Below are 144179 nucleotides of genomic sequence, written 5' to 3' on the forward strand. Positions count from 1 at the left end.
ACAGAATTTGAGCTTTCACAATAGATTTGTCAGCTGTATCCGGCACTCTGGGTTCAGGAATGCAAATACCTGGTTAGGGGAGTCAATATCTTGCTCCCATTGCTGTTCATACGAGTGCAGCAAAATTTCATGGCCATACATATTTAGTGGGCTATGTATATTTTCACCCTGTCTGTTCTCAAAACAGCAAGTTTTTATGTTATTGAGGGGTAAATACACTGAAAATTGTTGCTTTCCAGAAGAGCTGTCTGTAATTGGAGTGATTCATTTTATTACGAGCAGTAATAAAGGTTGCACTACTGTACTTGGTATATATATTGAATTTCTATGAGTAAAGTGTAGAATTACGTTAATAACTATGCACTGATGTTGCCTATGGTAAATAATTTGTGATTACAGGTGGCATCTTACTAAAAGCACTACTTTCTGATTTTGCAAAATTGTTGCTGCTTCATGTGTGTGACTATGGGTTATTTTTTTGTTTCATTTTGCATTCGCTACCCTGGGAAGCATTATGGAGAGGCGGCCAAGGCGCTTGTGGCGAAATTCTCCGTTTTGGCAGACGCTACTGGGAGAGGATATGTAAGCAACCATCGGTTGTTTATGTTGTGCTTTTACAAATAGGAACACAATCGATCTTGATTGGCACACTTATTTGTAAAGATAAGATGCATCCAACAAATGCCTACCACAGTTAGTGCACTCTGATGTGAATTGCTTTCTAAAATAAACAACAATCACAAGACTCTACGTCAAGCAAGCCGTGACATTTGGTGCAGGTGCTGGGTAACGCATCCCATGCAACGCACCCCGCCTCGCAATTCAAGCCCGGTACAAAGTCCTGGCCGTCGGGTTTTCCTGGAGCCGTCGGGAGAAACAGGGACTCGCACTATCTGATGTTAGCAAGGCCAAGCGCCGGAATTCCAACTCTTGCTCCAGAGATCGAGGACATTTAGGACCAACACCACCGTTCCGTCCCAGTTAAGACAAACCAACCCCGCGATTGCGCCGAGGATCGTCTACGTGCCTGTCACCCCAAGATCTGTCGCCCCGTTCCGTGGCAATGTACTTGATGATGTTGAAGACCGGGTCCAGCACTATGATCGGGTATTTCGACATGATGGGTGGACACCCGACCAATGTCTGCAGAAACTGTACTTATCCTTAGATGCCACAGCGAAATACTGGTTCGAGAACCACGAGGCTTGGCTAACATCATGGGAGGTGTGCAAGAGCGAACTGGTACGCACATTCGCAAACCAGCACCGGCGACAGCTTGCTGAAGACCTGCTCCAGGCTCGTATCCAGGCTCCCACCAAGAGCGTGAGAAGTTTCGTCGAAGACGCACTGCGTCTGAGTGGCCGCGCTGACCATCGGGCTACTGAAGAGAAGAAGGTGCGGGTCTTGATGAGGGGTGTCCGGAATGACACCTTTGGAGGCCTTATCCGCAATCCTCCTACCGCAGTGGCCGAATTCGTCGCTGAAGCTACCAACATCGAGCACGCATTGGCGACAAGAACCAGTCACTTTCAGCGACTGAGCGCCCTTCCTGTCGTCTCAAGTCTTACTTCGTCTGGCCTGAGTGGGGTTGGCCTCGCCGATGTTCGCGAAATTATCCGCGACATCGTCCGAGAGGAGCTGAAAAGGCTGTTCCCAGCTCCTGAACAGCCTGCATCTGTCTCCATCGCGGCTGCTGTTCGGGACGAACAGCCACACGCGCTGGCGTCCGAAGACGTACCGATTGTAGCTGCAGCCGACCAATCATCTCTGAGCTACGCCGCCGCCATCCGTCGTCCACCTCTCGTAGATCGCCAGTACCAGACCGCTGCCGATTCCTGCTCTCGACTCCACGAATTCGTGCCCCCGTCTGATGCACGCCTTGAACCGCTGGGCCGCAGGAAAATCGACATCTGGAGGATTTCAGACCGGAGGCCGCTGTGTTTCCACTGCGGTGAGCCTGACCACATGTACCGCTACTTTCAGTACCGCGAAGTCGGCCTTCGAGGTTTCAACCGGGCTGATCTACGCCCCCGCCACGGTGAACAGCCCCGCGAGATACAGGACTACCTTTGACGCTCTCCATCGCAGGTTTCAGCTCCATCTCGCACCTCCCGGTCGCCGCCCCCTCGCCGATCATCACCCCCTTCTCGCGAATCTCGCCGTGAGAGCCTTTCGCCACTTCGGGGAAACTAAGTACGGCGGCGCCTGGATTGGCGTTGCCGGGGTTGCACGCAGTAAAGAACCTCTGCCTATGTTGGAATGTCCCCGTTCGACTGATGGCTCCCTTGGAAGCGAAGACTCTTCGGTGGCCTCTAGCAATGTACACGTTTTAATCGACGGTCATGACGTAACTGCGCTTGTCGACACCGGTGCCGATTACTCAATCTTCAGCGGGAACTTCTCTCGGCGTCTTCGCAAGGTTACCATGCAGTGGGATGGCCCCAGTTGCACCACGGGAGGTCACCTCGTAAACTCTGTTGGCAAGTGCACTGCCCGCGTTGAGATTCAGTCACATTCGTGATCTTGGGGAATTGCTTCAAAGATGTAATTCTTGGCATGTACTTTCTCCGTGAGTATGGCGCTGTAATCGACGTAGGGAGGAACAAGTTGACCCTCCGCGCACATTGTTGTTCATCGCCAATACCTCTTCGGGCCCCTCGCCCTGCGATGAAAGTCGATGCCGACCATGTTCACTTGCCACCGTTGTCGATAGTTTTTCTTCCGGTCCAAGCCGATACAACCGCATGTGGAGAAGGCGTTCTCGAATGAAGTGTCCAAATGCTACTTACGCGGGGCATCGGTGTAGGGCGGAGGATCGCCAAAGTTCAAAGTGGGCGCGCCAACATTTTTGTGACCAACTTCAGGAACGAGCCGCAGGACCTGACGAAAGGGGTAGTTATAGCCCAACTGGATGAACTTAGCGACGTTCGCGAAGCTGTTGCGCTGCCTGAGGAGGAAGCCCCGCCCGGGTCATATGACCCTACAACGTTGCCCCTGGACATCGATCCCAAGCTTGAGCCTTCCCACACATGCGAACTGCTCTCTCTTTTGCATCAGTACCACAACTGTTTCGCGACGACATCCCGAGTTCGCCAGACACCCGTCGCCAAGCATACAATTATTGTCGATACCGTGACACCCCCGATTCTCCAACCGCCGTACAGCGTTTCCTTGAAGGAGAGGGAAACCATACAAGAGCAAGTGCTCGAAATGATTAACGACGACGTCATCCAGCCATCCAACACTCCATGGGCAGCCCCTGTAGTACTGGTCAAGAAAAAAAGACGGGACCCTTCGATTTTGCGGCTACTACTGGCGACTCAATAAGGTGACCAAGAAGGACGTGTATCCACTACCTCGCATCGACGACACTCTCGACCGTCTCCGCCATTCCCGCTATTTTTCGTCCATCGACTTGAAGAGTGGATACTGGCAGATTGAAGTGGATGAGCGCGACCGCGAGAAGATCGCATTTATAACACCCAATGGACTCTACGAGTTTAAGGTCATGCCGTTTCGCCTGTGTACAGTGCACGCGACATTTCACTGAGTCATGGATACTGTGCTCGCCGGACTGAAGTGGCAGACGTGTCTCGTGTATCTGGATGACGTTGTCATCTTCTCAAGCACTTTAGCTTACCATCTTGTGCGCCTTGAAGCGGTCCTTCACGCTTTTCTGACCGCCGGACTCACGCTCAAGGCTTCGAAGGGCCGCTTCGCATACAGTGAGTTGAAGTTTCTACGCCATGTCGTCAGCCAAATGGGTGTGAAGCCAGATCCAGAGAAAACGGCTGCCGTAGAGTCCTTCCCTTCACCATCCGACAAGAAGACAGTCCGCAGCTTTCTCGGCCTCTGCGCGTACTTCAGACGTTTCGTTCACAACTTCGCCTATATCGCAGCGCCACTTTATAGCCTGAAGAAGGATAGCGTCGCCTTTGAGTGGACCGAGGAGCAGCAATCAGCATTCCGCCAATTAAAGCACGCCTTTGCAGCGCTTACCGTACTAGGCCATTTCGATCAAGACGCCGACACTGAACTCCACACCGACGCCAGCAACCAAGGACTAGGAGCAGTGCTTGTGCAATTCCAGGACGGCGCCGAGCGTGTTATTGCCTAGGCCAGCCGAGCTTTTTCGAAGTCGGAGGGCTATTACTCGACAACTGAAAAAAGTGTCTCGCTGTCATCTGGGCGATCACCAAATTCCGGCCCTGTCTGTACGGTCGCCCTTTTGGCGTCGTTACTGACCACCAATTGCTGTGATGGCTCGCCAATCTCAAGGATCCTGCAGACCGCCTTGCTCGGTGGATCCTGCGGCTACAGGAGTACGACGTCATCATCTACAAATCAGGCCGCAAACATAATGATGGTTACTGTTTGTCTCTAGCCCCCGTGAATCCGGCGCCAGGGGGCGATAATGACGACGACGACGGCTTCATTGGGCGCACTGGGCATGGCCGATATCGCTACTCGGCAACGCAATGATCCTCAGATTCGTCAGCTGATGGCACACCTAGAAGGCCTCGAATACGTGGTGCCCCGCGTTTTCCTGCGTATTCTGCCGACGTTCCGGATTCTGCACGGCGTATTGTACAAGAAGAACATCGACAGCAGCCCGAAGTCATGGCTCCTTGTTGTGCCAGAAGACGCGCGCCGAGGTGGCCGAAGCTCTTCACGATGATCCTACAGCTGTTCACCTTGGCTACAGCCGAACACTTGCACGTACTCGAGAAAAGTATTATTGGCCGCAACTTCTTAAGTACGTCCGTTACTACGTAAAAACTTGTCGTTAGTGCCAAAGGCGGAAAAGACCTTCTACACGACCAGCTGGACTTCTCGAGCAGCTCGAGCCACCGCATGCTCCGTTCCACACAATCGGCATGGAATTTCTCGGCCCATTTCCAACGTCGAAGTCGGGTAACAGGTGCATTATCATAGCCACCGACTACCTAACCAGATACGCCGAGTCCCGAGCACTTCCGTCAGCGATGGCTGCTGAGGCAGCTCAGCTTTTTATTGGGTGTATTGTGCTTCGTCATGGTGCCTCTGCCGTTTTTATCATTGACCGGGGTGCCACGTTTCTGGCACAACTCACACAGGAGATCCTCCGTCTCAGCTGCACCAGCCACTGCCGAACTACGGCGTACCAGCCGCAAACCAATGGTCTGATGGAGAGGCTGAACAAGACGATGGCTAACATGATCGCCATGTATGTGGACGTCACCCATCGCAGTTGGGACGAGGTACTGCCCTACGTTACATTCGCGTATAATACCGCTGTCCAGGAGACGACAGGTACGTCCCCTTTCCAACTGGTGCATGGCAGACAGGTCACAACGATGCTTGATGCTATGTTTTCACACGAGCTGTCTGTAGACGTTGTCGCTGATGCCCGTCTAGTCTGCGAGCGCGTGGAGGAAGCTCGGCAACTCGCTCGACTCCGCCCTCAGCACCAACAGCATACAGACGCTCGTCGGTACAATTTGCGTCGACGTGACGTCCATTTTTACCCTGGGGAAAAGGTGAGAGTGTGGACGCCGGTACGCCGTGGAGGTGTCTCCGAAAAACTCACGAAGCGCTACTTATGCCCGTATACGGTTCTTCGCTGCATCTGTGACCTGAACTACGAGGTGCTGCCCGAAGGAATGCGACCGTCATCTCGTCACCTCCCCCCCGCCCTGAAATTGTGCACGTTGTCCGGCTAAAGGCGTATTACGCGCGATAATCGCCTGCATTTCCCACTGTCTTCTACATCGGCCAGCAAGATTTCTGGGCCCCTGTGTGGTTTTCCGCCGAGTGTTCTGTTACTCTCGGGTTCGCATCGGGACGATGCTTCCCTATAGGAGGAGGTAGTCTAGCGAAGAGAAAGTAGAAGCGCGATTGCCGCGTGCCGACGACGACGCTGCTGCTGCTGGCGGACCTGCCGGTTCCTGTGTTCTTGTGCTCATGCTATCACTACCTGTGCTGGCCGCCGGCCTCTACGTCAAGCAAGCCGTGACAATATGTACTTACACTTGTGCTAAAACTATACTGTTTGCCCACACATGCCTTCTTCTATTAAACCTAAGATATGATGCTTGGACAATATGAAAATGAGGCAATTTTCCGGACTCACGATGTGAAGGTCGTCGTTTCAAAGCGAAGTTTGAGAGGAGAAAACTCAGGCTGGCATCTGGAGAAAGTAATGCTCCAAAGAGGCGGAGAACGGTACCCGACACTCTTCCTACCTTTCACATAGCTTCACGGCCTTGTGCTGTATGTATTGGCAATTCAGTTTAAGTAATGGATGTGAATTTTACCTCTTGTGATGTATTTTAGGTCTTAATTTGTTTATATTTTTAACCTTGATGATGGCAAAGACGAAGATTTTATTTCCAGCCACATTGAGGCCATGATGAAAGAGCTCGCCAGTTCAAAGCCAGATTTTACTCTAATTTCCGACTGCATGGCGAGGACATTTCAAGACTGCCGAAAGCGAATTGCTAATAGCGATCCACCCATCATAGTGATAGTCGGTAGATACCCGGGCCTTGCCGTGAGCGAGATGGTAAATACTGATCAATTGCTATCATTTAGCACTTAAAGGCTTATTTGTTCCCCTGCCAACCTAGCATGTTGTCTCAAAGATACAGCTGAAAAGTTATGTTTACAAGTTACTTTGATAGAATTTCCCATAGATGATGCCCATGGGCTGCCAATTTTATTTCAGCAGTTACTGGTCGGCAGATGGTGCTTATGTGTCTTCGGTTCCTGTGACCAAAATGGCTAACCTGAACTATAGGCAGCAATAAAGGGTGCTGTCTTGCTAGGCATGTTGATTAAATATGAAAATGAACAAAGAGACAACATGCGGCTGTGAAAGGGAGCAGAACAATACAAAAAACTGGCGCATTTAATATGTAAAAAAAGGCAGTTAACAAATAAGCATGCAAGAAATATTTTCCTTCTGACACCGGCCTGAGCTAAAAACAGATTATAATAACGAGTAAATATCAATAACATCCACCCAAAAGGAGCCATATGGCTATAAACGAAAACTTTCTCAAGAACTTTGTTGTTGAAGAAAAATTCGTCCTGGTCCAAGGTTCAAGCCTCGGGGCACCACCTATCCTGCGCAGTTTCTGTAAAAACTGAGCAAACCACAGTGGCCCGCAGGTCAGATGGTAGTACGACAGCGTATTGATCAACCTCTCAAAGAAGGAGTGGAGTTGTTTATCAATCAGCCATCTCCCTGCCTGCTGATCTGCTGGCCGTCCTGGTTAGCTCAGTTGGTTGAGCGACTGCCCCTGATACGCAGTAGTCCTAGGTTCGAACCCCAGACCGGGACGAATTTTTCTTCAACTGCGAAGTGTCTGAGAAAGCTATATAGCTTTCCTTTGTAGCCATATGACTACATTTGGGTAGATGCTAATGAGTAATTGCTCCGTTATTACAAAGCTACTTGCCCCCTCCAAACATTTGAACAAAAGCTGAATGGAACAGGAGCATCCAGGCATGTTTAAAATAAAAAGACATAACATTGCTTACCATCAACATCTGTTCCTGGTTAAGGAATATTAGCATCCTCAAGTCAAGTGTGAAATGGCTGCGGTGCTCCAAATTTGAACATAGGTGATGAGATATGCCAGCTATGTGCTATTAGGGCCATATATAGCCGCAGGGTGCCTGAGATTGTTTTGTGGCTGATCCATTTAATAGTGAAAAGCTGCTTTGTGTCTTGCATTGCACATCTTGCTTTGATAGGTTTTTAAAGAGAATGTGATGAGACATGCTGAACTATTCTTTGTTCGCATTGCCATAATTCTTTAGAACAAGAAATAAAGATATGTATTTTGTTTCGTTTACTGCAATTCTTGTCTATTATACTTAGTGTGTCGCAGTTGCTGTCATAAGTCAATGATGTATTTTGCAGTATATGGAATGTAATGTGAAAATTATAGTAAACCAGGTGTATTAGCTGGGAATAACTTGGCTCTCCTATACAAAAAAATAATGGTGTTGCAGAACTGCATTGTGCATAAAGCATAGTGGCTGGCTAGTTGGTTCTGTACACTTGGGACTAGAACGCAGTTGTAGCATGGACGAGACGTGAAAAGGACGCAAACACAGGCGGTGAAGTGTTTACACCCTTTTCAAGTGAAAGCTTCTCTACGCTAGATAAAGCCGATTTCGCCATGTGGCTGCCGGTTAATCTTCTAGTGAGCCAGAGGGCAAGTGTGGCTATAGGCCTTACCATATGTGGTCCACCATGGTGTCGCACCACTTAAGTTTTCAATTGGCCAATAGAGGGCGGTAGAATAGGCCGCAGAATTCATTAGGTGACCAACCTTTCACGATCAACCACTAACATAACTGCCACCTGCCCAGCTGGCAGGGTGGGCATGCTGCCCATCCAGTGTGCGGAACGCACTCAGCGTTACAGACGCCAAGCCACATCTACTTGCTCGATACACCACAGCTTTCGCTCTATAACCAGGTTCAGCAATAGTTAAAACTCAGATAATTTTTCTCGTCTCTCCCATGTTGCTACTGCGCGGTAGTCCCAAGTAATGCGCAACATCAAAGCTTGCTATGGCACCTGAAGTTGCTTAGAGATCAAAGACAAAAGTTGACGCGATACTATTGAAACTAGGCTGCCTTCGTGAACGACATTTTCACGTATTTGTTAGGTAGTTTGATTACAAGCAGCCAAGCAAGAGGATATGTTATAGAGCAAGCACAACATCATCTTCCAATTTATCTCTGCACCACGTGGCAATGCTACGTGGTGTTATTCCCCCATCGAAAAATGAAAAGCATTGCTGTAATGCCAACGACTTCACAATCAAGTTAAGGGTCAAAGAGAAAGGAAAGAGAGGTAGAAAAAGGAGCAAAGAGTCACAACAGAAGTACATGACGACTCAACCACGTATAGTATGGCTTAATGTGTATAACATGCACAATATCAGAGCTAAACTCTCAGTGTCGGAGTTGCGCGACAGTCTCGAAAGATTCACAGTTAACATCCCTTACGCACCACTGTACTTTGTAAGCATCAAAGTAGTGGCAGGGCATCTTTTTTGGAAGGGGAATAGTGCCACCTAGCTGTCAAGTTAGCAGTATAATGACATGGTTTACGGCGAAAAGCAACGCTTTGTTGTATTGAAAGCGAAAGGCAATGATTTAATATAGTAAAGCCTGAGTACTATTATGAGGTTCATGCTAGTGCGCATGCTGCTTCATCTTAAAAAGGCCCGCAGCTGAACAAAAGAGCTCGCTACCTCCTCAGCGCTGCTTGCTTAGTGGGCGTTAAAGCTGCTTTGCATGTGTTTTTTAATTACTTGCGAATATGCTGACTTGTGGCATTAGCGTGGCATTTTGAACTAACCGCGAAGAGAACTCTTTTTGTGAAAGCATTAGTTTGCACCCTGAAGCTTCCTTTCAACTCTTATTAATGGCTAGCACGCTGAGGCTTGCCTTCAAACCTTGTTCATTTGCTTTGTGTGCTACATCAGCGTTCAAAAAAACAAAACATACACGCATGATGTTTCCCTCTGTTCGTTTTTTCAGGTTCACATGGAATTCTGTCTGATAACGAACATCTAACTAGGTGAGAAGCTTGAAAGCGAGTTCTCAAGCATTTCAGAAAAAAAAACGCTGGAAGTTGCTAGGAAAAAACGGCACCTTGAAGAAATGATTCGAACTGTTGAAGAGACACTCGGATCCTCTTCATAGCTTGAACAAAAAGGAAACAAAAATAAACTGAAAGGCCAAAGCACAGTGCATAGTGCCAAATAGTGCCAAAATGATGTATTTGCATTTATTAGCAACTTATTTGGCAACAGATCAAGGCAAGCTCTTCAAGCACTTTAGGACTTAGCTACATCCGTCTTAGTCAATTAACCCTTTTTGTGTTTGTTGCATAGCAATTTGAAATAAGTATAGAATTGAAGTTTTCAATATTATATTGTCATTGCTCATTATGGCACTGTTCTGAAAATGCAAGTCGGGGTTTTTCTCATTTCAGAAATCATGATCATGTCATCAGTGTTTTTCCTGCCCTGCCTTGTGAAGGAGATGGCGCAGTCATTTCTCTTCCTACTTGTGTCTGTCATTTATAACTGTTAAGTGACGAGCCATCATAGAGAGCTCTTGTATGCTTTCACAATACACATCGAGGACACAGGCAAGTACTTAGTGATTAGACAGGTGGTCAAATGCATGGTGGCAATGGGCCTTACAGCTGGTGCCAAACTGCTGCTGTTACATGTGCGAACCATTCTTCAGAGACGTACCAAATTGGTTCCTCCTGCCTGCTTTGCAGGTGAATCACAAAACTTGGATATCCTGCTTGTTTTTAGTTCTGATTTCATATAACTGAAACATATCTTGCTATGAAAGTATGCATATACAATTGCCCGCTGGTTCACTTTCGTAATGTGGTCATGGCAATGATGTGAATGCTGTCTACACTTCTCAATGGCAGGCAGACTATCACGGTTGTTTTGAAAGCAGTGTGGCGTGGGATAGCTTCAGTAGAACAGTTTTCTTTGTACATGATGCACAGAGTTATCAAAAAATGCTGCTTGATCATCTATTGATTGCCACCTCATATTTTTAGACTTAACAGATAGTTCTGCAAGAAACGTGATTCCATTTATGGTCACCTGGCATAACATGATCAGGTTGCATGGCATGCAGAAATTATTAGAAAAATAGGCAAAATGCAGCTGACTAAATTGAATTATCTGTGAGGTATTTTACCTGATATTAACCCCTTAAAGAGCTATGAACTCAACTGCATATGCCGCATCATAGAAGGTTTTCTGGGAATGCGCTATGCCTAGCAGTAATTCCTTTGTTTTTGTGAACTGGCCACTCTTCGTGTTGCAAATGCGATGCTTTCTTTTTACAACTAATGAACACAGTTTTAATAGCATTTCAAAACAGTGGGCTTGGCACCACGACCTCCAAGATTTTCATTCATTGCATTTTGCCACAAATATCTTTCTTCTTTTAGCATGTTGGTTTTCGAAACAAAAACTGATTCCACGATCCGTTGTGCAGTTATTTCGTAATCCAGGTAGTTGAATTTCCCCTTCCGGTGGTGATGAGAGGAAACTACTTGATGATGAAATCGGGGTTTCTTGATGACCCGGTGGTTCTACTCGCAAACATTCACATTACTCAAGGAAAGGAGAAGGTTAACTATTTATTTACAACATAGTCAAAAAAAACGAGAAGAAACAAAGCAAGGAGAAAACTATTTACATGACTAAATCGTGGATCAGACGAATTCAGCCCCCGGTCAACCCAGAGCGCTTGGTTTTAAACGCTCTGTCTCCGTCTTTAGCGGGGACAGCAACCAATAAGATAACAAACGACCCATCTCGCCAATCAGTGGTTAGGGAAAAAAAAATAAGGTCCGCCCACTGATCAGAGATTGGGGGAAAAGTTCTGATTAAGACATTTGGGAAGGAGGTTTCAAATAACAACACAAACAACACAAATGCGACTTCCGTTCCCCACGCCACCCACGGCACCACAGATGCTAGAAACATGTGCCGACGAGGCGATGACTCAGGTTGTTGACAGCAACAAAGAGAACACAGTCGTTAAGGGAATAATCCGTTTCCTGGTCACCCAACACTCGGTCCCCTCCCAGCTGTATCTCTCCCGCATCGCCGAAGTCTCGTCACCCCTTGACGATGCACACATGTCGACAGCTGTATCTGGTTAGGCTTTTTTTCCGGCGGGTCATCCCCGTGACGGCGCGGCGTAAACGAGGACGTCCGCCGCACGAAGGGGAGGCAGGAACGGGACGGGCGACTTTGTTGGGGACTTCCGACCCCACTGGAGCGGCCTTCCCTGCGGACACAATATCAACGAGTTCGCGGAAAGGTCAGCGAACTCCACACCTCCCAACCAAGAATGTCACGCGGTCACTTGCTGTCAGTGTGACATAAAAGTCCAGCCAGTTTCCCGGAACAAAATTACACACACGCGCGCACATGTATGCTCAGCTGTTCAATCAGACCACAAACACGCGCACACGCGCACACATTGCGGTTAATTCAATCCGCACACACAAGGTTAGGACACCAATCTGCACATTCCAGTATCCACCATGTCAGATCGGTGCGCCAAATTGGCAGAATGATTTCTAGCCACCTACATCTCGAAAAAGATGTTTCCTTTTAGCTTTGTCCGCAAGATTGGACCAAAATTCCAATTTATCCGGCACGGCGCCGGTTGTGAAGGCTACCGCCGCTATCGGGTGTGCATCGTCGTTTTCATCAAAAGCAACAAAGCTCACCAGCTCGCTGCATTCTACCAAGATTGCTGCTGCCATCGTGTCTGCGTTCTCTGCCTCTTTGAATTTCACAGTTGGGATAGGCCTGTCACCGGCTACTTCACATGCAGTTTTACATCGCTCTTCAGGTAGCGCTTGCTCCCTGTACGGCTGGCAGCCGGCATCCTCTTCAAAGAAAACCATGCCCTTAAGCCTTGTTTTCTCCCAATTACCTTGACCAGCTTGCTCTCGCTCTTCTGGTAATGAGGTCTTATGCTGCATGTTTAGGCTTACGGGGATGGGTGCAGTATCCGAATCCCCCAGTTCCCTATCTGCTGCGAAACTCGCAGCTGTGCCTGTTAACTCCCAATCTGCTGCAGGAACATTTGCAGCTTTCGGATCTGCCTGAAGCTCTACTAAAGCCCCGGGTTTGTCGCGAACCGAATCGTGGGGACTTTCGAAATGCTCTTCGAAATCTGAACTCTGATTTTCTTCTTCTAGCTGCTCCCTTTCAGAATGCTCTGTTAGTGCGTGTATTTCCGGTGTTACCAGCTGCCCTACACCTCTAGCTAGATCTGCTGTCACTGTGAGTGCGCACAGTGTCAGCACCGGCTGGTAAGACAACTCCTCTTTGGCAGCTAGATTGCCATCGACTGCAAAGCACGTTCTCGCACTCAGATCCGCCTTCTCGTCCTCGACCCTTACTGCTGCGTCAGAGTTAGCGCACATAGACTGGGTCACGATGCAGAACCCTTGATCGCGAGCAACACAATCAAGTGCCTCCTGGGTTTCCTCTATATTCGGTTGCTCTGACAGCAAATGCTTCACAGGTGTGACGAACGCCCCTATGCCTGCAGTACTCTCTTTTGGCTTAGCACACAACGTTATATCACCGTCCTGCTTTGTTAATTCGGCCCCTGAATCCACACAGGCTTCAGAACTCTGATCGTCGGTGTGCAAGTCGCCGTATGCCTGCGCCAGTATCTGTACCTGAGCTACTAGCTCGCACACACCTCCCCTCACCGCGGGAACATCTTGTTCTTGCTCTTTTGGACACTCAATCATCGAATGCTCAAATTTCATACAGACAAAACATTGAACTGATGCGAATAAGACCTCGCTATCGACTTTCGCCCCCTGTCTTAATTTTAACTGCATCTGTGCAAGTTTTCTCTTTTCCAGTTCAATTTGCAGTTTCAAATTTTCAATCTCACTTAGCTGTTCAGCCTCCTCCTGCTCAATGCATCGCATCCTGCCCTCCTGATCATACCGTACGGCAGCCATTTCCGTTTTCCGCGCTATCGTTTCTAGCACATAAACACTACACCGACATGGTGAATTCGGAGAAAGCAGAAAGGTCTTCTACCTTACTGGTTGCTCTCTGCCCCGGTGATCTCGTCGTCCTCAGTGATGACGACAGGCTCCTCGATGCGGACGACTTGAGCTTTGGATCTCTCAGCAGCTCGCTGACTTCTGCCTCGTTTGACTGGCTTGACTTGGTCGCCTGGTTACTTTTCAGCAGCTCGCTGACTCGAACCCGTTCGATGTGGACGCCTGGTTCTTTTCAGCAGCTCGCTGACTCGAACCCTCGATGGCTTGTTGTTGCCCGGCTCTTTCAGCTCCTAGCTGACTTGAGCCTCCGACGTCCTCTCGAACTCGACCCGTGATCCTGAAGCTTTCGACGTCAGTCTTGCGACGCAGCTTCACGTTTTCTCCTTTCGGGCAAAAAGCTTGTGCACCGACTTGTTCTTCTCACCTTCCGTCCAATGCCTCGAGTAGAAAGAAGTTGCGATCCTGTGTCGACTGCGCCAGTTGAGTTTCCTCTTCCGGTGGCGATGAGAAGAAACTACTTGATGATGAAATCGGGGTTTCTTGGTGGCCCGGTGGTTCTACTCGCAAACATTCACATTACTCAAGGAAAGGAGAAGGTTAACTATTTATTTACAACATTGGTAAAAAAAACGAGAAGAAACAAAGCAAGGAGAAAACTATTTACATGACTAAATCGTGGATCAGACGAATTCAGCCCCCGCTCAACCCAGAGCGCTTGGTTTTAAACCCTCTGTCTCCGCCATTAGCGGGGACAGCAACCAATATGATAACAAACGACCCATCTCGCCAATCAGTGGTTAGGGAAAGGAAAATAAGGTCCGCCCACTGATCAGAGATTGGGGAAAATGTTCTGATTAAGACATTTGGGAAGGAGGTTTCAAATAACCACACAAACAACACAAATGCGACTTCCGTTCCCACGCCACCCACAGCACCACAGATGCTAGAAACATGTGCCGGCGAGGCGATGACTCAGGTGGTTGACAGCAACAAAGAGAACACAGTCGTTAACGGAATAATCCGTTTCCTGGTCACCCAGCACTCTGTCCCCACCCAGCTGTATCTCTCCCGCATCGCCGAAGTCTCGTCACCCCTTGACGACGCACACATGTCGACAGCTGTATCTGGTTAGGCTTTTTTTCCGGCGGGTCATCCCCGTGACGGCGCGGCGTAAACGAGGACGTCCGCCTCACGAAGGGGAGGCAGGAACGGGACGGGCCCCCTTGGTGCGGGCTTCCGACCACACTGGAGCGGCCTTCCCTGAGGACAGAATATCAACGAGTTCGCGGAAAGGTCAGCGAACTCCACACAGGTACTTTTATGCTACAATTTACAACGGTAAAGAAATTTTGTGGGAATTTTGTGCGTGCATTCAAACAGTTAAGCGTTGATGTTTTATATTTGATAATTGCTTTCTTGAAGCTAGGATACGTTATTTAAGTGCATAAATATTTTTTTTAAATTAAAATAATGAGCAGCGTCTTGAAGGGAGTAATCTGCACCCAGCGAATTGCTTTCTGCAATCGGCAAACACCTCTGTTTATTAAAAAAATGGTCCGACAAATTGTCACAGGTTGTGAAGTGACTAAGACCGCATGTCTTCTTCTTGCTTATTATTCATGAAAGTGCACGCAGACTTGTCCAATGGTTGCTAACACAGAAGCACTGCAGCTATTCATGACACAAGACTTTTGTGTGCCGGTCGTGCGGCCATCCCCGAGAATGTACGAGCTATAGCTCTTACATTCTCAGGGATGGGCCCACGACCGCCCTCATAAAAAAGGAGTAACAAGGCTAATGTCACAGTAGCAAGATGCTGCAGAGTGGTTTTCTTTGCACATGAGGGGCCAAGCTAGACTTTGCTTTGCTGAGGTGATCTATTAGCAGCAGATCTATTAGCAACTCTCAGATTACGGGACTCCAAGATATTTTATGTGTTGGCAAGGATTCAGTGGTATCATGTCGGCCAATATGTGCCGACATGATACCAGAACCTCTCTTTTTTTCTGAAATACACAAGATTTGTTCGAAAATTGTTGATTGGCAGAATTTGTGTCCCAGCTTTGGAATTATTTCTGCGGACCAATAAAACAGACAAGTTGATGGAGTAGCTGCACTGGCTGGATCTGTGTATTTGAATATTGAGTGTTCTTTTTGAATAGCTAGGTCCCAAAGAAATTTCTATGAAGTGAAAAACTTTTAGGGATCCTGTGTGGTTCTTACATGGATAATTTTTTTCAGTTACCTGATCAGCATCATCTCAGCGTTTTTCAGTTAAGGGCTGCACTGCCTGAGACAGGCTTGGCAAAAACAATTTTGCTCATTGAGCCATAGTGATAACTAGTGGCAAACCTAACAGCGCTTTTGCTGACCTACCATCATAAGTCTAGCATGCTGTCTTTCTGGAGCCAAAGCTGCATATCTCTCCTCTCGATGGTACTGTGCCATCTGCATGGCGTTCAGAAAATAAATGCAGCTGGTGCAGTCGTGCCTCTTGATACGGACACTTTTGTCCCCAAGCAGAACTTTTCATAAGGCGACTGGTCCGTAATAATGAATCGTAAGATAAATATTCAGAAAAAAAAACGTGATTTGTGCACAGTGGTGGCTAGTGAAGCTCAAATTAGAGAGAATTACTACAGGACGGCTCAAAGTCAGAAGTTGTATTTTGCTGTGCAACTTCATTTGTGCTTTCTTACATCGTTTCATTGATCAAGAAAAATTTATGCAGTAATAGTCAAGCCTTTATTGCGCCTATTGTCTGACAGGGGTGTGCGCTAGGATGAGGCTGTTGAAACTCCACTGCGCCCTTTTCTCAAGCAAATCCTGTTTGAATTGACCCTGAGAAATCGAAACTTGAATCAAAACCTGTGTCGACACAAACACTTCTTGCACTCGGAGTCAAATTCCACCATATGCAGTGACATACCCGGTGTCCCTGCTAACTTGAGCCAAGCGTTAAAAAAATTACTAGAGACAGGCGAGTAAAACCAGTTGATTATTAGTGAAAGACATCTTGTGCACCACAGGCAGTTTTTTCGCAATTGATTATTTGTTTAATTATCTAAATTAATAAACATTCATTGTAGACAACAAATTGCATATGAAGAATGGACGAGCGCCTTTAAAAACCCCTATTCCATCATTTACTATAAATTAACCCTCACTTGCATCTTTTTTTCCCGGCTCCAAAGAAAGCCCGCCAAATACAAAAATTAACCGCGTCACTAGCGCATTCGCGCGCCACGATCGTGCTGCTCTCAAGCGTGGTTTGAACAAACGAATCACCTGCAGCCTTGACTCGACGGCCCGGCCCCAGCGGCAGGCAGATATGTTGGCGGGGCCAACTCGCACAGTAATGTGTGCAAATTGGCTGACGCAGACGAGAAACTACCGCCAACATCGGCCTGCCGCTGATGCGCGGCCGTAGAGTCAAGACTGCAGGTGATTTTGTTTGTTCAAACCATGCTTGAGAGCAGCACGATCGTGTTGTGCGAATGCGCTAGTCACGTGGTTTATTTTTGTATTTCGCAGGCTTTCTATGGAGCTGGGAAAAAAGACACCCGTGAGGGTTTCCTTATCGTAAATAATTGAATGGGGGTTTCTGAAAGTGCTCGAGAACTCTTCAAATGCAATTTGTTGTCTAAAGTCAATATTTATTAATTTATATATTTAAACTGATAATGAATTGCAGAACAATAAATTGCCTGTGGCGAGCAAGATGGCTGTCACCAATATGCAACTGGTTTCACTCGCCTGTCTCAAATAATTTATTTTTTAACCCTTGGCTCAAGTTAGCTGGGACACGTGATGTACCACAATAACTTGATTCAAAGAATTCGGCTTTAGTCAGATACAACTAAAAAATGCAGCGGTAAATCCCCTCAAAGGAAGTTCCAAAGACGTCAGCCGATTGTTATGATGTTGTGGTTAATTCCGTTTCACAGATGCACCTGCCATTTACCTGCGATTTAGCACTAGGGGATTAACACTGATGTAATGAGAGCCAGTCAAAGCCATTGCTGGGGGGCCTTTTCTGAGGGGCAGTCACTGCCGCATTCTTAGTTGTATCAAACTATAGTTTCAACATCATAAGAACTAAAAGAGCACAGGCAGGCAGAAACAACACAAAACAGATGTGTTCTGTCTCATACATACAGGTCCAAGCGGCTAAGCTGCAGAAATAGTTTTGGGGCTACAAATTTAAGACCAAGGCACAGCGGCCACATTTTAGTCGGGTATGATATGCAACAGTGCGCATGAAACAGCTCTATGCGTTTGAAGTTAGGCAAGCTCTCCAAGAATGCACAGATTCAGTGCATTAGTGTTGCGTGACATGTTTTGTCAAAGTGAAATGCAGAATCTGCATTCGCCTGCAGAAAGGCGAGCAAAACACTTGGCATAAACTAGCATCAGTGCATAATGTTTTAACATGGCTTTAATAGCAGGCTGCAAAGTATTCTTTTTTTTTTGATGAAATGATTGTTTTAAAGGTGTACCAACTAATGGGAAAAATTTTTCTACAGCAGGACACGGCTGCCACAGCTTCCTACCCGGCAGTAATGTATGAGGGAGAACACGTCCTGGAAGCTACGAAATTCTTTGTATGCTTAGAAGAAGTAAGCATTACTGAAAACACTCTCGCAGATGCCCTCAGCGCTCTGCTGTGCCTTTACTGGGCTTTCGATATAATGTTCGCGCCAAAAGTCCAGCAAACATTCAATGTTTCGTCGTCACTTCTTGGTGTGGCCAGTGGTGTTAAGCCAACACCACTGGTAACCGCCGCCAAGACATTCTTGAAATGAATGTTTTTTACACGCACAGTTCCAAATACCGTCTCTACTAAATCGCACTGAAAAACTACTTGATTTCAGAAAACTTATTCCCAAAAAGCTCCTTAAGAACGTAATATTGCGAGAAATCATTGAATTCCTTTCATTTATTTTTCTTGTTTTTTGCTAGCATTTACGACCTTTCAGTGTTGTTTGTTTTATACTTTTTGCCTCCTAAAGTGGGAATTGTTCGCAATTGTTGTTCTATATGTAGCTCTTGTTCTGATTGTAGCGCACGCCGCAGTTTGGGCCTCTTCGGTTGCCGCGGTACAGGCGCATGCGCACAACTTTCCTCTTCCATATACCGCGAAATGCTGGACTGGTAGCTTAATGTAGCTCTCGCTACAAAAGAATAATAGAAAAGAAAGGAAAAGATTTTTGCTAGCCCCAGCATCTGTAACCAACACTGAAGCACCTGAGCTGGGGCAGCGGAAATAAAGGATAGCAGGCAGAATGGAGAAATGAAATGAAAGAGGTGAGGGGACAGGAGGAGAGGATAGGGGGAGATACGCGCCCGTAAATAGTAATAGTAAGTGGTTTTATTAAACTAATACGAAGGAAGGAAAATATTTTAGCTAACCCCGGCATCTTCCATCGATACCGAAGCACCTGAGCTGGGGCATCGGAAATAAAGGATAGCAGACGGAAAGGCGAAATGATATGAAAGATATGAGGGGACAGGAAGAGAGAATAGGGGAAAGTAATAATAATAAAATTCGTTTTTGGGAAAAGGAAACGGCGTAGTATCTCTCTAACATATCGGCGGACACAAAAATCGCGCCGTAAGGGAAGGGATGAAGGAGAAATTAAGAGAAGAAAGGAAGAAACAGGTGCCGTAGTGGAGGGCTCCGTAATAAAAGAAAAACGTTTTTTGGGAAAGGAAATTGCGCAGTATCTGTCGCACGTATCCGCGGGCGCGTGAGCCGCGCCGTAAGAGAAGGAATAAAGGAGGGATTAAGAGAAGAAAGGAATAAAGAGGTGGCATAGTGGAGGGCTCCGGAATAATTTTCACCACTTGGGGATCTTTAACGTGTACTGACACAGGAAAGCACACGGGCGCCTTAGTGTTTCGCCTTCATCAAAACGCGGCGGCAGCGGCCGGGTTCTAACTGGAGTACTCCGGATCACTACCCGAGAGCCCTAAACACTGAGCGACCGCGGAGGGCGTGAAGGAATATGAAATGAAAATTGGTTTGAAAGAAAAGATATTACGCCTGTCTCACATATATCGGTGGACACCCGAATCGTGCCCTAAGGGAAGGAAAATGAGAGTTTGTTTTAAGAAAAGCAAATCAGGCCTGTGTCACATTGCGCCATTTCCTTTCCCCAGAAAACAAATTTCTTTTTCAATTTTGGTTTCTGAAATTACCTGCAGGGTTTGTTCGTCGCTTGAAGCCGGAATCGGTTCTATATCTCCGCATGCAACGAGTAATAATACAGTTGTAAATATCACCGAAGCTATATTAAATATGTGCTCTCTTGTGCGAGCGCCTTTAAAGGGACACAGAGGAGAACTCTATCAATTTTTTTTGTTAGCAAAACCTGATAGTTCGGCATTTCATTACTTTGCTGCCGCTTGTCCGGGCGCGAAAGATGCCTTTATTTCAAAGAAATTTGGATTCGAAGTTGAAAAAGTTTTTCCCGCCGCGCTGATTCAAACTCAGGGAACTCTTCAGACGTCACGGCAACTCTTATGACGTCACAGAACTGAGTGACGTGAAACGTGACGTAAACGCAGACGCCGTGATATCTGACGGCTAGCGGTGCGGTGCGCAACCTTCCTTTGCCAGCCTCAGAGATTCGTGAGCACATGTAGGAAGGAAAATTCCTCCAAGGTGGCGCCTCTTGTCCTAGGAAGACATCACGCTTGTACTTGCGAGATTGGTCTGTTGCGGCGATACCTGTATTTTGGTTCTAGCTATTTTCTACCTTACGAGAGCTTTGTTTTCGATAAGAGCGGCGTTATTGTGATCAGGAGCTGGTATTCTAACGATACAAGCCAACTTCAATTTCTCCTCAGTGTCCCTTTAACGTCGCTTCCAAGAAAGTAAGATGTATAACAAATAAAAAAATGCCTACTACTCTGTGCGTGTCAGTATGGCTATCTATGGAAGCCGCCAGACACTCCACCACAAGCGTAGAGAGGGAAATGCAGCTTTTTGGTTTCAACCAGGGTTAACCAGAGGTAAACTACCAGCAATTTTTTTAACTCTCAATCGCTCCTCTATCACTTCCCTTGCGGCGCGGTGCAACTGTCCGCCGGTGAGGCAGATACTGCGCGATTTACAATTCTTAAAAAAAAACGTTCTTTTTAAATACTGCTAATACAAAAAGTGCCTCGTCCGTCGACTTCGCAAAAACCAAGGTACCCGATCTTTCGTTTTGGCACGAGCACCGCGTGTGGTTTTTCTTTTTCTTCTTTTCCATGGTAAAGCGTTGAAACGAAAGAGTCGAGGAATGAAAAGCTCAAACCCGTTGCTTCTGATAACTTCATCTGAAAAAATAAAGACACGAAAAGCGTGGTGTGGCTTGGCGGTGTCAGCTGCGGCTAGCATGGTCACTTCCCAATATTCTAGTTCGATTTTACTAAACTTGCCTCTGCCTAGAGAGATGAAAAACGTTACGTTATGCCTGGATGTATGAGTACCCGTACCATAGAGAAAGAAAATCTATTCTCTATGCCCGTACGTTGAGAAAGTTAAGTAGCTTCAAAGTGGTAAAGGGGTCCAGCGCCAGTAGTATTACAAGAAAAGTTGAAAACATTAAGCGCAACTTTAAACAAACAAATGTGTTAGCCAATTTTGTCTGACATGAGCGCCGAGTAAAGTTCCAATTTCGACTGTTGTCATAATTGTCACACAGCTAGCGCCGTTGCACAAGTCCCTGCAGAAGGAATTTTGGTGCGTTGTGCAGAGCCCACTGTTCGGTGTGTCCACTGAATGCGTTAGTGGGATTTATTCTCAACATCTTGTGTTGAGCTCGGCTTTCTGACGTTCGTTTGTTTTCGAGCATATCAAGGTAAGTGCTTCTTTATTGTCGTGCTTTTTCACGCGAGCATTAGATGAGAGCCCGTTCTACTGAATAGTACTTTCCGCGGCGTAGGTAGCCTCGGAACTGTTTGTGAAGTGGCCTGTGAAACGGTGATGCTTCGAGGAACTAGTTCATGTGCTTGTTTCCGAAGTGGTTTTGCCACTCAGCGATTCTCTTGTACCCGTTTACGAACCGTGTCCTAAGCGGGTGAAGAAACCCGTGTGGTCGGAATCCAGAGCCCTTCACTTCGGCGTTCCTCATACTCCAAAATTTGCAGCTTTGGGTAGTTAAACCCAACGTAGCATTCCGTAGCAGTTTCGAACGCGAGTTTTTGTGACACAGTTAACCCAAGCAAAGTGAGGTGAACTGAGGGACGAGTTGATAAGGTTTTTTTGCAATATCAGTGCAATATCGTGCATATCAGTGCGCCCAGGGCCGGAAGTACTACGGCAGGGCCTCACTCTTGGAGGGGCGGTTTGGAGGGGTATACTCTCACTTGAAAAGTGTATTTCTTGGACTTTTCGTCCAGTAAATGGGGTTAAACATCGTGTTCCTATGTCAGATTCCTCGCTTAGAAATACGGAAAGCGGGGTGCCCGCCCTGCCCGTGAAAAGTAGCCAAAGACAAAGAAAATGCAGTCAGTCGTTTACTTTCTTTTTTTTTCACTTCCTCCTTTATCCCTTCCTTACGGCGCAGTTCGGGTGTCCACTGAGAAATGTGAGAGAGTTACTGTGCAATTTCCATTCCTCAAAACAATTTTTCAGGTTCCAATTTTTCGTTTTGTTCCATTTCTCTCTGCAGTGTCGCTTTAGTAGCTTCGAGCTTTCCTTATAGGGCTTCATTTACGCTGCCCTTCCAGTGGCCGCGGTATTTTCGTCGCAACTAGGGTTTTAAGCACCGGTTTGGAGTGTAGCGTATAAGTATGGAAGCTTGTTGCGTGAAGCAAAGGTGTCGAGGGTGGTAATGATTAAGAAAGAATGTGGCCCACAACTCTAAGAATGAATTTCAAATGTCCTAACTGACTTGTGCTTCGAAATTGCACTGCACTGAGCCTATTTTGTTCCTACAATGTAAATAATCTTAGTCGCAAGTATTTTTGGCGCACCCACTGCTTACTGTGATTCGCTGTCACCCTTTCAACTGGTGGTTGTGGCTTATTTTAGCTAGTTCTAGCTTTATTCTCTAAAAATGGAAGCAACGCATTTAAATGATGTATACCTTCTCAAGCACTGGGAGTCATGCTAGTGTCCTGACCAGATGGAAGAGTTACCGTCGCTTAATTACTTCTGTCTAAGGCTACTCTCAATAAAAGCGGACGTTTCAAAAAGCTAGGAAAGTTATTTGTGCCCTGAGGCCTCTGGCTGGGCTGCACAGCCATTCTGTTCCTAATGGTGATCGCCATGTTCTTTTTGGTCTTGATGTTCGGAGTTTGAATCAAGTGGCAAGAAAAGATGGACTGGTTTCGATCCAATTTCCTTTGTACGAAATGCGACTTTACTGCCGGACAAAGTCACTATCCTCAATGAAATGTGGTTTTACCGCTTCAGACAAAATCAGGTAAAAACTAAACTGTTCAGCAAGAAATTATGATACACTTCTTGGAGGTATTTACTCAAGGAGCTATGATATTGTTTCGAGTTGAACACTACGCACTCAAAAAAAAATTATCTATTATTAAAGTTATGTCCAGTTCTAAGAGGAACTGGCACTTTTCGGTACCAGTGAACGTGACCCATCGGTTCGTAATGTAATGACAATGAAAACAAAATTGTGCAGCAACAAACCTTTGTGCACTTTGTAACGGTATATACAGTCGTATATAATACGAGAATGAATCTGTAAAGGTCTCTTAAAGGAAGACTTCCAGCCCACGACATGGAACTATTGTCACAACATTGTGATCAGTTGCCTTGCACCTGCCATGGTAACTACCAGTTATAAGTAAGCAGGAGAGAGGCAGTTGGTCACGATGGTGTGACAACAGGTCCATGCCGTCAGATGGAGTTACTTTTGAGGTGTCCATACTGCTTCAGTTTTGAGTTGTATCTAACTATAGAGCTTGTCTGGCCCGGAACTCGGCGGCATGCCCAGAGCAGCGCTAGAAAATTTTGTGTTTAGATTCATTTCCATGCACTATATTGATTCTACCCCTCCCTCGGCATTACTAGTGCCTGATTAAGGAGACATATGCATTTATTTTTTGCCGTTTTTTAACACATGCGCATATTTCTTTTTGTAGTTTGGTGCTGAACAGATCTGGCAATTATCTCGGAGAGGTACATAAGTGGCTGACTGGCTGTGGGCTTAGTTTGGCCCTTAACTGAAGTCCATCGTGCCCTCAAAAGTGTTTGTGTCCTTAAAATTTTCTTCGTTTCCCGTCAAAACAGTTTCTTTGACTGATTGAGCATTTTTTCCAAACGTTCAAATGTAATGGCTCCTGCTGGTTTGAAGTTTGAAGTTTATTTTCATTTCAAAAAGAAATGAGGGACCAGAGGCAAAAAGGGAAGGTGAATTCACTTGACGGCGCTCAGGCCCCACTACATGGCAAAACAGCAAGATGGAAGTAACATTTGGTGCACTTACAATTTAGGCAGTACATCCCAGTACATTTGCCGACATTTTAGCTCTTACTACGCATAGTTTAGTCTTTTTGTTGTTAAAGATAAAGGCACAATATGAATGACAAACATAATCAGCGAATAATAGCAATTATACATAGCAACAAACCCGCAAAAATTCCAAAAGACACAGGAGAAACACACCTCATGAAAAGCAGAAAAAATTACATTTGCGAGAGAAAGAATGAATGTATTCTTTCCTTATTTACATTTTCAATATTAACTTTATTTTCGCGAAAATAGTTTAACAGAGTGGGAAGAGTACATGCAAGCATTTGCTGGCCAAACGTCGTTCTTGTGAAGCGTACCGCCCAGTTATGAACAGAACGCGAAGGATATGTTCGTGTAAGTGTTGTTAGATTGGCGATCGAAAGCATTGTACTCTCAGAGGTAGTTATGTGCTGTTTGTAGCGAACTGCTAAGTGATGTGAGTAGAGATAGTGCACTGACATTACTTAAAATTCTGAAAAAGCGTCGCAGTATGGGTGTAGTAGTTTTTTCCAGCTATATGGCGTATAGCCTTTTTTATAGTGCATATATTTGATTTATTATTTGTTTGTGTAGTTTGTAGTTGTACCCCATACAAGGAAACAATAGTTTAGTTGAGACAAGAATAATGCATTATATATATGTAGCTTAATTTTCGGCGGTAGGAAAAAATGGAGTTTTGCTAAAATACCTACTGTTTTTGACAGGCATGAAATTATTTCATTTATGTGACTATCCCAGGACATATTTTTGTTGAAATAAAACCAAGTGTTTTCATTTCATCAACAACTTCAATAGGAGCATGGTCAAAAATTAGATTAATATTTGAGGGCATGATAGGCATCGGAGACTGCCTTGTGGAAAAAAGCACGGCTTTTGTTTTGGTTATATTTATCTACAGTGAATTAAGTTTGCTCCAAGCGCTTAAATTTTCCAATGAGTGATTAATGTTATATACAAGTTGGCTGTGACCATTGTTTCGAAATAAAGGTTTTGTGTCATCAGCGTATATTATATATTCTGGCTTTGTACTAATGTTTACAATGTCACTGACATAGGTAGATAGATAGATAGATAGATAGATAGATAGATAGATAGATAGATAGATAGATAGATAGATAGATAGATAGATAGATAGATAGATAGATAGATAGGTAGATAGATAGATAGATAGATAGATAGATAGATAGATAGATAGATAAAGAGGAGGAGGGAAAGACAGGGATGTAAAAGTTAAAAAATAGGGGTCCTAGGATGTTTCCTTGAGGCACGCCTGTATTAACACGCTTAGAAGGAAGATTTTCGCTTATTACAACTTTTTGTGTGCGATGCTCCAGGTACGAACGTATTAAGTCCAGGGGTATACCTAGAATTCCATACTGTGACATTCCTTGTGTGCTACGAGGTACATTCCTTGTGTGTGCTACGAGGTACATTCCTTGTGTGTGCTACGAGGTACATTCTTTGTGTGTGCTACGAGGATCCACGTTCGACGGCGCGGCGTAGACGGAGACCCAGATGACAGGCATCATCAATTACCCAGCCATGCTCGTTGAGAGTGACAACCAGAACGAAGTGGTTTAAGCCCAACCGGACCCAACCGGACCCGCCGCCGCCGCCGCGGGGAAACAGGCTTTATCCTCCCCAATTGGCGTGGCGGTTTCAGGGGCGGCCCTCCCGGGCACATTCCAGGACAAGGGAACTGTCAGCGATCCAGAGCGCGCCGTACCACAGCCGACGCTATGCGCTACCGCGAAGACAACATTCTTTCCCTCGGACTCAACACGTGAAGGGGGCGAGACAATAAGCGCGGTGGTATGTTTGTGCGCCCAAGTGAAAGCCCTAGCCCCCCCTCCTTCCCCTCTGGCGTGGGCGTCCTCACCCTAGGGAGTATGGAGAAGAGGATATAAAAATCGAGAAGCAGTACGGAAGACGCTCGCTCAGGACGACATCGTTCGCCAAGAGGGCCTTCAGCGCCGAAGCCCGACGGCGTGCAGCTTCTGCCAGCAACCGCTCGAGCCCAACTCCGGAGCCACTCCATCGCCCCCATGAAGTCGTCGGCACGTAAGCTCGGACGCCCCAGCCTCTGAATCTTAATCATGTATGATTATTGAATATATCTGTTTGTTTAAACTGAGCCATACGGTGTATCTTTGCCTCTCCGTCCCGTGTGGACCTGCGCATTATGGGGGTCATCACACTGATGTCAGAAGTGGGGTCTCAAAAGCAAATGTCCTCTGAATGCTGCGACATTCATGACTTCAAAATTGTAATCAAAAGGGAATCACGGGACTGATTGTGGGACTTTTACCCCCATTTGAGAGGCTTGAGGCACCGGAGGGCTTGAAAAAAAAAATGTCTTTATCTGAGGGAGCTCCCACTCCACAGCCGTCGCTCGGAGCAAGCATGCTGGCATTAGGAAGCGTCATTCCGACGTTTACAGGAGATAAGACAGGGGTTCCAATCTGCGATTTCTTTTCCATGCTAGAAGAGATTGAGAAAATGGGGGGATGGTCCGATGCTCAAATGCTGGGAATGGCGAGGTGTAAGATGGCAGGAGCTGCTCATGATTTTGCATGGCGAGACGAAAAAGTAAAATCCACAAAATCATTTGCGGAATTTAAGAAGCTCGCGTTTGAGCATTTCGACACTGAACCACGTCACGTGCGGGTACAGAGGTTCCGTGACGCCGGACAGATGGTAGGGGAGGACGTGCGAACATTTGCGTCGCGGCTTCAGCGCCTAGCACGCGATACGTTAAGCAGGGAGGAGGAAGGAGACCAGCTAAGGAAGAAATACGCGGAGGATCTACTTAAAGAGGAAATGACCGCTTTGTTCGTGGCTGGTCTGCAAGACCCCGTGCGCCGGTTCGTGCTCTCGCGCAAGCCGAGCAATTTCGACCAAGCCGTGGAGGCCGCATTGGATGAGGAACGAAATGAGGCGTTAACGACAGCCGCAGCGAGAGTACGCGTCATAGAGAGAGCGGTGCTCAACCCTGAGGTTGCTCTCTTGACAGAGCGGTTAGATCGCTTGGAACAGCTGCTATCTCAGCAGGTAGAACGCCAGGTTGAAGCGCGCACTCAACAGCGCCCATTCGCTGGAAACCGGAGACCGCCACAAAGCTACAGGCGCGGTATGCGAGATTTTGAAGAAATCGTATGCTTCGCTTGCCAGGGTCGCGGACACATCGCCAGGTTCTGCCAAAACGTGCGCCGTGGGGAGCCACAAAGAGAAGCAGGCGAGACACGCCCTAAGCAAGCCTACAGCGGGGCTCCAGATACCGAGACAAAAAACTAGTTAGTCCTCCCCAGCCTGAGGAGCGTGGGGAGGGAGCAGTGGATGATGAGGTGGTGGTAGTTTGTGTGGCCGACGAGGCATGCCCTGTTGTGCGTTGCAAGTTAAATGGTTGTTGCATGGAATTGTTGATAGATACGGGGTCAAAGGTGACATTGCTTAAGGAGAGCAGTTTTAACACGCTTCGAAGGAAAGGGGACCGCGAGGTGTTGGAAGCGTCTGGTGGTATGGCAACCAAATTTGTAGGCATAACGGGGGATCCTCTTGGCATAAGTGGACTCTACCGGTTACACTTCTCTCTCGGCGGAATTGCATTGGAGCACCCCTGCTACGTATGCCCGGACACGGTGTCTCTGCCAAACGAAGTGTCAGGTATATTAGGGCAGGATTTTTTGAGAAAAGGGAAGGTAGTAGTCTCATTCTCTGAGGAAGAGGTTAATGCGGGCGGCTCAAAAGTTCCGTTTTTGAACAGGAGAGGGGCTGAGATTCGCATTACCGATATTGACACCCGTCAAACAGTGGGATCATTGGAGAAGGTATATTCGCGGGTTGCCGTCCGGCTGGTCGAGGAGGCGGTCGTCCTTCCTTGGTCGGAGCACATTTTGTACGCGTTTGTGCCTTCTGATGTAGAGAGCGGCGCCGTGGGAGTGCTTGAGCCGGTCGACTCTCTCAGCAATGGCCTGAAGGCAGCCGCGTGCCTCGTGACAGTTAATGACGCCCACAGAGTGCCCCTACGGGTGGTTAACTGTAGCCAGCAGCCACTGAGCCTTCCCAAGAACAAAACATTGGCTTTCTTCACCTCTGCGATAGAGCAACGTGAGCCCACCGATACGGTACTCGCAACTGTAGAGCATGCTAGTCCTTCGGCTGCTCCAAAGGTGTCGTTCGATCTTTCTCACGTAAAATCCAGGGAAAGGGAGGCTCTGGCTGGTTTGCTGAACGACTACTCGGAGGTATTCGCCGCGTCCAACCTGGATTTGGGCTGCTGTGGCGTTATAAAGCACAGGATAGAAACCGGCACTTCATCGCCCGTTTACCAGCGTGCGTACAGGATTCCTTACTCCCAACGTGAGGAGATGGAGCGGCAGGTGCAGGACCTGATTGATCGCGGCATTGTCGAACACTCAAAGTCACCCTGGGGAGCACCAGCACTATTGGTGGAAAAGCCAGATGGCTCGTATCGATTGGTAGTGGACTACCGCAAACTAAATGCCGTAACTCGCATCGATCCATACCCCATCCCCAATATACAGGAGACGCTTTCTCAGCTGGGCTCTGCCAGGTACTTCACGGTAGTGGACATGGCGGCGGGATTCTGGCAGATAGCAATGGATCCGGCAGATGCCGAGAAAACGGCATTCAACACGCCCTCAGGGCACTATGAATGGAAAAGAATGCCGATGGGTCTGGCCAACAGCCCTGCTGTCTGGCAGAGAACCGCTGATGTTATCCTGGCAGGTCTTCTGGGGAGGCTGTGCTTCGTGTATATGGATGACATTATCATATACAGTGACAGTTTTGATAACCATTTGCGCGATATTGAGCAGGTTTTGGTGCGACTAAGAGCAGCGGGTCTCAAGCTGAAGCCCTCTAAGTGCCAATTCCTCAAAAATGAGGTGAAATACCTCGGGCACGTTGTTTCAGCTGACGGCGTGCGACCGGACCCTGAGAAACTAAGGTGTGTCTCGGATTTTCCATCCCCGACTAGCGTCCGCCAGGTCCGGCAGTTTCTTGGCCTGATCGGTTACTACCGAAGGCACATAGAGGAGTTAGCCATGCTCGCTAAGCCGCTCACCACCTTAACAGCCAAAAATGTCGCCTTTCGCTGGGACGAAAACGCGGAGAATGCTTTTGGGGCCCTGAAAAGGAAGCTAATGAGTGCACCGCTGTTGCGCCACCCGGATTTTAGTTTGCCCTTCGTTATGGCCACAGATGCGTCAAAGTTCGCAGTTGGTGCCGTGCTATCTCAGGTTATCGAGGGCAAAGAACATCCCGTTGCTTTTGCTAGCCGACAGCTGAGCCCCACAGAGCAAAAGTACGGAGCTACGGAAAGGGAGTGCCTCGCCGTTGTCTGGGCAGTAAAGCACTTCAGATGCTACCTTTACGGCCGCAAATTCAATCTAGTCACAGACTGCCATCCTCTGAAATGGGTGATGAGTGTCAGGGACCCTAGCTCGCGACTCGCTAGATGGAATCTACACCTGCAGGAATACTGCTTTGAAGTTGAGCACAAGTCAGGAAAGACACATCTGAATGCTGATGCACTCAGCCGCACAGCTGCCGTGGCAGCTATAGATGAGTTTGTCCCCGTAGTCGACCCCGCCGAATTACGCACAGAGCAGTGCAAAGATCCTGCCCTGAAGCGAATAATCGAAAGCTTAGAGGGCGCACCGTCTCACCCTGAACAGCTAGGTTATTTCATTGGCAAAGACGGCACCCTGTGTCGGCGCACGAGGCCAACCAGGAAAGGGAGACCAGAGAAAACCGCTTGGGAGAGAGTCGTCATACCTCGGTCGTGGACAGAAAGGGTTCTTCGCGCGTTTCACGATGCGCCATGCGCCGGTCATTTTGGCGTAGCGAAGACACGCAGGCGTGTGGAGCGTTTGTACTTTTGGAGTGGCATGCGACAGGATGTTAGAGACTACTGTGCGAAGTGTCATTCCTGTCTCGAAAGAAAAACACGCAAGGGACGAAGACCAGCTCCAATTCAGCCGTTCCCTGAGGTTTCGGCTCCCTTCGAGCGGACAGGTATGGACATAATGGGCCCCTTGCCCACGACCACTTCCGGAAACAAGTACATTTTAGTATTTGTCAATCACCTTTCAAAATACGCGGAAGCGGTAGCACTCCCAGATCAGAAGGCAGACACGGTTGCAAGAGCATTTGTCGAACAGATCGTGCTCCGACATGGACCCCCGAGGCAACTCTTGACAGATCGAGGAACGAACTTCGTGTCGCAGCTAATGAGGAGAGTTTGCGAGCTGCTTAAGATCGCTAAGAAGCAGACAACACCGTACCATCCGGCTTGCAACGGCGCGGTGGAGCGACTGAACCAAACCGTGGCCGGGTTCCTGTCGCATTTTGTTTCGCGCGACCAGCGGGACTGGGACTTGTGGCTCCCGTATGCAATGTTTGCCTACAATTTCGCAGCACACGAGAGCACGGGCGAATCGCCATTCTTTCTTCTCTACGGCCGAGACCCGGACCAGCCTAGTGAAGTGCCAGAGGGCCCCCGTCGTGTCCCATACGCTTCACTGGACGACTATAAGGTTGAGCTAGAATCGCGCTTGCAAGTGGCGAGGGACATCGCAAAGGAGTCCTTAAAGAAAGCGGCGAAGCGCAGGAAGGAGGTGCACGATCGCAGTGCTAGAGACGCGCCGTTTGATGTGGGGGACAGCGTGTACATTGAAAACTGCCAAAGGCAGATTGGGCTAGCTCGTAAGTTCCAGACGAAGTGGAGAGGACCGTGCGAGGTTGTCGAGAAGCTTTCTCCGGTAAACTTCAGAGTCCGAAACGTGAACCGGCGTTTGATAAGGATACACGCAAATCGCCTCAAGTCGGCACCGGTTCAGTATTCACGAAATGAGGAAAGGGAAAGCGCGGATTTTGATGGGGACAGAAGTGAAGCGGAGCGCGCAGATAGTTCGCAAGAAACGCCCTCTCCTGCATTTGTTCGGCAGGCGCCCGAGGTGACGGCCGGAATGCCACCGGATTTACTTCATGCATTGCTAGAAGAAGAAGCGCGCGAGGTTGCCGCGCAGATAACGCCAGGAGAGGCTCCTGCCACGAGCCCTCGCGAGTCCCAAAGCAGACAAAGGGGCACAGACTTACTTAGTATGACTCATGAAGGCCGATATCCGCTGCGAAATCGGAAAGCTAAGTCGGACTAATGGCGTAAACAGAGCGGAGTTGTGAACTGGTTAGAATTGTGTAATGCCGCAGCTCATAACATTGCTATGTGCTTATGTGTTAAGTTATCGGAGTTGGTAGTTAAACCTTTCTGTCATTAAGTAACACCTTCACAGGAGAGCATGCGGAGCGCATGCAGAACCTGCCCTACTTCCTTTCGTTATCTATATTTTTGTCTGTGCCGTGATCGTGCTAGAAGTGGGAGCTCCTTTGTTACTGTGGTAAATTTATTTCGTCCAGTTTGGACTAGAAAGGAGAGGCTTGGGTGCTGAGTTTCATGTTTATCTGTAAAAGAAGATCAGTGCTGCCCCTGGAGACGCCAGTTATGACAGCGGAGGCATATGGTGTTGTGCAGTGGTGTTGAGTGCAGCGAAAAGTGTTTTGTCGGACGCACTGTGCGAGGCGATTCAGAAAGACAAGGGGAGCTGCGTGGACTCAAATGTTCGGAGAACATTCTTCTGGAGGGTGAGCGAGTGTGACATTCCTTGTGTGCTACGAGGTACATTCCTTGTGCGTGCTACGAGGTACATTCCTTGTGTGTGCTACGAGGTACATTCTTTGTGTGTGCTACGAGGGTCCACGTTCGACGGCGCGGCGTAGACGGAGACCAAGATGACAGGCATCATCAATTACCCAGCCATGCTCGTTGAGAGTGACAACCAGAACGAAGTGGTTTAAGCCCAACCGGACCCAACCGGACCCGCCGCCGCCGCCGCGGGGAAACAGGCTTTATCCTCCCCAATTGGCGTGGCGGTTTTAGGGGCGGCCCTCCCGGGCACATTCCAGGACAAGGGAACTGTCAGCGATCCAGAGCGCGCCGTACCACAGCCGACGCTATGCGCTACCGCGAAGACAACATTCTTTCCCTCGGACTCAACACGTGAAGGGGGCGAGACAATAAGTGCGGTGGTATGTTTGTGCGCCCAAGTGAAAGCCCTAGCCCCCCCTCCTTCCCCTCCGGCGTGGGCGTCCTCACCCTAGGGAGTGTGGAGAAGAGGATATAAAAATCGAGAAGCAGTACGGAAGACTCTCGCTCAGGACGACATCGTTCGCCAAGAGGGCCTTCAGCGCCGAAGCCCGACGGCGTGCAGCTTCTGCCAGCAACCGCTCGAGCCCAACTCCGGAGCCACTCCATCGCCCCCATGAAGTCGTCGGCACGTAAGCTCGGACGCCCCAGCCTCTGAATCTTAATCATGTATGATTATTGAATATATCTGTTTGTTTAAACTGAGCCATACGGTGTCTCTTTGCCTCTCCGTCCCGTGTGGACCTGCGCATTATGGGGGTCATCACAATACGTTTCTAACTTTTTTAGTAAAGCCTGATGATTTAAGCGGTCGAACGCTTTGAAGTAGTCAATGTGTACACCAGCAACCATCTTTTGTTTTCAAATCCTTTCAGAATAAACTCTTTCTCTGCCTGGAGGGCAGTTCAGAGGATAGGCCTCTACGAAAGCCATATTGTGCGGAACTAAATGTTTCGAAGTAAAGATCTAGTGTGATGTCTTTTCAAAGTAAAAAATGAACTAGAAGTACCAAAAGGGTCTATGGTTAGGGAAGTTTATAATACTTTTATGCATATGTTCAGATCTTGGTTCGTTCAGAATATATTTCCTCAAGACCAACAGTAACAATGCACACAATTGCAGGTAACCATCTGTGAGCAGTATTTAAACGTTAACAGAACAAGGAGGTCAGCACACAAATGCGCTATTGTTACCAAGAAGCAAGTTTCATTGACACTATAGACACAGCCTCCTGAGAGGGCCTATTGAATTCAGATGTAGGTTCATAACACAAATGAAACTTAAAGAGATCAGTCTCAAGTTGATTTCGTCTACCTGATGTGACTGTCTCTTTTCGCTGATTGATTATAGGGCCTGAACGAGTATTGGTCATGGTCAACGGCAGTTTTCATTGAAAAATGTTGTGAAAGAATTTAAACTTCTACCTACTTGAAATGGCATGTTCTGGTTATTTCGTACCTAATTACTCTGGTTATTTTGGAGGCTATCGTGACATGGCGACACTACGATTTTAAACTGCATTGTAGCATTTACCCGAGAAATTTTGTTCGCCTCTGTAATTTGCACATTGGTATTTTGTGTTGAAGAGCACATATTCCTCTTTCTCGAGGCCTGGGTCTACATTTTAGGGAAGGAAATGTTTGTATCAAAATAAAATAATGGGCAGCGCCTTTGATGGGCGCGGCGGATGTGAGCAAAGCCTGACGACTGCACAGTGCGCTACAAACGGCAACTTTTGTATTTTTCTCAGCATAAAAAAATTAAACACTGGTTTTTGAGGAAAGGAAAATGAAGCAGTAATTGCCTCTCATCTCGTTGCACACCCGAACACCTTAGGAGAAGGGAGGAAGGTGGGAGTGAAAGAACAAGGAGAGGAAGTGGTGGCATAGTGGAGGACTGTGGAAAAATTTCGATCACCTGGGGATCGTTAACATGAACCGACATGGTATAGGACACGGGTGCCTTCGCCTTTCGCCCCAATGGAAGCACGCCATCGCCATTTTGGTCGAAACTGTTCTGGAGCCCTCCACTGCGGCACCTCTTCCTTTCTTCTCAACTGACTCTTCTTTCCTCCCTTCCCATCCCCATTCACTTCTGTGTCACTGTTTTCAGATGTTTCTTCGTCTGATTCCTGCTTTTTACAGCTGTAACACATCCAGTGGTCGATTTGGCGAAGTGCCATGTTTTTGAAGGCCTTTTTAGTCATTCCTGCACATTTATCTGTGTGGTATACTTTCTTACGTTTAGCACATTTTATAGTCTCTTGACCTTTCTCAAGCAACATTGAACATTTCGTGCAATCTCGCGATGGCATGGTTCGATACATGAATGCAGTCCAGTGGAGCCAAGAAAAACGTCCGATCCCAGCCGACAGACCTCTCACCTAGAAGTAAGCAGCAAGGTCAGCACGTTTCTCGGTGCCCCACCGCACTGCACGCCAGCATCGTTTGGTTCCTCGTTTTGTAGGCTCTGGCTCCTTCCTGGCTCCTGACGTCATCGCTGCCGTTGGACATCAAGCAACGATGTTATCGCTGTTATCGCTGATCTGACATACATGATCGTGTTGAAACGAGCGCATGAAAGGCGCGGCCGCACGTGAGAAACAGGTTTCCTCCATATGCACAGTAGTGCAGACGCATATACAATCTTCAGAGGAGCTGTCAGCCTTCCACCTGCCTGACCAATTGGTGTCTTTAGCGCCGCTGTGCGACCGCGTTGTCCAATTACTCAGGAGAAGGTTGGGTTCTTGTGGATCCGCTAAGACTTATTGAGAGAATCGTCGCTATCGGCCGGCTTAGGTGTGTCACATTCTGTCAAGGGTGTAGGACCTCAACTTCCACTCTTGCTGCTCAACTTGCCTGATAATCTGTCGTAGCATTTTAAATAGAGTTTTTGGCTCAAACGCTTATCAAAATCTAGCCTAAATGTAACGCACTCAGAAGAGAAGTTTTGATGCGTTGCTAATCCCGGATGTAATCACAAAAAGATGGCAGAAGTAATTCTCGGCAAGGGGATTCAAACAGCTATGCCAGGCAATCAAATGCGCAGTGCTAGTATTCAATTGCACGGCAGAACCGATGAGAATGGAAATATTTTACTAAGGTCTTATCGATTCTCATAAAACGTTTCATATTTGCCTCTAAATGGCATCCCCCCAGACATATCTACTACATGAAAATTTTGGCGAGTTACGACACCACCGGTTCCTGAGCATCCGCAGGGACATCCCCGCAAGGGGATGATGGTGAGCAGTGCGTCACCACGGAACCGAGCACCCGCGCTTAGCCTTGAGCTTAGCCGCGCCTTTTACAATCCTCCCAATTATCTCACTTTCCAATTCCTTTCACAGAACTCTCCTGTGTCCTATTGATTTCTAGGTTCCTCGTTTTTTTCTCTGGCTGTACCGCAGTGGTTTGAGCTTCCGCCTCACATGCGGGAGGTATGGGGTCCGATCCCAAGTGTCGCCGGGCACCCACTGGCGATACAATTAGTACAAGCTTTCTCCTGCCTGGTGCTCGGCTTCTTTCAGATGAAGTGCTTGCTTGGGAAATAGGTGATTGACCCCTATCATGCACGAAATTAAAAAAACAATTACGAAAAAATGATTTTATTGAGTTTTATAATAAACACATTCCTTTATACCCAACGTTACTCTTGGGAGAAAAAGCAATGGTGGACATATCCTGTGTGTTTAGGTTTTTAAGATAAACAGGTTTCCTCAACAAACTAAATTTTTACTCAGTGCTTCACTTCATTTTTTGATACTTCGGCCACCTTATCAATCTTGGGAAGAAGGCTGAGGTTCTGTTGACTTGTTGGGAGGCTCAGCATCCTCGCCCAGCCAAGGATGCCTGCTGAGGTTACTCGACCTTCTTTAAACCTTTTAATATTAGCCATTCATATAGTTCCCTTCTTTCTTCACCACTAGGTAATACAAAATAATGTTTTAGGCCCTCTACACTACCGATAATTCGTATTTCTAAAAATCTGCAGAAAACAATTTTCCTATACCTTGGGTTTGGCGCATGATTGCCTGAGTTGCTTATGTTCCATAAAACCCAACACAACAACCGTAGGTGTCACCTCTTAACCGCACGATACACGTTAAGGAATCTCAGGTGGTCGAAATTTCCGAAGCCCTTCACTACGGCGTCTCTCATAGCCTGAGTCGCTTTGGGACGTTAAACTCCCATAAACTAGAGAACAAAAACTGCTTAACATTAGTTGATGTAGGCACAGTCACTCTCAATGAGGCCCTAGGGTTTAGTGATAATGAAGGCAATGCAAATGAACCTGCTGCAGACGTTGGTAGAAAAAAACAGTTATGCCGTTACATCACTCCTCGCCTTTAAGATACGAATCTTTCAAGGTCAGTATCTCAAAATTAGGACAGTGCAAAAGTCGATAGAATTTGCTTGGAATTTCTGAATATATTTTTATATTTGAGACCTCTTAAAAAAATGTAAAGAAAATTCAGGGTGGTTGGGGGTACCTTCCATCATCCTATTTCAAAGAGGTCCTACCGTGTGTCCATCTTTATATAATTGGGCACTGTGAAAGAAAGGAGTCGTACTTGTCCGCTGTGGAGCGAAGGACTTCACCAGTGCCCTCCATGTGTTGGTCTCGTTTTCTCAGCTATTACCACCTTGTCCCAGCAAACCTCCATATCTCTGCCTGTCTTTCTACTGGCTGTGGCCACGTTTTGCTTTCCCTGCAATCCCCTTGATTTACCAAACAGGCCATTGGTGATCTGCATCGCATGCTTGCCCAAATCATTTCTTCCACCGAAATTCTCCTAGGATGTCACTTCCTTGAATTTATTCTCTACTTGACATTTCTTTCGGTCTCTCAGGGATATCCCTGCCATTTTTCTTTCCTTAGGGCACTGGGCTGTCTTCTGTTTATTTTCAAACTTTTTCTTAAGCCTGCAAGTTCCCACGTCATAGGTCAATTTAATTAGGTGAAGGACATTTGAAGCCCCGCACATTGCTGCTCATGACACTTGTCATAAAGCTGTGGTAGAGCTTCATGTGCCACATGAACCACGTTGTTTAGAGTGCACAGCTTTCGATCCGTGTAGAGTTCAGGGCTATCAGGCTGATACTTTACCACGTGGCCTAGGCATAGCTCAGTGACCTGAGCAATAGTTTACTGCTTTGCTTCTTTACTTATTTGTGCACCCTCAGGCTCATGAACATGAGAGACGGGAACGGGTACAGGCGTACAAAGAAGAACAACAGGAAAAAAAAAAGAACGGAGCTGGTGTTAACAAACGGTTACAGAAGCGCCTGCTTATACAGTCCTAGCTATGGCGTTCTTGAAAAGCTGGTAATCTTTGTTGCTGTCGTTGCGGGAAGGTGATTCGACTCTTCTGCTGTGCGAGGTAAAAACAACTGAACGAAAGCCTTAGTTCCGCAAAAAGGGACATCGACTTTGAAGGGATTATCTAATCGCGATGATAAATTTTGTGGAGGAGATATAAATTCACCGCGCAAGTATGGATGATGAAAAAGTTTTTGGAAAAGACAGATACAAAACATTTTCTGACGTGAGGCTAAGGATAGTAGATTAAGGCATGATATCATTGAATATATGCTGTTGGTCCTGTTATAGTTAGAAAAAATAAAGCAGGCGCAAATATTTTGAGCCATTTTTAATGAATATATTAGGTTTTCTTGTTGGGGGTCCCAGATAGGTGCAGCGTATTATAGTTTCCGACGTATTAGCGTTTTGTACTATAGCAGTTTTAGGGATGAAGGCGCTTTAGAGAAATTACGACGGATGTAACCCAGCATGCCATTAGCATTATTAGTTATGTATGTAATATGTAGAGACCAAGTAATGTGTACACCAAGGTACTTGTACGAAAGCACCGACTTTAAGATGACATTATTTAAGGAGTAAGCAAAGGCATTATTGCAAGTTCTAGACACGCGAAGGGATATACCTTTTTTGATGTTTAGATCCATTAGCCATGTTGGACACCACGAAGAGATGCAGCATTCAGATCAGTTTGGAGGACAGCCACTTCATCGCTGCTTGTAATTTACCAGAAAACAACACAATCATCGGCAAATAAATGCATATGAAAGCAAACAGAAGAAGGCAAATCGTAAATATAAGTTTGAAAAAAAAAGAGGACGAAGGACTGTGCCTTCTGGAACGCCGGAATAAATAGGGCTTGAATGAGAGCCTAGATTACTAGTTGACACGTATTGTGAACCGTCACTCAGAAAGCATTCAATCCAACTTAGAAGTTTGGGGTCCATGTTCATGAGACGTAGTTAATAAATTAACAATTTATGACGCATTTTATCGAAAGCTTTGGAATAGTCAAGAAAAAACAATCTGCCGTTGAGCGGCTAAAAAATGATGTTTAGCTTATGGGTGACCAAAGCAAGTTGAGTCTCGCAAGAATACGTGTTCAGAAAACCATGCTGCGAGCTTGTGAAAGAAAAAAAATTTGACTCGAGGAAGTCAGCGAGACACGAGTGAAGGATATGTTCTAGTATTTTGCACGGGACGTTGGTTACTGAAATAGGTCGGTAATTAAAGGGAGAATGCTTGTTGTCAGATTTAAAGAGTGGAATCACTATTCCGACTTTCCAGTGAATATACAAGGGTACCTCGCAAAAACTTCACCGTAATTTGGTCACAATCATGAGCTGAGATGAGTCGGAGTAATTTGATTAGAGCTTCGGCACCACTGGGCTCAATTCTAAGGGGGAATATTTCATTGTAGTCGTAACAGGGTGCCGTGGGGAGCGAAACATTGAAGCTACTGAAAAGTTTCGGGTAAACACTTCGTTAACAACGGACGCGATCTGATCGCACGGCATATGATTTCCTGAGTTGTTCACAGGGGCTATGGTAGCATCATCTTTTTGGATAATCGCGCGCCAGAATTTCTTTGTGTCATTTGTTAACATTGATGGAAGCGTATGGCGTAAAATTTCTCCCTCACGTTCTTTAGCTCCGACACATGCTCGCTGTGCACCGATTTTTAAGCGTCCCAACGGGCCTCATTTGAAAACATCTTGGCTGGGTTGTAGAAACGCCTCTTTTTGTTTAATAGGCGCCTTAAGGGAGCATTATACCAAGGATCGTGTGGTTTGTTTGGTACAGAGCGAATAGAAAGGTACTTGTTAGTTGGGCAAGAACTTTTTCTATTAACATTGCGCAATTCGTTTCAACTCTACGTGTACGGGCGTCGAAGTCCTAAAAAAAGTTGAGGAAGGAACATAATTCGTTGTTAATTGCGTCAAAGTGTGCGTAACTGTAATCACGGATAGTGACTGGATAGCATGATACCGCTTTTTGCCGCTGCATTCTTCCTATGAGGGCTCGGATAATAAAAGTTGGCATCCATATTTGTTGCACTATCGTCCGGTTTCATTGTCAGTATCAGTGGACGCCCGTGAGCGCCATGAAGTGTAACTTGTTGAGAAATTCAAATGTGTGTGTTAGCCATCTTTGCCACTCCACGTGGAATGCCCTTTTCTTGAAAGCTTCCCATATTCGACCTTGTGTCTCCAGTTTCGCTTTCATTTTTGCGCGTGACATGCGTGACCAAATTTACGTAACTATTTGTTTTCCATTCACACTATAATTGAGAGTACAGTGCTTGTCCTTCACTTGGTGCTGTGTGCCCTCATTGTTCATGCGCTGTTTATCAGGATGAGTTATCCGGCTCAGCTGGCATGCGCTTCACCGTTTGACCCTCTTGATGTGCTCTGCAGGAAATGAGCCAGCATGGCTCAATGGCAGGAGGCGAGAATAAGCGGGCCTCGGAGAAGGCGGCTGTAACCGTGGCCAGCACGGTTAAAGCCGTGGCCAGCCGTGGCAAGGCTGTAGCCTTGGCAGGCCGCAATGACAAGCTTGCCCGTGTGCCGAAGACCGCAATCAGGTGAGTATAATGCTCTGCTTATTTTGCCAAAACTAAGCTGTCACTTCCCTTTTTCCTCTCCCTGAACGCAGGATTAAGATGCCTGGAGACGGAACTCAAAAGTCAGCCGTGTACTGTGCGATGTCGGTGCACATTACCCCTTTCAGGCATGATTTTTGTTTTCCGTCAAAATCAAATATTTTGCCATCTAAAAGTTATATTCAGGACTCAAGAAAGGTAGTTTTGTAAGCTTTCTAGTGCAAAATACGTGCGGGTAATTTTATGCAGGAATGTGCAAATTTTCCTACAATGTGCCATAATTAATAGTAACACAGAAATTTCAGCACATGTCAGGTATACAGCTAAAGGATTATACAATCATTTACTGTTCCAAAGATTCACATTATGCGTGAAATTGGGGGAGGGGAATGGTGTTATTACGGGCGGCAAAATCTGTCGGCGTGAAAATGATGGATAATGTGCTTCCCCACTTCGGGACCGCAGTGGTGGCCGAGTGGTTGAGCATCCGCCTTGCATGCGGGAGGTGTGGGGTTCGATCCCCAGTGCCGCGGTACGCCAACCGGTGATACATACAGTACAAGCTCTACCTTGGCCTTGTGCTCGGCTTATCTGGGGTCAAATGCTTGGAAAATGGGTCTTTAATTCCACCTTGAATAGTCGAAATCACCTTGTGCCATGGCGCTCTTTGGCCACAGATGCCCTTTGGCCTTAAAGGCCTGTATTCATTCTCATCAGCTTCCCCACTTCACCATTTTGTGAAATATTAAGGCGAAAGCCTTTATAGGCTCATCACTTGCCAGTAGAGGTGTTCGCAGAAGGGTGTCACACTATAGCTGTCAATCAAAAGCGGTTTTGGTGTTCACTGAGATATGTGGTACAGGCATCATTTCCTCTTCTTAAAACCAATTTTCATTTCATGTTCCTTCCCGTACGGCGCGGTTCGGGTGTACACCGACATATGTGAGACAGGCGTCATTTTATTTTCTTAAATTGTCGAAAGGGCAAGACATCGCGCCGAACGGGCAATCGCGTTCTGTGGACTCGTCGGCAACGCTGCAACGCGCTGTCGCTTCCCAATCTTAAAGACGAACTTAAGCGTCCTCCAATATGGAAGCAATTGCGCGCAGTCGCGATCAATCGAGATAAGTCTGGTGGCATCGCAAGGGAAATGATAAAGCCGTGTGGCTTATGAGCGTGTGACGTCACTGAGTGGCGCCACTATCGTTTGAGAGGAGCGCTCCCAGGAAATCTTGCCAGACGCGTCCTGAACGCTGATATGGAAGGATGCCGCCTAAACACTCTTTGCAATCTTTAATCAACATCTTCACAGATTAGCGACACAAGCAGCAACGCCGCGCTAAAGGCTTTCGCCTCACCGCCCTTTAGGTCAACAAAGTTTGGTTTGGTTTATTGTTTATGGGGGTTCAACATCCCAAAGCGACTCAGGTTATGAAGGACGCCGTAGAGAAGGGCTCCGGAAAGTCGCGATCAATCGAGATAAGTCTGGTGGCATCGCAAGAGAAATGATAAAGCCGTGTGGCTTATGAGCGTGTGACGTCACTGAGTGGCGCCACTATCGTTTGAGAGGAGCGCTCCCAGGAAATCTTGCCAGACGCCTCCTGAACGCTGATATAGAAGGATGCCGCATAAACACTCTTTGCAATCTTTAATCAACATCTTCACAGATTAGCAACACAAGCAGCAACGCCGCGCTAAAGGCTTTCGCCTCACCGCCCTTTAGATCAACAAAGTTTGGTTTGGTTTATGGTTTATGGGGGTTTAACGTCCCAAAGCGACTCAGGTTATGAAGGACGCCGTAGAGAAGGGCTCCGGAAATTTCGACCTCCTGGGGATCTTTAACGTGCACTGACATCGCACATGTACACGGGCCTCTAGAGTTCTGCCTCTACCGAAATTCGAGCGGCACGGCTGGGATGGAACCCCCGTCTTTCGGGTCAGCAGCCGAGCACCATAACCACTGAGCCACCGCGGCGGGCTAGGTCAACAAAATGTCCCCATGAATTTTTATTTATTCAGTTCGCTAGACAGCATAAAATGTAGTCTTATTTGCGACATAAAGGATGCAAAAGTCGGTGCAAACCGTGAGCTCGCTGCTAGGTGTAGTACACTCCCAAAAGAACAAGCTGAGAGTTCATTTTGTGCACAATATTGTACAAAGCGCCTAAATGAATTAGTTTCTAGGAGGTTCGAAGCTGATCCGGAGCCCTCTATGACCACACCTCTTCCTCTCTCCTGTCTTTCTCTCTTCTTTCTTTCACTCCCTCCTCCATCCTTTCCGACTCGGTTGAAGTGTACACCGAGAAGTGACAGTTACTGCACCTTTCATTCCCTCAAAACAAATTTACCTTGAGTGAATTAGTGCTCCATTTCTTGTGGTCATAAGCCTTTTCTGATTTGGTTTTCTTCTTCAGTCATTCTTACTTGCTAAGTCATTATTAGGACGATGGCCGTGTAGGCTGCATTAAAAAAAAAGCAAGCACCCTCCTGCCAGTTCATTATTAGCTTGCTAGTAGGCTACTGGTTATTGCACAAACCCCATTGAAGTACAAAAAGTTCGGTAGGCCAAAAAGTTGGAAGACAAGAGGACTTTCGTTTATCAGATTTTGGCCATTTACACCCTCCCTTTATGAATTCTTGTATTGCTGCGTAATGCAGGCAAGGTAGTTGCTTTGTCAAGAAAAAAACTAGTAACTGTATTGTGGGCACTGCAACTATCGCCATACTTTTTTGCTGCCGGGAAGGCTCAAAGCCTCTGAATGCTTTGGGACAACACGATGCCAGACTTAATGAGGGATTTAAACGCTACTAGTACAAATCATTTGAACAGATCAAAATAACTATTGTTTGCTTTGGAGGAATACTCTAAGCCAGAAGCACCTTGGCAATCCCTGCTGTCAGTGTTTCCCAAGCGGGCGGTCGCATTTGTCTGCGCTTGTTTCAGAAATATCGCGCGGGATATATAAGGGAATGTGGAGCTGGTATAAATGCAAAGACATTGCTTAACTTAAGTAGAGTGTCGGTTGTATTTTCTCCCAAGGAAATGTGGTGTGGCTCCCTGCACACTGTTGCAGCCATTGTCATCTATGCACTGCGGGGGGAATTGCATGCTTTGCCCTGAAGAATTTACTTTTATGCGTCCATGGACAATTAATGAGCTGTTGACATTGATGTAGGACGACAAAGATAACTGTATTTGCAGGTACCCTGCCGGCTGAAATTGTCATAGTTTGACCGCCCCTATTTTCGGTCGGTGATATTAGATATGGCAGATCCTAAGGTCTTGCTATGGAGTGAGTGAACGAGAGGAGATCCGCATCCAGTCAAGCACTTTGAAAATGGTCTGTCCAGGCTACCGCAGCCAAATTTTCTTGGGACATTTAGATGTTTACCAGGATTCGTTTTTTTTTTTTACAGCATAGCTGGATTTCAAAATTGGTTGCTTGATGGGCAAGCAATGTCTACAAACTGGGCTTAGCCACTCGAAAGTGCTCCAAGTGCGTTTTTGGATGCTTCGAAATTGGCTCAAAATCATGGTTTTGTAATAGCACCACTGCGTTCAGAAATTGTTTACTGCAGTGTTGATTTAAAAATGCAACATCTTGTGCGATATGGTACAGTCCAAAACATTTTTTCCCACTTTGTTTGTGACTGGGGCCGTTTTCTCTTTGCACGAGTCCAGGATGAAACGGCAAGCCGTACGTAATGCACGGCCGGGCGAAACTCTTGTTTCGCTGGCTGGCAGCCCTGTGAAAAGCCAGCCAGTGGAAACTCCCGTCCACGTGCACATCGACAATGCAGAGGTGGGTAGCTGTTGCGTTAGGCTGTTGCTCAAGCATGGAAGGCTGTGTGTGGATGTACGCTTCATTCTACATATGTATATAGGTAAAAAATTGGGAGGATGTACGCATCCTTCTACATATGTATATATGTATATAGGTAACAGATTGGTTAATGTGGCATTCAAAGTATTGTACTGATTCTGCTGCCACCTGAAAGCAGCCTGCATTGTTCATTAAAGTACAGAGGGACCCTAGAAAACAGTCAGTCTTTCAGAAGGTCTGCTGCGAATCATCGCGGCGACCTGCGGACCTTGTAAATAATTATCTTTAGATGATTGCTGCTGTGCTTACTTGGAATGACAAGAGGCTCAGGGAAGACAAAAATAAAAGAAAGCAACTGGCTCTAGGCCACTGGGCCGCAAATTGGCTTCTTTTGTCAGTGTATTAAAAATTTTTTTTTGCTGCAGGTTTTTGAGGCGAGATGTCTTTAACGGCAAAGTCGATCTTAAAAGAGTGATGTGAAAATATCAAATAGCCCAAGACATCATCCATCTCATTTAGCATAAGCAACAAGAGAGCGGAAGACACAGGAGAACAGAACGGTGCTTTGTGTTCGTCTTCTTTCTCTGTTGCCTTGTCATTTGTACTAAATAAGATGAATGTGATGTCACTCTTCAAGTAAGCAGCAGGCAAACAACGCCTCGCAACATGCACTATACACTTCATTTTGCCCCTTTGTCTTTCAAATTTTGAACCTGGTAGACTGCCACGTATATGCTGATGTTTACATGCACTCAATGATGCTTCTACGCGTGTTAAAGTCATTACCATGGTTCTGACGTTGTAAAAAGAGCATCGACAACTTGACACACATTGAACACTACTGCATGTAGATATTCTTCCAAGTGCTTGCAGATTTCATAGTTTGCTTGTGCTTAGTTATTTCTGTAAAGACCTCAATACCCACGAATTAAACATTCATTTGGTGCTTGTGTTTTCTTTTTTGCTTTTTTTTTTCACTGTTGAAGGACTGTTGAAGGAAGGAGGAATGAATAGAGTGCGTGTCGTGCCTCGCACTGCTGTTTAAGGTGCTCTGCTTTTGCATAGCTTCGCGGCCCCAAACATAGAGGCTGACGACCTAAACTGCATTTGGTTCTTAAAGGAGAAACAAGCATAGCCGTTCATTTTGCAGTGAGAGCTGCCAGTGTCTCTATTACACGAGATCGTGGCGTCGCCCGTGAAGGAATACGATTTAGACAATGCAGAGGAGGGGAAGAAAGTGGGAAGGACTGAAAAGATTATGATGGGTGGCGAGAGGAGCATGCAGATGAGGTGCATGCCAAGTTGCGTCATGAGCTGAACCATTTTAGCAGTAACACCCTTCAGTGCAGCTGCTACGATTTCATGAAGATACTTGGCCCTTTAGACAGTTTTCTGCGGCGGGAACGGAGTTGTCACCGGAAGCGCAAGACCACCAACGTTAGCAGTGTGTGCATTGGCAACAGAGATGAAAGGTTGCGAGCACAAAGACCCAGATGCATTACACCAGTCTTCTCTGTCCGTAGCATTCATGCAACACTCATAGCTCTTGGCGTTACGAGTAGTAAATGTCCCTTGAAAGTTTGTCCACCCATGGTTTTATCTCCTTGTTAATGTGATGTTACTCAGCTTTTTCATTGTTGTCTTTCTGGTTGTTTTGGAAAATTGTTATCGTTTGGATTGCCAGTCTACTCGTAACGTACTGCACCCGTGTCTGTTCAGGTGGTGACGCTGGCCTGTGATGCAAGCAGCAGGGAATCAGTGAAAAACGTGTGCAAGGCTATCCAGGAGATGTGTGAGAAATAAATCAGCAATGGTTGAAGAGCTTTTCTTGTCAGTGACCTTCTCTTTATTGATACTAAGAAAGGGACTCATGCCTATTTTAATATGTGCATGCATCTTACCTGACTCTGCGTAGGGCTCGAATTGCAGTTGTTTTAGAACCAGTGTTTTTAATTTCTTTTTGCTTTTGGACAGTGCCTTGATGCCGCAGTAAAGCCTGCAGAAGCCCATGCTCTGGCCCACACTGAAAGTATTTTATCAGATGGTGATCTAGCGGTCACGAGATAGTCTTGAATCATTTTTCGGAAGAAGGATAATCATGAAAGAAAAAAATTTATACCAGTACCTGTGATGGAAGCACTCCTGGGTTAACGGTTTTGCAATGTACAAAATTGGGAATAGTTCTTTGGTAGTACTTGCAGTTGAATTCGATTCGCGCCACTCTTTCACTATTTGAAACTTTGCAATGTCTGGAAATTGCAAAAGGTCTTGTTCATCTGAAGTCGCGGCCAGACACTGCGGAGTTAGCAGGCAGCGCTCACTAGTTGCAGCACCGCGCATGAGACACATCAACTTATTTTTCTGTCCTTCTTCTGTCCTACAATATCGACTGTCAGCACGTGGCAAAAACGTATGCTTGGTAATGCTACACACCTTGTACGAAGCCTTGGTGCGAGATATCTTTCGCTGAGAGGCAGCGCTGCGCGATGGTGGGTCAGAAAACGACGTGGTGCAACACCCGGCGCGTCACTAAGTCGTGCCACGATGCACACGGCTGGCTAAGAATACGCCGGCAAAGAATGCGAACGGACGCCATTGTTCTTGTCATTTTCGATAGCTATGCGAACTTGTGGCCCGCGTGCGTTGTTTGACAGCGGCCGTTTTCATTCTGCTAGAAAGTTCACGAAATGAAACCCACAAACTGCAAATTTTGTAAGGGCGTGCGAACATTACAAATTTCTAAACAGCGAATCGAATATGCTGATGCTCAGTGTCTGCTAGTACGCAGCGCTGCGCATAAGGGTGTCACTAGGCGATGGCGACGACCTCGTGGATGTCGCAAAAATGGGCGCAAATTTAAAAATTAGACACATCACTCATCTGTCCTCTCCACTTCGGTCGCTCGCGTGCGGTGGCGGATCGGACAGAAGTGTCTCGAGCTTTCTGGAAACTTGTCTCCTCGCCTGACCAATGGCGCTGCGTGGCCGTTGGGATGGCTAGCGTCGTTTGTACGGTTAAAGCCGGGTGTATATGCGCGCTGGCCTTGGCGCGAAGTGGCATATGAGATACAGCCTCCGACCGAAAATTCGGCGCTTGATTTTTTGGATATGCTTGATTTTTCGGACATGCTTGATATTTTGTTTTCGAAATTCCAGGCTATTTCGCATGGCCTCATGACGTAACACACCCCGGCGAGAAATGAGCAATCGGCCGTGTAACCAACTGCCACCCGCTGGTGTATCTCCCAACTCGGACATGTGAAGGCGAGCAGTGCTTGGCCATGTCACCTAGTATCGTAATCTAGTAATTTAACCCCGGTCAGCCACAGCGTTTAATGCCAGGATGCATGAAGCGATTTTACGGCGTGAGGCCGGCAATTTTCGCCCGACGGTGAGCGCCGCGACCAATATAGACCTACCAGATATTTGACGCACGGCGTCGTCCGACGACGGATGAGGCGGCGGCTGACGCGAGCCAATAGGTGCGCGGAAAGCCCGATATTTTCCGATTTGAGTGCTTGCGCACGCAGCCGTTGACGAGGCCGCGATGGCCGACGAGCACGGGGTGACTTGGGGGGCGGGCATCGAAACGTGACTGTCTTGAAGATGCACGACTCATCAAGCATAGCATGTCTTTTTTTTTATGGGGAAATGAACTATTGTCGGATAAAAATAGGCGCGCGCGTTTCCTCAAGGCCGGCGAAAGAAAACCACGCGCGCATCAAAGTTTTAGTCCTGTGTTGTCTCGAGCTTGCGATTCTGGATATCTGGGCATGTTCATGTGGAGTAATGTGATGTAAAAAAAATATCCGGGGGATCTGTTTGCATGTTACATTCTCGAATTCTCCCCCCCCCCCTACACGCACACACACCCACGCGCTGAAAAAGCAGTTAACTGGAGCGACGGAAAGTTACATGAATGCAGGTACAATTCCTATACAAGCGCATCCCGAATATGGACACACGTTTCAATGGTATTATTCAATAATTTATACGCTGAGCAAGCTATCACCATAATTCTGTATAAGTGCAGGGAACACATGCTGTGTGCAAGCAGTCTGGGTAACAGGATCAACGTTAAAGCGCCGCTCGTTAAGTAGAAGGCGGCATATTTTCTTTTAATGTGAAAAGATAACAGCTCAGAAGGCGGAAAATTAGGCGTTGTTGTCCACCCCCAGAGGTTTGGAAAAACCACGTGACCTAATCAGAAAAAAGAATTAACTCCTAAATAAAACTCCCGAAGTGGGTTCTGAACCCAGGCAGGGAACACGCCACGTTGGCTCAGTGGTTAGGGCGCGATGTCAGTGTACGTTAAAGATCCCCAGTTGGTGGTAATTATTCCAAGCCCTCTACTACTGCACCTCTTACTTCCTTTCTTTCACTCCCTACTTTATCCCTTCGCTTACAGCGTGGTTAAGGGCGCCACGAAAGAACAGCACACGACAGAACAGCATGCGACAAAACAGCGCACAAAAAACAGCGCAGCGACAAATAGCGCAGGGAAAAAAGAGCGCAGGGAAAAACAGCACACGCAAAACGGAACGCCGGGCAAAACGGCACAGCGACAGAACACCACAGCGACAAAACAGCACGACGACAGAAGAGCGCAGGGAAAAAACAGCACGACGACAGAACAGCGCAGCGGCGTACGGTGCAGAGCTGCGGCTGAACTATCATAGCCATACCCGCAAACGGCAAATCACAACACATACGGCAATGACCTTTCGAGTTATTCATTGCTCGTATGACAGACTCAACTAGGAACAGGGTAGGGTAATACCTGCGATATGAAATATTTGGTGGGTGACAACGCTGAAGAAGTTGTGCTGGAAGCATCCATTCTGCGGGTTCACCATCATGGCGCTGAATTCTGGCGAATACAGCTGACGTAGGGCTCTGGGTGTACAACGAGTTCTTGTTCTTTAAAACTCTCGCTGTCGGCAATTGAATCGTCAGCAAATTTGTTTGGAGCAAGGTGCAGGGTCTTCATGCACTGAAAATATGCAGTATTCGATGCTTGTAATGGTTGCAGGATTGCCCGAGCCGACATTTTCAGGCGGCTGGGTGTTTACCAGGACGCTGCACAATGGTTATCTATGGCTGGCCGGTGGCTTCTTTACTTTGCGAAATGGGCTACCCCACTTACCTGCGTTTGTTGTGTGTAATGTTACACTGAAGTTATTTTTTCACTTCGAAGCGAATTATCTGGAAACGTCAATTTAGCAGCAATTCAACAAAGCTACTTTTTTGTCGCTGGGAAGCCGATGCTATTACGACGTCCATTTGAGGAAATTTGACCATTTTGCTTAGAAACCACAAGAAACGTTTACCTAACAAACACACATCTGATCTAACATGCACTAGCGGGAGTCTACTGCAATGGAGTTGCATACAGAAATGAGTGTAGGGATTTCGTTGCACAGGCTTGCCCATTCGAGCCTAAAGACTGGGAAGATCCAGTAAAAAAAAATAACACAAATAACGAATTGATGATATACTATGTTTTGCTTTGGCAGAGACAGCAAAAAAAGCTGGACAAAATTATGCCGGTGGGATGGCTCTAGACTTGGTAGTTGTACTAGGCCGTGCATATTCTTCTTAGGTAGTCGTAAAATTGGCCGCGAACAGCAGCGCTTCCGTTTCTGTTCAAGGTGTTTGAAAACTGCCAATAAAAAAAGAGGCGCCAGAACTAAAACACTGACCTGAGGCGTTACGGACATCAGCGTATACACAACTTAGAAACGCAACGATCGACGCGCACCGTCGCGGTGGCTCAGTGGTTATGGCGCTCGGCAGCTGACCCGGAAGACACGGGTTCGATCCCGGCTGTGGCGGTCGAATTTTGATAGTGGCGAAATTCTAGCGGCCCGTGTACTGGTTTGGTTTAGGCTTGGTTTGTGGGGTGTAACGTCCCAAAGCTACTAAGGCTATGAGGGACGCTGTAGTGAAGGTCTCCGGAAATCTCGACCGCCTGCGGTTATTTAACGTGCACTGACATCGCACAATACACGGGCGTCTAGAATTTCGCCTCCATCGCATTTCGACCTCCGCGGCCGGGTGAGGCCCGCGTGCTGTGCGATGTCAATGCACGTTAAGAACCCCAGGTGGTCGAAATTTTTAGAGCCCTTCGTTACTGCGTCCGTCATAGCTCTAATCGCTCTGGGACGTTAAACCCCCATGAACCATAAACGATCGACGCCTTGCTGCAATGCTGTTGTGTGTTTAAATGACAGCTACGACGTTGAATGTTCTTTCACCGAATGTGTGCGAACTTCTTTAAGCACATTGTCAGCATTTTTGCTCACAGCGCAACAAGAACGGGACACGAGACGATAGAATAGCACAAACAAGAACCATTTGCTGAACATTGGCAGCAAGTGATGCGATAAATGAAAAAAAAATTCAAAAGAAAGCAAGAAGGAAAAACCAGCACATCACCGCATACCATTTCGTTTTCCTTAAGCTCATTTGTTTTCTTTATGTGCTTCTTTGAACTTCTTAATATCTGAAGATGATAAATATAAATAATATACCCTACTTTTGTTTGCCGCCACTGTTAAGCTGCGCGAAAAGTTAGATATCTTAGTTTAAGCATAAGTACGGCATGCACATAAGGTAAAAAAAAATTAACCGCCCAGTCGAAAGTAGCCATCGACAAACACAAACATATTTTTTTCCTGTTTGTTCTCCAATTTACAGTTAGCATCAAATTTACATTTCCCGCAGCATGCGCTTTTTCATGGTACTAATTGTCCACGCGCGGCCCTCACGCACTTTGTTTTTCCTGATAACCGTATTATTTGTTTTAATTTATGCAAGTGCCGCGGGATTGTGGGCATGGGACCATATCTAGGCTTCAGCTGAAGCGTCCAAAACACGTTTACTTGAAAGCTGGCCCTCGTGTAGGGTGGTTGCTCGCTTTTTGTCGTATGTGTTCGGTCTGAGCACTTTTCATGATGCATGCCAAAGCACTTACAGGTATATGAAAATCGTTTTGTGCCTGTCAGGTACTGGCTTTTTTTCAAACGCATTTTTATGGACATTTTTTCTAACCTTCAAATATGACAAGAAACGATATGAAAGTGACGAACGCCAGACATCAAATGCGATTTCCCAACTCGAAAACAGGGTGTACACAGCAACATTCGTGCACGAGCGCAATGGCAAGAGCAGTTGCCGTTGCCCCTCCGAAGATTCCAGGAATGCTACTAAAGAGTCACACATGGCTCGGAAGCGAACGTCGTAGGCTGTGCACAGCTTAAATCTGGAGAGCCACTTTCGTGCGAGGTAACACTGCAGGTAAATAGACGGAATTGCTGGCTATTCCTTATAGAAGAGGAGATTTTTGGAAGTATCTTGAATAATGAACATCTGTTTTTTTTTTTGTAAACTCACCTCTAGCACGCAAAAGGAGTGAGTAGGCATAAGCCATAAGGCAATCGCCATTTTGTTTTCTGTGGGGCATTGCGAAACGCCACTGGCATGTCTAAAGGTATCACGCAGTTTTAGAAAATGGTCGGCGCGTATATAGGAACCCTTACACCCCCCCCCCCCCCCAAAATTCATTTTTTCGCACTGATGAAACTACAGTACTGCACTGTTGGAGCTACGCTTTGGACCAGCAAATAGCGCATTCCCTTCTAGAAGTGTTCCTATCCACGTGGGAGAAGTCAGTCGTACTTCCGTTTTCTATAGTTGTAAATTAAAAACTGCGTGCTGATTTTTTTACATTTTTTTCTAAATTAGTACTAGTACACTGTTCAATACGTCCTTTAGGCTGACCCCGTAACTGCTATTAGCGCAAAAAAAAATATGTCGGTGAGGAGCTCTCGACGACGACAGCGACGAGCTCTCGCTGTTTTCCTAATGTATACGGCACGCTTTCAGCGACATCGAAACCAGCTTGCTGTTGCTTAGTTTTCTGTGTGGAATTAGTGGACGGATCGTTCAAAAGCTGCTGAGAATAGCCTCGCGCTTTCTGAAATTGAAAAACTACGCAATGACGATCATTAAAAACGCGTTTTCAACAGTTCGCACATATTTTGCTACAATAATTTTACGCTTAAATCAGACTTGTGGCGGCGCCTATCGGTCAGTCTACTTGTAGCAGGGACGGAAAGTGTCCGTTCTACGAAGGCGACGCCAATATTTTTATATTACTGACGCTATTGTTGTTGTTGTCCTCAAGAGGATAGTGCTGCTCGAACGTCCTCGTCCAGATGACCCTGTAAACATAAAAAAGAAAACGAAAGACTGTAAACACAAAATTAATATGCGCGAAAGGTGATAACGCAACGGAAAAACGCATGCGTGCCATTAAGCTGTCTGCCGTACGTGGTACTCGGCGGCGGCTAAAAACATAAATACAGCAGCGAGCTTTAATCCTGCACAGACTAAAATCAATTCGCAACATGCCGGTGTGTTTGTTTTCAGACTATAGAGGTAACAAAGAATGCGCACGAAAGAGTTGATGCAGCTAATATAGCAACAGAAATACATATTTGTAAACCATTACGTCAGCCGTCTTAACGCCGACGAAGAACCCAACGACAGCGACGAGTTTTTATTCATAAAATGAAGCGCTAAGAGCCGGCATCGTCAAATTATAAACAGACCATGTAAACAGACCTACAGCGTCCGCTCCTGTAGCAAATCTCTCAACCGCACGATACTCTCCTGCGTGAATCACTGCTAGGAATCGCAGATCCACGAAGACTGCTTAATTAGCCACTAGTTTGCGTGCCAATTAACTTAAAGGAATGATCCACACTTGAAGGACGGTGCCTATCCATACCCGGCTACAGTACGACGCCCGCAAAGAGTACGACTCGCTCCGTGTACGTCAGCTCCGTCAGCTTTAGACAGGAAGTTAGCCTGCATCAATGTTGACTTCGGCGGAGCAATCATCTTGGACTGCTTCGTGAGAAACGGAACGCGTCCAAAGATGGCGACTGTCCGGTTAGACGTCGAAGTAGCCGTCTACGTAGAGGTATTGGAACGCGCCCGCAGAAGCGACAATTGAACTCCACTTCTTGGAAGATCAACACTTCCGAGATCGTCCTCTGTCATCCGCAGGTAGCGTGGGAAAACATGGCTTGCCTCGTCCGCCGTCGGCGTTCTCCGTCAAGGAAATTAGTAGCGGTGGTTTATTTAAAATAAAACGGAACGAAAAGAACGTTGCCCGCCGCGGCAATTGCTACCTAAAAATTAAGCGCCCGAGCGGCAGCCGGCGGATGTGAAAGGGAAAGGGAGAGGATAGCGAGGAGAAGTATAGAGGGGAGCGATAGGAAGAAAGGATAGGGGAGGTCGTTTGTTCTCTAAGGCGCCGTCCGCTTCTAAGCCATTCGCTGAAATTCGCCTGCCGAGGCGTGGAGCCGGTCCTCTTTTCTTCCCGCAGACAAGGGAAAGGATGCCGTCGGATGTCGCCGTCGCCAGCGCGTCAATGCCCGTAGTTGACCCCGCGTCGGCGCCTTTACTGACTCATCGGCTGTCTGCTGCAGTCGTGCCAGATTTCCCACACGACGAAGGCGAAACATAAGAGGCGAAGGTAGCCAGAACGCGTGATTTTTATTTCTGATCTTCAAACTTTGTTTGCATCTTGCCTTGGTCTCGCATCTCGCATCTTGCATCTCGCCTTGCATCTCGCCTCGCGTCGGTCGACCCCCAATTTTGGAAAGCGTGATAGTGAAAGAAAAAAAAAGCTCCTACCTATATGCGAGCATATCAGTAACGTCCACACGCGCCACGCCTTCATCTACAAAGAAAAATAATGTATTTATTTTCATGCCCGTACTATCTTGTTCAAGTACAGTTTCTTCCTTCCAACATTAGTGTTTATGTTTGCAATGCCTTAGAAGTAGATGTTATTTCCTCCCGCTAGAAAAATTATTGCAACCCTATACCTGGATGTTTTTGCATGTTAATTATTGCACGTCACCATACTCCTGCCAGAGAGTCATTAACGCTCAATAAAAAATATGCATAGTTAAATTAGCAATGTTATCATTTTTTAAAAACATTTGCGCGACATTTTTTTGTCCGCCCGATTCGGAAAAAACGTAAAAATTTGGCCCTTCACAGCACTTTTACAAGGAATAGTGTTGCACCAAAAACCACAGATGCGTCCCCCTTCCTCAATAATAGACACAGAATAACACACTTTCCTGAACTTCAATATGTACTTTTATATTTATTTACTTTTTGTTTATTTCATTTCAGTGTTAATTTAATTCATACCATGAATGATCAAGAGATAAGTGAAAAACAAACTAATTAAAAATATCAAGCAAAAAGCTGATCGCGTGTTGACAACGTGAGCTGAAAATCGCATGCCGTAAAGCCAGTGCGCGCGTGTTTGGGCATGCAGTACGCATAAAACGGTGTTACATACAATCCTCATGAGATTGCGAATTCTGCTCTTTCGTAACGCTCGCATATCCCTCGCATGCCCATTATATTATATAGTGTGGACGCGTTGGAAAAATGCATCACCTCTTCTCTCATTGCGGCTCCTGTATACCTCTCCTGAAAAAACTGTCTGCATGCGCTTTGCTCTGTGAAAGTGGTTGCTTGCAAGCTGGCTAACACGCCGGCAATTTGATTCATCGTATTGAAATGTACGCGCTACTAGGGATACAAAACACAAATGAACAGATTACCCATCCCGGAAATCTAGCGTCGCATTGTAACCGCTGCAAAGGAAGATGTGAACCGCTGTTTGAAAGAGCAGAGGTAGTAGGTCATGAAAGAGAATTCGAAGAAAAATTGTTTACGCATTTTTGATTGCAACTGCCGATGAAAGAACGTGGATTGGGTATCCGTCAATCGCACTCAGTAAAAGCGATACTGAAACGGTCACACTAAAGCCGCGAAGAAATAGGCAAGGTGAAACTGCTGGATTGCATGGATAACGTTGCTTGTGGTCATGACATCCGGCCATCTGTATAAAAATGTGTCATCAAAGAGTAATAAACTTTTGCAAATTTGCACTTACAATGTGAGCCCTGTTCCTTTGTGCTTTGTATCCTTAGTAGCGCCTCCATTTCAATCGGTTTGCTAGCTTTCTTGAAAGGTGGGAGTCCCGAGTCCCATATTAAACTTCAAGGCGACTGGCGCGCTACTATAATGGAAAGCAACTAGCAGCAACTGCTGCTTACGCCTAAATATAATGCCGCATGGATAAGGTTTAAGGTTTATGAGGGTTTAACGTCCCAAAGCGACTCAGGCTATGAGAGACGCCGTAGTGAAGGGCTCCGGAAATTTCGGCCACCTGGGGTTCTTTAACGTGCACTGACATCACACAGTGCATGGGCCTCTAGAATTTCGCCTCCATCGAAATTCGACCACCACGGCCGGGATCGAACCCGCGTCTTTCTGGCCGGTAGCCGAGCGCCGTAACCGTTTAGCCACCGAGGCGGCCGCCGCATGGATAAAAAAATCTCAAAATGTCATCACATTAAATCGAAGGTGGAGTTATGAGACAGCTAGGCTACGAAAACGGTTCACTTCAATCCCTTTTATTAAAGAACGGATTATGTTAGCCTTCATTTTTGTTTCATTAAAAATTCACATCTATAATAGAAATTTCACGGCTAGCACAAACACGTGTGCATCGCTTATAGTAGCCTACTTAGTCAATATACGATCAGCGTCTTGAAACCCCACCGCAACAGCAGCTGCACCCCATACGTCGATTGAAATAGATACTCCATTCATCAGTGCAATTTAACTGCACTGCTATAGGGTTCCGCGCTTCTAAAGCAAATAAAGGAACACTCATATGCACTAATAACGTGGGCGAATGAAACAGTGCGCAAGCTAGCTAGATTCTAAAGCCATTCTATCTAGCTCGAGTCGAACTTGTTAGTTTTTCTGTGTTCTCTTTATTCCGCCTGTTAGACTGCCGTAAGCATCAATAATCAAACATAACTTAGGCTATGTGCAACCATTATTTTTTCCTGACCAAAATAGGGAAGAGATTTATTTGGTGCAGTGGCGGCGATTTAAACAAAAGGAAATTCGGTTCAATATCCTAATTCTATGCCTTGCACGCCATTTGATGAAATAAAGCCCAAGGTTACCGAAATTTACTGACAGCTTTTATCGGAAATGGTTTTTAATGTTCCACTACGGCAAAGATAATCAGCGCTATTAGCAGCTTCAGCGTTACACTATTAACATACGACGTTCACAGAGTGCTCTTATCAATAGAGATTGCTGTGTAAGAGAGATGACGTAAATGTTGCCTTTTTCGGAAAATAATTTATTTTGTAGCGGTGAAATAAAAATAGGTGTATAAATAATCATAATTTTACGTACACTGATACGTGCGATTTACAATGATCATCATCAGCCTGACTGCGCCCACTGCAGGATAAAGGCCTATTCCAAGTCTCTCCAATTAAACCTGTCCTGTACCAGCTGTGGCCACCGTATCCCTGCAAACTTCATATACCTGTGCTACACGGGCACGTTCGAATGACATCTGAGTCGGATGGCATTCGAGACTTGGAATGACACTCGGGCAACTCGGACTCCCGCGTTGCTACACGACACTTTCCGAACGCATTAGAAATTTGCGCAGCTCGTTTTCAGTGGACAACGGCGATGACGATGGCGGTGGCCACTGCGGTCACACTGGTGCGACAACGAAACTGTGAGAGTCAGCAGAAGCATATGATTGTAGTGGGACAAGTTTTATACGCCAACGGTCAGCCTTCATGTCCTCGGCAGGCCGGCAGCTGAGCGAAAACACGCTAATGAGCACACGGTGTGAGTATATTCGCGCTTCTACCTTATCCGTATTGAAAATAAGCGAAACGAGTGGGTATATTTCACATGTGCACACTTGAACACGCACCAGCGATAAGCGCTTGCCAAATTAACTTTAATCGACGACGACTCCCTTCCCTTCCGCGACGACTAGGCCTAGCGAGTCCGCAGGGTTCGTCTGTGAATTCGGCGGTTGTGAATCGCGAATTCACAAGTTTAAGCGAATGCAAATGATCAACGAGTGTAGTTTTGACAACAGTGACCTGAAATCAACTATTGCTCACATCGCAGGGCGCGCATACGATGAACGGGAAGCGCCGGTGTTACCCAGACCGCCGACCACTGCTTTACGGCCAGCAGCTCTCGTCGCCGTTGCTATTTTGTGGATAACAATTTATGCCTTTCAAATAGCACGAATGGTCCCCAATAATACTTCTGGATAAAGTAGGTTAAAATAAAGTACTGGTCACGCCGGAAGAAGTCGGGACAATTAGCGACAAGCGTCGGTTGTACGCGATGTCAGCAGCCCGGATGTCAGCAGCACGGGCACAACAAATTAAAAGAGATTATTTAATAGAACTAAAGCGCAGAATGCGTTTTATGTCATGCAAACGAGCGCTAGCTGTTCGTAGGCAGCGATGCAAACAGCAGTATGAGTGCAACCAACTGCCCTCGTCGGCGCACTCTTGGGGAAGTTTCATGCTCACGCGGTAAATGTTCATTGGTGTACTATTATCTGCAAGCACTTACTTAGACAGAAAAGGGGCAATTTGTTAAACAAACAGCAAGAAAAAGCGAGCGTCGGGTATCGAGATGAGCAGCCACAGAGCCTAAAGCAGTCGCGCGGCTGTGGGCGGGGCGAAGCGATGATGGCGGCGACGCCTATTGGTCGGCTCGGGCTGTGTTCGCGTATCGAACGCATTCCAAATTCTGGAATGTCTCCGCGGAGCTCCGTCGACTCGAATGTCATCTGAACCGAATACCGTTGAAAAACTTTGTGTAGCAGCGGAAGTTTGGCAGTCGAGCCGAATGACATTCGGTTCGAAGGCATTTGAAACGCCCGTGTAGCAGGGGCATAAATCTCATCCGCCCACCTAAAACTTTCTGCCGTCTCCTGCTGCGCTTGCTTTCTCTTGGAATCCACTCCGTTACCCTTAAGGACTATCGGTTCATAATGATACTACGATATGGCGCATCTTCGCTCTAAAAGGTTTCCGATTTCTTTTTAATATCCAACTTTTTATCGCCCAGCATATTAAAGGTGGATCTTGGTAGCTGGATACGTCTGCCGAAGCTCAGAGAGATACTTTTGCATTAAAATGCCGCCCCGGTGGCTCAGTGATTTGGCACTCGGCTGCTGACCCGAAAGACGCGGGTTCGATCCCGACCGCGGCGGTCGAATTTCAGTGGAGGCGAAATTCTAGAGGCTTGTGTACTGTGCGATGTCAGTGCACGTTAATGACCCCCAGGTATCTAAATTTCCGGAGGCCTTCACTACGGCGTCTCTCATAGCCTGAGTCTCTTTGGGAAGTTAAACTAATGTAAACTAAACTTTTTGCTTTTAAACTGGTGCCATCAAATTTGATGACTTCTTTGGAAGTACTTTGGAAGTACTATTTGATGACTTCTGCCTCAGCTGGAAGAATGCATGTGAGGGTTCCCAACCTAGAGTTTAAAGAAATGTATAAAATACAAACGCAACGGCCTGAAATTCTGCGCAGTTACAAAAGTACTCGCGGGCCTGCATGTGCGTTTTGTGCGACAACTTGATGACATGTCTGCCCTTTACTATCATTGGAAACCGTCACAACGTGTTTAACCATGGTATAATGGGACCTATTGATCTCGTTTGAATGTCGGTGGTATTACTTCAGAAGAGTGCACCGACATTACACGGGACGAGCCACAAGGAATTCTCCGGGGGAAGGTCTGATGCAGCTGTACTAAGAAGCAAAAATATGAATGGCTGCTTCAGCTAGCGGTATGCCATAGTACAGAACCTGAAAGTATTCATGAAGTATGCTGTACCTCTCGCCGAGGTGTCGAGATGTCTGCGTAAATCAAAGTACTCAAATGCGCATATTTGCTTTCCACAATTTCATTTGAAGCCTTTTCGTTAAAGTCCAAGTTTATAGTCGATGTGTGCCAAGGTATAGCTTTTTTATTGCATATTTCACTCAGGAATATCGTTAAGATGCTGGTCATAACCTTAGAGTGCTTATAAAATGCACTTTAGCTCCCACATTCGCATTCTCCGATTTCACTCCTGTTGTCCGCATGCCTGCTGTCATGTTTTTCCTTATAATTTCTAGCACCTTGTTACCGATCGCAAACTGTTGTACCCTTCCCAGGCAGTTGGAAATTAGCTTTCTTCTCAATAAATTTTACTCCCAACCTTCCATTTTGAGTGTTTATAGACATGCCCCCTGAAAATCAGAGGTTACTCAAGCACTGACGATTGAACATTATCCCCTGCTCTCATCCCAATCTAACCATACTTACGCATCTCGAAAACACGATGAACAGCAACCAAAAATTAGTGTCGCGTCACTCTACATTTAATATTCGTATTCACCACTTTTATAAGGATAAAGCGACTTCTGCGTCCCGATAGCACATAAAAGCAGAGGGCCACCACTGTTTAACTACGTCTGAAAGTTTTTTATACGCTTGAGCAGCGTCTCAATATGTTAGTGATGTTTTCGTGATTCAGTTTCCTGTAAAGTGGTCTTTCTGACGACAGCTGGGGCGAGATAATGAGAGGCAAGAAAATATGGTTCAATAGGGGAATAAATAATCATTGCAAGAATGCAGGTGTTAAGGAAACGGAATGCAGTTAATTACATGGGCGCAAAGACCGTCACTTAGTTTTCTTTTTTTCTATAAAGACATGGCGCCACGGGCGCCATGTTCAGTCGCACAGGCTAGCTTCCGCACTGTACGCGGCCCTCGCCCTTTCCCTTTCACCCCTTCCGGCTGAAGCTGGGGTGCTTCAGGTATTCGATAGGAATTGCCGCGGCCACACAACATTCTTATTCTTTAATTTTTTTCTTTTTAAATAAGCCACCACCACTACTACTACTACTATGCGTAGGCTTTCACCGCCTTTTCTTCAGCCAAAGATGGCGGCCGCTACGATGTCAGTGAGTGGCAGGAGGACTGCAAATTCTTTGTGAAAGCAGGTGGAAGATGCGAGACACGGGAAAAAGTCACTGTGTGCGCACCAACTTGTTGGCCACCCCTGCAGAGGGGAGTGCACGTCCTCGTATACAGGGACCCCGTAATATTTTTGAGAGTGGTGCGGGAGGGCAAGTATTGTTGTCTTTGTACGCTGTTTATTATTTATTTTTTAATATTTGTCCATTCTTGTTTATCTACGTTACTATTTGTTATTGCAATTAGTGTCATAGGAATGAAAGAAATTGTAATGTTTTAACTCATTTTAGACGTATTAATTCTTGCTGATTTGCAAAATCACTTATTCTGCACTGGTGCACACTTTAAAAATGGTTGAAAATTTTAGAACTACTCAGAACCTGCGCAGACCGCGCAAATAACAAAACGGGTTCGAAAGCTGTTAAAAATCATTTTTAATATTTCTGAATTCACTTCCGCAGTGGAGCAAATTCTGCACGGCGTATTGTACAAGCAGAACATCGACAGCAGCCCGAAGTCATGGCTCCTTGTTGTGCCAGAAGACTTGCGCGCCGAGGTGGCCGAAGCTCTTCACGATGATCGTACAGCTGTTTACCTTGGCTACAGCCTAACACTTGCACATACTCGATAAAAGTATTATTGGCCGCAACTTCCTAAGTACGTCCGTTACAACGTAAAAACTTGTCATGAGTGCCAAAGGCGGAAAAGACCTTCTACACGACCAGCTGGACTTCTCCAGCAGCTCGATCCACCGCATGCTCCGTTCCACACAATCGGCATGGAATTTCTCGGTCCATTTCCAACGTAGAAGTCGGGTAATAGGTACATTATCATAGCCACCGACTACCTAACCAGATACGCCGAGTCCCGAACACTTCCTTCAGCGACGGCTGCTGAGGCAGCTCAGCTTTTTATTGAGTGTATTGTGCTTCGTCACGGTGCCTCTGCCGTTTTGATCATTGACCGGGGTGCCACGTTTCTGGCACAACTCACACAGGAGATCCTCCGTCTCAGCTGCACCAGCCACTGCCGAACTACGGCGTACCAGCCGCAAACCAATGGTCTGATGGAGAGGCTGAACAAGACGATGGCTGACATGATCGCCATGTATGTGGACGTCGCCCATCGCAGTTGGGACGAGGTACTGCCCTACGTTACATTCGCGCATAATACCGCTGTCCAGGAGACGACAGGTACGTCCCCTTTCCAAGCATGGCAGACAGGTCACCACGATGCTTGATGCTATGTTGTCACACGAGCTGTCTGTAGACGTAGTCGCTGATGCCCGTCTAATCTGCGAGCGCGTGGAGGAAGCTCGGCAACTCGTTCGACTCCGCCTTCAGCACCAACAGCATACATACGCTCGTCGGTACAATTTGCGTCGACGTGACGTTCATTTTTACCCTGGGGACAAGGTGTGAGTGTGGACGCTGGTACGCCGTGGAGGTGTCTCCGAAAAACTCATGAAGCGCTACTTATGCCCGTATACGGTTCTTCGCTGCATCGGTGACCTGAACTACGAGGTGCTGCCCGAAGGAATGCGACCGTCATCTCGTCCCCCCCCCCCTCCCCCCGCCCTGAAATTGTGCACGTTGTCCGGCTTAAGCCGTATTACCCGCGATAATCGCCTGCATTTCCCACTGCCTTCTACATCGGCCAGCAAGATTTCTGCGCCCCTGTGTGGTTTTCCGCCGAGTGTTCTTTTGCTTTCGGGTTAGCATCGGGACGATGCTTCCCTATAGGAGGAGGTAGTCTAGCGAAGAGAAAGTAGAAGCGCGATTGCCGCGTGCCGACGACGACGCTGCTGCTGCTGCTGGCGGACCTGCCGGTTCCTCTGTTCTTGTGCTCATGCTATCACTACCTGTGCTGGCCGCCGGCCTCTACGTCAAGCAAGCCGTGACAATATGTACTTACACTTGTGCTAAAACTATACTGTTTGCCCACACATGCCTTCTCCTATAAAACCTAAGATATGATGCTTGGACAATATGAAAATGAGGCAATTTTCCGGACTCACGATGTGAAGGTCGTCGTTTCAAAGCGAAGTTTGAGAGGAGAAAACTCAGGCTGGCATCTGGAGAAAGTAATGCTCCAAAGAGGCGGAGAACGGCACCCGACACTCTTCCTACCTTTCACATAGCTTCACGGCCTTATGCTGTATGTATTGGCAACTCAGTTTAAGTAATGGATGTGAATTTTACCTCTTGTGATGTATTTTAGGTCTTAATTTGTTTATATTTTTAATCTTGATGATGGCAAAGACGAAGATTTTATTTCCAGCCACATTGAGGCCATGATGAAAGAGCTCGCCAGATCAAAGCCAGATTTTACTCTAATTTCCGACTGCATGGCGAGGACATTTCAAGACGACCGAAAGCGAATTGCTAATAGCGATCCACCCATCATAGCGATAGTCGGTAAATACCCGGGCCTTGCCGTGAGCGAGATGGTAAATACTGATCAGTTGCTATTATTTGGCACTTAAAGGCTTATTTGTTCCCCTGCCAACCTAGCATGTTGTCTCAAAGATACAGCAGAAAAGTTAAATTTACAAGTTACTTTGATAGCATTTCCCATAGATGATGCCCATGGGCTGCCAATTTTATTTCAGCAGTTACTGGTCGGCAGATGGTGCTTATGTGTCTTGGGTTCCTGTGAACAAAATGGCTAACCTGAACTATAGGCAGGAATAAAGGGTGCTGTCTTGCTAGGCATTTTGATTAAATATGAAAATGGACAAAGAGACAACATGCGGCTGTGAAAGGGAGCAGAACAATGCAAAAAACTGGCGCATTTAATATGTAAAAAAAGGCAGTTAACAAATAAGCGTGCAAGAAATATTTTCTTTCTGACACCGGCCAGAGCTAAAAACAGACTGTAATAACGAGTAATTATCAATAACATCCACCCAAAAGCAGCCATATGGCTACAAAGGAAAACTTTCTCAGGAACTTTGTTGTGGAAGAAAAATTCGTCTTGGTCCAAGGTTCAAGCCTCGGGGCACCACCTATCCTGCGCAGTTTCTGTAAAAACTGAGCTAACCACAGTGGCCCGCAGGTCAGATGGTAGTACGACAGCGAATTGATGAACAGCTCAAAGAAGGAGTGGAGTTGTTGATCAATCAGCCATCTCCCTGCCTGCTGATCTGCTGGCCGTCCTGGTTAGCTCAGTTGGTAGAGCGACTGCCCCTGATACGGAGTAGTCCTAGGTTCGAACCCCAGACCGGGACGAATTTTTCTTCAACTGCGAAGTGTCTTAGAAAGCTATATAGCTTTCCTTTGTAGCCATATGACTACATTTGGGTAGATGGATGCTAATGAGTAATAATTGATCCCTTATTACAAAGCTACTTGCCCCCCCCCCCAAACATTTGAATAAAAGCTGAATGGAACAGGAGCATCGAGGGATGTTTCAAATAAAGACATAACATTGCTTACCATCAACATCTGTTCCTGGTTAAGGAATATTGGCATCCTCAAGTCAAGTGTGAAATGGCTGCTGTGCTCCAAATTTGAACATAGGTGATGAGATATGTAAGCTATGCGCTATTAGGGCCATATATAGCCACTGGGTGCCTGAGATTGTTTTGTGGCTGATCCATTTAATAGTGAAAAGCTGGTTTGTGTCTTGCATTGCACATCTTGCTTTTGATAGGTTTTTAAAGAGAATGTGATGAGACTTGCTGAACTATTCTTTGTTCGCATTGCCATAATTCTTTAAAACAAGAAATAAAGATATGTATTTTGTTTCATTTACTGTAATTCTTGTGTATTATGCTTGGTGTGTCGCAGTTGCTGTCATAAGTCAATGATGCATTTTGCAGTATATGGAATGTAATGTGAAAATTATAATAAACCAGGTGGATTAGCTGGAAATAACTTGGCTCTCCTATACAAAAAAATAATGGTGTTGCAGAACTGCATTGTGCATAAAGCATAGTGGCTGGCTAGTTGGTTCTGTACACTTGGGACTAGAACGCAGTAGTAGCATGGACGAGACGTGAAAAGGACGCAAACACAGGCGGTGAAGTGTTTACACCCTTTTGAAGTGAAAGCTTCTCTACGCTAGATAAAGCCGGTTTCGCCATGTGGCTGCCGGTTAATCTTCTAGTGAGCCAGAGGGCAAATGTGGCTATAGGCCTTACCATATGTGGTCCACCATGGTGTCGCACCACTTAAGTTTTCAATTGGCCAATAGAGGGCGGTAGAATAGGCCGCAGAATTCATTAGGTGACCAACTTTTCACGATCAACCACTAACTTAACTGCCACCTGCCCAGCTGGCAGGGTGGGCGTGCTGTCCATCCAGTGTGCGGAACGCACTCAGCGTTACAGACGCCAAGCCACATCTACTTGCTCGATACACCACAGCTTTCGCTCTATAACCAGGTTCAGCAATAGTTAAAACTCAGCTAATTTTTCTCGTCTCTCCCATGTTGCTACTGCGCGGTAGTCCCAAGTAATGCGCAACATCAAAGCTTGCTATGGCACCTGAAGGTGCTTAGAGATCAAAGACAAAAGTTGACGCGATACTATTGAAACTAGGCTGCCTTCGTGAACGACATTTTCACGTATTTGTTAGGTAGTTTGATTGCAAGCTGCCAAGCAAGAGGATACGTTATAGAGCAAGCACAACATCATCTTCCAATTTACCTATGCACCACGTGGCAATGCTAGGTGGGGTTATTCCCTGTTACGTCTCGCCTACAACGCGCGGTATAGCCGGCGCGGATGCAACGGACGCCGCGGCTTCGTTCATCGCGGCCGCAACGCCTCCCGCCAAGCGCGTCCAGGCAGGTTTCAGTGCCACGTGTCGTCGTGCGTGCGTGTGTGTGTGTGTGCATGTTTTGCCCACGCTTGTCAAAGCGCGGCAGCCGGGGAGAGGAGCTCCCCAACTGGGAGGCGAGGAGGTCTGACCGGCGCCGGCCTGGCGGACGCGCCCGTCACGTCTGGACATGTCGAAGCGACGCCGTATCGGATGACTCTTCCCAAGCCGTTCCCTCTTGCCCTCGACTCCGATGGTATAAAACGCCGCTGCCCCGGACGCCGAGGGGGACTTCGATTTCTTCCTTCGAGAAACGTGGTCGCCCTGACCGGCTGCTCTTTTGCGATGCCAGAATAAACAAGTTGTTCTGTTGCCAGTCGACTCTTCCTTTGCCGGGACCTTCGGATGTTTCCAGCTTTGCCCCAGGCCGCCAGGCCAACGCTACCCTTGGGGCTTGCAACCCAAATGCAACAACTGGTTGCCAGCGGTGGGATCCCGACAACGGAGGCCAGCAGCGAAGATATGCGTTCAACTGTATGCTGAGCAGCACAACGACCATCCGGGAGCAGTGCAACGAGCCCTGTGTGATGACTGGTTGCCTGCAGCGGAACGACTGCGCTGAATTCTTGGCTGCGAGGTTTGGTGAGTGCGGGACTTTCTTCTTCTGAGTTTTGCCAGGCTTTTGTTAGTGTCAGAAACAGAGCTGGTAATTGTGTTGTCGTTGCTGCCGGGTTAGTTTGCGGCAAGACAATAGTAGGCAGTAGAGAAAGCAGCATTCGGAGCAGCCATGGATTTGAAGTCGTTGCGCAAACCGAAATTGCTGGAGCTTGCAAGAGAGTTGGGTCTGGATGTCTCAGACAAACTCAGAAAACCAGAACTGCTAAGGGCTATTCTTGAGTTGGAGGCTGAGGATGACGAGCTGTCGGAATGCCTTGAGACGATTGAGGAGAGGGAACAAAAAGAAAAAGAGAAAAACGAGCGCGAACGTAAAGAACAAAAAGAGAAAGAGGAGCGCGAACGTAAAGAGCAAAAAGATAAAGAGAAAGAAGAGCGCGACCGTCAACACGCTTTGGAAATGAAGCGTCTCGAGGTAGAGATGGAACGCGCTCGTAATGGAAGTCAGGCACACGGTGCAGGAGAACGGGTATCGTTCAAAATGACTGACCTGATGCGGCCGTTTAAGCTTGGAGAGGACATTGGTTTGTTCCTGGTTAACTTTGAGCGAACGTGCGAGAAGCAGGGGTTCTCTCGGGAAACGTGGCCACAGCGCTTGCTCACTTTGTTACCCGGCGAGGCGGCCGACGTAGTCGCTCGCTTGAAGAGAGAGGAGGCAGAGGATTTCGACCAAGTGAAATCGAGTCTGCTAAAAAAGTACAGGCTGTCAGCGGAGGCGTTCCGTCGGAAGTTTCGGGAAAATGAGAAAGGCAGAAATGAGTCATATACAGAGTTTGCCTACAGGCTTATGTCAAACATGCAGGAGTGGCTCAAAGAAGAGAAAGCGTTTGGTGACCACGAGAAAATTCTGCAGTGTTTCGGGCTGGAACAGTTTTACAGTCGGTTACCTGAGAACGTGCGGTACTGGGTCTTGGATAGGCCAGACGTTAGTACAGTGGCTAAAGCCGCCGAGCTAGCCGAGGAGTTTGTGACGCGTCGGGCTCGCGGAGCTAAGGACGGTCAAAAGGGTGAATTTGGCTCCAAGTCTGAGAGGCCGAAGTTCACACCCATGAGAGCAAGGGGGGACACGCGTAGTGCGGATGCGAGTGAAAGCAGTCCGACCGAACGTAAGGAGACGGCGGCAGCCGAAGCCGAACGCAGAAAGCGGTTCGAGGCGAGGCAAGCGCGCGTGTGTTATACGTGCCAGAAGCCGGGTCACTTTTCGGCGCAGTGTCCAGAAACAAAAAGAGAAGTCGTGTGTTTGTCATTATGTAGCACTGACGAGAACATGAAGCTTCTCGAGCCTTACATGCGAGACTTCCTCGTGAACGGGAAAAAGTGCCGAGTGCTTCGTGATTCCGCAGCTACAATGGATGTAGTTCACCCCTCTTACGTAGAACCCGATATGTTCACGGGCGAGTGCGCATGGATCAAGCAAGCCGTGGAAGCTCATAGCGTGTGTCTGCCCGTAGCAAAAGTGCTTATTGAAGGACCTTTCAGAGCACTTGAGACGGAGGCCGTAGTGTCATCTAGGCTGCCCCCCCAGTACCCGTACCTATTTTCGAACAGGTCCGATCACCTCCTGCGCGAGAAGGGGCTTTTGTTTGGTGAGGCTAGCGTTCAGGCCTTAACCAGATCGAGAGTTCGGGAGCTCGCTGCAAAGGCGGTAGTTGCGGGGCCGACGTTGTCGAACAATGAGAAAGGGTCGGAGGCGCAGCAAGCTGATATTCAGAGCACGTCCGAACTGAATAAAATTGAGCCTGTAGCGTTGAAGGCACCAGGTACTGGAGAGGAAATGCCCGACACGGGAAAGTTAGAAGAGCTTCCGGTCGAGCTTCCGGGAATAGGCTCAGTGACGAACAGGGAAGACACTGATCAGGTCATTAGTGACTTAATCATTAAAGCACCGCTGTCGGCTGAGCAGAAAACCGAACTACACCAACTCTTACAAGAGTTTCAAGGTCAGTTCTCTGAGAGGCCTGGTAGGACTTCTGTCCTTACTCATGATATAGAACTTACCTCCCCAGAGCCAGTACGATCCAAGGCGTACCGGGTGTCACCCCGCCAGCGCGATATTATGGAGGCTGAGGTAAAGAAAATGCTACAGCTCGGTGTTATTGAGGCGGGTGAGAGTGATTATACCTCCCCTTTGATTTTAGTTGAGGTACCGGGCAAGGAACCTCGTCCTTGCGTCGACTACCGCAGGCTTAATTCCATTACTAAGGATCAAATTTATCCGATCCCTAACATCGAGGAGCGCCTTGAGAAAGTTAGTAGCGCTCAGTTTATTTCCACCCTAGATCTTGTCAGGGGTTATTGGCAGGTTCCACTTACAGAAGAGGCTAGTAGGTATGCGGCGTTCATTTCACCAATGGGAACATTCCGTCCTAAAGTTTTGAGTTTTGGTTTGAAGAACGCGCCATACTGCTTTTCAAGCCTCATGGACAAAGTGTTGCGGGGACAGGAAGAATTTGCTTTACCGTATTTAGACGACGTAGCGATATTCTCCGCATCCTGGTCTGAGCATATGGCACACTTGCGGGCAGTGCTAACCCGCCTGCGCGAAGCGGGCTTGACAGTCAAGGCTCCCAAGTGCCAATTAGCACAGGCCGAGGTTGTCTACCTCGGTCACGTGATTGGACAGGGTCGTCGCCGCCCCTCTGAAATAAAGGTGGCCGCTGTGCGAGACTGCCCGCAACCGCGCACGAAGACCGATATTCGGTCGTTCTTAGGTGTCGCCGGCTACTATCAGAGGTACATCCCCAGGTACTCCGATATCGCGGCTCCCCTGACGGATGCTCTAAGAAAAACAGAGCCCCAAACAGTCGTCTGGAGCGAGACAAAGGAAAGAGCTTTTAGCGCCCTAAAGAGCGCCCTAACAAGCCAGCCTGTGCTACGATCGCCAGACTACACAAAAGGGTTCGTTGTTCAGTGCGATGCTAGTGAGCGAGGCATGGGCGTTGTACTGTGCCAAAGGGACAATGGAGAAGTGGAACACCCCGTCCTGTATGCTAGTCGTAAGCTGACCTGTCGTGAGCAGGCGTACAGCGCCACCGAGAAAGAGTGTGCGTGTCTCGTGTGGGCCGTTCAGAAATTGTCATGCTACCTAGCCGGCTCGAGGTTTATCATTGAGACGGATCACTGCCCTCTCCAATGGCTGCAGACCATCTCTCCCAAAAATGGCCGCCTCCTGCGCTGGAGCCTCGCTTTGCAACAATATTCCTTTGAGGTGCGTTACAAAAAGGGGAGTCTCAACGGTAACGCCGATGGCTTAAGTCGAAGCCCCTAACGTAGGAATCCGCCTCAAAGTTGTTTGTTAGTGATGTTTTCTTCCTGAGGCAGGATTTTTAACATATTGCTTTTGTTTAGTGTTTCAAAGTGATTATGTGCTTTCTAGTGCAATTTTCCAATTTGTGGACGCGTTCTGAGTGCTGCTTGACTACTGTAAGGAACTAGGCAGTAGTATAAAAGGGGAAAGAGCCTGGCAGAGCTTAGTGAGGGTTGTCTCGTGCTTGCTGACTGAGCGGTTGCGTTTCGGCGTAGTTCTAACGCTTGCTGGGAACGAGCACAAAAATGGCAACTCTCCCGAAGTGACTTTGCAGTGTCCTATGTGATCCTGAACCCGAGAACGAGGCCTTCTCTGTGCGCTGCGCTCAAGCAACGTCGAGGGACGATCGGTTTCGATTACGAGCATCATCGAGCGACATCCCTCTGGACAGCGGATGCAGTCCCCTGACCATCGGAATCTCCTTCTCCCGGCGGGGCGGTCTGTTACGTCTCGCCTACAACGCGCGGTATAGCCGGCGCGGATGCAACGGACGCCGCGGCTTCGTTCATCGCGGCCGCAACGCCTCCCGCCAAGCGCGTCCAGGCAGGTTTCAGTGCCACGTGTCGTCGTGCGTGCGTGTGTGTGTGTGTGCATGTTTTGCCCACGCTTGTCAAAGCGCGGCAGCCGGGGAGAGGAGCTCCCCAACTGGGAGGCGAGGAGGTCTGACCGGCGCCGGCCTGGCGGACGCGCCCGTCACGTCTGGACATGTCGAAGCGACGCCGTATCGGATGACTCTTCCCAAGCCGTTCCCTCTTGCCCTCGACTCCGATGGTATAAAACGCCGCTGCCCCGGACGCCGAGGGGGACTTCGATTTCTTCCTTCGAGAAACGTGGTCGCCCTGACCGGCTGCTCTTTTGCGATGCCAGAATAAACAAGTTGTTCTGTTGCCAGTCGACTCTTCCTTTGCCGGGACCTTCGGATGTTTCCAGCTTTGCCCCAGGCCGCCAGGCCAACGCTACCCTTGGGGCTTGCAACCCAAATGCAACATCCCCCATCGAAAAATGAAAAGCATTGCTGTAATGCCAACGACTTCACAATCAAGTTAAGGGTCAAAGAGAAAGGAAAGAGAGGTAGAAAAAGGAGCAAAGAGTCACAACTGAAGTACATGACGACTCAACCACGTATAGTATGGCTTAATGTGTATATCATGCACAATATCAGAGCTAAATTCTCAGTGTCGGAGTTGCGCGAGTCTCGAAAGATTCACAGCTAACATCCCTTACGCACCACTGTACTTTGTAAGCATCAAAGTAGTGGCAGAGCATCTTTTTGGGAAGGGGAATAGTGCCACCTAGCTGTCAAGTTAGCAATATAATGACGTGGTTTACGGTCAAAAGCAACGCTTTGTTGTATTGAAAGCGAAACGCAATGATTTAATAGAGTAAAGCCTGAGTACTATTATGGGGTTCATGCTAATGCGCATGCTGCTTCATCTTAAAAAGGCCCGCAGCTGAACAAAAGAGCTCGCTACCTCCTCAGCACTGCCTGCTTAGTGGGCGTTCAAGCTGCTTTGCATGTGTTTTTTAATTACTTGCGAATATGCTGACTTGTGGCATTAGCGTGGCATTTTGAACTAACTGCGAAGAGAAGTCTTTTTGTGAAAGCATTAGTTTGCACCCTGGAGCTTCCTTTCAACTCTTATTAATGGCTAGCACGCTGAGGCTTGCCTTCAAATCTTGTTCATTTGCTTTGTGTGCTACATCAGCGTTAAAAAAAAACATACACGCGTGATGTTTCCCTCGGTTCCGTTTTTTCATGTTCACATGGAATTCTGTCTGATAACGAACATCTAACTAGGTGAGAAGCTTGAAAGCGAGCTCTCAAGCATTTCAGAAAAAAAAAAAACGCTGGAAGTTGCTAGGAAAAAACGGCACCTTGAAGAAATGATTCGAACTGTTGAAGAGACACTCGGATCCTCTTCATAGCTTGAACAAAAAGGTAACAAAAATAAACTGAAAGACCAAAGCACAGTACATAGTGCCAGATAGGGCCAAAATGATGTATTTGCATTTATTAGCAACTTATTTGGTAACAGATCAAGGCAAGCTCTTCAAGCACTTTAGGACTTAGTCAATTAACCATTTTTGTGTTTGTTGCATCGCAATTTGAAATAAATATAGAATTGAAGTTTTCAATATTATATTGTCATTGCTCATTATGGCACTGTTCTGAAAATGCAAGTCGGGGTTTTTCTCATTTCAGAAATCATGATCATGTCATCAGTGTTTTTCCTGCCCAGCCTTGTGAAGGAGAGGGCGCAGTCATTTCTCTTCCTACTTGTGTCTGTCATTTATAACTGTTAAGTGATGAGCCAGCATAGAGAGCTCTTGTATGCTTTCACAATACACATCGAGGACACAGGCAAGTACTTAGTGATTAGACAGGTGGTCAAATGCATGGTGGCAATGGGCCTTACAGCTGGTGCCAAACTGCTGCTGTTACATGTGCGCACCATTCTTCAGAGACGTACCAAATTGTTTCCTCCTGCCTGCTTTGCAGGTGAATCACAAAACTTGGATATCCTGCTTGTTTTTAGTTCTGATTTCACATAACTGAAACATATCTTGCTATGAAAGTATGTATATACAATTTCCCTCTGGTTCACTTTCGTAATGTGGTCTTAGCAATGATGTGAATGCTGTCTACACTTCTCAATGGCAGGCAGCCTATCACGGTTGTTTTGAAAGCAGTGTGTTGTGGGATAGCTTCAGGAACAGTTTTCTTTGTACATGATGCACAGAGTTATCAAAAAATGCTGCTTGATCATCTATTGATTGCCACTTCGTATTTTTAGACTTAACAGATAGTTCTGCAAGAAACGTGATTCTATTCATGGTCACCTGGCATAACATGATCAGGCTGCATGGCATGCAGAAATTATTAGAAAAATAGGCAAAAAGCAGCTGACTAAAATTAATTATCTGTGAGGTATTTTACCTGATATTAACCCCTTAAAGAGCTATGAACTCAACTGCATATGCAGCATCATAGAAGGTTTTCTGAGAATGCGCTATGCCTTGCAGTAATTCCTTTGTTTTTGTGAATTGGCCACTCTTCGTGTTGCAAATGCGATGCTTTCTTTTTACGACTAATGAACACAGTTTTAATAGCATTTCAAAACAGTGGGCTTGGCACCACGACCTCCAAGATTTTCATTCATTGCATTTTGCCACAAATATCTTTCTTCTGTTAGCATGTTGGTTTTCGAAACAAAAACTGATTCCACGATCCGTTGTGCAGTTATTTCGTAATCCAGGTACTTTTATGTTACAATTTACAACGGTAAAGAAATTTTGTGGGAATTTTGTGCGTGCATTCAAACAGTTAAGCGTTGATGTTTTATATTTGATAATTGCTTTCTTGAAGTTAGGATACGTTACTTAGGTGCATAAATATTTTTTTAAAATTTAAATAATGAGCAGCGTCTTGAAGGGAGTAATCTGCACCCAGCGAATTGCTTTCTGCAATCGGCAATTACCTCTGTTTATTGAAAAAATGGTCCGACAAATTGTCACAGGTTGTGAAGTGACTAAGACCGCATGTCTTTTTCTTGCTTATTATTCATGAAAGTGCACGCAGACTTGTTCAATGGTTGCTAACACAGAAGCACTGCAGCTATTCATGACACAATACTTTTGTGTGCCGGTCGTGCGGCCATCCCCGAGAATGTAAGAGCTATAGCTCTTACATTCTCGGGGATGGCCCCACGACCGCCCTCATAAAAAAGGAGTAACAAGGCTAATGTCACCGTAGCAAGATGCTGCAGAGTGGTTTTCTTTGCACATGAGGGGCCAAGCTAGCCTTTGCTTTGCTGAGGTGATCTATTAGCAGAAGGTGCACTACTGCAGTAAATTGGAGCATATTTTGCTGCAATAGTCCAGCAAGCTGGGCTAAGGCTAGTGCGGACGCATTGTCGAAAAACTATTCCGCAGTTCTGAGACAACTCTCAGATTACGGGACTCCAAGATATTTTATGTGTTGGCAAGGATTCAGTGGTATCATGTCGGCCAATAGGTGCCGACATGATACCAGAACCTCTCTTTTTTTCTGAAATGCGCAAGATTTGTTCGAAAATTGTTGATTGGCAGAATTTGTGTCCCACTTTGGGGTTATTTCTGCGGACCAATAAAACAGTAAAGTTGAGGGAGTAGCTGCACTGGCTGGATATGTGTATTTGAATATTGAGTGTTCTTTTTGAATAGATAGGTCCCAAAGAAATTTCTATGAAGTGAAAAACTTTTAGGGATCCTGTGTGGTGCTTACATGGATAATATTTTTCAGTTACCTGATCAGCATCACCTCAGCGTTTTTCAATTAAGGGCTGCACTGCCTCAGACAGGCTTGGCAAAAACAATTTGGCTCATTGAGCCATAGTGATAACCAGTGGCAGACCAAACAGCGCTTTTGCTGACCTACCATCAAAAGTCTAGCATGCTGTCTTTCTGGAGCCAAAGCTGGATATCTCTCCTCTCGATGGTACTGTGCCATCTGCATGGCGTTCAGAAAATAAATGCAGCTGGTGCAGTCGTGCCTCTTGATACGGACACTTTTGTCCCCAAGCAGAACTTTTCATAAAGCGACTGGTCCGTAATAATGAATCGTAAGATAAATATTCAGAAAAAAAAAACGTGATTTGTGCACAGTGGTGGCTAGTGAAGCTCAAATTAGAGAGAATTACTACAGGACGGCTCAAAGTCAGAAGTTGTATTTTGCTGTGCAACTTCATTTGTGCTTTCTTACATCGTTTCATTGATCAAGAAAAATTTATGCAGTAATAGTCAAGCCTTTATTGCGCCTATTGTCTGACAGGGGTGTGCGCTAGGATGAGGCTGTTGAAACTCCACTGCGCCCTTTTCTCAAGCAAATCCTGTTTAATTGACCCTGAGAAATCGAAACTTGAATCAAAACCTGTGTCGACACAAACACTTCTTGCACTCGGAGTCAAATTCCACCATATGCAGTGACATACCCGGTGTCCCTGCTAACTTGAGCCAAGCGTTAAAAAAATTACTAGAGACAGGAGAGTAAAACCAGTTGATTATTAGTGACAGACATCTTGTGCACCACAGGCAGTTTTTTCGCAATTGATTATTTGTTTAATTATCTAAATTAATAAATATTATTTGTAGACAACAAATTGCATATGAAGAGTGGACGAGCGCCTTTAAAAACCCCTATTCCATCATTTACTATAAAGAAACCCTCACTTGCATCTTTTTTTCCTGGCTCCAAAGAAGGCCCGCGAAATACAAAAATAAACCGCGTCACTAGCGCATTCGCGCGCCACGATCGTGCTGCTCTCAAGCGTGGTTTGAACAAACGAATCACCTGCAGCCTTGACTCGACGGCCCGGCCCCAGCGGCAGGCAGATATGTTGGCGGGGCCAACTCGCACAGTAATGTGTGCAAATTGGCTGACGCAGACGAGAAACTACCGCCAACATCGGCCTGCCGCTGATGCGCGGCCGTAGAGTCAAGACTGCAGGTGATTTTGTTTGTTCAAACCATGCTTGAGGGCAGCACGATCGTGTTGTGCGAATGCGCTAGTCACGTGGTTTATTTTTTTATTTCGCAGGCTTTCTTTGGAGCTGGGAAAAAAAGACACCCGTGAGGGTTTCCTTATCGTAAATGATTGAATGGGGGTTTCTGAAAGTGCTCGAGAACTCTTCAAATGCAATTTGTTGTCTAAAGTCAATATTTATTAATTTATATATTTAAAATAATAATGAAATGCAGTACAATAAATTGCCTGTGGCGTGCAAGATGGCTGTCACCAATATGCAACTGGTTTCACTCGCCTGTCTCAAATAATTATTTTTTTAACCCTTGGCTCAAGTTAGCTGGGACACGTGATGTACCACAATAACTTGATTCAAAGAATTCGGCTTTAGTCAGATACAACTAAAAAATGCAGCGGTAAATCCCCTCAAAGGAAGTTCCAAAGACGTCAGCCGATTGTTATGATGTTGTGGTTAATTCCGTTTCACAGATGCACCTGCCATTTACCTGCGATTTAGCACTAGGGGATTAACACTGATGTAATGAGAGCCAGTCAAAGCCATTGCTGGGGGGCCTTTTCTGAGGGGCTGTCACTGCCGCATTCTTAGTTGTATCAAACTATAGTTTCAACATCATAAGAACTAAAAGAGCACAGGCAGGCAGAAACAACACAAAACAGATGTGTTCTGTCTCATACATACAGGTCTAAGCGGCTAAGCTGCAGAAATAGTTTTGGGGCTACAAATTTAAGACCAAGGCACAGCGGCCACATTTTAGTCAGGTATGATATGCAACAGTGCGCATGAAACAGCTCTATGCGTTTGAAGTTAGGCAAGCTCTCCAAGAATGCACAGATTCAGTGCAATAGTGTTGCGTGACATGTTTTGTCAAAGTGAAATGCAGAATCTGCATTCGCCTGCAGAAAGGCTAGCAAAACACTTGGCATAAACTAGCATCAGTGCATAATGTTTTAACATGGCTTTAATAACAGGCTGCAAAGTATTCTTTTTTTTGATGAAATGATTGTTTTAAAGGTGTACCAACTAATGGGAAAAATTTTTCTACAGCAGGACACGGCTGCCACAGCTTCCTACCCGGCAGTAATGTATGAGGGAGAACACGTCCTGGAAGCTACGAAATTCTTTGTATGCTTAGAAGAAGTAAGCATTACTGAAAACACTCTCGCAGATGCCCTCAGCGCTCTGCTGTGCCTTTACTGGGCTTTCGATATAATGTTCGCGCCAAAAGTCCAGCAAACATTCAATGTTTCGTCGTCACTTCTTGGTGTGGCCAGTGGTGTTAAGCCAACACCACTGGTAACCGCGGCCAAGACATTCTTGAAATGAATGTTTTTTACACGCACAGTTCCAAATACCGTCTCTACTAAATCGCACTGAAAAACTACTTGATTTCAGAAAACTTATTCCCAAAAAGCTCCTTAAGAACGTAATATTGCGAGAAATCATTGAATTCCTTTCATTTATTTTTCTTGTTTTTTGCTAGCATTTACGACCTTTCAGTGTTGTTTGTTTTATACTTTTTGCCTCCTAAAGTGGGAATTGTTCGCAATTGTTGTTCTATATGTAGCTCTTGTTCTGATTGTAGCGCACGCCGCAGTTTGGGCCTCTTCGGTTGCCGCGGTACAGGCGCATGCGCACAACTTTCCTCTTCCATATACCGCGAAATGCTGGACTGGTAGCTTAATGTAGCTCTCGCTACAAAAGAATAATAGAAAAGAAAGGAAAAGATTTTTGCTAGCCCCAGCATCTGTAACCAACACTGAAGCACCTGAGCTGGGGCAGCGGAAATAAAGGATAGCAGGCAGAATGGAGAAATGAAATGAAAGAGGTGAGGGGACAGGAGGAGAGGATAGGGGGAGATACGCGCCCGTAAATAGTAATAGTAAGCGGTTTTATTAAACTAATACGAAGGAAGGAAAATATTTTAGCTAACCCCGGCATCTGCCATCGATACCGAAGCACCTGAGCTGGGGCATCGGAAATAAAGGATAGCAGCCGGAAAGGCGAAATGATATTGCCACCTAGTGTTGCCAGTTCAGTTCAGTTCAGTTCAGTTCAGTTTATTTCCTTAAAGACCCCAATTCAGGGGTATTACATAAGGGGTGGGGCTACGGATATAACATGAGGTTCTAGTCTAACATCATCTGCGTTATCTGCTGGTGGAATCTTGATGGACAGGTAATGGCGGCGACTTGGTGGGGAAGGCCGTTCCAGTCAGATGCTGCTCGGGCAAAAAACGAGGCCGAGAATGTAGTAGTACGGGAGCGTGGACGGACAACTTGGAGCGGATGACCAGTGCGCTGAGATATGTGCATGCGGCGTACGATGTAGGGTGCTTCGTGCAATGAACCGTTGAAGAATTTGTGAAAAAGGCAGAGGCTAGCAATGCGCCGGCGATGGGAAAGAAGCGACAAGTTAATTTCAGCTTTCAAAGACGATACACTGATGTCGTATGAGTATGCGGAATGAATGAATCTAACAGCGCGATTTTGAACTCTTTCGAGGTTAGCCTTCAGATAGTTTTGATGGGGATCCCAGATGGCTGATGCATATTCAAGTTTAGGCCTTATCAGTGACGTATATGCTAGTGATTTCAAATCTTTTGGTGCATCACGGATGTGGCGTTTGAGGAAACCTAGTTTTTTGTTGGCCGATGAAATGATGTTGACAATGTGCGCATTCCAGGATAGGTTAGTTGATAGTGTGATGCCTAGGTACTTAAATGTTAGCACAGATTCTATTGGTAGGTTGTCTATTGTGTAAGTAGAACGAAAAGGTCTAGGACTTCGGGTGAATGACATGAGCTTGCATTTGTTAGGGTTAAGAGTCATTAACCACTGATCGCACCATTCTTGTACACTGTTAAGGTCAGTCTGAAGAGCATGTTGGTCTGGGATGTTAGTTACTGTACGATAAATGACACAGTCGTCAGCAAACAAGCGGATTGAGGAAGATACATGCAAGGGTAAATCGTTAATGTATATTAAGAAAAGAAGGGGACCCAGGACGGATCCTTGTGGAACGCCTGAGGTTACGGGTAGGGGGCTAGACGACTGGCTGTTTATGAGCACAGATTGAGTACGATTAGTAAGAAACTGTTCTAACCATCTTAAGACATGAGGGTGTAAATTTAGGAGGGAAAGTTTTAGCAGCAAGAGTCGGTGGGATACTTTATCGAATGCTTTAGCATAATCTAAAAATACAGCGTCAGTCTGGATGTTACAGTCAAGGTTTGCATGCAGGTCATGTAGAAAAAGTGCCAACTGTGTTTCACATGAAAATCCTTTCCTAAATCCATGTTGTGAATGATGAAAGAAGTTGCTAGTATCTAAGAAGTTCATGATTTGTGAGTATATGACATGTTCCATGATCTTGCACGGCACGCTGGTTAGCGAGATGGGACGATAATTCAAAGGGGAATTTTTATTACCTGATTTGTAGACGGGAACGACCTTTCCCACCTTCCAGTCGTGAGGCAAAATACCTGTAGACAATGACTGTCCGCGAAGACGTTGCGATCGTGCTATCGCGGATCGGCCGCCATTACCGTCTCCTCTTGCCGACTCCAGCTGTTGAAGCGTCTCTCCGTGAGAACTCCGTGACAATTTGGTGGAGGTGCTGGGTACGAGTATCCCATGCAAGAAACCCCTCCAGGGAGCCGTGCCGCCAGCCCTGCGCCGATTGACACCCCGGTACACCGCTTCAGCCGGAGGCTGCAGGGACTTTCACCGGAGCTTGGACCACTCGCGACAGTCATGATGCCAGCCACCGGTATTCTCACGCAAGCTGCCGGTGCTACACCTGCCCACTATACCTTGCAGACCCCGCGGGTTCCCAAGGCCTTCCACGGGGACCTTTTCGAAGACGTGGAGGACTGGTTCCTTCACTTCGAGCGTGTGGCTGCTTATAACCAGTGGGACGACGCCGCGAAACTAAGAAACGTCTACTTTAGCCTAGAGGATGGCGCCCGCACGTGGTTTGAGAACCGTGAGGAAGTTCTAACTTCCTGGCGAGAGTTTCGCCGTCGCCTGCTGGAGGCCTACACCAGCGCGGATCGCCGCGAAAGAGCGGAGCGGGCAATCCAGTCCCGCGTCCAGCTACCGAACGAAAGCGTACAAATGTACGTCGAGGACATGACGCGGCTCTTCAGGAGAGCTGATCCTGCCATGCCTGAAGAGAAGAAACTTCGGCACTTAATGAGAGGCGTCAAAGAGCAGCTGTTCGCAGGCCTCGTGCGCAGCCCACCATCTACAGTTGCTGCATTTCTTTCGGAAGCCACAACGATGGAGAAGGTCCTGCAACAGCGTTGCGCCAGTTACGACCGGCCCGTGCATGCTGCTGCAGTCACATCATCGTTTGCCACCATCGGACAGCATCCTGATGATTTGCGGGAACTTATTCGCACAATCGTGCTTGAGGAGCTTCACAAATTTTGTAGCCCGTCGCAGCCTGCGCTCGGTTCCATCTCCGCTCTTGTACGAGAGGAGGTGCAACAGGCGTTCCGGGGCCCTGTTCCTGTGGTCGACGTACCACCTCTGCCTGGGGACTACCACCGTCCGACGTACGCCGAAGTTGCAAGGCGTCCGGCTCCCGCTTCGCCGCCACCAATTCACGCCACGCCTCAAGCCCCGCGGCCCTCTGTGCAACCGGTGCAGTACTTCGAGGATCGTCGAGCACCCCTCCGAAAGGCCGACGGTTGGCGTACACCTAACCGACGACCGCTCTGTTTTCACTGCGGAGAGCCAGGTCATCTTTATCGAAATTGTTATTACCGACGCATCGGCATCCAAGGCTTCCGCACCGACTCACCGAGACCCCGTCAAGGTGAACGACCCCCTGAAATTGAAGAATTCCTTGCGGACCAGCGCAATCCATCCCGAGCGCAGCGGCAGTCGCGCTCACCCTCACCGAGGCGCTCTTCCCCGACACCTCCCGGCTTCTCGCGAGCGGCACCGGGCCGATCGCCAAGTCCTCGTCGGGAAAACTGAAACCCGCGACCTTCGGGGGCGAGGTCGCTGGGGGGCGCTGTGCTGAAGACCTCCCGTCGTCGCCGCTACAATCCGACAAAAACCCGCCGACGCCATCACCAGAGTTAAAAAACCGCGTTTCTTTAGAAATACCCGTTCTTATCGATGGTCGCAGAGTAAGCGCATTAGTTGATACCGGGGCCGATTATTCGATCTTAAGTGGACAACTGGCGACCATTCTGAAAAAAGTGATTACCCCTTGGCCTGGCGCGCACCTTCGAACTGCCGGCGGTCATCTGGTTACGCCCAAGGGTATGTGCACTGCTCGCGTTCAGATCAGCAAGTCCACGTTCGTCGTCAGCTGCATCGTCCTGGGCGAGTGTTCTCGGGACCTAATCCTCGGCATCGACTTTCTGCGGGAGTATGGAGCAATTATCGATCTGCGCAACCGAATCGTCATGTTTTCCACAGAGCAAGCCGCCGAACTCGACAACTCCTGCCAACGCAGTGCCGCACTTCGCGTTTTCGCCGACAGCGTCACATTTCCGCCCCGTAGCAGTGTTTTGATTGAAGTCGCCTGTGCTGAGTTGCACGACGCTGAAGCAGTCGCCGAGGCTAATCATTCGCTCCTCCTGACTCAAGGCATCTGCGCCGCTCGAAGCTTACTAACAATTCGCGCTGGCCGGTCTGCGATCCTTGTTACAAATTTTTCTCCAGAGCACCGGCACCTTTTCTCTGGAACTGCGATCGCTACCGCTGAAGCGGTTGTGGATGTTCCGGTCTGCTTTGCGTTCGCGGCAGCGGCCCCTGACGACCAATCATCGCGCGCCACTGACGACCAATCTGTTCCGAATGTCGACATCAACTGCAACCTCCCCGAAGGAAAGCGCCTGGCCTTAGAGCACTTGCTATTGGAGTATAAACAGTGTTTCGCTTCTTCGTCGAAAGTTCGTCAAACGCCCCTAACGCAACACCGGATCATTACGTATGACGACGCTCGCCCTATCCGCCAGCAGCCTTATCGTGTTTCCGCCAAAGAACGGGAAGTAATCCAAAAGCAAGTTCAGGAGATGATTGACGACGGTGTAGTTCAACCTTCCCAAAGCCCGTGGTCTTCGCCTGTTGTCCTTGTTAAAAAGAAGGATGGAACACTTCGATTCTGCGTGGACTACCGTAAATTAAACAATGTGACTAAAAAGGACGTCTACCCGTTGCCCCGCATTGATGACTCCCTGGACAGATTACGGCGTGCTAAGTACTTTTCATCCATTGACCTGAAGAGCGGTTATTGGCAAATTGAAGTGGACGAACGGGACCGCGAAAAAACTGCCTTCGTTACACCAGATGGCCTCTATGAATTCAAAGTGCTGCCTTTTGGCTTTGCTCTGCGCCAGCGACGTTTCAACGGATGATGGACACTGTCCTCACCGGCCTCAAGTGGCAAAGTTGTCTTGTATACCTGGACGACGTTGTCGTTTTTTTAGAAACTTTTGAACAGCATCTCGTGCGCCTGCGAACTGTCCTCAGAGCCCTCCATTCCGCTGACCTTACGCTGAAGCCCCAGAAGTGCCACTTCGGTTACACAGAGCTCAGGTTCCTTGGTCACGTTGTGAGCGCCGACGGAGTTCGACCCGACCCCGACAAGACAGCCGCCGTCGCCAATTTTCCTACTCCGACTGACAAGAAAGCTGTCCAGCGTTTTCTGGGTCTCTGTGCATATTACCGACGGTTTATTGCGGACTTCGCAAAGATTGCAGAGCCGTTGACGCGCCTCACCAGGAGCAACACCTCCTTCGTTTGGACAATAGACCAAGAGACGGCTTTCTCTTCGCTCCGCCAACGCCTTCAGACATCTCCCGTTCTTGCACACTTCGACGAAGAGGCCGACACCGAGATCCACACCGACGCCAGCAATATCGGTCTTGGAGCTGTCCTTGTCCAACACCAAGAGGGCATTGAGAGAGTTATAGCCTATGCTAGCCGTACTCTCTCCCGCGCCGAACGCAATTACTCTACGTCAGAGAAGGAATGCCTTGCTGTCGTATGGGCCACCATGAAATTTCGCCCTTACCTTTACGGCCGCGCATTCAAAGTCGTAACCGACCACCACTGCCTATGCTGGCTGGCTAATTTGCTAGACCCGTCTGGACGATTGGCCCGCTGGAGTTTACGGCTCCAAGAATTCGACATTACCATCGTATATAAGTCGGGCCGTAAACACGAAGACGCCGACACGCTGTCGCGTGCACCACTCGACTCTTCCGGTCCCGAAATCGACGACGACAGCGGTTTCCTCGGTATACTTAATGCATCGGACATAATAGCCCGGCAGCGGGCTGACACGGACCTCCGACCGCTGATTGACAACCTTGAAGGTCACGCCATGCCTCTACCACGACACTTCGCTCGACGTCTCGGCTCTTTCTGTTTGCGCGAAGGTATCTTATACAAGAAGAACTCGAGAGGCCAAGAAAGAGCTTACCTTCTGGTACTTCCGGCCGATCTTCGCGCCGACATTTTATTGGCATGCCACGACGAGCCCACTTCAGGCCATCTGGGTTTTTCCCGGACGCTCGCCAGGATACGCAACATGTACTACTGGCCCGGACTCTCGGACGATGTCCAAAGGTACGTAAAAAGCTGCCGCGAATGCCAGCGCCGGAAGACGCCACCGCTTAAGCCGGCGGGTTTTCTCAAGCCCGTTACTACACCCCGCTCTCCGTTCGATCAAATAGGAATGGACCTTCTCGGTCCTTTTCCGTTGTCACTCTCAGGAAACAAGTGGATCATAGTCGCTACTGACTATTTGACTCGCTACGCCGAGACCAAGGCGATACCCTGTGCCACAGCTTCAGAGGTCGCCGACTTTTTCATGCAAAACATCGTCTTGCGGCACGGAGCCCCTTCGTGCGTTATTACCGACAGAGGCACAGCGTTTACAGCGCAGCTAATCGACCATATATTTACGTTGAGCTGCACTAGCCATCGCAAGACCACAGCTTATCATCCGCAGAGCAATGGGCTAACCGAGCGCTTAAACAAGACCATTGCGGACATGCTGTCAATGTACGTGGACGTTCAGCACAAAACTTGGGATGAGGTGCTACCGTACGTCACATTTGCGTACAACACGGCCCTCCAGGAGACTACACGCTTTACTCCCTTTCGTCTTGTATATGGACGTGAAGTCCAGAGCATGCTTGACGCGATGCTACCATGCCTCGATGACGACCAACTCGCACCCGATGTTCATGAAATTGCCCAACGCGCTGAAGAAGCCCGTCAGCTTGCCCGCGTACACATCGGCCAGCAGCAGGGCACGGATGCGCGCCGTTACAACCTTCGACACCGACAGGTCGACTACAATCCCGGTGAACAAGTTTGGGTGTGGACACGTGTCCGCCGCCAGGGCTTCTCCGAGAAACTACTCTGCCGGTACTTTGGCCCCTATAAAGTGCTACGGCGTATCAGTGATGTTACCTATGAAGTGGTTCCCGACGGTGCCGCGCAACCGAGACGTCGACAGCCCAACAGCTCTGACATTGTGCACGTTGTGCGGCTTAAGCCGTACTATGCCCGATAACGGCTTAGCGGCCCTCCGTTGTGACTCTGTGTGTGCTCCGTTTTCCTCGCGTTCTTCTTTTTCGGAGGGGGAATAATGCCACCTAGTGTTGCCAGGTGGCGCAAGCTGTCCGCGAAGACGATGAGGTTGCGATCGTGCTATCGCGGATCGGCCGCCATTACCGTCTCCTCTTGCCGACTCCAGCTGTTGAAGCGTCCCTCCGTGAGAACTCCGTGACAATATGAAAGATATGAGGGGACAGGAAGAGAGAATAGGGGAAAGTAATAATAATAAAATTCGTTTTTGGGAAAAAGAAACGGCGTAGTATCTCTCTAACATATCGGCGGACACAAAAACCGCGCCGTAAGGGAAGGGATGAAGGAGAAATTAAGAGAAGAAAGGAAGAAAGAGGTGCCGTAGTGGAGGGCTCCGTAATAAAAGAAAAACGTTTTTTGGGGAAGGAAATTGCGCAGTATCTGTCGCACGTATCCGCGGGCACGTGAGCCGCGCCGTAAGAGAAGGAATAAAGGAGGCATTAAGATAAGAAAGGAATAAAGAGGTGGCATAGTGGAGGGCTGCGGAATAATTTTCACCACTTGGGGATCTTTAACGTCTACTGACACAGGAAAGCACACGGGCGCCTTAGTGTTTCGCCTTCATCGAAACGCGGCGGCAGCGGCCGGGTTCTAACTGGAGTACTCCGGATCACTACCCGAGAGCCCTAAACACTGAGCGACCACGGAGGGCGTGAAGGAATATGAAATGAAAATTGGTTTGAAAGAAAAGATATTACGCCTGTCTCACATATATCGGTGGACACCCGAATCGCGCCCTAAGGGAAGGAAAATGAGAGTTTGTTTTAAGAAAAGCAAATCAGGCCTGTGTCACATTGCGCCATTTCCTTTCCCAGAAAACAAATTTCTTTTTCAATTTTGGTTTCTGAAATTACCTGCAGGGTTTGTTCGTCGCTTGAAGCCGGAATCGGTTCTATATCTCCGCATGCAACGAGTAATAATACAGTTGTAAATATCACCGAAGCTATATTAAATATGTGCTCTCTTGTGCGAGCGCCTTTAAAGGGACACAGAGGAGAACTCTATCAATTTTTTTTGTTAGCAAAATCTGATAGTTCGGCATTTCATTACTTTGCTGCCGCTTGTCCGGTCGCGAAAGATGCCTTTATTTCAAAGAAATTTGGATTCGAAGTTGAAAAAGTTTTTCCCGCCGCGCTGATTCAAACTCAGGGAACTCTTCAGACGTCACGGCAACTCTTATGACGTCACAGAACGGAGTGACGTGAAACGTGACGTAAACGCAGACGCCGTGATATCTGACGGCTAGCGGTGCGGTGCGCAACCTTCCTTTGCCAGCCTCAGAGATTCGTGAGCCCATGTAGGAAGGAAAATTCCTCCAAGGTGGCGCCTCTTGTCCTAGGAAGACATCACGCTTGTACTTGCGAGATTGGTCTGTTGCGGCGATACCTGTATTTTGGTTCTAGCTATTTTCTACCTTACGAGAGCTTTGTTTTCGATAAGAGCGGCGTTATTGTGATCAGGAGCTGGTATTCTAACGATACAAGCCAACTTCAATTTCTCCTCAGTGTCCCTTTAACGTCGCTTCCAAGAAAGTAAGATGTATAACAAATAAAAAAATGCCTACTACTCTGTGCGTGTCAGTATGGCTATCTATGGAAGCCGCCAGACACTCCACCACAAGCGTAGACAGGGAAATGCAGCTTTTTGGTTTCAACCAGGGTTAACCAGAGGTAAACTACCAGCTTTTTTTTTAACTCTCAATCGCTCCTCTATCCCTTCCCTTGCGGCGCGGTGCAACTGTCCGCCGCTGAGGCAGATACTGCGCGATTTACAATTCTTAAAAAAAACGTTCTTTTTTAATACTGCTAATACAAAAAGTGCCTCGTCCGTCGACTTCGCAAAAACCAAGGTACCCGATCTTTCGTTTTGGCACGAGCACCGCGTGTGGTTTTTCTTTTTCTTCTTTTCCATGGTAGAGCGTTGAAACGAAAGAGTCGAGGAATGAAAAGCTCAAACCCCTTGCTTTTGATAACTTCATCTGAAAAATAAAGACACGAAAAGCGTGGTGTGGCTTGGCGGTGTCAGCTGCGGCTAGCATTGTCACTTCCCAATATTCTAGTTCGATTTTACTGAACTTGCCTCTGCCTAGAGAGATGAAAAACGTTACGTTATGCCTGGATGTATGAGTACCCGTACCATAGAGAAAGAAAATCTATTCTCTATGCCCGTACGTTGAGAAAGTTAAGTAGCTTCAAAGTGGTAAAGGGGTCCAGCGCCAGTAGTATTACAAGAAAAGTTGAAAACATTAAGCGCAACTTTAAGCAAACAAATGTGTTAACCAATTTTGTCTGACATGAGCGCTGAGTAACGTTCTAATTTCGACTGTTGTCATAATTGTCACACAGCTAGCGCCGTTGCACAAGTCCCTGCAGAAGGAATTTTGGTGCATTGTGCAGAGCCCACTGTTCGGTGTGTCCACTGAATGCGTTAGTGGGATTTATTCTCAACATCTTGTGTTGAGCTCGGCTTTCTGACGTCCGTTTGGTTTCGAGCATATCAAGGTAAGTGCTTCTTTATTCTCGTGCTTTTTCACGCGAGCATTAGATGAGAGCCCGTTCTACTGAATAGTACTTTCCGCGGCGTAGGTAGCCTCGGAACTGTTTGTGAAGTGGCCGGTGAAACGGTGATGCTTCGAGGAACTAGTTCATGTGCTTGTTTCCGAAGTGGTTTTGGCACTCAGCGATTCTCTTGTACCCGTTTACGAACCGTGTCCTAAGCGGGTGAAGAAACCCGTGTGGTCGGAATCCAGAGCCCTTCACTTCGGCGTTCCTCATACTCCAAAATTTGCAGCTTTGGGTAGTTAAACCCAACGTAGCATTCCGTAGCAGTTTCGAACGCGAGTTTTTGTGACACAGTTAACCCAAGCAAAGTGAGGTGAACTGAGGGACGAATACGTAGAGACCAAGTACTGTGTACACCAAGGTACTTGTACGAAAGCACCGACTTTAAGATGACATTATTTAAGGAGTAAGCAAAGGCATTATTGCAAGTTCTAGACACGCGAAGGGATATACCTTTTTTGATGTTTAGATCCATTAGCCATGTTTGACACCACGAAGAGATGCAGCATTCAGATCAGTTTGGAGGACAGCCACTTCATCGCTGCTTGTAATTTACCGGAAAACAACACAATCATCGGCAAATAAATGCATATGAAAGCAAACAGAAGAAGGCAAATCGTAAATATAAGTTTGAAAAAGAAGAGGACGAAGCACTGTGCCTTCTGGAACGCCGGAATAAATAGGGCTTGAATGAGAGCCTAGATTACTTGTTGACACGTATTGTGAACCGTCACTCAGAAAGCATTCAATCCAACTTAGAAGTTTGGGGTCCATGTTCATGAGACGTAGTTAATAAATTAACAATTTATGACGCATTTTATCGCAAGCTTTGGAATAGTGAAGAAAATTACAATCTGCCGTTGAGCGGCTAAAAAATGATGTTTAGCTTATGGGTGAACAAATCAAGTTGAGTCTCGCAAGAATACGTGTTCAGAAAACCATGCTGCGAGCTTGTGAAAGAAAAAAAATTTGACTCGAGGAAGTCAGCGAGACACGAGTGAAGGATATGTTCTAGTATTTTGCACGGGAAGTTGGTTAGTGAAATAGGTCGGTAATTAAAGGGATAATGCTTGTTGTCAGGTTTAAAGAGTGGAATCACCTTTCCGACTTTCCAGTGAATATACAAGGGTGCCTCGCAAAAACTTCACCGTAATTTGGTCACAACCATGAGCTGAGATGAGTCGGAGTAATTTGATTAGAGCTTCAACACCACTGGGCTCAATTCTAATGGGGAATATTTCATTGTAGTCGTAACAGGGTGCCGTGGGGAGCGAAACATTGAAGCTACTGAAAAGTTTCGGGTAAACACTTCATTAAGAACGGACGCGATCTGATCACACGGCATATGATTTCCTGAGTTGTTCACAGGGGCTATGGATAATCGCGCGCCAAAATTTCTTTGTGTCATTTGTTAACATTGATGGAAGCGTATGGCGTAAAAAGTTCTCCCTCACGTTCTTTAGCTCCGACACATGCTCGCTGCGCACCGATTTTTAAGCGTCCCAACGGGCCTCATTTGAAAACATCTTGGCTGGGCTGTAGAAACGCCTCTTTTTGTTTCATAGGCGCTTTAAGGGAGCATTATACCAAGGGTCGTGTGGTTTGTTTGGTACAGAGCGAATAGAAAGGTACTTGTTCGTTGGGCAAGAACTTTTTCTATGAACATTGCGCAATTCGTTTCAACTCTACGTGTACGGGCGTCGAAGTCCTAAAAAAAGTTGAGGAAGGAACATAATTCGTTGTTAATTGCGTCAAAGTGTGGGTAACTGTAATTACGGATAGTGACTGGATAGCATGATACCGCCTTTTGCCGCTGCATTCTTCCTATGAGGGCTCGGATAATAAAAGTTGGCATCCATATTTGTTGCACTATCGTCCGGTTTCATTGTCAGTATCAGTGGACGTCCGTGAGCGCCATGAAGTGTAACTTGTTGAGAAATTCAAATGTGTGTGTTAGCCATCTTTGCCACTCCACGTGGAATGCCCTTTTCTTGAAAGCTTCACATATTCGACCTTGTGTCTCCAGTTTTGCTTTCAGTTTTACGCTTGACATGCGTGACCAAATTTACGTAACTATTTATTTTCCATTCACTCTATAATTGAGAGTACTGTGCTTGTCCTGCACTTGGTGCTGTGTGCCCTCATTGTTCATGCGCTGTTTATCAGGATGAGTTATCCGACTCAGCTGGCATGCGCTTCACCATTTGACCCTCTTGATGTGCTCTGCAGGAAATGAGCCAGCATGGCTCAATGGCAGGAGGCGAGAATAAGCGGGCCTCGGAGAAGGCGGCTGTAACCGTGGCCAGCACGGTTAAAGCCGTGGCCAGCCGTGGCAGGGCTGTAGCCTTGGCAGGCCGCAATGACAAGCTTGCCCGTGTGCCGAAGACCGCAATCAGGTGAGTATAATGCTCTGCTTATTTTGCCAAAACTAAGCTGTCACTTCCCTTTTTCCTCTTCCTGAACGCAGGATTAAGATGCCTGGAGACGGAACTCAAAAGTCAGCCGTGTACTGTGCGATGTCGGTGCACATTACCCCTTTCAGGCATGATTTTTGTTTTCCATCAAAATCAAATATTTTGCCATCTAAAAGTTATATTCAGGACTCAAGAAAGGTAGTTTTGTAAGCTTTCTAGTGCAAAATACGTGCGGGTAATTTTATGCAGGAATGTGCAAAATTTCCTACAATGTGCCATAATTATAGGAACACAGAAATTTCTGCACATGTCAGGTATACAGCTAAAGGATTATACAGTCATTTACTGTTCCGAAGATTCACATTATGCGTGAAATTGGGGAAGGGAATGGTGTTATTACGGGCGGCGAAATCAATCTGCGTGAAAATGATGGATAATGTGCTTCCCCACTTCGGGACCGCAGTGGTGGCCGAGTGGTTGAGCATCCGCCTTGCATGCGGGAGGTGTGGGGTTCGAGCCCCAGTGCCGCGGGGCGCCAACCGGTGATACCTACAGTACAAGCTCTCCCTTGGCCTTGTGCTCGGCTTATCTGGGGTCAAATGCTTGGAAAATGGGTCTTTAATTCCACCTTGAATAGTCGATATCACCTTGTGCCATGGCGCTCTTTGGCCACAGATGCCCTTTGGCCTTAAAGGCCTGTATTCATTATCATGAGCTTCCACACTTCACCATTTTGTGAAATATTAAGGCGAAAGCCTTTATAGGCTCATCACTTGCCAGTAGAGGTGTTCGCAGAAGGGTGTCACACTATAGCTGTCAATCAAAAGCGGTTCGGGTGTTCACTGAGATATGTGGTACAGGCATCATTTCCTCTTCTTAAAACCAATTTTCATTTCATTTTCCTTTCCGTACGGCGCGGTTCGGGTGTACACCGAGATATGTGAGACAGGCGTCATTTTATTTTCTTAAATTGTCGAAAGGGCAAGACATCGCGCCGAACGGGCAATCGCGTTCTGTGGACTCGTCGGCAATGCTGCAACGCGCTGTCGCTTCCCAATCTTAATGACGAACTTAAGCCTCCTCCAATATGGAAGCAATTGCGCGCAGTCGCGATCAATCGAGATAAGTCTGGTGGCATCGCAAGGGAAATGATAAAGCCGTGTGGCTTATGAGCGTGTGACGTCACTGAGTGGCGCCACTATCGTTTGAGAGGAGCGCTCCCAGGAAATCTTGCCAGACGCCTCCTGAACGCTGATATGGAAGGATGCCGCCTAAACACTCTTTGCAATCTTAAATCAACATCTTCACAGATTAGCGACACAAGCAGCAACGCCGCGCTAAAGGCTTTCGCCTCACCGCCCTTTAGGTCAACAAAGTTTGGTTTGGTTTATGGTTTATGGGGGTTCAACATCCCAAAGCGACTCAGGTTATGAAGGACGCCGTAGAGAAGGGCTCCGGAAAGTCGCGATCAATCGAGATAAGTCTGGTGGCATCGCAAGGGAAATGATAAAGCCGTGTGGCTTATGAGCGTGTGACGTCACTGAGTGGCGCCACTATCGTTTGAGAGGAGCGCTCCCAGGAAATCTTGCCAGACGGCTCCTGAACGCTGCTATAGAAGGATGCCGCATAAACACTCTTTGCAATCTTTAATCAACATCTTCACAGATTAGCAACACAAGCAGCAACGCCGTGCTAAAGGCTTTCGCCTCACCGCCCTTTAGATCAACAAAGTTTGGTTTGGTTTATGGTTTATGGGGGTTTAACGTCCCAAAGCGACTCAGGTTATGAAGGACGCCGTAGAGAAGGGCTCCGGAAATTTCGACCGCCTGGGGATCTTTAACGTGCACTGACATCGCACATGTACACGGGCCTCTAGAGTTCTGCCTCTACCGAAATTCGAGCGGCGCGGCTGGGATGGAACCCCCGTCTTTCGGGTCAGCAGCCGAGCAGCATAACCACTGAGCCACCGCGGCGGGCTAGGTCAACAAAATGTCCCCATGAATTTTTATTTATTCAGTTCGCCAGACAGCATAAAATGTAGTCTTATTTGCGACATAAAGGATGCAAAAGTCGGTGCAAACCGTGAACTCGCTGCTAGGTGTAGTACACTCCCAAAAGAACAAGCTGAGAGTTCATTTTGTGCACAATATTGTACAAAGCGCCTAAATGAATTAGTTTCTAGGAGGTTCAAAGCTGATCCGGAGCCCTCTATTACCACACCTCTTCCTCTCTTCTGTCTTTCTCTCTTCTTTCTTTCACTCCCTCCTCCATCCTTTCCGACTCGGTTGAAGTGTACACCGAGAAGTGACAGTTACTGCACCTTTCATTCCCTCAAATCAAATTTACCTTGAGTGAATTAGTGCTCCACTTCTTGTGGTCATAAGCCTTTTCTGATTTGGTTTTCTTCTTCAGTCATGCTTACTTGCTAAGTCATCATTAGGACGATGGCCGTGTAGGCTGCATTAAAAAAAAAGCAAGCACCCTCCTGCCAGTTCACTACTAGCTTGCTAGTAGGCTACTGGTTATTGCACAAACCCCATTGAAGTACAAAAAGTTCGGTAGGCCAAAAAGTTGGAAGACAAGAGGACTTTCGTTTATCAGATTTTGTCCATTTACACCCTCCCTTTATGAATTCTTGTATTGCTGCGTAATGCAGGCAAGGTAGTTACTTTGTCAAGAAAAAAACTAGTAACTGTATTGTGGGCAATGTAACTATCGCCATACTTTTTTGCTGCCGGGAAGGCTCAAAGCCTCTGAATGCTTTGGGACAACACGATGCCAGACTTAATGAGGGATTTAAACGCTACTAGTACAAAGCATTTGAACAGATCAAAATAACTATTGTTTGCTTTGGAGGAATACTCTAAGCCAGAAGCACCTTGGCAATCCCTGCTGTGCAGTGTTTCCCAAGCGGGCGGTCGCATTTGTCTGCGCTTGTTTCAGAAATATCGCGCGGGATATATAAGGGAATGTGCAGCTGGTATAAATGCAATGACATTGCTTAACTTAAGTAGAGTGTCGGTTGTATTTTCTCCCAAGGAAATGTGGTGTGGCTCCCTGCACACTGTTGCAGCCATTGTCATCTATGCACTGCGGGGGGAATTGCCTGCTTTGCCCTGAAGAATTTACTTTTATGCGTCCATGGACAATTATTGAGCTGTTGACATTGATGTAGGACGACAAAGATAACTGTATTTGCAGGTACCCTGCCGGCTGAAATTGTCATAGTTTGACCGCCCCTATTCTCGGTCGGTGATATTAGATATGCCAGATCCTATGCCCTTGCTATGGAGTGATTGAACGAGAGGAGATCCGCATCCAGTCAAGCACTTTGAAAATGGTCTGTCCAGGCTACCGCAGACAAATTTTCTTGGGGCATTTAGATGTTTACCAGGATTCGTTTTTTTTCACAGCATAGCTGGATTTCAAAATTGGTTGCTTGATGGGCAAGCACTGTCTACAAACTGGGCTTAGCCACTCGGAAGTGCTCCAAGTGCGTTTTTGGATGCTTCGAAATTGGCTCAAAATCATGGTTTTGTAATAGCACCACTGCGTTCAGAAATTGTTTACTGCAGTGTTGATTTAAAAATGCAACATCTTGTGCGATATGGTACAGTCCAAAACATTTTTTTCCACTTTGTTTGTGACTGGGGCCGTTTTCTCTTTGCACGAGTCCAGGATGAAACGGCAAGCCGTACGTAATGCACGGCCGGGGGAAACTCTTGTTTCGCTGGCTGGCAGCCCTGTGAAAAGCGAGCCAGTGGAAACTCCCGTCCACGTGCACATCGACAATGTAGAGGTGGGTAGCTGTTGCGTAAGGCTGTTGCTCAAGCATGGAAGGCTGTGTGTGGATGTACGCTTCATTCTACATATGTATATAGGTAAAAAATTGGGAGAATGTACGCATCCTTCTACATATGTATATATGTATATAGGTAACAGATTGGTTAATGTGGCATTCAAAGTATTGTACTGATTCTGCTGCCACCTGAAAGCAGCCTGCATTGTTCATTAAAGTACAGAGGGACCCTAGAAAACAGTCAGTCTTTCAGAAGGTCTGCTGCGAATCATCGCGGCGACCTGCGGACCTTGTAAATAATTATCTTTAGATGATTGCTGCTGTGCTTACTTGGAATGACAAGAGGCTCAGGGAAGATAAAAATAAAAGAAAGCAACTGGCTCTAGGCCACTGGGCCGCAAATTGGCTTCTTTTGTCAGTGTATTAAAAATTTTTTTTTGCTGCAGGTTTTTGAGGCGAGATGTCTTTTACGGCAAAGTCGATCTTAAAAGAGTGATGTGAAAATATCAAATAGCCCAAGACATCATCCATCTCATTTAGCATAAGCAACAAGAGAGCGGAAGACACAGGAGAACAGAACGGTGCTTTGTGTTCGTCTTCTTTCTCTGTTGCCTTGTCATTTGTACTAAATAAGATGAATGTGATGTCACTCTTCAAGTAAGCAGCAGGCAAACAACTCCTCGCAACATGCACTATGCACTTCATTTTGCCCCTTTGTCTTTCAAATTTTGAACCTGGTAGATTGCCACGTATATGCTGATGTTTACATGCACTCAATGATGCTGGTTTGCCATTCTCTCCATTTACTGGAATCCAACAATGATGCGCGTGCATTTTACACCTTCTACGCGTGTTAAATTGATTACCATGGTTCTGACGTTGTAAAAATAGCATCGACAACTTGACACACATTGAACACTACTGCATGTAGATATTCTTCCAAGTGCTTGCAGATTTCATAGTTTGTTTGTGCTCAGTTATTTCTGTAAAGACCTCAATACCAACGAATTAAACATTCACTTGGTGCTTGTGTTTTCTTTTTTGCTTTCTTTTTTCACTGTTGAAGGACATCCACATCTAAATAGGAGGAATGAATAGAGTGCGTGTCGTGCCTCGCACTGCTGTTTAAGGTGCTCTGCTTTTGCATAGCTTCGCGGCCCCAAACATAGAGGCTGACGACCTAAACTGCATTTGGTTCTTAAAGGAGAAGACAAGCATAGCCGTTCATTTTGCAGTGAGAGCTGCCAGTGTCTCTATTACACGAGATCGTGGCGTCGCCCGTGAAGGAATACGATTTAGACAATGCAGAGAAGGGGATGAAAGTGGGAAGGGCTGAAAAGATTATGATGGGTGGCGAGAGGAGCAAGCAGATGAGGTGCATGCCAAGTTGCGTCATGAGCTGAACCACTTTAGCAGTAACACCCTTCAGTGCAGCTGCTACGATTTCATGAAGATACTTGGCCCTTTAGACAGATTTCTGCGGCGGGAACGGAGTTGTGACCGGAAGCGCAAGACCACCAACGTTAGCAGTGTGTGCACTGGCAACAGAGATGAAAGGTTGCGAGCACAAAGACCCAGATGCATTACACCAGTCTTCTCTGTCCGTAGCATTCATGCAACACTCATAGCTCTTGGCGTTACGAGTAGTAAATGTCCCTTGAAAGTTTGTCCTCCCATGGTTTTATATCCTTGTTAATGTGATGTTACTCAGCTTTTTCATTGTTGTCTTTCTGGTTGTTTTGGAAAATTGTTATCGTTTGGATTGCCAGTCTACTCGTAACGTACTGCACCCGTGTCTGTTCAGGTGGTGACGCTGGCCTGTGATGCAAGCAGCAGGGAATCAGTGCAAAACGTGTGCAAGGCTATCCAGGAGATGTGTGAGAAATAAATCAGCAATGGTTGAAGAGCTTTTCTTGTCAGTGACCTTCTCTTTATTGATACTAAGAAAGGGACTCATGCCTATTTTAATATGTGCATGCATCTTACCTGACTCTGCGTAGGGCTCGAATTGCAGTTGTTTTAGAACCAGTGTTTTTAATTTCTTTTTGCTTTTGGACAGTGCCTTGATGCCGCAGTAAAGCCTGCAGAAGCCCATGCTCTGGCCCACAATGAAAGTATTTTATCAGATGGTGATCTAGCGGTCACGAGATAGTCTTGAATCATTTTTCGGAAGAAGGATAATCATGAAAGAAAAAAATTTATACCAGTACCTGTGATGGAAGCACTCCTGGGTTAACGGTTTTGCAATGTACAAAATTGGGAATAGTTCTTTGGTAGTACTTGCAGTTGAATTCGATTCGCGCCACTCTTTCACTATTTGAAACTTTGCAATGTCTGGAAATTGCAAAAGGTCTTGTTCATCTGAAGTCGCGGCCAAACACTGCGGAGATAGCAGGCAGCGCTCACTAGTTGCAGCACCGCGCATGAGACACATCAACTTATTTTTCTGTCCTTCTTCTGTCCTACAATATCGACTGTCAGCACGTGGCAAAAACGTATGCTTGATAATGCTACACACCTTGTACGAAGCCTTGGTGCGAGATATCTTTCGCTGAGAGGCAGCGCTGCGCGATGGTGGGTCAGAAAACGACGTGGTGCAACACCCGGCGCGTCACTAAGTCGTGCCACGATGCACACGGCTGGCTAAGAATACGCCGGCAAAGAATGCGAACGGACGCCATTGTTCTTGTCATTTTCGATAGCTATGCGAACTTGTGGCCCGCGTGCGTTGTTTGACAGCGGCCGTTTTCATACTGCTAGAAAGTTCACGAAATGAAACCCACAAACTGCACATTTTGTAAGGGAGTGCGAACATTACAAATTTCTAAACAGCGAATCGAATATGCTGATGCTCAGTGTCTGCTAGTACGCAGCGCTGCGCTTAAGGGTGTCACTAGGCGATGGCGACGACCTCGTGGATGTCGCAAAAATGGGCGCAAATTTAAAAATTAGACACATCACTCATCTGTCCTCTCCACTTCGGTCGCTCGCGTGCGGTGGCGGATCGGACAGAAGTGTCTCGAGCTTTCTGGAAACTTGTCTCTTCGCCTGACCAATGGCGCTGCGTGGCCGTTGGGATGGCTAGCGTCGTTTGTACGGTTAAAGCCGGGTGTATATGCGCGCTGGCCTTGGCGCGAAGTGGCATATGAGATACAGCCTCCGACCGAAAATTCGGCGCTTGATTTTTTGGATATGCTTGATTTTTCGGACATGCTTGATATTTTGTTTTCGAAATTCCAGGCTATTTCGCATGGCCTCATGACGTAACACACCCCGGCGAGAAAGGAGCAATCGGCCGTGTAACCAACTGCCACCCGCTGGTGTATCTCCCAACTCGGACATGTGAAGGCGAGCAGTGCTTGGCCATGTCACCTAGTATCGTAATCTAGTAATTTAACCCCGGTCAGCCACAGCGTTTAATGCCAGGATGCATGAAGCGTTTTTACGGCGTGAGGCCGGCAATTTTCGCCCGACGGTGAGCGCCGCGACCAATATAGACCTACCAGATATTTGACGCACGGCGTCGTCCGACGACGGATGAGGCGGCGGCTGACGCGAGCCAATAGGTGCGCGGAATGCCCGATATTTTCCGATTTGAGTGCTTGCGCACGCAGCCGTTGACGAGGCCGCGATGGCCGACGAGCACGGGGTGACTTGGGGGGCGGGCATTGAAACGTGACTGTCTTGAAGATGCACGACTCATCAAGCATAGCATGTCTTTTTTTTTATGGCGAAATGAACTATTGTCGGATAAAAATAGGCGCGCGCGTTTCCTCAAGGCCGGCGAAAGAAAACCACGCGCGCATCAAAGTTTTAGTCCTGTGTTGTCTCGAGCTTGCGATTCTGGATATCTGGGCATGTTCATGCGGAGTAATGTGATGTAAAAAAAAATATCCGGGGGATCTGTTTGCATGTTACATTCTCGAATTCTCCCCCCCCCCCCCCCTACACGCACACACACCCACGCGCTGAAAAAGCAGTTAACTGGAGCGACGGAAAGTTACATGAATGCAGGTACAATTCCTATACAAGCGCATCCCGAATATGGACACACGTTTCAATGGTATTATTCAATAATTTATACGCTGAGCAAGCTATCACCATAATATTGTATAAGTGCAGGGAACACATGCTGTGTGCAAGCAGTCTGGGTAACAGGATCAGCGTTAAAGCGCCGCTCGTAAGTAGAAGGCGGCATATTTTCTTTTAATGCGAAAGGATAACAGCTCATAAGGCGGAAAATTAGGCGTTGTTGTCCACCCCCAGAGGTTTGGAAAAACCACGTGACCTAATCAGAAAAAAGAATTAACTCCAAAATAAAACTCCCGAAGTGGGTTCTGAACCCAGGCAGGGAACACGCCACGTTGGCTCAGTGGTTAGGGCGCGATGTCAGTGTACGTTAAAGATCCCCAATTGGTGGTAATTATTCCAAGCCCTCTACTACTGCACCTCTTACTTCCTTTCTTTTACTCCCTACTTTATCCTTTCTCTTACAGCGTGGTTAAGGGCGCCACGAAAGAACAGCACACGACAGAACAGCATGCGACAAAACAGCGCACAAAAAACAGCGCAGCGACAAATAGCGCAGGGAAAAACAGCACACGCAAAACGGAACGCCGGGCAAAACGGCACAGCGACAGAACACCACAGCGACAAAACAGCACGACGACAGAAGAGCGCAGGGAAAAAACAGCACGACGACAGAACAGCGCAGCGGCGTACGGTGCAGAGCTGCGGCTGAACTATCATTGCCATACCCGCAAACGGCAAATCACAACGCATACGGCAATGACCTTTCGAGTTATTCATTGCTCGTATGACAGACTCAACTAGGAACAGGGTAGGGTAATACCTGCGATATGAAATATTTGGTGGGTGACAACGCTGAAGAAGTTGTGCTGGAAGCATCCATTCTGCGGGTTCACCATCATGGCGCTGAATTCTGGCAAATACAGCTGATGTAGGGCTCTGGGTGTACAACGAGTTCTTGTTCTTTAAAACTCTCGCTGTCGGCAATTGAATCGTCAGCAAATTTGTTTGGAGCAAGGTGCAGGGTCTTCATGCACTGAAAATATGCAGTATTCGATGCTTGTAATGGTTGCAGGATTGCCCGAGCCGACATTTTCAGGCGGCTGGGTGTTTACCAGGACGCTGCACAATGGTTATCTATGGCTGGCCGGTGGCTTCTTTACTTTGCGAAATGGGCTACCCCACTTACCTGCGTTTGTTGTGTGTAATGTTACACTGAAGTTATTTTTTCACTTCGAAGCGAATTATCTGGAAACGTCAATTTAGCAGCAATTCAACAAAGCTAATTTTTGTCGCTGGGAAGCCGATGCTATTACGACGTCCATTTGAGGAAATTTGACCATTTTGCTCAGAAACCACAAGAAACGTTTACCTAACAAACACACATCTGATCTAACATGCACTAGCGGGAGTCTACTGCAATGGAGTTGCATACAGAAATGAGTGTAGGGATTTCGTTGCACAGGCTTGCCCATTCGAGCTTAAAGACTGGGAAGATCCAGTAAAAAAAAATAACACAAATAACGAATTGATGATATACTATGTTTTGCTTTGGCAGAGACAGCAAAAAAAGCTGGACAAAATTATGCCGGTGGGATGGCTCTAGACTTGGTAGTTGTACTAGGCCGTGCATATTCTGCTTAGGTAGTCGTAAAATTGGCCGTGAACAGCAGCGCTTCCGTTTCTGTTCAAGGTGTTTGAAAACTGCCAATAAAAAAAGAGGCGCCAGAACTAAAAACCCAACACTGACCTGAGGCGTTACGGACATCAGCGTATACACAACTTAGAAACGCAACGATCGACGCGCACCGTCGCGGTGGCTCAGTGGTTATGGCGCTCGGCAGCTGACCCGGAAGACACGGGTTCGATCCCGGCTGTGGCGGTCGAATTTTGATAGTGGCGAAATTCTAGCGGCCCGTGTACTGGTTTGGTTTAGACTTGGTTTGTGGGGTGTAACGTCCCAAAGCTACTAAGGCTATGAGGGACGCTGTAGTGAAGGTCTCCGGAAATCTCGACCGCCTGCGGTTATTTAACGTGCACTGACATCGCACAATACACGGGCGTCTAGAATTTCGCCTCCATCGCATTTCGACCTCCGCGGCCGGGTGAGGCCTGCGTTCTGTGCGATGTCAATGCACGTTAAGAAGCCCAGGTGGTCGAAATTTTTAGAGCCCTTCGTTACTGCGTCCGTCATAGCTCTAATCGCTCTGGGACGTTAAACCCCCATGAACCTTAAACGATCGACGCCTTGCTGCAATGCTGTTGTGTGTTTAAATGACAGCTACGACGTTGAATTTTCTTTCACCGAATGTGTGCGAACTTCTTTAAGCACATTGTCAGCATTTTTGCTCACAGCGCAACAAGAACGGGACACGAGACGATAGAATAGCACAAACAAGAACCTTTTGCTGAACATTGGCAGCAAGTGATGCGATAAATGAAAAAAAATTCAAAAGAAAGCAAGAAAGAAAAACCAGCACATCACCGCATACCATTTCGTTTTCCTTAAGCTCATTTGTTTTCTTTATGTGCTTCTTTGAGCTTCTTAATATCTGAAGATGATAAATATAAATAATATACCCTACTTTTGTTTGCCGCCACTGTTAAGCTGCGCGAAAAGTTAGATATCTTAGTTTAAGCATAAGTACGGCATGCACATAAGGTGAAAAAAAATTAACCGCCAACTCGAAAGTAGCCATCGACAAACACAAACATATTTTTTTTCCTGTTTGTTCTCCAATTTACAGTTAGCATCAAATTTACATTTCCCGCAGCATGCGCCTTTTCATGGTACTAATTGTCCACGCGCGGCCCTCACGCACTTTGTTTTTCCTGATAACCTTATTATTTGTTTTATCTAGGCTTGAGCTGAAGCGTCCAAAACACGTTTACTTGAAAGCTGGCCCTCGTGTAGGGTGGTTGCTCGCTTGTTGTCGTATGTGTTCGGTATGAGCACTTTTCATGATGCATGCCAAAGCACTTACAGGTATATGAAAATCGTTTTGTGCCTGTCAGGTACTGGCTTTTCTTCAAACGCATTTTTATAGACATTTTTTCTAACCTTCAAATATGACAAGAAACGATATGAAAGTGACGAACGCCAGACATCAAATGCGATTTCCCAACTCGAAAACAGGGTGTACACAGCAACATTCGTGCACGAGCGCAGTGGCAAGAGGAGTTGCCGTTGCCCCTCTGAAGATTCCAGGAATGCTACTAAAGAGTCACACATGGCTCGGAAGCGAACGTCGTAGGCTGTGCACAGCTTAAATCTGGAGAGCCACTTTCGTGCGAGGTAACACTGCAGGTAAATAGACGGAATTGCTGGCTATTCCTTATAGAAGAGGAGATTTTTGGAAGTATCTTGAATAATGAACATCTGTTTTTTTTTTGTAAACTCACCTCTAGCACGCAAAAGGAGTGAGTAGGCATAAGCCATAAGGCAGTCGCCATTTTGTTTTCTGTGGGGCATTGCGAAACGCCACTGGCATGTCTAAAGGTATCACGCAGTTTTAGAAAATGGTCGGCGCGTATATAGGAACCCTACACCCCCCCCTCCCCCAAAATTCATTTTTTCGCACTGATGAAACTACAGTACTGCACTGTTGGAGCTACGCTTTGGACCAGCAAATAGCGCATTCCCTTCTAGAAGTGTTCCTATCCACGTGGGAGAAGTCAGTCGTACTTCCGTTTTCTATAGTTGTAAATTAAAAACTGCGTGCTGATTTTTTTACATTTCTTTCTAAATTAGTACTAGTACACTGTTCAATACGTCCTTTAGGCTGACCCCGTAACTGCTATTAGCGCAAAAAAAAAATATGTCGGCGAGGAGCTCTCGACGACGACAGCGACGAGCTCTCGCTGTTTTCCTAATGTATACGGCACGCTTTAAGCGACATCGAAACCAGCTTGCTGTTGCTTAGTTTTCTGTGTGCAATTAGTGTACGGATCGTTCAAAAGCTGCTGAGAATAGCCTCGCGCTTTCTGAAATCGAAAAAATACGCAATGACGATCATTAAAAACGCGTTTTCAACAGTTCGCACATATTTTGCTACAATAATTTTACGCGTAAATCAGACTTGTGGCGGCGCCTATCGGTCAGTCTACTTGTAGAAGGGACGGAAAGTGTCCGTTCTATGAAGGCGACGCCATTATTTTTATATTACTGACGCTATTGTTGTTGTTGTCCTCAAGAGGATAGTGCTGCTCGAACGTCCTCGTCCAGATGACCCTGTAAACATAAAAAAGAAAACGAAAGACTGTAAACACAAAATTAATATGCGCGAAAGGTGATAACGCAACGGAAAAACGCATGCGTGCCATTAAGCTGTCTGCCGTACGTGGTACTCGGCGGCGGCTAAAAACATAAATACAGCAGCGAGCTTTAATCCTGCACAGACTAAAATCAATTCGCAACATGCCGGTGTGTTTGTTTTCAGACTATAGAGGTAACAAAGAATGCGCACGAAAGAGTTGATGCAGCTAATATAGCAACAGAAATACACATTTGTAAACCATTACGTCAGCCGTCTTAACGCCGACGAAGAACCCAACGACAGCGACGAGTTTTTATTCATAAAATGAAGCGCTAAGAGCCGGCATCGTCAAATTATAAACAGACCATGTAAACAGACCTACAGCGTCCGCTCCTGTAGCAAATCTCTCAACCGCACGATACTCTCCTGCGTGAATCACTGCTAGGAATCGCACATCCACGAAGACTGCTTAATTAGCCACTAGTTTGCGTGCCAATTAACTTAAAGGAATGACCCACACTTGAAGGACGGTGCCTATCCATACCCGGCTACACAGTACGACGCCCGCAAAGAGTACGACTCGCTCCGGGTACGTCAGCTCCGCCAGCTTTAGACAGGAAGTTAGCCTGCATCAATGTTGACTTCGGCGGAGCAATCATCTTGGACTGCTTCGTGAGAAACGGAACGCGTCCAAAGATGGCGACGGTCCGGTTAGACGTCGAAGTAGCCGTCTACGTAGAGGTATTGGAACGCGCCCGCAGAAGCGACAATTGAACTCCACTTCTTGGAAGATCAACACTTCCGAGATCGTCCTCTGTCATCCGCAGGTAGCGTGGGAAAACATGGCTTGCCTCGTCCGCCGTCGGCGTTCTCCGTCAAGGAAATTAGTAGCGGTGGTTTATTTAAAATAAAACGGAACGAAAAGAATGTTGCCCGCCGCGGCAATTGCTACCTAAAAATTAAGCGCCCGAGCGGCAGCCGGCGGATGTGAAAGGGAAAGGGAGAGGATAGCGAGGAGAAGTATAGAGGGGAGCGATAGGAATAAAGGATAGGGGAGGTCGTTTGTTCTCTAAGGCGCCGTCCGCTTCTAAGCCATTCGCTGAAATTCGCCTGCCGACGGCGTGGAGCCGGTCCTCTTTTCTTCCCGCAGACAAGGCAAAGGATGCCGTCGGATGTCGCCGTCGCCAGCGCGTCAATGCCGGTAGTTGACCCCGCGTCGGCGCCTTTACTGACTCATCGGCTGTCTGCTGCAGTCGTGCCAGATTTCCCACACGACGAGGGCGAAACATAAGAGGCGAAGGTAGCCAGAACGCGTGATTTTTTTTTCTGATCTTCAAACTTTTTTTGCATCTCGCCTTGGCTGTGACATGCGCGTCGGTCGACCCCCAATTTTGGAAAGCGTGATAGTGAAAGAAAAAAAAAGCTCCTACCTATATGCGAGCATATCAGTAACGTCCACACGCGCCACGCCTTCATCTACAAAGAAAAATAATGTATTTATTTTCATGCTCGTACTATCTTTTTCAAGTACAGTTTCTTCGTTGTAACATTAATGTTTATGTTTGCAATGCCTTAGAAGTAGATGTTATTTCCTCCCGCTAGAAAAATTATTGCAACCCTATACCTGGATGTTTTTGCATGTTAATTATTGCATGTCACCATACTCCTGCCAGAGAGTCATTAACGCTCAATAAAAAATATGCATAGTTAAATTAGCAATGTTATCATTTTTTAAAAACATTTGCGCGACATTTTTTTGTCCACCCGATTCGGAAAAAACGTAAAAATTTGGCCCTTCACAGCACTTTTACAAGGAATAGTTTTGCACCAAAAACCACAGATGCGTCCCCCTTCCTCAATAATAGACACAGAATAACACACTTTCCTGAACTTCAATATGTACTTTTATATTTATTTACTTTTTGTTTATTTCATTTCAGTGTTAATTTATTTCATACCATGAATGATCAAGATATAAGTGAAAAACAAACTAATTAAAAATATCAAGCAAAAAGCTGATCGCGTGTTGACAACGTGAGCTGAAAATCGCATGCCGTGAAGTCAGTGCGCGCGTGTTTGGGCATGCAGTACGCATAAAACGGTGTTACATACAATCCTCATGAGATTGCGAATTCTGCTCTTTCGTAACGCTCGCATATCACTCGCATGCCCATTATATTATATAGTGTGGACGCGTTGGAAAAATGCATCACCTCTCCTCTCACTGCTGCTCCTGTATACCTCTCCTGAAAAAACTGTCTGCATGCGCTTTGCTCTGTGAAAGTGGTTGCTTGAAAGCTGGCTAACACGCCGGCAATTTGATTCATCGTATTGATATGTACGCGCTACTAGGGATACAAAACACAAATGAACAGATTACCCATCCCGGAAATCTAGCGTCGCATTGTAACCGCTGCAAAGGAAGATGTGAACCACTGTTTGAAAGAGCAGAGGTAGTAGGTCATGAAAGAGAATTCGAAGAAAAATTGTTTACGCATTTTTGATTGCAACTGCCGATGAAAGAACGTGGATTGGGTATCCGTCAATCGCACTCAGTAAAAGCGATACTGAAACGGTCACACTAAAGCCGCGAAGAAATAGGCAAGGTGAAACTGCTGGATTGCATGGATAACGTTGCTTGTGGTCATGACATCCGGCCATCTGTATAAAAATGTGTCATCAAAGAGTAATAAACTTTTGCAAATTTGCACTTACAATGTGAGCCCTGTTCCTTTGTGCTTTGTATCCTTAGTAGCGCCTCCATTTCAATCGGTTTGCTAGCTTTCTTGAAAGGTGGGAGTCCCGAGTCCCATATTAAACTTCAAGGCGACTGGCGCGCTACTATAATGGAAAGCAACTAGCAGCAACTGCTGCTTACGCCTAAATATAATGCCGCATGGATAAGGTTTAAGGTTTATGAGGGTTTAACGTCCCAAAGCGACTCAGGCTATGAGAGACGCCGTAGTGAAGGGCTCCGGAAATTTCGGCCACCTGGGGTTCTTTAACGTGCACTGACATCACACAGTGCATGGGCCTCTAGAATTTCGCCTCCATCGAAATTCGACCACCACGGCCGGGATCGAACCCGCGTCTTTCTGGCCGGTAGCCGAGCGCCGTAACCGTTTAGCCACCGAGGCGGCCGCCGCATGGATAAAAAAATCTCAAAATGTCATCACATTAAATCGAAGGTGGAGTTATGAGACAGCTAGGCTACGAAAACGGTTCACTTCAATCCCTTTTATTAAAGAACGGATTATGTTAGCCTTCATTTTTGTTTCATTAAAAATTCACATCTATAATAGAAATTTCACGGCTAGCACAAACACGTGTGCATCGCTTATAGTAGCCTACTTAGTCAATATACGATCAGCGTCTTGAAACCCCACCGCAACAGCAGCTGCACCCCATACGTCGATTGAAATAGATACTCCATTCATCAGTGCAATTTAACTGCACTGCTATAGGGTTCCGCGCTTCTAAAGCAAATAAAGGAACACTCATATGCACTAATAACGTGGGCGAGTGAAACAGTGCGCAAGCTAGCTAGATTCTAAAGCCATTCTATCTAGCTCGAGTCGAACTTGTTAGTTTTTCTGTGTTCTCTTTATTCCGCCTGTTAGACTGCCGTAAGCATCAATAATCAAACATAACTTAGGCTATGTGCAACCATTATTTTTTCCTGACCAAAATAGGGAAGAGATTTATTTGGTGCAGTGGCGGCGATTTAAACAAAAGGAAATTCGGTTCAATATCCTAATTCTATGCCTTGCACGCCATTTGATGAAATAAAGCCCAAGGTTACCGAAATTTACTGACAGCTTTTATCGGAAATGGTTTTTAACGTTCCACTACGGCAAAGATAATCAGCGCTATTAGCAGCTTCGGCGTTACACTATTAACATACGACGTTCACAGAGTGCTCTTATCAATAGAGATTGCTGTGTAAGAGAGATGACGTAAATGTTGCCTTTTTCGGAAAATAATTTATTTTGTAGCGGTGAAATAAAAATAGGTGTATAAATAATCATAATTTTACGTACACTGATACGTGCGATTTACAATGATCATCATCAGCCTGACTGCGCCCACTGCAGGATAAAGGCCTATCCCAAGTCTCTCCAATTAAACCTGTCCTGTACCAGCTGTGGCCACCGTATCCCTGCAAACTTCTTATACCTGTGCTACACGGGCACGTTCGAATGACATCTGAGTCGGATGGCATTCGAGACTTGGAATGACACTCGGGCAACTCGGACTCCCGCGTTGCTACACGACACTTTCCGAACGCATTAGAAATTTGCGCAGCTCGTTTTCAGTGGACAACGGCGATGACGATGGCGGTGGTCACTGCGGTCACACTGGTGCGACAACGAAACTGTGAGAGTCAGCAGAAGCATATGATTGTAGTGGGACAAGTTTTATACGCCAACGGTCAGCCTTCATGTCCTCGGCAGGCCGGCAGCTGAGCGAAAACACGCTAATGAGCACACGGTGTGAGTATATTCGCGCTTCTACCTTATCCGTATTGAAAATAAGCGAAACGAGTGGGTATATTTCACATGTGCACACTTGAACACGCACCAGCGATAAGCGCTTGCCAAATTAATTTTAATCGACGACGACTCCCTTCCCTTCCGCGACGACTAGGCCTAGCGAGTCCGCAGGGTTCGTCTGTGAATTCGGCGGTTGTGAATCGCGAATTCACAAGTTTAAGCGAATGCAAATAATCAACGAGTGTAGTTTTGACAACAGTGACCTGAAATCAAGTATTGCTCACATCGCAGGGCGCGCATACGATGAACGGGAAGCGCCGGTGTTACCCAGACCGCCGAGCACTGCTTTACGGCCAGCAGCTCTCGTCGCCGTTGCTATTTTGTGGATAACAATTTATGCCTTTCAAATAGCACGAATGGTCCCCAATAATACTTCTGGATAAAGTAGGTTAAAATAAAGTACTGGTCACGCCGGAAGAAGTCGGGACAATTAGCGACAAGCGCCGGTTGTACGCGATGTCAGCAGCCCGGCTGTCAAGAGTTTCTCAGGCAAGCGATCGTATCGACGCTTCTCACAGATTGTCGCACTGCGTTAACAAGCACGGGCACAACAAATTAAAAGAGATTATTTAATAGAACTAAAGCGCAGAATGCGTTTTATGTCATGCAAACGAGCGCTAGCTGTTCGTAGGCAGCGATGCAAACAACAGTATGAGTGCAACCAACTGCCCTCGTCGGCGCACTCTTGGGGAAATTTCATGCTCACGCGGTAAATGTTCATTGGTGTACTATTATCTGCAAGCACTTACTTAGACAGAAAAGGGGCAATTTGTTAAACAAACAGCAAGAAAAAGCGAGCGTCGGGTATCGAGATGAGCAGCCACAGAGCCTAAAGCTGTCGCGCGGCTGTGGGCGGGGCGAAGCGATGATGGCGGCGACGCCTATTGGTCGGCTCGGGCTGTGTTCGCGTATCGAACGCATTCCAAATTCTGGAATGTCTCCGCGGAGCTCCGTCGACTCGAATGTCATCTGAACCGAATACCGTTGAAAAACTTTGTGTAGCAGCGGAAGTTTGGCAGTCGAGCCGAATGACATTCGGTTCGAAGGCATTTGAAACGCCCGTGTAGCAGGGGCATAAATCTCATCCGCCCATCTAAAACTTTCTGCCGTCTCCTGCTGCGCTTGCTTTCTCTTGCAATCCACTCCGTTACCCTTAAGGACTATCGGTTCATAATGATACTACGATATGGCGCATCTTCGCTCTAAAAGGTTTCCGATTTCTTTTTAATATCCAACTTTTTATCGCCCAGCATATTAAAGGTGGCTCTTGGTAGCTGGATACGTCTGCCGAAGCTCAGAGAGATACTTTTGCATTAAAATGCCGCCCCGGTGGCTCAGTGATTTGACACTCGGCTGCTGACCCGAAAGACGCGGGTTCGATCCCGACCACGGCGGTCGAATTTCAGTGGAGGCGAAATTCTAGAGGCTTGTGTACTGTGCGATGTCAGTGCACGTTAATGACCCCCAGGTATCTAAATTTCCGGAGGCCTTCACTACGGCGTCTCTCATAGCCTGAGTCTCTTTGGGAAGTTAAACTAAAGTAAACTAAACTTTTTGCTTTTAAACTGGTGCCATCAAATTTGATGACTTCTTTGGAAGTACTTTGGAAGTACTATTTGATGACTTCTGCCTCAGATGGAAGAATGCATGTGAGGGTTCCCAACCAAGAGTTTAAAGAAATGTATAAAATACAAACGCAACGGCCTGAAATTCTGCGCAGTTACAAAAGTACTCGCGGGCCTGCATGTGCGTTTTGTGCGACAACTTGATGACATGTCTGCCCTTTACTATCATTGGAAACCGTCACAACGTGTTTAACCATGGTATAATGGGACCTATTGATCTCGTTTGAATGTCGGTGGTATTACTTCAGAAGAGTGCACCGACATTACACGGGACGAGCCACAAGGAATTCTCCGGGGGAAGGTCTGATGCAGCTGTACTAAGAAGCAAAAATATGAATGGCTGCTTCAGCTAGCGGTATGCCATAGTACAGAACCTGAAAGTATTCATGAAGTATGCTGTACCTCTCGCCGAGGTGTCGAGATGTCTGCGTAAATCAAAGTACTCAAATGCGCATATTTGCTTTCCACAATTTCATTTGAAGCCTTTTCGTTAAAGTCCAAGTTTATAGTCGATGTGTGCCAAGGTATAGCTTTTTTATTGCATATTTCACTCAGGAATATCGTTAAGATGCTGGTCATAACCTTAGAGTGCTTATAAAATGCACTTTAGCTCCCACATTCACATTCTCCGATTTCACTCCTGTTGTCCGCATGCCTGCTGTCATGTTTTTCCTTATAATTTCTAGCACCTTGTTACCGATCGCAAACTGTTGTACCCTTCCCAGGCAGTTGGAAATTAGCTTTCTTCTCAATAAATTTTACTCCCAACCTTCCATTTTGAGTGTTTATAGACATGCCCCCTGAAAATCAGAGGTTACTCAAGCACTGACAATTGAACATTATCCCCTGCTCTCATCCCAATCTAACCATACTTACGCATCTCGAAAACACGATGAACAGCAACCAAAAATTAGTGTCGCGTCACTCTACATTTAATATTCGTATTCACCACTTTTATAAGGATAAAGCGACTTCTGCGTCCCGATAGCACATAAAAGCAGAGGGCCACCACTGTTTAACTACGTCTGAAAGTTTTTTATACGCTTGAGCAGCGTCTCAATATGTTAGTGATGTTTTCGTGATTCAGTTTCCTGTAAAGTGGTCTTTCTGACGACAGCTGGGGCGAGATAATGAGAGGCAAGGAAATATGGTTCAATAGGGGAATAAATAATCATTGCAAGAATGCAGGTGTTAAGGAAACGGAATGCAGTTAATTACATGGGCGCAAAGACCGTCACTTAGTTTTCTTTTATTCTATAAAGACATGGCGCCACGGGCGCCATGTTCAGTCGCACAGGCTAGCTTCCGCACTGTACGCGGCCCTCTCCCTTTCCCTTTCACCCCTTCCGGCTGAAGCTGGGGTGCTTCAGGTATTCGATAGGAATTGCCGCGGCCACACAACATTCTTTTTCTTTAATTTTTTTCTTTTTAAATAAGCCACCACTACTACTACTACTATGCGTAGGCTTTCACCGCCTTTTCTTCAGCCAAAGATGGCGGCCGCTACGATGTCAGTGAGTGGCAGGAGGACTGCAAATTCTTTGTAAAAGCAGGTGGAAGATGCGAGACACGGGAAAAAGTCACTGTGTGCGCACCAACTTGTTGGCCACCCCTGCAGAGGGGAGTGCACATCCTCGTATACAGGGACCCCGTAATATTTTTGAGAGTGGTGCGGGAGGGCAAGTATTGTTGTCTTTGTACGCTGTTTATTATTTATTTTTTAATATTTGTCCATTCTTGTTTATCTACGTTACTATTTGTTATTGCAATTAGTGTCATAGGAATGAAAGAAATTGTAATGTTTTAACTCATTTTAGACGTATTAATTCTTGCTGATTTGCAAATTCACTTATTCTGCACTGGTGCACACTTTAAAAATGGTTGAAAATTTTAGAACTACTCAGAACCTGCGCAGACCGCGCAAATAACAAAACGGGTTCAAAAGCTGTTAAAAATCATTTTTAATATTTCTGAATTCACTTCCGCAGTGGAGCAAATTCTGCACGGCGTATTGTACAAGCAGAACATCGACAGCAGCCCGAAGTCATGGCTCCTTGTTGTGCCAGATGACTTGCGCGCCGAGGTGGCCGAAGCTCTTCACGATGATCGTACAGCTGTTTACCTTGGCTACAGCCTAACACTTGCACATACTCGATAAAAGTATTATTGGCCGCAACTTCCTAAGTACGTCCGTTACAACGTAAAAACTTGTCATGAGTGCCAAAGGCGGAAAAGACCTTCTACACGACCAGCTGGACTTCTCCAGCAGCTCGATCCACCGCATGCTCCGATCCACACAATCGGCATGGAATTTCTCGGCCCATTTCCAACGTAGAAGTCGGGTAATAGGTACATTATCATAGCCACCGACTACCTAACCAGATACGCCGAGTCCCGAACACTTCCTTCAGCGACGGCTGCTGAGGCAGCTCAGCTTTTTATTGAGTGTATTGTGCTTCGTCACGGTGCCTCTGCCGTTTTGATCATTGACCGGGGTGCCACGTTTCTGGCACAACTCACACAGGAGATCCTCCGTCTCAGCTGCACCAGCCACTGCCGAACTACGGCGTACCAGCCGCAAACCAATGGTCTGATGGAGAGGCTGAACAAGACGATGGCTGACATGATCGCCATGTATGTGGACGTCGCCCATCGCAGTTGGGACGAGGTACTGCCCTACGTTACATTCGCGCATAATACCGCTGTCCAGGAGACGACAGGTACGTCCCCTTTCCAAGCATGGCAGACAGGTCACCACGATGCTTGATGCTATGTTGTCACACGAGCTGTCTGTAGACGTAGTCGCTGATGCCCGTCTAATCTGCGAGCGCGTGGAGGAAGCTCGGCAACACGTTCGACTCCGCCTTCAGCACCAACAGCATACATACGCTCGTCGGTACAATTTGCGTCGACGTGACGTTCATTTTTACCCTGGGGACAAGGTGTGAGTGTGGACGCTGGTACGCCGTGGAGGTGTCTCCGAAAAACTCATGAAGCGCTACTTATGCCCGTATACGGTTCTTCGCTGCATCGGTGACGTGAACTACGAGGTGCTGCCCGAAGGAATGCGACCGTCATCTCGTCCCCCCCCCCCTCCCCCCGCCCTGAAATTGTGCACGTTGTCCGGCTTAAGCCGTATTACCCGCGATAATCGCCTGCATTTCCCACTGCCTTCTACATCGGCCAGCAAGATTTCTGGGCCCCTGTGTGGTTTTCCGCCGAGTGTTCTTTTGCATTCGGGTTAGCATCGGGACGATGCTTCCCTATAGGAGGAGGTAGTCTAGCGAAGAGAAAGTAGAAGCGCGATTGCCGCGTGCCGACGACGACGCTGCTGCTGCTGCTGGCGGACCTGCCGGTTCCTCTGTTCTTGTGCTCATGCTATCACTACCTGTGCTGGCCGCCGGCCTCTACGTCAAGCAAGCCGTGACAATATGTACTTACACTTGTGCTAAAACTATACTGTTTGCCCACACATGCCTTCTTCTATAAAACCTAAGATATGATGCTTGGACAATATGAAAATGAGGCAATTTTCCGGACTCACGATGTGAAGGTCGTCGTTTCAAAGCGAAGTTTGAGAGGAGAAAACTCAGGCTGGCATCTGGAGAAAGTAATGCTCCAAAGAGGCGGAGAACGGCACCCGACACTCTTCCTACCTTTCACATAGCTTCACGGCCTTATGCTGTATGTATTGGCAACTCAGTTTAAGTAATGGATGTGAATTTTACCTCTTGTGATGTATTTTAGGTCTTAATTTGTTTATATTTTTAATCTTGATGATGGCAAAGACGAAGATTTTATTTCCAGCCACAGTGAGGCCATGATGAAAGAGCTCGCCAGATCAAAGCCAGATTTTACTCTAATTTCCGACTGCATGGCGAGGACATTTCAAGACCACCGAAAGCGAATTGCTAATAGCGATCCACCCATCATAGCGATAGTCGGTAAATACCCGGGCCTTGCCGTGAGCGAGATGGTAAATACTGATCAATTGCTATTATTTGGCACTTAAAGGCTTATTTGTTCCCCTGCCAACCTAGCATGTTGTCTCAAAGATACAGCAGAAAAGTTAAATATACAAGTTACTTTGATAGCATTTCCCATAGATGATGCCCATGGGCTGCCAATTTTATTTCAGCAGTTACTGGTCGGCAGATGGTGCTTATGTGTCTTGGGTTCCTGTGACCAAAATGGCTAACCTGAACTATAGGCAGGAATAAAGGGTGCTGTCTTGCTAGGCATTTTGATTAAATATGAAAATGGACAAAGAGACAACATGCGGCTGTGAAAGGGAGCAGAACAATGCAAAAAATGGCGCATTTAATATGTAAAAAAAGGCAGTTAACAAATAAGCGTGCAAGAAATATTTTCTTTCTGACACCGGCCAGAGCTAAAAACAGATTGTAATAACGAGTAATTATCAATAACATCCACCCAAAAGCAGCCATATGGCTACAAAGGAAAACTTTCTCAGGAACTTTGTTGTGGAAGAAAAATTCGTCCTGGTCCAAGGTTCAAGCCTCGGGGCACCACCTATCCTGCGCAGTTTCTGTAAAAACTGAGCTAACCACAGTGGCCCGCAGGTCAGATGGTAGTACGACAGCGAATTGATCAACAGCTCAAAGAAGGAGTGGAGTTGTTGATCAATCAGCCATCTCCCTGCCTGCTGATCTGCTGGCCGTCCTGGTTAGCTCAGTTGGTAGAGCGACTGCCCCTGATACGGAGTAGTCCTAGGTTCGAACCCCAGACCGGGACGAATTTTTCTTCAACTGCGAAGCGTCTGAGAAAGCTATATAGCTTTCCTTTGTAGCCATATGACTACATTTGGGTAGATGGATGCTAATGAGTAATAATTGATCCCTTATTACAAAGCTACTTGCCCCCCCCCCCCCCCCAAACATTTGAATAAAAGCTGAATGGAACAGGAGCATCGAGGGATGTTTCAAATAAAGACATAACATTGCTTACCATCAACATCTGTTCCTGGTTAAGGAATATTGGCATCCTCAAGTCAAGTGTGAAATGGCTGCTGTGCTCCAAATTTGAACATAGGTGATGAGATATGCCAGCTATGCGCTATTAGGGCCATATATAGCCACTGGGTGCCTGAGATTGTTTTGTGGCTGATCCATTTAATAGTGAAAAGCTGCTTTGTGTCTTGCATTGCACATCTTGCTTTTGATAGGTTTTTAAAGAGAATGTGATGAGACATGCTGAACTATTCTTTGTTCGCATTGCCATAATTCTTTAAAACAAGAAATAAAGGTATGTATTTTGTTTCATTTACTGTAATTCTTGTCTATTATGCTTGGTGTGTCGCAGTTGCTGTCATAAGTCAATGATGCATTTTGCAGTATATGGAATGTAATGTGAAAATTATAATAAACCAGGTGGATTAGCTGGAAATAACTTGGCTCTCCTATACAAAAAAATAATGGTGTTGCAGAACTGCATTGTGCATAAAGCATAGTGGCTGGCTAGTTGGTTCTGTACACTTGGGACTAGAACGCAGTAGTAGCATGGACGAGACGTGAAAAGGACGCAAACACAGGCGGTGAAGTGTTTACACCCTTTTGAAGTGAAAGCTTCTCTACGCTAGATAAAGCCGGTTTCGCCATGTGGCTGCCGGTTAATCTTCTAGTGAGCCAGAGGGCAAATGTGGCTATAGGCGTTACCATATGTGGTCCACCATGGTGTCGCACCACTTAAGTTTTCAATTGGCCAATAGAGGGCGGTAGAATAGTCCGCAGAATTCATTAGGTGACCAACTTTTCACGATCAACCACTAACTTAACTGCCACCTGCCCAGCTGGCAGGGTGGGCGTGCTGTCCATCCAGTGTGCAGAACGCACTCAGCGTTACAGACGCCAAGCCACATCTACTTGCTCGATACACCACAGCTTTCGCTCTATAACCAGGTTCAGCAATAGTTAAAACTCAGCTAATTTTTCTCGTCTCTCCCATGTTGCTACTGCGCGGTAGTCCCAAGTAATGCGCAACATCAAAGCTTGCTATGGCGCCTGAAGTTGCTTAGAGATCAAAGACAAAAGTTGACGCGATACTATTGAAACTAGGCTGCCTTCGTGAACGACATTTTCACGTATTTGTTAGGTAGTTTGATTACAAGCAGCCAAGCAAGAGGATACGTAATAGAGCAAGCACAACATCATCTTCCAATTTACCTATGCACCACGTGGCAATGCTAGGTGGGGTTATTCCCCCATCGAAAAATGAAAAGCATTGCTGTAATGCCAACGACTTCACAATCAAGTTAAGGGTCAAAGAGAAAGGAAAGAGAGGTAGAAAAAGGAGCAAAGAGTCACAACTGAAGTACATGACGACTCAACCACGTATAGTATGGCTTAATGTGTATATCATGCACAATATCAGAGCTAAACTCTCAGTGTCGGAGTTGCGCGAGTCTCGAAAGATTCACAGCTAACATCCCTTACGCACCATTGTACTTTGTAAGCATCAAAGTAGTGGCAGAGCATCTTTTTGGGAAGGGGAATAGTGCCACCTAGCTGTCAAGTTAGCAATATAATGACGTGGTTTACGGTCAAAAGCAACGCTTTGTTGTATTGAAAGCGAAACGCAATGATTTAATAGAGTAAAGCCTGAGTACTATTATGGGGTTCATGCTAATGCGCATGCTGCTTCATTTTAAAAAGGCCCGCAGCTGAACAAAAGAGCTCGCTACCTTCTCAGCACTGCCTGCTTAGTGGGCGTTCAAGCTGCTTTGCATGTGTTTTTTAATTACTTGCGAATATGCTGACTTGTGGCATTAGCGTGGCATTTTGAACTAACTGCGAAGAGAAGTCTTTTTGTGAAAGCATTAGTTTGCACCCTGGAGCTTTCTTTCAACTCTTATTAATGGCTAGCACGCTGAGGCTTGCCTTCAAATCTTGTTCATTTGCTTTGTGTGCTACATCAGCGTTAAAAAAAAACATACACGCGTGATGTTTCCCTCGGTTCCGTTTTTTCATGTTCACATGGAATTCTGTCTGATAACGAACATCTAACTAGGTGAGAAGCTTGAAAGCGAGTTCTAAAGCATTTCAGAAAAAAAAAAACGCTGGAAGTTGCTAGGAAAAAACGGCACCTTGAAGAAATGATTCGAACTGTTGAAGAGACACTCGGATCCTCTTCATAGCTTGAACAAAAAGGTAACAAAAATAAACTGAAAGGCCAAAGCACAGTACATAGTGCCAAATAGGGCCAAAATGATGTATTTGCATTTATTAGCAACTTATTTGGTAACAGATCAAGGCAAGCTCTTCAAGCACTTTAGGACTTAGCTACATGCGTCTTAGTCAATTAACCATTTTTGAGTTTGTTGCATCGCAATTTGAAATAAATATAGAATTGAAGTTTTCAATATTATATTGTCATTGCTCATTATGGCACTGTTCTGAAAATGGAAGTCGGGGTTTTACTCATTTCAGAATTCATGATCATGTCATTAGTGTTTTTCCTGCCCTGCCTTGTGAAGGAGAGGGCGCAGTCATTTCTCTTCCTACTTGTGTCTGTCATTTATAACTGTTAAGTGATGAGCCAGCATAGAGAGCTCTTGTATGCTTTCACAATACACATCGAGGACACAGGCAAGTACTTAGTGATTAGACAGGTGGTCAAATGCATGGTGGCAATGGGCCTTACAGCTGGTGCCAAACTGCTGCTGTTACATGTGCGCTCCATTCTTCAGAGACGTACCAAATTGTTTCCTCCTGCCTGCTTTGCAGGTGAATCACAAAACTTGGATATCCTGCTTGTTTTTAGTTCTGATTTCACATAACTGAAACATATCTTGCTATGAAAGTATGTATATACAATTTCCCTCTGGTTCACTTTCGTAATGTGGTCTTAGCAATGATGTGAATGCTGTCTACACTTCTCAATGGCAGGCAGCCTATCACGGTTGTTTTGAAAGCAGTGTGGTGTGGGATAGCTTCAGGAACAGTTTTCTTTGTACATGATGCACAGAGTTATCAAAAAATGCTGCTTGATCATCTATTGATTGCCACTTCGTATTTTTAGACTTAACAGATAGTTCTGCAAGAAACGTGATTCTATTTATGGTCACCTGGCATAACATGATCAGGCTGCATGGCATGCAGAAATTATTAGAAAAATAGGCAAAAAGCAGCTGACTAAAATTAATTATCTGTGAGGTATTTTACCTGATATTAACCCCTTAAAGAGCTATGAACTCAACTGCATATGCAGCATCATAGAAGGTTTTCTGAGAATGCGCTATGCCTTGCAGTAATTCCTTTGTTTTTGTGAATTGGCCACTCTTCGTGTTGCAAATGCGATGCTTTCTTTTTACGACTAATGAACACAGTTTTAATAGCATTTCAAAACAGTGGGCTTGGCACCACGACCTCCAAGATTTTCATTCATTGCATTTTGCCACAAATATCTTTCTTCTGTTAGCATGTTGGTTTTGGAAACAAAAACTGATTCCACGATCCGTTGTGCAGTTATTTCGTAATCCAGGTACTTTTATGTTACAATTTACAACGGTAAAGAAATTTTGTGGGAATTTTGTGCGTGCATTCAAACAGTTAAGCGTTGATGTTTTATATTTGATAATTGCTTTCTTGAAGTTAGGATACGTTACTCAAGTGCATAAATATTTTTTTTAAATTTAAATAATGAGCAGCGTCTTGAAGGGAGTAATCTGCACCCAGCGAATTGCTTTCTGCAATCGGCAATCACCTCTGTTTATTGAAAAAATGGTCCGAGAAATTGTCACAGGTTGTGAAGTGACTAAGACCGCATGTCTTTTTCTTGCTTATTATTCATGAAAGTGCACGCAGACTTGTCCAATGGTTGCTAACACAGAAGCACTGCAGCTATTCATGACACAATACTTTTGTGTGCCGGTCGTGCGGCCATCCCCGAGAATGTAAGAGCTATAGCTCTTACATTCTCGGGGATGGCCCCACGACCGCCCTCATAAAAAAGGAGTAACAAGGCTAATGTCACCGTAGCAAGATGCTGCAGAGTGGTTTTCTTTGCACATGAGGGGCCAAGCTAGCCTTTGCTTTGCTGAGGTGATCTATTAGCAGAAGGTGCACTACTGCAGTAAATTGGAGCATATTTTGCTGCAATAGTCCAGCAAGCTGGGCTAAGGCTAGTGCGGACGCATTGTCGAAAAACTATTCCGCAGTTCTGAGACAACTCTCAGATTACGGGACTCCAAGATATTTTATGTGTTGGCAAGGATTCAGTGGTATCATGTCGGCCAATAAGTGCCGACATGATACCAGAACCTCTCTTTTTTTCTGAAATGCGCAAGATTTGTTCGAAAATTGTTGATTGGCAGAATTTGTGTCCCACTTTGGGGTTATTTCTGCGGACCAATAAAACAGTCAAGTTGAGGGAGTAGCTGCACTGGCTGGATATGTGTATTTGAATATTGAGTGTTCTTTTTGAATAGATAGGTCCCAAAGAAATTTCTATGAAGTGAAAAACTTTTAGGGATACTGTGTGGTGCTTACATGGATAATATTTTTCAGTTACCTGATCAGCATCACCTCAGCGTTTTTCAGTTAAGGGCTGCACTGCCTCAGACAGGCTTGGCAAAAACAATTTGGCTCATTGAGCCATAGTGATAACCAGTGGCAGACCAAACAGCGCTTTTGCTGACCTACCATCATAAGTCTAGCATGCTGTCTTTCTGGAGCCAAAGCTGCATATCTCTCCTCTCGATGGTACTGTGCCATCTGCATGGCGTTCAGAAAATAAATGCAGCTGGTGCAGTCGTGCCTCTTGATACGGACACTTTTGTCCCCAAGCAGAACTTTTCATAAAGCGACTGGTCCGTAATAATGAATCGTAAGATAAATATTCAGAAAAAAAACGTGATTTGTGCACAGTGGTGGCTAGTGAAGCTCAAATTAGAGAGAATTACTACAGGACGGCTCAAAGTCAGAAGTTGTATTTTGCTGTGCAACTTCATTTGTGCTTTCTTACATCGTTTCATTGATCAAGAAAAATTTATGCAGTAATAGTCAAGCCTTTATTGCGCCTATTGTCTGACAGGGGTGTGCGCTAGGATGAGGCTGTTGAAACTCCACTGCGCCCTTTTCTCAAGCAAATCCTGTTTGAATTGACCGTGAGAAATCGAAACTTGAATCAAAACCTGTGTCGACACAAACACTTCTTGCACTCGGAGTCAAATTCCACCATATGCAGTGACATACCCGGTGTCCCTGCTAACTTGAGCCAAGCGTTAAAAAAATTACTAGAGACAGGCGAGTAAAACCAGTTGATTATTAGTGACAGACATCTTGTGCACCACAGGCAGTTTTTTCGCAATTGATTATTTGTTTAATTATCTAAATTAATAAATATTATTGTAGACAACAAATTGCATATGAAGAGTGGACGAGCGCCTTTAAAAACCCCTATTCCATCATTTACTATAAAGAAACCCTCACTTGCATCTTTTTTTCCTTGCTCCAAAGAAAGCCCGCGAAATACAAAAATAAACCGCGTCACTAGCGCATTCGCGCGCCACGATCGTGCTGCTCTCAAGCGTGGTTTGAACAAACGAATCACCTGCAGCCTTGACTCGACGGCCCGGCCCCAGCGGCAGGCGGATATGTTGGCGGGGCCAACTCGCACAGTAATGTGTGCAAATTGGCTGACGCAGACGAGAAACTACCGCCAACATCGGCCTGCCGCTGATGCGCGGCCGTAGAGTCAAGACTGCAGGTGATTTTGTTTGTTCAAACCATGCTTGAGGGCAGCACGATCGTGTTGTGCGAATGCGCTAGTCACGTGGTTTATTTTTTTATTTCGCAGGCTTTCTTTGGAGCTGGGAAAAAAAGACACCCGTGAGGGTTTCCTTATCTTAAATGATTGAATGGGGGTTTCTGAAAGTGCTCGAGAACTCTTCAAATGCAATTTGTTGTCTAAAGTCAATATTTATTAATTTATATATTTAAAATGATAATGAATTGCAGAACAATAAATTGCCTGTGGCGTGCAAGATGGCTGTCACCAATATGCAACTGGTTTCACTCGCCTGTCTCAAATAATTGATTTTTTAACCCTTGGCTCAAGTTAGCTGGGACACGTGATGTACCACAATAACTTGATTCAAAGAATTCGGCTTTAGTCAGATACAACTAAAAAATGCAGCGGTAAATCCCCTCAAAGGAAGTTCCAAAGACGTCAGCCGATTGTTATGATGTTGTGGTTAATTCCGTTTCACAGATGCACCTGCCATTTACCTGCGATTTAGCACTAGGGGATTAACACTGAGGTAATGAGAGCCAGTCAAAGCCATTGCTGGGGGGCCATTTCTGAGGGGCAGTCACTGCCGCATTCTTAGTTGTATCAAACTATAGTTTCAACATCATAAGAACTAAAAGAGCACAGGCAGGCAGAAACAACACAAAACAGATGTGTTCTGTCTCATACATACAGGTCTAAGCGGCTAAGCTGCAGAAATAGTTTTGGGGCTACAAATTTAAGACCAAGGCACAGCGGCCACATTTTAGTCAGGTATGATATGCAACAGTGCGCATGAAACAGCTCTATGCGTTTGAAGTTAGGCAAGCTCTCCAAGAATGCACAGATTCAGTGCAATAGTGTTGCGTGACATGTTTTGTCAAAGTGAAATGCAGAATCTGCATTCGCCTGCAGAAAGGCTAGCAAAACACTTGGCATAAACTAGCATCAGTGCATAATGTTTTAACATGGCTTTAATAGCAGGCTGCAAAGTATTCTTTTTTTTGATGAAATGATTGTTTTAAAGGTGTACCAACTAATGGGAAAAATTTTTCTACAGCAGGACACGGCTGCCACAGCTTCCTACCCGGCAGTAATGTATGAGGGAGAACACGTCCTGGAAGCTACGAAATTCTTTGTATGCTTAGAAGAAGTAAGCATTACTGAAAACACTCTCGCAGATGCCCTCAGCGCTCTGCTGTGCCTTTACTGGGCTTTCGATATAATGTTCGCGCCAAAAGTCCAGCAAACATTCAATGTTTCGTCGTCACTTCTTGGTGTGGCCAGTGGTGTTAAGCCAACACCACTGGTAACCGCGGCCAAGACATTCTTGAAATGAATGTTTTTTACACGCACAGTTCCAAATACCGTCTCTACTAAATCGCACTGAAAAACTACTTGATTTCAGAAAACTTATTCCCAAAAAGCTCCTTAAGAACGTAATATTGCGAGAAATCATTGAATTCCTTTCATTTATTTTTCTTGTTTTTTGCTAGCATTTACGACCTTTCAGTGTTGTTTGTTTTATACTTTTTGCCTCCTAAAGTGGGAATTGTTCGCAATTGTTGTTCTATATGTAGCTCTTGTTCTGATTGTAGCGCACGCCGCAGTTTGGGCCTCTTCGGTTGCCGCGGTACAGGCGCATGCGCACAACTTTCCTCTTCCATATACCGCGAAATGCTGGACTGGTAGCTTAATGTAGCTCTCGCTACAAAAGAATAATAGAAAAGAAAGGAAAAGATTTTTGCTAGCCCCAGCATCTGTAACCAACACTGAAGCACCTGAGCTGGGGCAGCGGAAATAAAGGATAGCAGGCAGAATGGAGAAATGAAATGAAAGAGGTGAGGGGACAGGAGGAGAGGATAGGGGGAGATACGCGCCCGTAAATAGTAATAGTAAGTGGTTTTATTAAACTAATACGAAGGAAGGAAAATATTTTAGCTAACCCCGGCATCTTCCATCGATACCGAAGCACCTGAGCTGGGGCATCGGAAATAAAGGATAGCAGACGGAAAGGCGAAATGATATGAAAGATATGAGGGGACAGGAAGAGAGAATAGGGGAAAGTAATAATAATAAAATTCGTTTTTGGGAAAAGGAAACGGCGTAGTATCTCTCTAACATATCGGCGGACACAAAAATCGCGCCGTAAGGGAAGGGATGAAGGAGAAATTAAGAGAAGAAAGGAAGAAACAGGTGCCGTAGTGGAGGGCTCCGTAATAAAAGAAAAACGTTTTTTGGGAAAGGAAATTGCGCAGTATCTGTCGCACGTATCCGCGGGCACGTGAGCCGCGCCGTAAGAGAAGGAATAAAGGAGGCATTAAGATAAGAAAGGAATAAAGATGTGGCATAGTGGAGGGCTGCGGAATAATTTTCACCACTTGGGGATCTTTAACGTCTACTGACACAGGAAAGCACACGGGCGCCTTAGTGTTTCGCCTTCATCGAAACGCGGCGGCAGCGGCCGGGTTCTAACTGGAGTACTCCGGATCACTACCGGAGAGCCCTAAACACTGAGCGACCACGGAGGGCGTGAAGGAATATGAAATGAAAATTGGTTTGAAAGAAAAGATATTACGCCTGTCTCACATATATCGGTGGACACCCGAATCGCGCCCTAAGGGAAGGAAAATGAGAGTTTGTTTTAAGAAAAGCAAATCAGGCCTGTGTCACATTGCGCCATTTCCTTTCCCCAGAAAACAAATTTCTTTTTCAATTTTGGTTTCTGAAATTACCTGCAGGGTTTGTTCGTCGCTTGAAGCCGGAATCGGTTCTATATCTCCGCATGCAACGAGTAATAATACAGTTGTAAATATCACCGAAGCTATATTAAATATGTGCTCTCTTGTGCGAGCCCCTTTAAAGGGACACAGAGGAGAACTCTATCAATTTTTTTTGTTAGCAAAATCTGATAGTTCGGCTTTTCATTACTTTGCTGCCGCTTGTCCGGGCGCGAAAGATGCCTTTATTTTAAAGTTAAAGATCCCCAGGTGGTCAAAATTATTCCGGAGCCCTCCACTACGGCACCTCTTCCTTCCTTTCTGCTTTCACTCCCTCCTTTATCCCTTCCCTTACGGCGCGGTTCAGGTGTCCAACGATATATGAGACAGATACTGCGCCATTTCCTTTCCCCAAAACCAATTATTATTATTATTATTATTATTATTATTATTCGGCGCGATGTCTTGCCCTTTCGACAATTTAAGAAAATAAAATGACGCCTGTCTCACATATCTCGGTGTACACCCGAACCGCGCCGTACGGAAAGGAAAATGAAATGAAAATTGGTTTTAAGAAGAGGAAATGATGCCTGTACCACATATCTCACGCGCAATCGCGTTCTGTGGACTCGTCGGCAATGCTGCAACGCGCTGTCGCTTCCCAATCTTAAAGACGAACTTAAGCGTCCTCCAATATGGAAGCAATTGCGCGCAGTCGCGATCAATCGAGATAAGTCTGGTGGCATCGCAAGGGAAATGATAAAGCCGTGTGGCTTATGAGCGTGTGACGTCACTGAGTGGCGCCACTATCGTTTGAGAGGAGCGCTCCCAGGAAATCTTGCCTGACGCCTCCTGAACGCTGATATGGAAGGATGCCGCCTAAACACTCTTTGCAATCTTTAATCAACATCTTCACAGATTAGCGACACAAGCAGCAACGCCGCGCTAAAGGCTTTCGCCTCACCGCCCTTTAGGTCAACAAAGTTTGGTTTGGTTTATGGTTTATGGGGGTTCAACATCCCAAAGCGACTCAGGTTATGAAGGACGCCGTAGAGAAGGGCTCCGGAAAGTCGCGATCAATCGAGATAAGTCTGGTGGCATCGCAAGGGAAATGATAAAGCCGTGTGGCTTATGAGCGTGTGACGTCACTGAGTGGCGCCACTATCGTTTGAGAGGAGCGCTCCCAGGAAATCTTGCCAGACGCCTCCTGAACGCTGATATAGAAGGATGCCGCATAAACACTCTTTGCAATCTTTAATCAACATCTTCACAGATTAGCAACACAAGCAGCAACGCCGCGCTAAAGGCTTTCGCCTCACCGCCCTTTAGATCAACAAAGTTTGGTTTGGTTTATGGTTTATGGGGGTTTAACGTCCCAAAGCGACTCAGGTTATGAAGGACGCCGTAGAGAAGGGCTCCGGAAATTTCGACCGCCTGGGGATCTTTAACGTGCTCTGACATCGCACATGTACACGGGCCTCTAGAGTTTTGCCTCTACCGAAATTCGAGCGGCGTGGCTGGGATGGAACCCCCGCCTTTCGGGTCAGCAGCCGAGCACCATAACCACTGAGCCACCGCGGCGGGCTAGGTCAACAAAATGTCCCCATGAATTTTTATTTATTCAGTTCACCAGACAGCATAAAATGTAGTCTTATTTGCGACATAAAGGATGCAAAAGTCGGTGCAAACCGTGAACTCGCTGCTAGGTGTAGTACACTCCCAAAAGAACAAGCTGAGAGTTCATTTTGTGCACAATATTGTACAAAGCGCCTAAATGAATTAGTTTCTAGGAGGTTCAAAGCTGATCCGGAGCCCTCTATTACCACACCTCTTCCTCTCTTCTGTCTTTCTCTCTTCTTTCTTTCACTCCCTCCTCCATTCTTTCCGACTCGGTTGAAGTGTACACCGAGAAGTGACAGTTACTGCACCTTTCATTCCCTCAAAACAAATTTACCTTGAGTGAATTAGTGCTCCACTTCTTGTGGTCATAAGCCTTTTCTGATTTGGTTTTCTTCTTCAGTCATGCTTACTTGCTAAGTCATCATTAGGACGATGGCCGTGTAGGCTGCATTAAAAAAAAAAGCAAGCACCCTCCTGCCAGTTCACTACTAGCTTGCTAGTAGGCTACTGGTTATTGCACAAACCCCATTGAAGTACAAAAAGTTCGGTAGGCCAAAAAGTTGGAAGACAAGAGGACTTTCGTTTATCAGATTTTGTCCATTTACACCTTCCCTTTATGAATTCTTGTATTGATGCGTAATGCAGGCAAGGTAGTTACTTTGTCAAGAAAAAAACTAGTAACTGTATTGTGGGCAATGCAACTATCGCCATACTTTTTTGCTGCCGGGAAGGCTCAAAGCCTCTGAATACTTTGGGACAACACGATGCCAGACTTAATGAGGGATTTAAACGCTACTAGTACAAAGCATTTGAACAGATCAAAATAACTATTGTTTGCTTTGGAGGAATACTCTAAGCCAGAAGCACCTTGGCAATCCCTGCTGTGCAGTGTTTCTCAAGCGGGCGGTCGCATTTGTCTGAGCTTGTTTCAGAAATATCGCGCGGGATATATAAGGGAATGTGCAGCTGGTATAAATGCAATGACATTGCTTAACTTAAGTAGAGTGTCGGTTGTATTTTCTCCCAAGGAAATGTGGTGTGGCTCCCTGCACACTGTTGCAGCCATTGTCATCTATGCACTGCGGGGGGAATTGCCTGCTTTGCCCTGAAGAATTTACTTTTATGCGTCCATGGACAATTAATGAGCTGTTGACATTGATGTAGGACGACAAAGATAACTGTATTTGCAGGTACCCTGCCGGCTGAAATTGTCATAGTTTGACCGCCCCTATTCTCGGTCGGTGATATTAGATATGCCAGATCCTATGCCCTTGCTATGGAGTGATTGAACGAGAGGAGATCCGCATCCAGTCAAGCACTTTGAAAATGGTCTGTCCAGGCTACCGCAGACAAATTTTCTTGGGACATTTAGATGTTTACCAGGATTCGTTTTTTTTCACAGCATAGCTGGATTTCAAAATTGGTTGCTTGATGGGCAAGCAATGTCTACAAACTGGGTTTAGCCACTCGAAAGTGCTCCAAGTGCGTTTTTTGGACGCTTCGAAATTGGCTCAAAATCATGGTTTTGTAATAGCACCACTGCGTTCAGAAATTGTTTACTGCAGTGTTGATTTAAAAATGCAACATCTTGTGCGATATGGTACAGTCCAAAACATTTTTTTCCACTTTGTTTGTGACTGGGGCCGTTTTCTCTTTGCACGAGTCCAGGATGAAACGGCAAGCCGTACGTAATGCACGGCCGGGGGAAACTCTTGTTTCGCTGGCTGGCAGCCCTGTGAAAAGCCAGCCAGTGGAAACTCCCGTCCACGTGCACATCGACAATGTAGAGGTGGGTAGCTGTTGCGTAAGGCTGTTGCTCAAGCATGGAAGGCTGTGTGTGGATGTACGCTTCATTCTACATATGTATATAGGTAAAAAATTGGGAGGATGTACGCATCCTTCTACATATGTATATATGTATATAGGTAACAGATTGGTTAATGTGGCATTCAAAGTATTGTACTGATTCTGCTGCCACCTGAAAGCAGCCTGCATTGTTCATTAAAGTACAGAGGGACCCTAGAAAACAGTCAGTCTTTCAGAAGGTCTGCTGCGAATCATCGCGGCGACCTGCGGACCTTGTAAATAATTATCTTTAGATGATTACTGCTGTGCTTACTTGGAATGACAAGAGGCTCAGGGAAGATAAAAATAAAAGAAAGCAACTGGCTCTAGGCCACTGGGCCGCAAATTGGCTTCTTTTGTCAGTGTATTAAATTTTTTTTTTTGCTGCAGGTTTTTGAGGCGAGATGTCTTTTACGGCAAAGTCGATCTTAAAAGAGTAATGTGAAAATATCAAATAGCCCAAGACATCATCCATCTCATTTAGCATAAGCAACAAGAGAGCGGAAGACACAGGAGAACAGAACGGTGCTTTGTGTTCGTCTTCTTTCTCTGTTGCCTTGTCATTTGTACTAAATAAGATGAATGTGATGTCACTCTTCAAGTAAGCAGCAGGCAAACAACTCCTCGCAACATGCACTATGCACTTCATTTTGCCCCTTTGTCTTTCAAATTTTGAACCTGGTAGATTGCCACGTATATGCTGATGTTTACATGCACTCAATGATGCTGGTTTGCCATTCTCTCCATTTTCTGGAATCCAACAATGATGCGCGTGCATTTTACACCTTCTACGCGTGTTAAATTGATTACCATGGTTCTGACGTTGTAAAAATAGCATCGACAACTTGACACACATTGAACACTACTGCATGTAGATATTCTTCCAAGTGCTTGCAGATTTCATAGTTTGCTTGTGCTTAGTTATTTCTGTAAAGACCTCAATACCAACGAATTAAACATTCACTTGGTGCTTGTGTTTTCTTTTTTGCTTTCTTTTTTCACTGTTGAAGGACATCCACATCTAAATAGGAGGAATGAATAGAGTGCGTGTCGTGCTTCGCACTGCTGTTTAAGGTGCTCTGCTTTTGCATAGCTTCGCGGCCCCAAACATAGAGGCTGACGACCTAAACTGCATTTGGTTCTTAAAGGAGAAGACAAACATAGCCGTTCATTTTGCAGTGAGAGCTGCCAGTGTCTCTATTACACGAGATCGTGGCGTCGTCCGTGAAGGAATAAGATTTAGACAATGCAGAGCAGGGAAAGAAAGTGGGGAGGGCTGAAAAGATTATGATGGGTGGCGAGAGGAGCAAGCAGATGAGGTGCATGCCAAGTTGCGTCATGAGCTGAACCACTTTAGCAGTAACACCTTTCAGTGCAGCTGCTACGATTTCATGAAGATACTTGGCCCTTTAGACAGTTTTCTGCGGCGGGAACGGAGTTGTGACCGGAAGCGCAAGACCACCAACGTTAGCAGTGTGTGCACTGGCAACAGAGATGAAAGGTTGCGAGCACAAAGACCCAGATGCATTACACCAGTCTTCTCTGTCCGTAGCATTCATGCAACACTCATAGCTCTTGGCGTTACGAGTAGTAAATGTCCCTTGAAAGTTTGTCCTCCCATGGTTTTATATCCTTGTTAATGTGATGTTACTCAGCTTTTTCATTGTTGTCTTTCTGGTTGTTTTGGAAAATTGTTATCGTTTGGATTGCCAGTCTACTCGTAACGTACTGCACCCGTGTCTGTTCAGGTGGTGACGCTGGCCTGTGATGCAAGCAGCAGGGAATCAGTGCAAAACGTGTGCAAGGCTATCCAGGAGATGTGTGAGAAATAAATCAGCAATGGTTGAAGAGCTTTTCTTGTCAGTGACCTTCTCTTTATTGATACTAAGAAAGGGACTCATGCCTATTTTAATATGTGCATGCATCTTACCTGACTCGGCGTAGGGCTCGAATTGCAGTTGTTTTAGAACCAGTGTTTTTAATTTCTTTTTGCTTTTGGACAGTGCCTTGATGCCGCAGTAAAGCCTGCAGAAGCCCATGCTCTGGCCCACACTGAAAGTATTTTATCAGATGGTGATCTAGCGGTCACGAGATAGTCTTGAATCATTTTTCGGAAGAAGGATAATCATGAAAGAAAAAAATTTATACCAGTACCTGTGATGGAAGCACTCCTGGGTTAACGGTTTTGCAATGTACAAAATTGGGAATAGTTCTTTGGTAGTACTTGCAGTTGAATTCGATTCGCGCCACTCTTTCACTATTTGAAACTTTGCAATGTCTGGAAATTGCAAAAGGTCTTGTTCATCTGAAGTCGCGGCCAGACACTGCGGAGTTAGCAGGCAGCGCTCACTAGTTGCAGCACCACGCATGAGACACATCAACTTATTTTTCTGTCCTTCTTCTGTCCTACAATATCGACTGTCAGCACGTGGCAAAAACGTATGCTTGGTAATGCTACATACCTTGTACGAAGCCTTGGTGCGAGATATCTTTCGCTGAGAGGCAGCGCTGCGCGATGGTGGGTCAGAAAACGACGTGCTGCAACACCCGGCGCGTCACTAAGTCGTGCCACGATGCACACTGCTGGCTAAGAATACGCCGGCAAAGAATGCGAACGGACGCCATCGTTCTTGTCATTTTCGATAGCTATGCGAACTTGTGGCCCGCGTGCGTTGTTTGACAGCGGCCGTTTTCATTCTGCTAGAAAGTTCACCAAATGAAACCCACAAACTGCACATTTTGTAAGGGCGTGCGAACATTACAAATTTCTAAACAGCGAATCGAATATGCTGATGCTCAGTGTCTGCTAGTACGCAGCGCTGCGCTTAAGGGTGTCACTAGGCGATGGCGACGACCTCGTGGATGTCGCAAAAATGGGCGCAAATTTAAAAATTAGACACATCACTCATCTGTCCTCTCCACTTCGGTCGCTCGCGTGCGGTGGCGGATCGGACAGAAGTGTCTCGAGCTTTCTGGAAACTTGTCTCCTCGCCTGACCAATGGCGCTGCGTGGCCGTTGGGATGGCTAGCGTCGTTTGTACGGTTAAAGCCGGGTGTATATGCGCGCTGGCCTTGGCGCGAAGTGGCATATGAGATACAGCCTCCGACCGAAAATTCGGCGCTTGATTTTTTGGATATGCTTGATTTTTCGGACATGCTTGATATTTTGTTTTCGAAATTCCAGGCTATTTCGCATGGCCTCATGACGTAACACACCCCGGCGAGAAATGAGCAATCGGCCGTGTAACCAACTGCCACCCGCTGGTGTATCTCCCAACTCGGACATGTGAAGGCGAGCAGTGCTTGGCCATGTCACCTAGTATCGTAATCTAGTAATTTAACCCCGGTCAGCCACAGCGTTTAATGCCAGGATGCATGAAGCGTTTTTACGGCGTGAGGCCGGCAATTTTCGCCCGACGGTGAGCGCCGCGACCAATATAGACCTACCAGATATTTGACGCACGGCGTCGTTCGACGACGGATGAGGCGGCGGCTGACGCGAGCCAATAGGTGCGCGGAAAGCCCGATATTTTCCGATTTGAGTGCTTGCGCACGCAGCCGTTGACGAGGCCGCGATGGCCGACGAGCACGGGGTGACTTGGGGGGCGGGCATCGAAACGTGACTGTCTTGAAGATGCACGACTCATCAAGCATAGCATGTCTTTTTTTTATGGGGAAAGGAACTATTGTCGGATAAAAATAGGCGCGCGCGTTTCCTCAAGGCCGGCGAAAGAAAACCACGCGCGCATCAAAGTTTTAGTCCTGTGTTGTCTCGAGCTTGCGATTCTGGATATCTGGGCATGTTCATGCGGAGTAATGTGATGTAAAAAAAAATATCCGGGGGATCTGTTTGCATGTTACATTCTCGAATTCTCTCCCCCCCCCCCCTACACGCACACACACCCACGCGCTGAAAAAGCAGTTAACTGGAGCGACGGAAAGTTACATGAATGCAGGTACAATTCCTAACAAGCGCATCCCGAATATGGACACACGTTTCAATGGTATTATTCAATAATTTATACGCTGAGCAAGCTATCACCATAATTTTGTATAAGTGCAGGGAACACATGCTGTGTGCAAGCAGTCTGGGTAACAGGATCAGCGTTAAAGCGCCGCTCGTAAGTAGAAGGCGGCATATTTTCTTTTAATGCGAAAGGATAACAGCTCATAAGGCGGAAAATTAGGCGTTGTTGTCCACCCCCAGAGGTTTAGAAAAACCACGTGACCTAATCAGAAAAAAGAATTAACTCCAAAATAAAACTCCCGAAGTGGGTTCTGAACCCAGGCAGGGAACACGCCACGTTGACTCAGTGGTTAGGGCGCGATGTCAGTGTACGTTAAAGATCCCCAGTTGGTGGTAATTATTCCAAGCCCTCTATTACTGCACCTCTTACTTCCTTTCTTTCACTCCCTACTTTATCCTTTCTCTTACAGCGTGGTTAAGGGCGCCACGAAAGAACAGCACACGACAGAACAGCATGCGACAAAACAGCGCACAAAAAACAGCGCAGCGACAAATAGCGCAGGGAAAAACAGCACACGCAAAACGGAACGCCGGGCAAAACGGCACAGCGACAGAACACCACAGCGACAAAACAGCACGACGACAGAAGAGCGCAGGGAAAAAACAGCACGACGACAGAACAGCGCAGCGGCGTACGGTGCAGAGCTGCGGCTGAACTATCATAGCCATACCCGCAAACGGCAAATCACAACACATACGGCAATGACCTTTCGAGTTATTCATTGCTCGTATGACAGACTCAACTAGGAACAGGGTAGGGTAATACCTGCGATATGAAATATTTGGTGGGTGACAACGCTGAAGAAGTTGTGCTGGAAGCATCCATTCTGCGGGTTCACCATCATGGCGCTGAATTCTGGCAAATACAGCTGACGTAGGGCTCTGGGTGTACAACGAGTTCTTGTTCTTTAAAACTCTCGCTGTCGGCAATTGAATCGTCAGCAAATTTGTTTGGAGCAAGGTGCAGGGTCTTCATGCACTGAAAATATGCAGTATTCGATGCTTGTAATGGTTGCAGGATTGCCCGAGCCGACATTTTCAGGCGGCTGGGTGTTTACCAGGACGCTGCACAATGGTTATCTATGGCTGGCCGGTGGCTTCTTTACTTTGCGAAATGGGCTACCCCACTTACCTGCGTTTGTTGTGTGTAATGTTACACTGAAGTTATTTTTTCACTTCGAAGCGAATTATCTGGAAACGTCAATTTAGCAGCAATTCAACAAAGCTACTTTTTTGTCGCTGGGAAGCCGATGCTATTACGACGTCCATTTGAGGAAATTTGACCATTTTGCTCAGAAACCACAAGAAACGTTTACCTAACAAACACACATCTGATCTAACATGCACTAGCGGAGTCTACTGCAATGGAGTTGCATACAGAAATGGGTGTAGGGATTTCGTTGCACAGGCTTGCCCATTCGAGCTTAAAGACTGGGAAGATCCAGTAAAAAAAAATAACACAAATAACGAATTGATGATATACTATGTTTTGCTTTGGCAGAGACAGCAAAAAAAGCTGGACAAAATTATGCCGGTGGGATGGCTCTGGACTTGGTAGTTGTACTAGGCCGTGCATATTCTTCTTAGGTAGTCGTAAAATTGGCCGCGAACAGCAGCGCTTCCGTTTCTGTTCAAGGTGTTTGAAAACTGCCAATAAAAAAAGAGGCGCCAGAACTAAAACACTGACCTGAGGCGTTACGGACATCAGCGTATACACAACTTAGAAATGCAACGATCGACGCGCACCGTCGCGGTGGCTCAGTGGTTATGGCGCTCGGCAGCTGACCCGGAAGACACGGGTTCGATCCCGGCTGTGGCGGTCGAATTTTGATAGTGGCGAAATTCTAGCGGCCCGTGTACTGGTTTGGTTTAGGCTTGGTTTGTGGGGTGTAACGTCCCAAAGCTACTAAGGCTATGAGGGACGCTGTAGTGAAGGTCTCCGGAAATCTCGACCGCCTGTGGTTATTTAACGTGCACTGACATCGCACAATACACGGGCGTCTAGAATTTCGCCTCCATCGCATTTCGACCTCCGCGGCTGGGTGAGGCCCGCGTGCTGTGCGATGTCAATGCACGTTAAGAACCCCAGGTGGTCGAAATTTTTAGAGCCCTTCGTTACTGCGTCCGTAATAGCTCTAATCGCTCTGGGACGTTAAACCCCCATGAACCATAAACGATCGACGCCTTGCTGCAATGCTGTTGTGTGTTTAAATGACAGCTACGACGTTGAATGTTCTTTTACCGAATGTGTGCGAACTTCTTTAAGCACATTGTCAGCATTTTTGCTCACAGCGCTACAAGAACGGGACACGAGACGATAGAATAGCACAAACAAGAACCTTTTGCTGAACATTGGCAGCAAGTGATGTGATAAATGAAAAAAAAATTCAAAAGAAAGCAAGAAGGAAAAACCAGCACATCACCGCATACCATTTCGTTTTCCTTAAGCTCATTTGTTTTCTTTATGTGCTTCTTTGAACTTCTTAATATCTGAAGATGATAAATATAAATAATATACCCTACTTTTGTTTGCCGCCACTGTTAAGCTGCGCGAAAAGTTAGATATCTTAGTTTAAGCATAAGTACGGCATGCACATAAGGTAAAAAAAAATTAACCGCCCAGTCGAAAGTAGCCATCGACAAACACAAACATAACCGTATTATTTGTTTTAATTTATGCAAGTGCCGCGGGATTGTGGGCATGGGGCCATATCTAGGCTTGAGCTGAAGCGTCCAAAACACGTTTACTTGAAAGCTGGCCCTCGTGTAGGGTGGTTGCTCGCTTTTTGTCGTATGTGTTCGGTCTGAGCACTTTTCATGATGCATGCCAAAGCACTTACAGGTATATGAAAATCGTTTTGTGCCTGTCAGGTACTGGCTTTTTTTCAAACGCATTTTTATTGACATTTTTTCTAACCTTCAAATATGACAAGAAACGATATGAAAGTGACGAACGCCAGACATCAAATGCGATTTCCCAACTCGAAAACAGGGTGTACACAGCAACATTCGTGCACGAGCGCAGTGGCAAGAGGAGTTGCCGTTGCCCCTCCGAAGATTCCAGGAATGCTACTAAAGAGTCCCACTTGGCTCGGAAGCGAACGTCGTAGGCTGTGCACAGCTTAAATCTGGAGAGCCACTTTCGTGCGAGGTAACACTGCAGGTAAATAGACGGAATTGCTGGCTATTCCTTATAGAAGAGGAGATTTCTGGAAGTATCTTGAATAATGAACATCTGTTTTTTTTTTGTAAACTCACCTCTAGCACGCAAAAGGAGTGAGTAGGCATAAGCCATAAGGCAGTCGCCATTTTGCTTTCTGTGGGGCATTGCGAAACGCCACTGCCATGTCTAAAGGTATCACGCAGTTTTAGAAAATTGTCGGCGCGTATATAGAAACCCTTAACCCCCCCCCCCCCCCCCCCCCAAAATTCATTCTTTCGCACTGATGAAACTACAGTACTGCACTGTTGGAGCTACGCTTTGGACCAGCAAATAGCGCATTCCCTTCTAGAAGTGTTCCTATCCACGTGGGAGAAGTCAGTCGTACTTCCGTTTTCTATAGTTGTAAATTAAAAACTGCGTGCTGATTTTTTTACATTTTTTTCTAAATTAGTACTAGTACACTGTTCAATACGTCCTTTAGGCTGACCCCGTAACTGCTATTAGCGCAAAAAAAAAATATGTCGGCGAGGAGCTCTCGACGACGACAGCGACGAGCTCTCGCTGTTTTCCTAATGTATACGGCACGCTTTCAGCGACATCGAAACCAGCTTGCTGTTGCTTAGTTTTCTGTATGCAATTAGTTGACGGATCGTTCAAAAGCTGCTGAGAATAGCCTCGCGCTTTCTGAAATCGCAAAACTACGCAATGACGATCATTAAAAACGCGTTTTCAACAGTTCGCACATATTTTGCTACAATAATTTTACGCGTAAATCAGACTTGTGGCGGCGCCTATCGGTCAGTCTACTTGTAGCAGGGACGGAAAGTGTCCGTTCTACGAAGGCGACGCCATTATTTTTTTATTATTGACGCTATTGTTGTTGTTGTCCTCAAGAGAATAGTGCTGCTCGAACGTCCTCGTCCAGATGACCCTGTAAACATAAAAAAGAAAACGAAAGACTGTAAACACAAAATTAATATGCGCGAAAGGTGATAACGCAACGGAAAAACGCATGCGTGCCATTAAGCTGTCTGCCGTACGTGGTACTCGGCGGCGGCTAAAAACATAAATACAGCAGCGAGCTTTAATCCTGCACAGACTAAAATCAATTCGCAACATGCCGGTGTGTTTGTTTTCAGACTATAGAGGTAACAAAGAATGCGCACGAAAGAGTTGATGCAGCTAATATAGCAACAGAAATACACATTTGTAAACCATTACGTCAGCCGTCTTAACGCCGAGGAAGAACCCAACGACAGCGACGAGTTTTTATTCATACAATGAAGCGCTAAGAGCCGGCATCGTCAAATTATAAACAGACCATGTAAACAGACCTACAGCGTCCGCTCCTGTAGCAAATCTCTCAACCGCACGATACTCTCCTGCGTGAATCACTGCTAGGAATCGCACATCCACGAAGACTGCTTAATTAGCCACTAGTTTGCGTGCCAATTAACTTAAAGGAATGACCCACACTTGAAGGACGGTGCCTATCCATACCCGGCTACAGTACGACGCCCGCAAAGAGTACGACTCGCTCCGTGTACGTCAGCTCCGCCAGCTTTAGACAGGAAGTTAGCCTGCATCAATGTTGACTTCGGCGGAGCAATCATCTTGGACTGCTTCGTGAGAAACGGAACGCGTCCAAAGATGGCGACAGTCCGGTTAGACGTCGAAGTAGCCGTCTACGTAGAGGTATTGGAACGCGCCCGCAGAAGCGACAATTGAACTCCACTTCTTGGAAGATCAACACTTCCGAGATCGTCCTCTGTCATCCGCAGGTAGCGTGGGAAAAGATGGCTTGCCTCGTCCGCCGTCGGCGTTCTCCGTCAAGGAAATTAGTAGCGGTGGTTTATTTCAAATAAAACGGAACGAAAAGAATGTTGCCCGCCGCGGCAATTGCTACCTAAAAATTAAGCGCCCGAGCGGCAGCCGGCGGATGTTAAAGGGAAAGGGAGAGGATAGCGAGGAGAAGTATAGAGGGGAGCAATAGGAAGAAAGGATAGGGGAGGTCGTTTGTTCTCTAAGGCGCCGTCCGCTTCTAAGCCATTTGCTGAAATTCGCCTGCCGACGGCGTGGAGCCGGTCCTCTTTTCTTCCCGCAGACAAGGGAAAGGACGCCGTCGGATGTCGCCGTCGCCAGCGCGTCAATGCCGGTAGTTGACCCCGCGTCGGCGCCTTTACTGACTCATCGGCTGTCTGCTGCAGTCGTGCCAGATTTCCCACACGACGAGGGCGAAACATAAGAGGCGAAGGTAGCCAGAACGCGTGATTTTTTTTTCTGATCTTCAAACTTTGTTTGCATCTCGCCTTGGCTGTGACATGCGTGTCGGTCGACCCCCAATTTTGGAAAGCGTGATAGTGAAAGAAAAAAAAAGCTCCTACCTATATGCGAGCATATCAGTAACGTCCACACGCGCCACGCCTTCATCTACAAATAAAAATAATGTATTTATTTTCATGCCCGTACTATCTTGTTCAAGTACAGTTTCTTCCTTCCAACATTAATGTTTGTGTTTGCAATGCCGTAGAAGTAGATGTTATTTCCTCCCGCTAGAAAAATTATTGCAACCCTATACCTGGATGTTTTTGCATGTTAATTATTGCATGTCACCATACTCCTGCCAGAGAGTCATTAACGCTCAATAAAACTATGCATAGTTAAATTAGCAATGTTATCATTTTTTAAAAAACATTTGCGCGACATTTTTTTGTCCACCCGATTCGGAAAAAACGTAAAAATTTGGCCCTTCACAGCACTTTTACAAGGAATAGTTTTGCACCAAAAACCACAGATGCGTCCCCCTTCCTCAATAATAGACACAGAATAACACACTTTCCTGAACTTCAATATGTACTTTTATATTTATTTACTTTTTGTTTATTTCATTTCAGTGTTAATTTAATTCATACCATGAATGATCAAGATATAAGTGAAAAACAAACTAATTAAAAATATCAAGCAAAAAGCTGATCGCGTGTTGACAACATGAGCTGAAAATCGCATGCCGTAAAGTCAGTGCGCGCGTGTTTTTGCATGCAGTACGCATAAAACGGTGTTACATACAATCCTCATGAGATTGCGAATTCTGCTCTTTCGTAACGCTCGCATATCACTCGCATGCCCATTATATTATATAGTGTGGACGCGTTGGAAAAATGCATCACCTCTCCTCTCATTGCTGCTCCTGTATACCTCTCCTGAAAAAACTGTCTACATGCGCTTTGCTCTGTGAAAGTGGTTGCTTGCAAGCTGGCTAACACGCCGGCAATTTGATTCATCGTATTGAAATGTACGCGCTACTAGGGATACAAAACACAAATGAACAGATTACCCATCGCGGAAATCTAGCGTCGCATTGTAACCGCTGCAAAGGAAGATGTGAACCACTGTTTGAAAGAGCAGAGGTAGTAGGTCATGAAAGAGAATTCGAAGAAAAATTGTTTACGCATTTTTGATTGCAACTGCCGATGAAAGAACGTGGATTGGGTATCCGTCAATCGCACTCAGTAAAAGCGATACTGAAACGGTCACACTAAAGCCGCGAAGAAATAGGCAAGGTGAAACTGCTGGATTGCATGGATAACGTTGCTTGTGGTCATGACATCCGGCCATCTGTATAAAAATGTGTCATCAAAGAGTAATAAACTTTTGCAAATTTGCACTTACAATGTGAGCCCTGTTCCTTTGTGCTTTGTATCCTTAGTAGCGCCTCCATTTCAATCGGTTTGCTAGCTTTCTTGAAAGGTGGGAGTCCCGAGTCCCATATTAAACTTCAAGGCGACTGGCGCGCTACTATAATGGAAAGCAACTAGCAGCAACTGCTGCTTACGCCTAAATATAATGCCGCATGAATAAGGTTTATGGTTTATGAGGGTTTAACGTCCCAAAGCGACTCAGGCTATGAGAGACGCCGTAGTGAAGGGCTCCGGAAATTTCGGCCATCCCATTAAATCGAAGGCGGAGTTATGAGACAGCTATAGGCTACGAAAACGGTTCACTTCAATCCCTTTTATTAAAGAACGGATTATGTTAGCCTTCATTTTTGTTTCATTAAAAATTCACATCTATAATAGAAATTTCACGGCTAGCACAAACACGTGTGCATCGCTTATAGTAGCCTACTTAGTCAATATACGATCAGCGTCTTGAAACCCCACCGCAACAGCAGCTGCACCCCATACGTCGATTGAAATAGATACTCCATTCATCAGTGCAATTTAACTGCACTGCTATAGGGTTCCGCGCTTCTAAAGCAAATAAAGGAACACTCATATGCACTAATAACGTGGGCGAGTGAAACAGTGCGCAAGCTAGCTAGATTCTAAAGCCATTCTAAGCTAGCTAGATTCTAAAGCCATTCTAACTAGCTCGAGTCGAACTTGTTAGTTTTTCTGTGTTCTCTTTATTCCGCCTGTTAGACTGCCGTAAGCATCAATAATCAAACATAACTTAGGCTATGTGCAACCATTATTTTTTCCTGACCAAAAAAGGGAACAGATTTATTTGGTGCAGTGGCGGCGATTTAAACAAAAGAAAATTCGGTTCAATATCCTAATTCTATGCCTTGCACGCCATTTGATGAAATAAAGCCCAAGGTTACCGAAATTTACTGACAGCTTTTATCGGAAATGGTTTTTAACGTTCCACTACGGCAAAGATAATCAGCGCATTAGCAGCTTCAGCGTTACACTATTAACATACGACGTTCACAGAGTGCTCTTATCAATAGAGATTGCTGTGTAAGAGAGATGACGTAAATGTTGCCTTTTTCGGAAAATAACTTATTTTGTAGCGGTGAAATAAAAATAGGTGTATAAATAATCATAATTTTACGTACACTGATACGTGCGATTTACAATGATCATCATCAGCCTGACTGCGCCCACTGCAGGACAAAGGCCTATCCCAAGTCTCTCCAATTAAACCTGTCCTGTACCAGCTGTGGCCACCGTATCCCTGAAAACTTCTTATACCTGTGCTACACGGGCACGTTCGAATGACATCTGAGTCGGATGGCATTCGAGGCTTGGAATGACATTCGGGCTCCTCGGACTCCCGCGTTGCTACACGACACTTTCCGAACGCATTCAAAATTTGCTCAGCTCGTTTTCAGTGTACAACGGCGATGACGATGGCGGTGATCACTGCGGTCACACTGGTGCGACAACGAAACTGTGAGAGTCAGCAGAAGCATATGATTGTAGTGGGACAAGTTTTATACGCCAACGGTCAGCCTTCATGTCCTCGGCAGGCCGGCGGCTGAGCGAAAACACGCTAATAAGCACACGGTGTGAGTATATTCGCGCTTCTACCTTATCCGTATTGAAAATAAGCGAAACGAGAGGGTATATTTCACATGTGAACACTTTAACACTCACCAGCGATAAGCGCTTGCCAAATTAATTTTAATCGACGACGACTCCCTTCCCTTCCGCGACGACTAGGCCTAGCGAGTCCGCAGGGTTCGTCTGTGAATTCGGCGGTTGTGAATCGCGAATTCACAAGTTCAAGCGAATGCAAATGATCAACGAGTGTAGTTTTGACAACAGTGACCTGAAATAAACTATTGCTCACATCGCAGGGCGCGCATACGATGAACGGGAAGCGTCGGTGTTACCCAGACCGCCGAGCACTGCTTTACAGCCAGCAGCTCTCGTCGCCGTTGCTATTTTGTGGATAACAATTTATACCTTTCAAATAACGCGAATGGTCCCCAATAATACTTCTGGATAAAGTAGGTTAAAATAAAGTACTGGTCACGCCGGAAGAAGTCGGGACAATTAGCGACAAGCGCCGGTTGTACGCGATGTCAGCAGCCCGGCTGTCAAGAGTTTCTCAGGCAAGCGATCGTATCGACGCTTCCCACAGATTATCGCACTGCGTTAACAAGCACGGGTACAGCAAATTAAAGAGATTATTTAATAGAACTAAAGCGCAGAATGCGTTTTATGTCATGCAAACGAGCGCTAGGTGTTCGTAGGCAGCGATGCAAACAACAGTATGAGTGCAACCAACTGCCCTCGTCGGCGCACTCTTGGGGAAATTTCATGCTCACGCGGTAAATGTTCATTGGTGTAATATTGTCTGCAAGCACTTACTTAGACAGAAAAGGGGCAATTTGTTAAACAAACAGCAAGAAAAAGCGAGCATCGGGTATCGAGATGAGCAGCCACAGACCCTAAAGCAGTCGCGCGGCTGTGGCCGGGGCGAAGCGATGATGGCGGCGACGCCTATTGGTCGGCTCGGGCTGTGTTCGCGTATCGAACGCATTCCAAATTCTGGAATGTCTCCTCGGAGCTCCGTCGACTCGAATATCATCTGAACCGAATACCGTTGAAAAACTTTGTGTAGCAGCGGAAGTTTGGCAGTCGAGCCGACTGACATTCGGTTCGAAGGCATTTGAAACGCCCGTGTAGCAGGGGCATAAATCTCATCCGCCCACCTATAACTTTCTGCCGTCTCCTGCTGCGCTTGCTTTCTCTTGGAATCCACTCCGTTACCCTTAAGGACCATCGGTTCATAATGATACTACGATACGGCGCATCTTCGCTCTAAAAGGTTTCCGATTTCTTTTTAATATCCAACTTTTTATCGCCCAGCATATTAAAGGTGGCCCTTGGTAGCTGTATACGTCTGCCGAAGCTCAGAGAGATACTTTTGCGTTAAAATGCCGCCCCGGTGGCTCAGTGATTTGGCACTCGGCTGCTGACCCGAAAGACGCGGTTTCGATCCCGACCGCGGCGGTCGAATTTCAGTGGAGGCGAAATACTAGAGGCCCGTGTACTGTGCGATGTCAGTGCACGTTAATGACCCCCAGGTATCTAAATTTCCGGAGGCCTTCACTACGGCGTCTCTCATAGCCTGAGTCTCTTTGGGAAGTTAAACTAAAGTAAACTAAACTTTTTGCTTTTAAACTGGTGCCATCAAATTTGATGACTTCTTTGGAAGTACTTTGGAAGTACTATTTGATGACTTCTGCCTCAGCTGGAAGAATGCATGTGAGGGTTCCCAACATAGAGTTTAAAGAAATGTATAAAATGCAAACGCAACGGCCTGAAATTCTGCGCAGTTACAAAAGTACTCGCGGGTCTGCATGTGCGTTTTGTGCGACAACTTGATGACATGTCTGCCCTTTACTATTATTGGAAACCGTCACAACGTGTTTAGCCATGGTATAATGGGACCTATTGATCTCGTTTGAATGTCGGTGGTAATACTTCAGAAGAGTGCACCGACATTACACGGGATGAGCCACAAGGAATTCTCCGGGGGAAGGTCTGATGCAGCTGTGCCAAGAAACAAAAATATGAATGGCTGCTTCAGCTAGCGGTATGCCATAGTACAGAACCTGAAAGTATTCATGAAGTATGCTGTACCTCTCGCAGAGGTGTCGAGATGTCTGCTTAAATCAAAGTACTCAAATGCGCATATTTGCTTTCCACAATTTCATTTGAAGCCTTTTCGTTAAAGTCCAAGTTTATAGTCGATGTGTGCCAAGGTATAGCTTTTTTATTGCATATTTCACTCAGGAATATCGTTAAGATGCTGGTCATAACCTTAGAGTGCTTATAAAATGCACTTTAGCTCCCACATTCACATTCTCCGATTTCACTCCTGTTGTCCGCATGCCTGCTGTCATGTTTTTCCTTATAATTTCTAGCACCTTGTTACCGATCGCAAACTGTTGTACCCTTCCCAGGCAGTTGGAAATTAGCTTTCTTCTCAATAAATTTTACTCCCAACCTTCCATTTTGAGTGTTTGTAGACATGCCCCCTGAAAATCAGAGGTTACTCAAGCACTGACGATTGAACATTATCCCCTGCTCTCATCCCAATCTAACCATACTTACGCATCTCGAAAACACGATGAACAGCAACCAAAAATTAGTGTCGCGCCACTCTACATTTAATATTCGTATTCGCCACTTTTATAAGGATAAAGCGACTTCTGTGTTCCGATAGCACATAAAAGCAGAGGGCCACCACTGTTGAACTACGTCTGAAAGTTTTTTATACGCTTGAGCAGCGTCTCAATATGTTATTGATGTTTTCGTGATTCAGTTTCCTGTAAAGTGGTCTTTCTGACGACAGCTGGGGCGAGATAATGAGAGGCAAGGGAATATGGTTCAATAGGGGAATAAATATTCATTGCAAGAATGCAGGTGTTAAGGAAACGGAATGCAGTTAATTACATGGGCGCAAAGACCGTCGCTTAGTTTTCTTTTTTTCTATAAAGACATGGCGCCCGTTCAGTCGCACAGGCTAGCTTCCGCACTGTACGCGGCCCTCTCCCTTTCCCTTTCACCCCTTCCGGCTGAAGCTGGGGTGCTTCAGGTATTCGATAGGAATTGCCGCGGCCACACAACATTCTTTTCCTTTAATTTTTTTCTTTTTAAATAAACCACCACTACTACTACTACTACTATGCGTAGGCTTTCACCGCCTTTTCTTCAGCCAAAGATGGCGGCCGCTACTATGTCAGTGAGTGGCAGGAGGACTGCAAATTCTTTGTGAAAGCAGGTGGAAGATGCGAGACACGGGAAAAAGTCACTGTGTGCGCACCTACTTGTTGGCCACCCCTGCAGAGGGGAGTGCACATCCTCGTATACAGGGACACCGGAATATTTTTGAGAGTGGTGCGGGAGGGCAAGTATTGTTGTCTTTGTACGCTGTTAATTATTTATTTTTTAATATTTGTCCATTCTTGTTTATCTACGTTACTATTTGTTATTTTAATTAGTGTCATAGGAATGAAAGAAATTGTAATGTTTTAACTCATTTTAGACGTATTAATTCTTACTGATTTGCAAATTCACTTATTCTGCACTGGTGCACACTTTAAAAATGGTTGAAAATTTCAGAACTACTCAGAACCTGCGCAGACCGCGCAAATAACAAAACGGGTTCGAAAGCTGTTAAAAATCATTGTTAATATTTTTGAATTCACTCCCGCAGTGGAGCAAATGTGATGTGATATATTTATACAAGCAGAGAAGAAAGTACGAAAGTACACGTAAGCACCTGGTAGAAAGCTATTATTGCGGATTGACAAGCTTCATGGCTGGCATGACAAGAGGGCGTTAGGCAGGAGAAGGTTTCAAAGGAGGCCGAAGGTTGCTGTTCGTTCTGCCGTTCTAGACACGAACTCTTTCATAACAGCATCCAAGTTGAGGTCCGCGGCTCTTTTCTTGTGCACGTGGAGGAGGAGGAGGAGGAGGAGGAGGAGGAGGAGGAGGAGGAGGAGGAGGAGGAGGAGGAGAAGGGGAGTCAGGCGTCATTCGATTGCGCAGAAATGGTTTTGCTCGTCTTAGAGCACTGAAAGATCGCTCTCCTGAAGCAGCTGACGCAGGCACAGAGAACACCAGTTGCAGGTACCCGACAACCTGGTCCATCTCACCCATGTTGGGTGAAGCACGAGTTAGGCTGAAAGCCAGCTGGTGTCAAAATCTGCAGGGTGTCCGCCTAAAAGCTAATTCAGGTCATTTGCCGCGAAGTTTCCACCTTCAGCAGCGTCAGTCAGAATGCGCTCTAGGCTAATCAGCTGCTCCCTGCCAGGCTGTTCACATATCCGTCGGATGACGTTGGTAATACGATCTATAGCGGCAAAAAAACTCTTTCTCTGCGATGGCTTGCCGTCAAACGCTGCAGGCTCCTCAGGCTCGTCGGTGAATTGAAGCCTTCTGGGCAGCTGCGAAACTCTGGACACACGAGGTTGCTTTAGGCCTAACTCTGTTGCTCTTGAGTTCGTCCGCAGCTATAGGACGTCGAATGAGGCGTCAGACCATAGTCTTGACAAGCGGTCACAAAGATCCTCTGCTGCTTTCTTTGCTCCTGCAGCGAGGTAAACTGGGCGTTGAAGCATCCTTGCTAATTCTTCTCATAGGCCAAAGAGGGCTATAGAAAGGTTGATGCCAAATAAAGTTTCGAACTTATTTATACTTTCTGATATCCTTTTATGGCTGTCTTGTTGGTGCCACTCTGTTCCACAGAGAGGTGTCTTGGGCCCCGTTTTATTTCTGGTTTTCATAAATGAACACTTTGAACACCTCGAAGGTTATCAATTGTCTTCTTCCCGGTGGTTTCAGGTGTTCCACAAGGAAGTGTCTTGAGCCCCCTTTTATTTCTGGTTTTCATAAATGAACAGTTTGAACACCTCGAAGGTTATCAATCGTCTTCTTCCCCGGTCGTTTCAGGTGTTTCACAGGGAAGGGTCTTGGGCCTCCTTTTATTTCTGGTTTTCATAAATGAACAGTTTGAAGATCTGGATGGTTATCCATCGTCGTCTTCCCCAGTGGTTTCAGGTGTTCCACAGGAAAGTGCCTTGGGCCCCCTTTTATTTCTGGTTTTCATAAACGAACAGTTTGAACACCTCAAAGGTTATCAATTGTCTTCTTCCCCGGTGGATTCAGGTGTTCCACAGGAAAGTGTCTTGGGCCCCCTTTTATTTCTGGCTTTCAGAAATGAACAGTTTGAACACCTCGAACGTTATCAATCGTCGTCTTCCCCGGTGGCTTCAGGTGTACCACAGGGAAGTGTCTTGGGCTCCCTTTTATTTCTGGTTTTCATAAATGAACAGTTTGAACGCCTCGAAGGTTATCAATCGTCTTCTTCCCCGGTGGTTTCAGGTGTTCCACAGGGAAGTGCCTTGGGCTTCCTTTTGTTTCTGGTTTTCATAAACGAACAGTTTGAACACCTCGAAGGTTATCAATCGTCTTCTTCCCCTGTGGATTCAGGTGTTCCACAGGGAAGTGTCTTGGGCCCCATTTTATTTCTGGTTTTCAGAATTGAACAGTTTGAACACCTCGAAGGTTATCAATCGTCTTCTTCCCGGTGGTTTCAGGTGTTCCACAGGGAAGTGTCTTGGGCTCCCGTTTCATTTGTGGTTTTCATAAATGAACAATTTGAACACCTCGAAGCTTATTAATCGTCTCCTTCCCTGGTGGTTTCAGGTGTTCCACAGGGAAGTGTCTTGGGCCCACTTTTTATTTCTGGTTTGCATAAAAGACCTCCCAAAAGCTATCACGGTTCCAATCAGACTGTTCGCTGATGATTATGTGGTATACAAAACATTTAATACTCCAACTGATCAAGAAGATCTAAACGCTTATCTGCATGCAATAGAAAATTGGTACGCTAAGTGGCAAATGGTGCTTAACTCTGACAAATCCGTAATTATGTCTGTTACTAGAAAAAAAATAATGATATACCCTTACACTAGTGCAGGCAAACCAGTTAATACAGTACAACAGCACAAGTATCTCGGCTTAACCTTCACTTCTGACCTATACTGGAATACACACTTCAATAATTGTATGCTCCAAGGCACGCAAAGCAATTTGGGGACTAAGCCGCAAAATCCGTAATGAAACTCCAGATGTAAAAACAGTCACTTCTAACGCCCTTGTAAAACCTGTAATTGAATATGGCAAGATTCTTTCGGATCCGTACACCGCTACCAATAAAATAAAATTTGAGAATGTTCAGAAACTTGCTTCCCGTTTTATCTTCAATAAATATCGCCTAACTAATTCACGAACCGAATTATGTAAATTAGCAAACCTTGAAAGTTTATAATACTGCGCTAAGGTAGATAGGCTGAAGTTTTTTTACCTTTTAATACATGTCCATTTGAATATCATCACATTACCCTATTTTACAATACACCCTAATGAGACATCAAGACATCGCCATTCCATGTACATTCCTGTGCCGCGTTCTTATAATGATTGCTTTAAGTACAGCTTTTTTCCTCGTGTTATTAAAGAATGAAACATGCTGTATGATTCTATTGTAAATATTAACTCCCTTTGTGCCTTTCTAGAATGCCTGATATCTTACCTGGACCGTAGTACACCAATATAATAGTTCTGCCTCACCACATGCGTTTTCTTATCTACTGTCTCATTTTTCCTACGTCTCTTGTGTCCATGTCGTAGTCGTGAAATGTACCTTGTTTGGAATGTGTATGTATTAGGTTTTCCACTCCTGTAATAGCCTGAGAAAGGCTGACAGTATCAATAAATAAATGAATGAATGAATGTTCCCGAAAGTATGTTTTTGCAGCCAACCAACAGCATTTGAGCCAAGCCAACAGCATTTGATGTAGATAATAGGCAAGTAAAGCCTGTTCCATATGTTTTGGAGCATATTATTTCTGTTCTAACTCATATCTATAAATTTGTCATTGAAAATGGCGTATTTCCAGTTGCCATGAAGAAAACTAGATTAACTGCAGTTCATAAGGGAGGCGAAAAAAAATTGGTTTCAAATTACAGACCAATATCTGTTCTTCCAATATATTCAAAGGGGCTAGGGAAACTAATTTATGATCGAGTACTTCTTTTTCTAGATAAGCATAAAGTGCTAACAAAAGCCCAACATGGATTTCGGAAAAATAGATCAACAGGGACATCCTTATTGACTCTGAAAGAAAATATACTACAAACTATACAAAAAAGAATTATACCTTAGGCTTCTTTATTGACTTCACGAAGGCCTTTGATTGTCTTAATCACGATATACTACTACATAAACTTTCACTCTACGGAATTCAGAGCATACCACTGGAACTGTTTCGATCATTTATGTGTGGTAGAACTCAGTGCGTATGCGTCGATACTGAACAGTCAAATTTCTTAACAGTTACCCATGGTGTAACACAAGGAAGTGTTTTGGAGCCTTTATTACTATATATATATATATATATATATATATATATATATATATATATATATATATATATACATATATATATATATATATATATTGTTACATTAGAACAAACGGCGAAGTTCATAATATATGCAGATGACAGCACAATCTTAATTTCTGGTCCATGTGTACCTAGATTAGTATTAAAATGCAATTATGTGCTCTTGCTCAGGTCGCAGCACAATAAAATAAATATTAATTAAGAAATTAACAAAAGCAATTATCTTCCGGGCAAAAATAAGGCACTTAACATTAAACACGCATTTAGATATGCTGATAATGAGACTGAGATTGTGCATGAGCACAAAATTCTGCGAGTTGTTTTCTCATCTAATCTCAGCTGGCATACACAGGTAACATCTGTTAAAGGCTCGCTGCGACAACAGGAGCACTGTCACGATGCTGAACGCTGCTACCCTCGCTCTTCGAATCTCATATTAATTACAGCAGATTAATATGGGCAACCACTACGAAAACAAATATCGTTAAGATTCTGTGCCTCCAAAAGAAAACCCTTCCTCACATCGCAAACGTACACTACTTACCCCAACAAACGTTTTGTTTCCATTGTATAACATTATCAGCATTGACAACATGCATGAATTCCGGCTGCTACCCCCGTTTGTTTTCTTTTTCTAATAGTTCTTACAAGGCCTTTATAACTGAAACAGCGTCCTTAAAAAATCAACATACCTCTGCCAATACCCGCAGCTCGGATACTTGGTTTGTTCCTCATTTTAGAACTAATTATACACTCCAAACATTGCAACACAATCTTCCGAAAGTACTGAACAAATAAAAACATTCCACAAATTTCTGATTCAAAGAATTGCGACTATATTTTGTAGAGTTTTGAGGTATATTTTAGATTCACTACTCCTGATTCTCTAGCCGCACTGTGATGTACACAGACAATTTTGTGCATTTCTCTAAAATTTTGAATATTTCATACAACTTGATGTGTATATTCTGCTTTTCATTTATGTACATACGTTCAACTAATGTATTAGTGAACATTAAGTACATCTTTGTGATTCTGTTACATGTGTATTTCTTGATTACGCAGTATTCTGCACTAGAGGAGCCTAGAAGCTATAGTTTTAACCATACAATTGTATTTATTAAGTATTATTTGCTTGTATTTTATACTGCGTATATTTCTTCTCCTTTGTTATATCTTTCTTATTTTTATTTCTGTCACCGGATATGTCGAAGCCACTGCTATCTAAAGGTTTTCCGGGCCCAGTCATGCTGAAAAAGCAGCTTTTTGGCTGAAAATTCTTCCAGTTGTTCTGGAGAAAATAAATTCAATTCAATCTAACATCCTTTACAATGTTCCGAGCATCGCCGATGATATCACAGTTCCTTGCAACCTTCTGGAGTGCCAAGTATAGGCAGTGGTAACTGCAGTGCACAAATATTGGCCGTGGTTCAGAGTCGATAATCCTTTTCTGCACGCCAGTAAATCTGCGTGCCATGTTCTCGGCCCCGTCAAAACAATAACCCTTAGATCGCGCGAGGACAGCTCTAATACTTTAATCCCCTTTCTGTCCATCGGCGCCGTCTCGCTGAAGCCGCCACAGGCGCCCGTCCCTGTGTTTCGCTGGAACCTGCAACAACGGTGTCAGTCCGGCTGCCTCCGTAGTCTTCGGTGGCCCAGGCAGATAGCCCTCCCTGTGCGGCATCGCCCGGTAGAAGATTGTTCTCCGAACCCGCTTTACGCCACCCCGTGCTTGCCGACTCTCCGT

General features: G+C 46.2%; 1 protein-coding gene and 1 non-coding gene across 2 annotated transcripts; both read left to right on the forward strand.

The window, feature by feature from the left end:
* Positions 1–7250: 7250 nt before the first annotated feature.
* On the forward strand, positions 7251–7324 carry TRNAQ-CUG (transfer RNA glutamine (anticodon CUG)). Its single transcript has one exon. It is a non-coding gene; the product is annotated as a tRNA-Gln (tRNA).
* A 14039-nt stretch (positions 7325–21363) lies between these two features.
* Positions 21364–93021, forward strand: LOC144118738 (uncharacterized). Its single transcript, XM_077651585.1, has 8 exons — positions 21364–21450; positions 39537–39703; positions 43404–43524; positions 45265–45337; positions 47075–47109; positions 87150–87316; positions 91013–91133; positions 92938–93021. The coding sequence occupies exons 2-8, from the start codon at positions 39540–39542 to the stop codon at positions 93019–93021; spliced, it is 765 nt and encodes a 254-aa protein (XP_077507711.1). The 5' UTR covers positions 21364–21450; positions 39537–39539.
* Positions 93022–144179: the final 51158 nt, after the last annotated feature.

This window comes from Amblyomma americanum, chromosome 1 (genome assembly GCF_052857255.1).
Source record: "Amblyomma americanum isolate KBUSLIRL-KWMA chromosome 1, ASM5285725v1, whole genome shotgun sequence".
Lineage (NCBI taxonomy): Eukaryota > Metazoa > Arthropoda > Arachnida > Ixodida > Ixodidae > Amblyomma > Amblyomma americanum.

What these genes read in the sequence shown, in the direction of transcription:
- LOC144118738 (XM_077651585.1), top strand. Translation starts at nt 39,540, where the DNA reads ATGAGCCAGCATGGCTCAATGGCAGGAGGCGAGAATAAGCGGGCCTCG. An exon ending in GTGCCGAAGACCGCAATCAG is followed by an intron (nt 39,704 to 43,403) that starts GTGAGTATAATG and finishes GCACGAGTCCAG; the next exon opens with GATGAAACGGCAAGCCGTAC. An exon ending in CAAGGCTATCCAGGAGATGT is followed by an intron (nt 45,338 to 47,074) that starts GTGAGAAATAAA and finishes TTGCGCACGCAG; the next exon opens with CCGTTGACGAGGCCGCGATG.